At 43.3% G+C, this 144,179-nt stretch overlaps 4 protein-coding genes across 4 annotated transcripts in view; 3 read left to right on the forward strand and 1 right to left on the reverse strand.

The window, feature by feature from the left end:
• LOC147881861 (protein MICROTUBULE BINDING PROTEIN 2C-like) overlaps positions 1 to 3,306 on the forward strand; it is a 3,940-nt gene extending 634 nt beyond the window's left edge. The window contains exons 1-5 of the mRNA XM_087401935.1: positions 1 to 473; positions 642 to 734; positions 844 to 1,239; positions 2,132 to 2,353; positions 2,753 to 3,306. The exon at positions 1 to 473 is cut by the window's left edge and continues 634 nt beyond it. Coding sequence (XP_087258061.1) covers positions 1 to 473; positions 642 to 734; positions 844 to 1,239; positions 2,132 to 2,353; positions 2,753 to 2,968 — 1,400 coding nt within the window. The 3' untranslated portion in view covers positions 2,969 to 3,306. The remainder of the gene's footprint in view (positions 474 to 641; positions 735 to 843; positions 1,240 to 2,131; positions 2,354 to 2,752) is intronic.
• A 22,508-nt stretch (positions 3,307 to 25,814) lies between these two features.
• On the forward strand, positions 25,815 to 96,394 carry LOC147881862 (uncharacterized protein At4g15545-like). The gene is made up of 9 exons (XM_087401567.1): positions 25,815 to 26,175; positions 52,590 to 52,658; positions 52,856 to 52,915; positions 90,859 to 90,937; positions 91,211 to 91,474; positions 91,668 to 91,713; positions 92,228 to 92,306; positions 92,498 to 92,652; positions 95,820 to 96,394. Exons 1-8 carry the CDS (start codon positions 25,891 to 25,893, stop codon positions 92,597 to 92,599), a joined length of 984 nt encoding a protein of 327 aa, XP_087257693.1. The 5' UTR covers positions 25,815 to 25,890; the 3' UTR covers positions 92,600 to 92,652; positions 95,820 to 96,394.
• On the reverse strand, positions 37,877 to 47,783 carry LOC147881863 (uncharacterized). The gene is made up of 2 exons (XM_087401197.1): positions 46,938 to 47,783; positions 37,877 to 39,037 (listed from the first exon to the last, which is right to left on the reverse strand). Exons 1-2 carry the CDS (start codon positions 47,781 to 47,783, stop codon positions 37,877 to 37,879), a joined length of 2,007 nt encoding a protein of 668 aa, XP_087257323.1.
• Positions 96,395 to 131,123: 34,729 nt separating the features above from the next.
• LOC147881864 (multicopper oxidase LPR1 homolog 2-like) lies at positions 131,124 to 133,651 on the forward strand. Its single transcript, XM_087401615.1, has 3 exons — positions 131,124 to 131,346; positions 131,658 to 131,744; positions 131,850 to 133,651. Exons 1-3 carry the CDS (start codon positions 131,143 to 131,145, stop codon positions 133,311 to 133,313), a joined length of 1,755 nt encoding a protein of 584 aa, XP_087257741.1. The 5' UTR covers positions 131,124 to 131,142; the 3' UTR covers positions 133,314 to 133,651.
• Positions 133,652 to 144,179: the final 10,528 nt, after the last annotated feature.

Consider the following 144,179-nt stretch of genomic DNA (forward strand, 5'->3'; position numbering starts at 1 on the left):
TTTCTTCTAGCACCTCTGCTGCCTCTCAGGAGAGGCACCTCCGCAATGGGTGGATGAAGTCTAACGGCTCTCCTAGCCCCGCTGAAGTCGAAGGAAGGGCATCATCTGCGATGCATTCTAGAGTTGGTAACGGTCACCTTCACGCGTTGTCTCGCCAGGATTACGAAAATCCTTCCGAGTTGAAGTTCGGAGGAAGAGCTCACGGCTCAGGATATAGCAGAATTGCGGGATATGGCGAAGCTGCGGGCCTAAGAGGTCTTCCTGAGGATCAGAAGAGCTGGAAAAACGGAGCAGCAGGGGAGGGAACTTTGGGCTCAGCGGACTGTTGGAAGGGCAAGAAAGCGCGCAGCGATTCAGGCGGGCTACTCAGAGAAATAATGCAGGATATAGCCGGAGCTGGTGATGGTGGAGAGATCGACATGAAGCTGTATCAGAACCTCGTCGACATGTTTCCGCTCATCGAAAGTTTCATGGTACGTCGTTACAGCTTTCCCTTCCATTCGGTATTTTCGTATTCCGTGCCGAGCAGAAGCTTGGAAGCTCAGAGTTTGCTAATGCCAAGATTCAAGGTTTTGCTCCGGTTAATCCACCCTACATGCTTGCAAGATTGCCAAGATTTTGTTTCTTTTTTATGATGGCAGGAACGTTCAGAATATCGTCAACACAGCAATTTTCAGCATCACGCGTCAATGGTTTACACTCGAGCGCCTTCTCGAGATGCACACTCCAAGAAGGTACAAGGCTTGAATTTCTGCATGCAAAAAAGCAGAGAGGAAATCTTTAGATTGATCCGGCCGATTCCGGCGAGGGTAAATGCAACTGGGTTTATGTCTGATTGAACAGATGGCAGACGGTTTCGGTGGTGGAAGGAGTTACAAGAATCACGCCACCACCAACGGCCGGAATGATGATCAACCCATGTGGGAAGAACGCGAAAACATGCTGCGGCGAGTGGAGGCTGAGGATTTGTCCTTTTCACCGCGAAGCGTGGCTTCTCGAGACAATGGGAACATAGCGGAGATTGCGAAGCTACGGAATCGAGTAGAGGAGCTACAGCGAAAGGTGGCGGAGAGAGAGAGCATGCTGGAGGCAGCAACGGAAGTCCATGGATTCCGAGAGGCGATGCATGAGAACTCTCAAGTAACGAAGCTGTCAAGGAAGGTGGAAGAGCTGCAAAGAGAGATGGCTGAGAAGGAGCGAATGTGGGAGACAGCCAGGGAGAAGCTAGCCGAGAAAGAGGCAAGTATTCCTTGAGCTCTCTTCACCAACGATAAGATCGTTCTCAAAAAAATCACAATACAAACCAAGAAGTCTGCTCACAGTGAGGGCGGTCGTGATGTGATCAAGTCTGCTCATAGTGAGCTGCAGAAATGCTGGTTATGATCTCATTATAGTGAGTGAGTGAGTGAGTGTGAGTGTGTGTGGTGTGTGTTTTTGTGTGTTCATAGTGAGCTGCAGAAATGTTGGTCATCATGTCATTATAGAGAAATGTTGGTCATGATGTCATTATAGTGAGTGAGTGAGTGTGTGTGTGTAGCACCCCTATGAGTTCTTCGGGACCTCATTGCGACATTCCTTACAAGATGCCTTGCATGAGGAGGATCTGGATGTCTCTTGCGTCTTTTACTGTTTCTGCTGGATAGGGCATTGGCTCTCTTCTGGAGTCCTGCCCTTTTGTAAAATGATTGTTTCATAATATGATGTTCATAGTTTCACCCAAAAAAAAAGTGTGTGTTTTTTGTATGTGTTCGATCCTCAGATTGACTTCGGATGCGTCATGTTTGGTTCCTTAGATTGTTTTCACAAAATAAAAACCCTCGTCTCGTCTCCTTTCTCCCTCTCCCTCTCATCCTCTCATTCTCCATATTGCCTTTGCTTCTTCAAAATTTGAAGGATTATGGTCTGCAAGAATGCATGATGATGGTAAGTACTTGAATGTATATGGTCTGCAAGAATCTTCCTCTCATCCTCTCTATTGCCTTTGCTACTTGAAATTTGAAGGAATAGGGTCTCCAAGAGTGCATGGTGGTAGCAAGCATTTGAAGGAATATGGTATACCACAAGGCATGGTGATGGCATGTCAGAGATGCTGATTGTTGTCTTCGACTCTGTCTGCGAATGTTGTGTGCAGGTTGAAATCTGCGGCATGCAAAGGCTTTTGCAGAGCTCGGAAGGAAGCCATGCAGGATTGAGAGCTAAGAGTGCAAACGATGAGGAGGAGGTGAGGGCTCTGAGGTGCGAGGTTGCAGCTCTTCGATGGCAGATGGAGGTGGCCGATGCTGAGACTGCACAACAGCAGGGCTTTTCCAACCAGCCTCTGTCGCCAACCTTGGAGAGCCAACAGATTTTACAGGTTTGAAGCTAGCTTTCCTAGACTTTTCCAACCCATGATTGTTTTTGAAACATCTCATATGCCAGCTGAATCTCTTCCAGTTCATATGCCAGCTGAATCTCTTCCATTCCATGGCATAATTTGACCAAAATTTAGTATGAAGGCTCTTGAAATGCTGCACAATTCTTGCTCGAAGTAGTGCTAAGTAAATCTGAGTCGCTGGTTTTTTCTGCCGAGCTTTTTGTTTTCTCATGTTGCACGATTCTTGCTCAAAGTAGTGCTAAGCATATCTGAATTACTGGTTTTCTGCCAAGCGTTTTTTCTTAACATCCCATGCTGTGTTCTTTCTTTTCTTTGCACTGGTCTATGTTATCGGTTCACCTTCCTTAAAATAAGGGATCTTATGGTACGATGGAGCAGGTTTCTGAGAGCTGCAAGACTCATTGTGAAGCAGTGACAAAGGAACAACAAGAGGTGGACTTGGAGAAAATGGAGGCAGCCAGGAAGATGTACTTGGCATCCATTTTGGCAGCCAAGCACAACCCAGGAGATGAATGCCTGGTGCTTGTGGGTGAGCTCCGAATGCACCTTCAATCTTTTTTGAGAAGACCGACTTTCCATGCCTTGTGCTGTTGAGCTGAGCCAATTTTGAAGACAGAGAGAGAAGGTGATGATGGTGATTGTATCAAAGTCTGCGCGAGACCTTACTATGGGACTGCAAACCACCATCAAAGATACAGTCGCTCTTTACATCCATCTGAGACAATTTTCAAAATTTCTTAATTGTTTAGTATGAGCTTGGCCAGCAGGCCTGCCATATCCAGAATCTTACTCGGGTGTCCAAAAATTTATATCAGGCATGCATCCAGTTTGGCTGGATGACTTACGAGGACTCTTCTGCTGTTCTTACTTTTCTTCCATAGTAATACAAGGGGAGAGAGAGAGAGAGGCCTCAAAAAACATGTGAAGTATAGATCAATAAGTCCATCAGTGTGTCCCAACTTCAAAAACGGCCTCAAAATATGTGTCTTTCTGTGGGTTACCTGCGAAACGAACCATCTTTCTGCAAGCTTTCTCTATCATCCATGTGCGTTTGCTAAGAAAAGAGGTTATACTAGATTCTATTATTTTTTCATGCATCATAGCCCTGTTTAAGAGGGCTCTGCAGCTCTCTGAAACTTGTGTACTCAATATCTTCTGGGTCAACGTGGCTGGTAGGTTTAGAAATTAGGGAGCAAGGTGAGCACTGAGCGCCTTTGGAATGAGGATTTTCATCGTCGAAACGCCCTTCAAATGTCGGCTAGCCCTGACGCGTCGTTTAGTATGTACACGGGAAATCGCATAACAACCGTCGTCCCTACTCATATAAAATATTATAAATGCGCCTCACCTTTTGTAGTTATGCGAAATTGTGACGCGTTCTTTATAGTCCAAAAGCGAGTTTCGAGACGGAGGCGTTAATGCAATCCATAGCATTAAAAGATGCAAGGAAAGGGTCAACTCTCTGAAGCAAGCGATTTACATTGTGCCTGTTGCCATCCGTGTGATGCACAAGGTAATACAGGTGTGGGAATGAAACGTAATCAGCGATAGGAAGAGTAAGAGTGGACTAGATTTTCACGTCCGGATGAGCAGAAACGACCGGCAACGTGCTGCTGGGCACGCCGGCCACGCCTAGAACCCAGGGTTCATCCACGGAGACGATGGAAGGTGTGAGAGGAGAGATGGTTTTGCAAATTGTCACTTGAGACAGAGAGTCTGGACTGTGCGACATCGCGATGACTCCTCGAAGGTTGGAAATGCGCCCGGAAGCTGGGCATCGTGGCGACGGGAGGCGACAGCGCCAAACTCGAGGCCTCAGTGTGAGTCGTGATGGCGATGAGGAAGCTCGGGATTGAGCAGGCGCGCCATAGCTGGTGCTACATGAAGGTCATGACAATGGCGATGGTGAACGGCTTGTGGGATCGTGGCATGACAAGCGCATGACAAAAGTGAAGATCTTGGGTTTTGTTTTAAAGTTGGGACAGGATAGCATGCATGGTGCTTTACATTTTCAAATTTTTAGAAGAACTCGTTGCTCCTTTTCATTTTCATTCAAATTTCCTACCATCTGCTTTCAACTATTTCAGAAATCGGGTCTCGATTTTGTGGGTCCATTCCTTTACATAACCAGGGAAGGCGATGCGCTTCCTCCCCCAAAGAGTTATAATCCAGAAGAATGGGCCTTTCCCTGCGCATCGAGATTCGAATCGTTGAGATTGAGTATTGCAAATATGTAAGAGAATGACTCATTACCTAAATCTCAATGGGCGTGTTTGTATTCCAAGCTGAGCATCCGAATTTGTATATGCACCAAGTATGTATGTCTAATTCACTTTTTGAAAAGATTAAAAAAACATGTCTGAAATGGAAACAATATTAAAATACGACATCATTGAAGAACAAATCATTAGTCTAGCTTCTATCAGAATGTGATATATAAATTGCTACATGTAGTGTTGGAATGTAAACGACATTTCTAAGAATACGTTTATAAATTAGCACATGTAATGTTGTAATATAAAACTAAATTTTCAACAAAAGCAAAAAATCCTTGTCTCAAAATCTATTGTAATTAATTCATCATTCGGTTACATTGATATATTATTTTTACATGCAAGGAAAATGAAAGTTTCCTTCCTCATATAAATGTAGCGCTTCAAGTTCGGATGATGGGATCTACTTTGATTTTTTTTTTGTGCATCTTTATAAAATTCGAGGGAATGGGCCCTTCCTCATGCATCGAGAATACAAGCGCTAAGAATAAGTCTCGTAAATGGGGATATTATCTGAATGTCAATAGTCGTAATCGTAATGGAATATCGGTAAAATCACCAAGAGCAATGCGTTAGACAAAATTCAAATTCTCATCATCTTTTGGAATATAAAGCTCATCTCATTCAAGTTTCCAACAATGTCCTAGCACCAAGTTCAAAGGCATCATACCAGGAGATGTCAGCTTTCCTAAAGTGATACAACTCTCCTGAGAAATATTGGTGATGTTATCTCTACTAAGGCCCAGATAAGGATGACAATAGGAAATTGTCCTCTCGTGGCTTGCAAATATGTTGTTGATTTCGTAAAGGGTTTGCAATTATCTAGATCTACTAAAGGCCAGATGAGGAAGAAAATAGGAAACTGTCCTCTCATAGCTGCAAATATGCTATTGGTTTCGTAAAGGGTTTGTAAAAAAAAGAAGACAACAATCCGTAGAGGTCTTCAAAAGTGGGAGCCTATTGTAAGCACTTTTTCGTTTACGATGTAGACCATTGGGAAGGTATGATAGTGGTGCCCATATTGTTGAGATAGATGAAGGCTTTTTGTCCTTCATTGGTCCAGCAGATAGCCCACTTTATGTGACTGTATGCATGGAAATTTGCCTCATTAGCAAGTCCTTAGCCTGCTGTGGTGGATTCTATCTTATTTTGCTATTCGCCTCGGTATAACTTACCCAAAATTTGTTTATTTTTTAGCTATAACCTACTGTACAAAGTTCACCACATCTCGTCGACACAACCACTAGCAGCTCTGAATTCGATTGAATTCAATCGACTGCTACCACTTTGATGCAGAGCAACATTTATAAGATACATATTAGCTACCCTTCTGGGCGTGTCTTAAAGATGGAAATGTAGCTTGTGTGATGTGCTCCTATAATCCAATGACATGATCCTAGCATGTGCAGACAAAAACTTACTTAACGATTGTGACTCGCTCAAAATCATGTAGCCTCGTCATTGCTTGAGGATTGTGTCTTGCTCAAAGTCATGTAGCCTCTTGGTGCTCTTGCTACTATAGCTGCTTTTGAGAAAAAGCACCAAAGTATATTGATTCAAAAGAAATATGCAGTAGTTACAGCATGTTGAAGAGGGAAAGAACAAAGGCAACAAGCCTCTACCAGAGTTCTCTATTGCTTGGCCACTGAAGCATCTGAGCCGAGGAACATGGCTTACGTTTTGCGTTTGGGATTATGGTGGGGACTTTGGTTTTTCCAGCTTCGAAGCATTCCTGCACAGATTGGAAAGAGGGGCACTGGGGGCATTGGAGCTTTTGGCCAAGGAAATGAAAGCTAGAGGTATGTATCTTTGTTGAGCTCTGAGTTTCAAAAGTGCTGAATTCGACAATGTGGAAGTTGATTTGGATTCAAAAACAAAGGAGAAGTATGCAAAAATGATCACATTTTGGGAGGATCTTCAACTACAATTTGTGAGCTATGAAGTGGGATTGAGGAAACCAAGGAGAGCAATGCAGCTAAGGAGGGGGGCAAGAAAAAAAAAAAGAAGAACGAGGTAGTTGCTCTGTGGACAAATGTTTTGGGGAATTGGGATGTGGTACATCTAGTGAGACCTTGCGCTTCACCATCCATGTCCCCTGTTGTGTAGATGTTGGAAACATCTGGCCCTGTGGAGGAATTGCCTTACCTTGTCCCCGTTGCATGTATCTGCCACCCTTGACTATGCGGATAAGACAATAGCTATGCAAGATGTATTGTGGATATCTCATCTGTTCGAAAAACAATCACGCTGTACACACAACTACGACTACTGAGGAAGACAAAGATGAATAAAATGAGCAGTAAGTCAAAGGCAAGGCATGAACACATCATATATCTTTGTTTACAACTATAAGCCTCGAAATCTTCATTTACAAGTTACAACTATGACAACCTCAAGAATAGGATATGCATGCCATGTACATCGATCGCAACTGTGAGCCTCAAAATCTTGTTGCATCCATTGGAAAGCCATTCAAAACATGGGTGTAAGAGTAGAGGATTTTGTAGCTTCCGCCTTCCATGGTTGAAGTTATTCTTGTGATAATCATGCTATAAGTTTCTATGACGTACACCACGCAACGATCAAAAGTAAGTCTCCATCCTATTTATGCTCAAGTGAAAAAGCGTGTTTGCTTTTGAGCTTGAAAAACATGATTAAGACCCTTAGATCTTGAAAGATCAACATTTCAAACTCTGACACGTCGTTTAATGAGGGTCAAAAAGGGAAAGCTTCCCTCTAGGCTGCCTACCATAATAACTTGTGAAAGGAAACAAAAAGAGAAAAAGGAAGTGAACGTGAAGGAATATCATCGTGAGGTAGATGAGTGAAAGAAAGGAGAGAAAAGAGGTGAAAAGGTGTATGTGTGTGTGTGTGTGGTGGATGGGCCATTAAATAAAAGTAGGGACTTGCCTATTTTGGTAAGAGTAGTATAAATGTGTTGCCATACAAGAGACAAAGAGAGCCTCCATCTTTAAAGAGACATATCTAACAAAAGACAAAAGCTTTAGGATAGACCTCCACAAGCAAACAAAAACCTTAAACCCTAAACACATTAGAAGCCCTTAAACTTCTACTAACCCACACTTAAGCCTCATACTAACCATAATTTACAACCTAAAATTGACCAAATGAACTAACTTCAAAACTATGGCTCTGATTAGCAACACACTAACCAAGTCATCCCTTAGGACCCTTGTAGGGCCAAAAAATTTATCGATGAAAACTTGGGGGTTGAGGTGGGAAAGCAACAAACCTTGCCAAATTTCAGCAAAGCTTGGCAAAATTTGCCGACACCACAGGAACAACCTCTAAGGGTAGGGTTGGCAAAAATGCCAATGCCCTTGGCAGTCACACTGACATGAGTCCCCATGACGTTTTGTCACGTAGAACTATAGACAAGAACTTGGAACTACGTGAACCTTGATAAAAACTTGGAGATTTTCAGACAGTGTTATATTGCAGGGATGTCATCCAAGGCGCACCTCGGCTACAATCGGTGCCTGTGAGTTGCCCAAGAAGCAATAATTCCAAATATGTCAAATACATAAGATCACCTTAAATTGTGTGGCTCTATATGATGGCAGAGTGTGCCGGCTCATGTAGGTGAGAAAATTGCCACATAAGATAGCATCTTGAATAGGAGGTGTGGGGGGTGCACTGGGCACCCCCAAGAAGGCCATCATTGTGAGGTTTTGTTGATAGCGTCATTGCTTCGATGTGTAGTCACCCCTCTAGTCCCTATGCATCAAAGATGCCACCTCAAAATCCAAGCTCCATGGCGGGACTCGCCTTCCTCATGGGCTTCACTGTTGACCTAGTTGTAGGCCCCAATGCAACACTCGATGGCTACTTGTACAAGCCCTAGAAATGGAGCCAAACTCACACAGTAGGAGTTTTTGAGTGCCAGTGGGTGCCCTTGGGCACCACTTGGGCTAGACAAGCATCTCCTTATGGAGAGTTCCGAATTCCATGATGCTGGTTGAACGATCACCCATGGGGACTCGAAATTCGTTGTAAATCTCTAGATGAGTGGTTTTCCATCGGTCTATGGGGACCGGCTCTAGATGAGTGGTTTTCCATTGGTCTATGGGGACCGGCTCTAAGGTCCCTCCCAAAAAAGAGAGTCTACCATTACAATTCATTAGGTTAGGACTTCGAATTGCCTTCTAGATGAAAGGTACCCCAGAATTTCATTTTATCCTTGGTGGCGCATTTAGTACTTCTAGAAAAGATATATGCCCGATTGTGAATAGGCAAGCGGACATACGCCACAAGTGTGGGGACTTCACTTGTCCACGGACAAGTGTGAAACCCCCCTTACTTAGATGTTTCCAATAATTTTTAAAGGACACCACGAGAAATTTTTCCCAATGTGGCACTTCAATTTGAAGGTTCATTTCTATCTTCCTTCTTTGCAAGCTCGAAAGCTCAAAAACTTCATTTTTAAACAGCATTGCAGTTTTCAAATTTGAGGACTATTTGCTCATTGTATTGTCACACAATAGGAAACCAGTCAATTAGTTATGTGGTAGTCGATGTTTAGTTAAAATTTCAAATTTGCTAATTTAATTGTTATTCAACATGGCTCCTATTTCTTCCCTCTCCCCCACACATCAATAAAAGACATTGTTATCAATAAGCTCCAACACTCTCTCTCTCTCTCTCTCTCTCTCTCTCTCTCTCCTTTTGTGGCTATTAGGTCTAGTCTTGCTCCATGTCTGCTACACCACATGCGCCTTGTCTTGTATTTGGCTTTGACTTTTTGGTCGTTACTTTTCAAATGCAATTTGCCCATCTAGACACAATGACGCTCTTCTCTATCTCCTTCCCACTTACAAACACAATCAAAAGGTCTCAAATATAAGGTCAATACCATAATCCTCATCCTTGTGCAAGGAATAACATGAAGGGTTGCTTTCTATTGACCATATGGGCCCTAAAGGGCTAATTATAAGAGGATTGACTTGACTGAACTTGTGAGAACTTTGCAAATACAAATTTCCTTGCACTTTGTCATGGATTGTGGCAATCATAGGCAAAGCATGATCTTTAAGTTAAACCATGCTTCTACAAGGCTTTGAACTTTGAAGTCTTAAGCTATCAAGAGTGCTGCAAACAATTTGGGAAAATTGGTGAGAGACACGAACATTAAGGGTAGGCCAATAAGAACTTGACCTTTGAAAGATTATCTTGAACATAACAAATCAAGACCCTTTAGGGTAGTTCAAGGACTGAATGGAAATAGCCTTAAGAAAAGATATTAAGGAAAGGAGAAGGAAGTGAAGACATCAACTTTACCCTATAAAGCAGATCAGGGGCATTCATCAATTGGAGTTGGCAACCTACATTCGATTCGCTTAGGAAGACCCTTGTAGCCTTTCAGTGTAGGCCACAAGTGATTGTGCCCCTCGTAGATGGCATTGTGTGTGTGAGTGGAAACAAAAAGAAAAGAATGCTCTCTAACCATCCAACCCTTGGTCAATATTGTTAATCTAATTTCCATTGACCATGTAGTGGAGGCTTTAAGAACATATGCTAAACAAGTGCTAGAAACTTATAAGAGACTCTACATAGGCTTTATGCACCTAGCTTTATTAAAAGTTGTATTTATGTTTATCAATTGATTCTCATTTTATCCACATTCATTAATTGATCAAACTTGATATATCTTTTCAAATTTAATTGTGTAGCAAATTATGACTTGTCTTGCAATTTTTTGAAGGAAAAAAATAAATATAAGCACTAACATGAGATGTGACACATGATCTATTAAGATCCAATTCTCTCGAGAATTGTTAGGGGTAGAGCTTTTATTACCAAGCTAATTTGGCATAATATTAGCACTTATGGGAACTTAAACGCAGCAAATGTATGAATAGGGAGGCATTAGATGAGCATGTAAATTGTTTGATATCATGGAAGTTGCCTTTATTATGGCTTGTAAAAAATTGATTTAAACTACAATAGCATATACGTTGGTGTTTATTTTCAACTCACATTTGTCATGGTGGTTACGCCTTTTAATTTTCTAACATTTCCACATATTTAAGAGCATGCATTAGAAGACAATATTGTGTAGCTTCTCAAACCATAAATTTAGCTAATTTAAAAAAATATATTTTTGTTCCTTCAAATCTTGTAGTGTTAAGTGCACTCATGTACATACATATAACCACACAGAGTGTGAGCAAAGAGGCGATGCACTTCCTCCCACATCCTGGTTCCCTTGCCACCTCGTAACTTGCTCATCGCCACCATAACGCGATAGCTGCCACCTCATTGGCTGCCCACTTGCTGCCACCTCATAACAAGCCCACCATTGCCATAACACGTCGCTTGCCACCTTGTTACCTGCCTGTTGCCGCTACTTTGTAACTTGTCCACGCCACCTCATAACCCGCCTGCGCCATGCGACTGCCATGCACACTACCTCCTCGTATGTTGTGCTGATGGTGCCCACCCGCTGCACCCAATTGCATTGGTGGCATCGCCCCTCATGCATGGCCCATGCCTTGCACCTTGCACCCAATAACTTTCATTGTTTGCCATGCTCCCTCTCACCTAAGGCTATATCCACTGCCTTGAAACCTTGCCCTCACCCGCCCTTGATCTTTGCACACTTGTGCCTGGCCATGCACCCAACCATGAGCCAAACTTGGCCCTCATACCGCCCTTGTTTAGGAGCTAGTGCGCCTCAGGCATCGTAGACTACTGTCCTCCGCCATCTTCAGCAGCCCTGCCATGCCTTGTGCGTCGAACCGGCCCCTACAATAGCCATGCAGCCATTACACTACCGTCGTGTTGCCATTCTTTGGGCCTCTTGTTGCCCCATCATTGCCATGTGGCATTGCCACCCCACCCACCATTTGTTCTACAGCCTTCGTCAACATAACCTAACTAACTACACCAACCTAACCCAACTAATTATAGGCTAGTAGCTAGTTACATTAACTCACCCTAGCGAACTAATCAATCATAGTTCAATTAATTTAAGCTAACCCTAGCTAGTCTAACCACACCTTAGGTTAAACCTAACTAGAGTCGGTTCAAACCTGACCATAGTAGTTAAATTAATTAAGGTTTATCTAAAGTCTCCACACATTACCTTGAGGGTAAAGTCTCTTCACACCCACAACCTAATTTTCATTCTAACTTTAACAAAGCAAAACTGAATAAATTGGGCCCCAAATTAACGCATTTGAACCCAAAATCCACACAGGTAATCATCACACTACGGGATATTTTTCCATCCCATTGCACACCATTTTGGCATCCAAAGAAATTGTTAATGCGCGCTCCTATGTGGGATATTTTTCACACTAATTCACTCATAATTTTTGCTCACGACCTCCAATTGACGATGTGTTTGCATCAACTTATTCCCACTCTCAAGGGCGACAATCTAATCAGATTTTATAACATGATGGTCCCCAAATTAGTAATAGTCTCTAACCCCCATAACACCTGAGGAGGATGTGTCCAATTGACCACGCGGCAAGTGTGCATGCAACTACGATCAATCGACATCTATGACAACCCTCCTCCCCGAATTCCCCTCCTACAATTAATCCAATCCATCTTACTCCTCTAATCCCAACATGGTTGAGCATTGTTAATACGATGGTGACCTTGACTTGGAAGGGGATGGAAAGAACTTTAACTTCCAAAACTTCAATGAATGATAGCATTAAATTCATGGAAGAAGACCTCTAGGAAAGCTGGAACTTCCAAAGTACAATGATTGAGGTGATAGAGAGAGGTTCCTCCAGCTCTTTGATGTTGCATGTAGAGCTGGAGGAAATTAAATTGACGAGACCAAAGCCACTTGGTTCCCTATGATATTGGTCGAGGAGCCTCTGAATGGTACATAATGATGGAAAAAACTTCTTTAACCACCAAATTCAATGAGCAATAGCATAACAATCATGGAAGCCTAGGAAAGTTGGAACTTCCAAAATGGCCATGGTGATCTAACTCTTTGATGCCACATGCAGAGCTGGAGGAGATCAATCTGACAAGACTAAAGCTGCTTTGTTCCTATAGCATTGGTCGACAAAGCCTCCGAATGGTATCTAGGGATGGAAACAACTTCTTTGAATACCAAAACTTTGAACATCATAACAATCATGGAAGAAGACCCCTAGGAAATCTGGAACTTTCAAATTACAATGGTTAGGGTGATCCAGAGAGGTTCCTCCAGTTCTTTGATGCTACATGTAGAGCTAGAGGAAATCAATCCAACAAGGCCAAAGCCACTTGGTTCCCTATGGCATTGGTCACTAAAGTCTCTCAATGGTACTTGGATTTTTTTGTGGAAGAATGAGCCACATGGGCCCTTCTCTTTAACGAATTCAAGAGTGATTCCAAACTAAAAACCTTCAACATGATTCGGCTCTCCAACTAGGCAAGATCAAACAAGGCCGTAGAGAAGTTCATACATATCTAGGGTAAATGAAGCACCTAATTACAAAATGTGAGCCTGCCCAAATGACAAGTACTTGACAGCCTCGTTCATTGCTAGTTTGAAAAAGAAGATTTGCAAGGAGATGAAAAAAATCAGAAGTTATGAGACATTCAGTGTTGCTCATGTGGCAATGGTGGACATTGAGGATGGAATGATTGACTTTGACACTAGCAGTGATGATGGCAAAGATAGACACTCTAGAAACATAAAATCTAAGTCAACTATAGAAACATCCTGCTTCGCAACCATAACCATGAAACTAAGAGATGGAATGAAGCAAGTAATGGGGCAAAAGCTTCGCGTGTCTTAATCGCAACCTCCAATATATCATCTCTTAGTTTCATGGTCATGGCCTCTATAGAAGAAAACACAGTTGCTAATTCCTCCATCAAGCAAAGAAGAGCAGATTACATTAACTTCCAGTTTGGATCCATGTATCAAAGAAGCTATATACCCTAACATTAAATCGGAGAAAGCTCGATTTCAAGCACTTTGACAATGGGCGGAAAAGGAACAAGCCTAATTTGAAGTCGATAAGCAAGCACAAGATCTAGTCCTTGACTTAGCTCCACCATGTCTCGATATCATAATCGGGCCTGTGTTCCCTGAACAAGGGCAACAAAAATGTTCCACAATGCCAACTGGGATGTGCAACCCTCTCGAGCATCTTGAGCCGCCCTGTGTCCGTGCCCATTGGAATCCTCTTACAGAATCGTCCTAACCTTTGGGAGAGTTTCAAGGCATGGGTTGAATCAACGAATCTCCCTCTGTCTATGGAAGAAATAGGAGACCTTCCAATCTGATTGGGTGAAAGAGATGACATGCACAACATCATTGTGCCTTTGCTCCACAAAAGACATGATAAGGTCCTAGCCATTGTGGATGGAAGCACAGGTCTAACCGTCTGATTGAAATATCTCTATGATGAATGGGGCCTCCCACCGATGAAGAAGGCTCAGTTTAACATTCGCCTTGCAGATGATTCACGAACCAAACCCTTGGGCATAGTGGATGGTGTATCCATAAAGGAATAGGGATTTGCTTTCCCCTCCAGTTCACAGTCTTGGATCTCCCCAAGTCTTCCTACCAAGTTTTACTCAGACGCCCTTGGCTACGAGAAGCATCAGTGCTCCATGATTGGGAAACTCATAGACTTCACAATACAAAATTGTGACATAGTGGTGAGGATCAATGTGGGAATTGGAGCAATAAGAACCGTTGTGCCTAGACATTGGATGATACCTCCTCTAACAAGGCCTCTACAAATCAAACCTCCCACAACAAAATGTCCTAGTAGGTGACACACAAAGTAACATCAACTATTGGATCCAAGCACTAGCAACTCGACAATTGCCATGCATTAGATCTCTCCTCCTAGAGATTGATGCAAAGGCCATGTGAGTAGAATATCCATTCATACATGAAGGCCCATGGATCTTGAAGTTCCAATGTTTATGGCTAGCCTTCTTGAATGGGATAGTGATCGTGAAGAGACTATCATTGATATTGATATCTCTGATTTTCTGGGACCTTGAGAGAAAGGTTACAAGTGCTCAATTGGAAGACCGTGTCTTTGACAATGATTTAGCCATTCTCCATGCCCTATGGCAGTTGAGATTCTTAAAGTTGAACCTCCAAAGCTACATAACAGGAGATCCCAAAAGAAGGCCAAAGGTTTGAATCAATGCAAAGCCAAGATTGAGCACTACAATGAGTGTGAAAGAGTGCAAAATAGGATTGTGGAGCTATACCTTGCACAATAGGTGAACCATTGCTTGGGAATAATTTGCTAGTGGAAAAGTTACTCCACAATTCACAATGTAAAAAGTTTCGAAGATTAAAGCCATGTGAAAATGAAGATCGAGATCCTCAGTCTCGATCCTCAGCCTATAGTAAAAGAAATTCCCCAAGCTATTAAAATTATTGATCATGATACTAAGCCCCCCAATGATGATATATTAGGGGATATTTGGGGTCAAAAAGGGCCATTTATTTAAGGAGCTAATTCATGCTCTAATCAAATAATTAGCAGCCCACCAATAAGGAGGCTCCAACATTAATATTTGTATGAAACTAGAAAGGCCTCTCATTGGTGAAAAGACCTCCCTTGGTCCCCACACCCTGCCATTGGGCCCCCTCTTGTCCCCCCCCCCCCCATGCCTCACTTGTCCTTTTGTGCCCCACCTCATTTGTGCTTTTGTCGCCCACTTCCACCCCCCTCTCTTGGTCAACCGCATCACTTTTTCCCTCCAAAAAATTGACTTTTTGGAAAATTTATCCAAAACACCCAAAACTATTCCAAAAGTTCTCCCAAACCAATCCCATGCACCCAAGCCCTCTACCAAGGTGAAAACTACTCTTTCTCTTCTTCCAAAGTGTGCAAGTCTAAAGGGCCTCTTTCTCCTCTTTCTCCCCTTAGTATCCTCTCCATTTCAACCTGGTGAAGCACTCCCCATCTCCTAAACCAAAGAAATCTCTTCAATCGTATTTTCCACAACTTGAAGGATGCTAATGGTGCTTTGACTCCTCAAGAGTTCAAGATCATGTCCTAGGTTATAATGCAACCGTCCATAGAAGGTCCACACAAGGTTCCTAGGAAGGATAGAGCCAACAAACAAAAGCATTGGAAATGTTGTATCCTTGGGTTCTTGAATGCCAAAAAGGGCATCAAGGCAAGGGTCCAGCATGTGTACATGGCTCGTGACATGCAATTGTATCCTTCAAATTAAGCTCGCTTTCCTTCACAATGTAAGCTTATTCAAATTTTTATGTGTTGTATGTGTGTGCATCATGAAAGTGTTTATTTTTCTTTATGTGTGCAATGTGTGTGTGTGGGTGTTTGTGTTTGTACCATGTGTGACTGAGCATTAAGAAACTCATTATTGTGTTTGTGTGTGGCTTGCACGTTATGAAAATTCTGTGTGTGTGTGTGTGTGTGTGTGTGTTCAAATTTATTACTCCCATTAAAAATGAACCATATAGTTAATTCCAGCATTGAATGACGTGTATCACATACTATTAATATTTATAAGGATATGAAAAAATGAAGCTTATCGGTCACTCATCATATGTAACCCTTTCACACGAGTTCAACAGAAGGTTATTTTTAATTCTTAATTTTTACAAAAATTAATTTACATAAGGGAGTATTTAATGTAATTTTGGGGAAATTTTACAGATGTCTATAGAAAAAGGGTACATTTTATTAAGAAATTTTTTATTAATAAGGGATTTTACAAATAGGTCCTAAACGCATGTGATATAGAGGGTTTATACCTAGTGATCCCCCCCCCCCCCCCCGAGCCGTGGAGATGTGCAAGGTGGCTTAAGGTCGTCAATTGAGTCTCTGTAAGGTCATGCAGGCTTGAGGTGGCTTCGAGATGTAGTCGTTTTAGGGTTGTTGAGAAGTCATTAGCCAAGTCCGGGGTACTCCCCTGAGATTGAGGTCGCTGTCAACCGTCTTATAGAGGCATTTGTTGGAGGTCACAATGCAAAACCCCTCTGAGTTTTGGCCTCTACATGACGAATTGGAGCAAATTTTTGAGTTGCCTCTTTGGCCATGAAAGCTTGACTATGCTAGTCTAAGTTTGACTTTGGATAGCCTAAGTTTGACTGGTAGTTTGACCAAGATTTATTTTCAGTCTGCTATGCTCATTTTCTAGCATCTACTTGGTCATCTTTTGCTTAGACATCTTGCATAAATGTTGCTCTGACTAATTGCCTTATGCTTTGACATTCACTTAAGTCACATAGAGAAATCCAAGTCAAAGTATTCAAGTTGTTACTCTTTGAAAGATTATTTTTTATTGCTCATATTTCACTTGTAAGGCACTAGACACTGCCCTCGAGTAAGACCTTGCCATGGAAGCTAAGACCTTTTTTTGAGAAGTTGGATGGAACTAATTTCCATACTTGGCAAACAAAAGCCAAGTTTATGCTTTTGAAAAAGAAGATATGGAATGTTGTGAATGGAAAGAAGTCTACAAAAGAAAAAGCTAATAGGTTGATCAAAGACAAGAAGGACTACTTCAACAACAAAGCAAATCTGGCTGAAGGAAGAACTCCATCAGCAAATGAAGAAAATGAAGACTATGCTTTTTAGGCACTTTGTCTTTTTTGTTTATCATCACTTGGTCAAATTTTGAGGTTCTCTGCTTGGAGTAGTACTCCAAAAAGAATATGTTATGTAAATCACCTCTGGTTACCATATGATGTAGACCATGTGATATGTGTTTTGTCTATCCCATTTCTGTGAACCTCACACCCTTGGGAACCCTTGCTAGCATGAGATCCTAGCCTTAGATTTATCCTTGACCACCATGAGATGGCATGAAAAACTATGAGACTAGATGTATCCTTGACACTGCAAGAGGCAAACCCTTGAGGGAGGGTATGTTGGGATAAGTATGATCAAGGGCTTGCTCTATGGTGCATGTGTGCATCTAGGGGAGTCACATGTGTGTTTGTGTGTGTTGTAAAGGCACATCAAGTGCTATGATGTGTCTAGTGTGTGACCTAAGTGATGATGTAAGAGAAAGGCAATCCCACTGATGTAGGGATTGATTCCCATTGATGTAGGGGCTGATTGCCACTATGTAGGGAAGGTATTACCTTCTCCCCCTTTCTATAAAAGAGAGTCTTCTCTCTCACAATCAAAATAGAGATTTCATTGTGCTCTCACACCTCTTTCAAGATGCATCTATTCTATCCTATGGGATTCTACAAAGAGATGAAACCTCCTCTCAAAAAATCATTGTAGAGAATAAATCTCTCTATCTCTCTCAAAGCTCGGACTCTTTGATTTTCTCTCAGTGGCTCTCAAAGAAGAAAAACTTTCTCTCTTTTCCACAATGGATTCCCTCTTCCTCACGAAGAAATCTGTGATGAGAGAGGGCACAGCTAGGAGCACAACACAAATGACTAACTGTACACTAGATTTAGTTGAAAATGCATAATATATACAAATCCCTTTAGGGTTAGGGTATCTAACCCTTTCCTTATAGCACTCTTGGGTTAGTGCTATGGACATATCTAACCCTTGATGTTGAGATGGTTTCTCAATAGCACAAAGTGTGCTTAGAAGGCACTGCTAACATGGACTGCTGACTATGCAGATGACCTGGCACTACCATGTAGTTAGTGAGGTGGTAGATGGGATGGAGGTAATGATGTGGCAGCCGAGTGATGGCCACATGTCATGTTGCACTAGCATAGTTGTGTTGATGTGGCAATCCATGGGATGACATGGTAGTCAATGGACATGTAGCAATTGGATGATGTGGCTCATGATGTGAAGGATAAGACCTTGCTAATGAAGTGTCAATGCGATGACATGGTGGCAAACAAACCCATCATGCTGATGTGGCAGATAGGGCACCTTGTTAATGTGGTAATTATTGGCCACGTGGTAGATAAGTGGTGGCATGGCGAGCTACCATGTGTCAAATCCTTGTTGGTGACCACCCTAGGGATAAGATCCTTGAAATCAAACAGATTCCATCAATGATTCTCTGAAATCATGATGATTCTTGTTGCGTGGAGTTGTTGTGATGCTTGTGAGCTTGTCATGGAGGTTGCTCGTGAGCTCATTGTGGAGGCCGCTCGTATTGTTGAGAGCTTGGCGATGCGAGGCTATTGTAGAAGGTCGGAATAGCATAAATGGAATTGTGTTGACGAGCTAGACGTTGAAGGTTGTCATGAAGCTGCATGGTCTTTGGATGTAGGAAGTCATGAGCCTATGCAGTGCCTTGTGTTTGTTGGTCATTGGCATTGGCCATGTGCTCGCTGTGGATGTCAATAGGAGCTTGTAGCCATGAAGCTTTGTTAGATGCCACCCATGAGCCAATCGTTCGCTCGGTTCACTGGCATGCCTCGAGTTGTCCGTTGAAGGAGCTCGTTGAAAGCATGAGCATCGCTAGATGGTCTTCTATCATCAAGGAGATCTACTATGATGTTGGGTCATTGGAGGCAGCTACGGCATATGTGCGTGTTGTTGAGGATGACAATGGCATCCTAGAGGTCCACAGTAGTAGAAGCCATCTACAAAAGAGCAAAACAAAATGCTATGAATGTGGCAAGCTGGGTCACATTGCTAGAGAATGCCATAACAATCCAAAGGCCAGGTCCAATGGTCATAATGGCACGAAACCATGGAGAAAACATGTATTAGAATTTGGGTATGCTTATAATGGGTCAAAAAGGGGTGATGCCTTAGGAAGTATGTGTTGTGCAAGGAAAAGGATGTCGATTGCCACCACAGATAGGTCATGCAGAGCCCTTAGACATCTCCATGTGGTGTCTTGCATGCAAGAACATGGCAAAGGGACTCCCCTCAATCAAGGAGGGTGATTTGTGTAAAGGATGCCTTTATGCAAAACATGATAGGGAATCTTTTCCTAAAGGTCAAGTCAAGAGAGCTATTAGACCATTAGAGTTGGTGCATACCAATACTTCAAGGTACATGACCAATATGCCATCACTTGGTGGCAGCAAATATTTTATCACATTTATTAATGAGTGCACAAGGAAGATATTTGTCTACACCATGAAGAAAAGGTATGAACTACTTTCAAAGTTCAAAGAGTTCAAGACTATGACAGAAGCTTAGACTCGTTGTCAAATCAAATGCCCTTGGTTCGATAATGGGGGAGAATATACCTCCAAAGAGTTTACAGGGTTTTGCAAGAAATGGATATATGCAAAGATTTTTCCTTGCCTAAAACAACAAAATGGAGTAGCAAAAAGGAACCACACCATTGTTGTGTGTGCAAGGAGCATAATGCAAACAAAGGACATGCCTGACAAGTTTTGGGCAGAAGCAATTTGCACAACAATTTATTTATTAAACCGGTCTCCCTATGAATGCTTTAGAGTATTTGGATCAACTGCCTATGCTCATGTGTTTAAGGATAGAATATGTAAGTTTGATGCCAAGAGTGAGAAATGCATTTTGGTTGGGTATGGAGAGGAACACAGAGCTTATAAGTTGTACAATCCTACAACATGCAAAATGTTTGCTTCCTATGATGTGTTGTTTGATAGAAGGTAAAGCTACTTGCCATCATGGTTATGTGGAATTAGTTGGAAGAGTAAAGAATCAAGTGGTTGACAATGCTAAAGATGTAGATTAGTGTGAGCAAGACTCCAATCCACAAAATGGGGGAGTATCTCCTATAAATTTTACAAATTCTTAGGTGGAGAATTCATGTCGCAGTTAGAATGACCAAGAAGCCTCATCATCCAAGCAAATGCTAAGGTGGGAAAAGAAGCTAATGGATGGTGCCAAGGTCATTGTCAAAGACATGAAGCCTAGAATGGTGCAAATGGCCTATAGGTGATGTGTGACACAGGTCAAAGAATCTATCAACTTTCGAGAGGCAATAAAGTCCAAGGAATGTGGTTGATGCCATGGAAGAATTGTATAATGGAATTTTAAAAAATAAAGTTTAGGAGTTAATGGAATCACCGAAAGGAATCTATAAGGGATCCTACATAAGGTTGAGTTCCTCGTTCGAGTTCCTGGTTCAAGCTCTATAACACGATCAAGATGTCGAGGTGGAGGCATCCCTAGTAAATCATTAGGAAAGACACCTGGAAACTTGCAAAGGAGCCTTTGCTAGGGCTATTCTTCCTTCTCACTCTCCTCCTCAATATTATCAGAAAATACCAAGAATGTCTCACAACTTTGTCTTATTCCTCTCAACAATTTCATGGCTAAAATAAGAAAAGAGTTACTATCCATTTCCTCTCCTTGAATAATTTGGTTTCCACCATCCTCTCTAGGAATACTGACAATTTTGTCTCCACAGTCAATTAAAGCTTTGTTTTTGGATAACCAATCCATTCCATTTATAGCATCACACCTCCCCATGTCTATGGCATAAAGATTCGCTTTACACTTCCTAGGTGGTAAGGTCAATTGTAAGTTCTCAAAAAGACCTTGGGTATAGTGTGTTATCCCATTATGCAATTGGGCAGGTCTTCTTATTTTATTCCTAATTTCCAAGTGTTGTGCCTGTATAATTTTGGGAGAGATAAACAATGTGTGCTACTCGAATCAATCAGAAAATTTATGTCATGAGCTCCAATTCTTCCTTTTCCTCTAATCAGAGTGGCATGTGCAAGAGATGCATAAGAAACCATGTATTTCATTGTAGGTTCAAGTGACTTACGTCCTTCCCCGCTTCATCAATTGTTGAGTTCATCTCATTCACCTTAATTTCCATCTTTGGTTCTTTGATAAAATTGGACTTTGCTTGGGGGCATTTAAATGGTTCATTCCCTTGTTCTCCACATCTGAAGCATAATCCAAGCCTTCGTGCTTGTGCAATAAATTCCCAGCTCTTCCAAGGAGCTTCTTGTTGATTTTTCTGGTTTCTAGCATTTTGATTTTGGGGTTTCATCTACCATAATGGTTATAAGGGTTTCATCTACCATATTGGTTATAAGGTATGAATCTTCTTTGATTTTCAATGTTTCCACCTTCTTGTTGCTCATTATGCCCTTGGAATTTATTAATATTGGAAAACTAGGCCTTGAGGACGATGGCCTTGAGGTTATCTTTGCCTTTGCAGCCTTTCTTTGATTGTGTGCCTCCATCTTCTCAAAATTTTTTGCCTTGGCTATAACATCCAAGAAATCCTTGGATCCTGTCCCCTTCATCATATTTAAAAGATCTTCCTTAAGACGTCCTACAAACTTGTGTATAAGGGATTCACATTTATGTCCTCTTCATCATATATAAAAGATCTTCCTTGAGACCTTCTAGAAACTTGTGTGTAAGGGGTTCACCTAACACTTCTTCATGTAGTCGAATGAATTTTCATATGTATTTATCCATGAAAAGATCACGCTTCCCTTCTTGAACTTGTTAAAATGATGGGTTCATTTGGTTTTCCTTTGATCTGCTCATGAGATTTCCACCATAGCTTTGCAACCTCATGTAGTTGTAAAGACATGAAGTTTGCTTGCCCCACTTCATCAAATTCTCATAGAGCAAAGAAATCTTCAAGTTCCTTGAGCCAAGCCTCAAGGTCATCTCCAGTCTTCTTCTCAGCGTCAAACTCTGATAGTTTGGCCTTCTTGAAAACTTGCTTAGGAGCTGATTCTGAAATCTCTTCTTCAACTCTTGTTCTCTTCCGAGGCCTTGGTTCTATAGCATCATTAGTAGCATCATCATCTTCTTTGGTTCTTATCCTATTCCATGGCCTTAGTCCTGCAACATCATCATCTTGAGGTATTTGCACATATATATGGCACCTTGTTAGCATTTTTAGACCTCGAAATGGGCATGAAAACGAATTCTACAAAAGACCACTAACACAAAAATAATAAAAATTGTAAATTTTCATGCAAGATAAAACTTTGTCAAAGCATATAAAATATCAAAATAAGCTATTCTAGAGACTTTCTGTGAGATCCATTTCCAAGAATTAAAAAAAAAAAAAAGAAGCGTCAAAAAGAGTAAAGCATACATAGTAGATACCTCCCATACATTAAAAGATGACTAGCATGTGCTATGCATTCAATACCTAAGTGGTATTAGTAGCGCTTAAGGGGTATTCACATTCCCTTCACAACTAATCAAAATTAGGCTAGTAAGTTATCCATCACTTGGTGCACATAGCATTAAGACATACTTTGGTGAGTTTCTAATTGAACAACTTGTCTATTGGCTCCCCACATCTCAAGTTTTTTTCCAATTTATCTCTAGGAATCATTGAAGGACAACGGATCATTCTAGTCCAAGGAACATAGTTAGAGCTAAATTCTAAGAATCAAATTCTTTTTGAGATGTATGTAGCAAAAAGAAGTCATTTAGTCCTTTTGACATAATCTTGGTTTTGAGGAATGTACATATGAATCCAACATCTTCAATAAAATGAGATGACATCACATTTGACATATAATGAAACCAAAGGACCAAGTGAAAATCTACCATGCAATATAGCAAGTCAATAATTAGTAGTAGCAAGAACAAACGTCTTTGGATAATTCCAAAAGCTTTCTAACCACATTTTGAATATTTTAGGTTCTTACTTATGGGAAAGGTTATGAAAATGATGCACTAAGAAAAGACAATGAAGCACATAATCATGAGATTTTTTAATATTTAATTACTTCATCTTGTGATTCAGCTCCCATGGAAATCACTTTTCTTTTTTCTTGTATGACCTATGTTAAGCTCCTATATAAGATCTCGTAATACATGAAGGTAATTTAGTTTAGAAACCTCCTAATGTATTAAACCTCTTTTATGCATTTAGCCTCTATATTTTAGATATATTTTAGAGCTATAAACATACCTCCTGTATATACATTGTATATGACAAGTTTACATACCTTCCCTTTGTTAACTCACATAGTTTCATACACTTGTAAAGAATGACTACCCCAAGATGTAGCTACATTTATGTGCTACTTTGGTTACATTGTTTACATTAACCTTTACCTAGGTGGATGAGAGTATGGTTACCATTGTAGCTACCTTTAAAAAAGCAAAAAGCTTCAAGTGACAAACTATAAAAGGACTCCTACCATGCAATCATAATTTTTATGGTGTTCCATTTAAAAAGGTTGTAACTTCTTATGAAAAGCATGGGCTCTATATGAAAATTGGAGAGCCTTGGAGTTTAAAATCCTTCGAGGAGTGTTCTGAAGAAAGGCAGAAGTGTATCACATGTTACGGTCGTTGCATATTCATGTATGATTGAATTGTACAATACTTGTTTCTCCTCGATCTTTGATTCAAGTGTGTATTTGTAGATCTGTCAAAATTGCATAGTCTTAAAAGGAGAACAGATTATGATTTTTACTTATTTCAAATCAACTAATGCATCCACGTGGAGATGAGGCATCTCCAACCAAGAATGGCATTCACATGGAGATAGGGCATCTCTAGACAAGAATAGCAACAAGCCATAGACATTGGAAGGTTGTTATTCATTGAGAATTATTAGCTTGGCTTCAATTTCTTGTAGAATCTTTATCGAGGGAAATAATGGATGCTATCTCTCCTTGGCTAGACTTTTAGAAAGTCGATTGTCATTGGCACTTGATTTCCTTATTTCCTATACGTCTATGACTTTTTGCATCTATAATTATCATTGGTCCACACATCTATCTATGAGAGTCATTCAAAATAAATGGATAAGGGCAAAGAGCTACAAATTTCTATAAAGTTGTTTTGATGTTCTTCATCTATGCCATATGGCATCAACGTGGAATGATAAGGTATACATGTCATGATGTACTTTTGACAATGTGGTAAAGTTGCTTTTCAACAATAGAAACTAGGCTATAGAACCATATCATTGAAACAAGTAATTGTATAACCATATTTGTATTGAGCACTTGTGGACTAAGGCTTGTTCACCGCCTTACATAGTAAGCGTACTTACCAAATGGACAAATAAAAAATGCATGTAAACACATGTTGGGTTTATTCCATGAGAAACACATGTTGATTTTATGTTGCCCCAATATAAGAACGAATTGTCTTAGAGAACAAGAAGACATTAATAAAACTCATAGACTTAGAATCTTTTAACATTTAATCTTGAAGTTTGATTTTTTTTTTCAAAAATTTAAAGTTATAGATATATGTGAGCTTGAGCTTATTGTTGGGGACGATAACAAGCATGTGGATACCATATGGATGTGTGAGGATTGCATTATCCTAGATGAGGCAACCCAAAGGTTGGGGAATCCTTTGAGAGGTGATAGGATGAGAGGTATACATGCACTCACTTCATGTACATAATGTGTTTGTTCAAATGCCAGCATTGGGTACGAGAGGGAGATAGGTAGAGAGTGGAGGGAAGCCTTTCCTTCAAATTCTAACTTTGGGTCCCAGGAATATAGGTATTTTATGTGGTTCTGCAGAGAATGGAGGGAAGTTTTGATGGTGTCGTATTGTGCATGTTGATTATATGAAGGAATTCATGGGGGGCGAGTAGAAGATCTACATCGCAACCCTTTAGCTCACCTACTATTGTATCCATGTATTTCTAATCTTTGAGCTCTCGAGGGAAGTTAGGACCCCACCCTACCTGTTGGCTCACCCACTATTGTACCAATGTATTTTGTATTTACAATCTGTGAGCTCTTCTCGAGGGAAAGTGAAGGGCCGCACCCTAAACTCCATTGAAGAGGAAGGACCTTTCTCGAGAAGCAAAGAGGAGTGGAGGAAGAATAATAAGGGGGGCAAATAAAACAAAGTCTTTTACTATGCACGTGTGAAGCAAAGGTTAAGGTATCATAAAAGAGGGAATGTTTTTGTGTGTGGAGGGACAATCTGGATCAACAGGTATGTTAAGAAAGAGGATTACTGATAAAATTTGAGCAATAAATGTTAAGGAAGAGGATTAATGGCCGCAAAGGAAAGTTAAGTGCGCCTTCGTGTTGTTGTTGTTGTTGTTGTTTTGCAGGCTTGCAGCTTTGAAGGCGTCTTTTGCTGCTTTCAATCCCTGCCTTTTTTCGAACCTCACTTTCCATCAATTCTTCATCTCTCTTTGCATCTCGCATTCCTCCACATTCTGTCTTCCCTCTGCCTCCCCCCCCCCCTCTCAGGTACTGTCCTGCATTGCACCTCTCTCGCATTCACCGAATCAATCGATCTCTCTCTCTCTCTCTCTTTCGCCCTTGATCCAAAGATTCAGAATCCATCGATCTTTCTCTTGCCCAATATCTTTCTTTTTCTGGGTTTTGTAATGACAGTTTCCTCCCGCATGCATCATTCCAGGTCGTCTTTGGGCTACATGCCAATGCAACACTAGCTCATGATCAACTACCTCAAAATGGGTCGTGGGTCGGATGCCGATTTGCCCGACGAAATACTTTCGGTGCTCCCGACGGACCCGTATGATCAGCTAGATATCGCAAGAAGGATTACCTCCATGGCTGTAACGTCACGGGTGGAGAAATTAGAGGCCGAAGCAGGGAAGCTACGCCAAAACTTGGCAGACAAAGAGCTTCTTATTTCTAGTCTGCAAGAACGTGTTGGTGAGCTTCAACAAACACTGCAACATACCACTGGCCGCCTTTCTAGCGCACTTGATGAGCAGGTTTGGCATTGTCAACAATTATTCGCTTTACACAGCACTCTGAGTTGGTGTCATCTAATCGGATCACACTGACGGGGAAGTTCGCACTTGCACACTCAAACTACGCTCATTAAATTGCCCCTACGGTTCCGAACTTCTTCTGCGTACCATCTGGGATGCTCCAACCAATTATCAAGCTGGAACTACCTGTGCAATGGTAAAAAACTCTTGCTTTACGTTCGGATTTGTGTGGTGTTGCCCGGTTTCACAGACAATCGCGTGCCTTATCTCAAGAGTGCAGGGACAAGAAACAAAAGATTAGCCCTGCTTAGATATTGGCATAAAGTTGATGTCGTTATAGAATATGGTAAGAACCGATTGCTTAAAAAAATGCACTCTTTCACCCTTGTAATAACAAACTATAATCTGTATACGGAAGGGCTTAGCAATGAAAAGATGTGTCCCAACCATGTTGCCAGTCCCAAGGAGGACGACATGCTCCTCCATGCAAGAAACGGCTCATATTCTACCTTCCTTCAATCATTCTGCATGTACAGTTTATTGAAAATGGATACAATAGGTCCAATCAGGGATTGACGTCTGGACTGTAAAAGACGCTTGGAGGGAAGAAGAGCCTTAGGAAGCCATTAAACATTTTGGAACACAACCATAAGACCTTTATTCCACAGGTTACAAGTTAAATGGGATATAATACGGGCCCTCCAAATGAAACGAAGACTTATCACCGTCTACCAGCTCTTAACCCCCGAAGACCCAACTGATCTGTGTCACGATTTTCACAACCATCCCACCGCAAAAATTTGGTAGTGAAGCTTTGGTGAACTGGAAAGGTCTTGTGAGTGCCAACAAGAGGTGATATCCAGAACATGCCACTAAGAGACTCTACTGGGACAAAGATGAACTGTCGACAATGTAGGGGGGGTAGGATGGGCGGTTGGTTAGATCCAGTATGGATCGAACCCTGCAAGTACTCCTTCAACTCTCTCTACTCGCCCTCTCCAACTGCCATGGTGAAATGTGTGAAAGCTGAACAATATTATGTGCTACAATGTTGCACGACTTTTACAGCTAATTCATTAATTGACAATGACATGTATTCTCTAAAGCTTAAGCTTGTGAGGCATCCAATTGAGGCATGTAATCTCATCTTGGTCACCCCAGTAGGGCATTGACCTCTAAAGGTGTTTGCCCATTGAGGCTCATTCTTGTGAGGAGTAGCTACTGATCCACAATGTTTCTTGGTCGTTGCAGGTAAGATGAGACTTGGAACACCACTTCAAAGCAGCCAATGCGGCCAAAGTCCAGCCCACTTTTGGAGTAGTTAGTGCTTGAGCACCTCGTGGACAGCCTTCATGTGTGGCTCCCATCTCAGGATCTACAAGGTTGCAAAAGGGCAGTCTTTACTAAGATCTTATGATACCAGATGAGATATCATTAATATATAAGCACAAGCATCTCCTCAAACCACAATACTGAAACTTCTCCAAACAGCAGAGCAAACACATGTACAAGAACGAGGCTCAAAGCTGAATGTGGACAGCTTACAGGGCACATAAAATTGGATACAAAAGAGAGGATGACCCTCCTCTAAAGAGTACACTGAACTTGGAGGAGGTGCTGCACGCAAGCTTAATGGGTGTGCCTACTGGTCTGCCAGCAGACCGCAGGGCATCCTCTTGGGATGTGGCTTATATCTGGGATGTGTGTCGATCCATATAAGGGTTAGGGCTTGACAATTCATGTAGGACTGATCTAGAATCTAGATAGAACCTTTTGTGAGGCTGTCATGAGCTACATAGTGTAGCTGTTTCCATTCAATGGAGTGCATAGCGCAGCATCATTTCCAAGTGTGTGTGCTTATATAGGCACAAATGGGTGACCCAACAGCAGGTCAGATCTGGAGCATATCCGTTCTAGATCTGACAGTCTGAGCTTGGCCAGGGGGCAGACCGAACCTGTTTAAGGAACTATTTGGCCAGTTCTTATGTCATGATATGATTAGCAATTTTTACTAGCTAGGGCTCAGATGGAGAAAAGGAAGTTGTAAATTGACCATTAACTGTGATTATTTGTATTGTCGCACCTTGACACTGTCAAGAAGGCCTATTTCACGTATCTTCACTAAGGTTTCTGATGGAGACCTTATGGTCCTGATGGGATGAAATCACCATGAGTGTGGTGAACATTACGAGTGTGGTGAACATTTATTATATTGACGAATTTATATTTAATAAGAATGTCTGCATATGCAGTCGACCTCTAGGGGGTATTCGTAGTTTGTTTGGCTTGATCGTTTTTTATTGGTAGTGACCCTGTGGTCTTAACCTTGCAAGGATATCCTCTGCAATGAACACATGTTCCATCTGATTAGGATTTATCTGAATCTGAGAGAATCATATATATATATATATATATATATATATAGAGAGAGAGAGAGAGAGAGAGAGAGAGAGAGAGAGAGAGAGAGAGATTATTAAAGTCTTCGGAAGACCGATGGGTCTATGAGACTGTGAAAAACCTGATACAATGAGCTGTGGTAGTGGAGCTACTAAACGAGCATCCACACCAATGCAGAATGAATAAAATGCAAAATGACAGTACTAAGTCCTAAGTACAACATAGTCATGCCGATTGTCGACTATATATCAATCTCAGCATCATCATTATCATCAACATAATCATAATCATCATCATCAGCAGGACATCAAGATGGATGAGGCAGTGGAGGCATGAAGTCAGCGATAGAGCACTGTCGGCTCCTCAAGGGTGCAGTCTTGGTGGTCGTAGCTCTGCGTCTAACCAGGGCCACTATGACCCCCGTCGGTCGGGCTACGACCCACAAGGAGGGGATGTCCCCAAGTATGATCTGTGCGTCAACCCTTTGTCTGAGCTGTTGGGTCACAGGCTCCGGGTCACGGTCATGTCGAGGTCTCGTCTCGTGGGGGTTTATGTGATCTGGCTGAAAGAACTCCGTAATAGAGCTCTGAGAGGTATCAGTTAAGGAAGAAGTTTGCTCCTATCTTCGTGCTTGGGGTATCCTCTTGCGGTGTCTAAGCACCTCATGACTGAAACCAGTCAAACACCGCTGGTCTGAGTAGGAGAGAAAACGGGCCAAAACCCCAAGGAGTCTCACTTGCGGCTTTCTCACATGCACAATGGGGGAATACACACAAAGGTGGAGGCTGAAAACAGTTTTCCTCTTCTTAGTTGTGAAAGCCAAAAGAACTCTAGTACAAAGAAATAGAAGAACCCTATATGTGGGTCTCAAACCAAACTCAACTAACTAAGGTGGCATACTAATTGAGCCACGAACTAGTGTAGATAAGGATAGCTGTCATCCAGCTATTATTCGTGGGCGGTGTACCAACCGCATCTCCAGCTAACAAGTCGGTGACATAAGTACACAACGGTCACCCTGGCATATCTCGAGTGGAGCTCGATATCTCAACACTCCCCCTCGAGCTCAATCCCAAATCCTGCACACCAAGCAGGTCTCTGAACTTGCGCAGCTTCTCTGCACCCAATGCTTTCGTGAATATGTCAGCTACCTGATCCTCTGTGCTGACATAAACTAGATCAATAAGACCTAGTAAAACCTTCTCCTGCACATAGTGATAATGCACCTCAATGTGCTTTGTTCTAGCATGAAAGACTGGGTTCTTTGCCAAGTGTATACTGCTCATGTTGTCACAATAAATGACAACCGGCCCATCTGTAGACTGATGCATATCATACAGTAGCTTATGCAACCAAGCTACCTCACATGCAGCCATTGCTGCACCCCTGTACTCAGCCTCTGTGCTCGACAAGGCAACTGTAGGCTGTTTCTTGCTGCTCCAAGTGACTGCAGCACTCCCAAAAGAGAACACATATCCACTGGTAGATCGTCTATCAGAAATGCTACCAGCCCAATCAGCATCAGTGTATCCATGCAACTGTATCTGAACCCCAGCCTCATAAAATAGTCCATACTGCAATGTGGACTTCACATACCTGAGTATGCGTCTAGCCGCATCCAAATGCGGTTTCCTTGGAGCCTGCATAAACTGACTTACCAACCCAACAGCATAGCTCAAATCTGGCCTGGTAATAGTCATGTAAATCAAACTTCCTACTATGCGTCTGTACATAGTAGGGTCTTCCAGAAGCTCACCTGCATCTGTGCTCAGCTTCACATTCTGCTCCAAAGGAACTGAAATAGGCTTACAGCCTGTCATCCCATATTTGGACAGCATGTCCAATCCATACTGCCTCTGCAAGAGCTGTATCCCACTTGGTGATCTAATCACCTCAATGCCCAAGAAATAACACAGCTCGTATCCGATAGTGCAATTAAATTAGCTTTACGTAGACAAAATTCAATTGTTACGTATATAGGTAACGGAATCCGATTCGGTCTCCCAAATCCTTCATCTCAAACTTCTGTCTCAATAGCATTTTCACATGAAGGATATCTTCATCACTATCACCTGTGATGATCAAATCATCAACATAAATGACCAGCAACATAATCCCTTTCTCTGTTTTTCTCACATAGAGTGAGAAATCTGCCTTGGAAATCTGAAAGCCAATAGTGACAAGATACTGTCCTATCTTGTCAGACCATGCTCTAGGTGCTTGCTTCAAGCCATACAAGGCTTTCTTCAACCTGCAAACAAACTCAGGATGAATAGCATGAACATAACCTGCTGGCTGCTCCATAAAGACCTCTTCTTGCAAATCACCATGCAAGAAGGCATTCTTTACATCCATCTGATGTAAAGACCATCCCTTTGATGCAGCCATAGCAATGGCTGCTCTTACGGTTGCCATCCTTGCAACCGGGCTGAAAGTTTCTTCATAATCAATGCCATATGTCTGTGCATACCCCTTGACAACTAATCTTGCCTTGTATCTATTCACAGAACCATCTGCATTGTGCTTGATCTTATAAACCCACTTACAACCAATTGCATTCTTGCCTTTAGGCAAAGGCACCAATTCCCATGTAGCATTAGCATCCAAGGCATCCATTTCTTCATCCATGGCTTTCTCCCATTTTTCATTTCCCATGGCTTGCTCAAAAGTGGGTTCTGGTTCCTGTATCACTTTGACCATATAGGCATAGTGAATGGCTGTAAATCCATCATATTTCAGCCTATCCACAGGATACCTAACCCTGGTAGACCTGCGCAAAATAGGCTCACTTCCAGGTGCTCTCAAAACATCCCTGGTCTTCCTTACTCCAGGTGTAACAACAGAAGGAATATCCAACTCATCATCAATGCTCTGTTCTGAGCCACTGGATTCACCATCCACACAAGAATGACCTGCATTCACATCATACATGGGCTGATCTACCTTCTCTTTTCCTTTTCGTGATACTTGCGTACCACTCTTTGCATTGCTTTGAGGGGATTCTCCTGATCTCAATCTGCCTGTCCATGGCGAAGTATGTGAACCACTGGTAGAGGACACTCCAGGTCCACTGATATTTTGTGATTGCTGCTGTGCATTCTGTGCAGCATTACCATTTTGTGCATCTGCATCAATCATCACATTTACTGGTTTATACCAGCTGCTCATCTCATCAAAAACAACATCTCTGCTCACTGTAAACTTACGTGTAGAAGGGTTATAGCATCTATACCCTTTCTGCTGCAGAGAATAACTAATAAAGACGCACTTCTCAGCTTTTGGATCCAACTTGGACCTCAACTCATCTGGCACATGGACATAGGCAATGCAACAAAAAATCTTCAAATGAGAAATATCCGGTTTCCTACCAGTATACATCTCCTCTGGCGTCATGCCATGTATTGCTGCAGTGGGAGTCCTGTTCATTATATAGACTGCTGTAGCAACTGCTTCAGCCGAATAATAATGTGGTAGATCTTTTTCATTTAGCATAGCCCGAGATACCTCTCCAATATGCCTGTTTTTTCTTTTTGCAATTCCATTTTGCTGTGGGGTATGACTGCATGAATATTGCTGCTTTATACCACGCTTCTGCAAGAACCTTGCAAACTCATTTGAGAGGTACTCTCCCCCTCCATCTGACCTTAGGCATTTTATTTGCAGGCCTGTTTCTTTTTCAACCATAGCTTTGAAAGCTTTGAAGTGCCCAAACACTTCACTTTTCTTTTTCATAAAATACACCCACAGTTTTTTGCTGAAGTCATCAATAAATGTGACAAAATAGTGACAGCCTCCAATAGATGCAGCTTTTGTAGTCCACACATCAGAGTGGATTAATTCCAATGGCTTTTTACTCTCTTGAACATGCCTAGGAAAAGGTTTCCTTGCCTGTTTCCCAAATTGACAGGCTTCACAAACCTTGTGCATTTCTGCAACCTTGAATTTAGGCAATCCTGCAACAATATTTTGGGCTTGCATTGATTTTAGTCGCTGTGTATTAACATGACCAATGCGTTTGTGCCAGATATCAATATCTGCAACTACACCGGTCCCATGTGCAAACATTGCTGCACTCAATTCAGGCATGTCTGCATCCAACGTAAACATCCTGTCCTTCTTCTTTCCTTTTGCTATTAAGCGATCGTTATTTTTCATATCCTCAACAAAGCATCCATGAGGATTAAATCTAACCTGCAAGCCCTGCTCAACCATTTGACCAACAGAAATCAGGTTCTTGGTGATGTTTGGGACATGAAATATATCAGACAAGTATTTCTTTTTCCCATCCTGCATAGACAAAGGAATTTTGCCAATCTGCACAATAGGATGTGCAGTATCATCACCAGTCTCCACAAATCCTGGTTTTTCTATTTTTCTTGCATCCTGCATCCATTCAGCGTGACCTGTCATGTGGTTTGACGCACCCGAGTCAACATACCACACATCATTGCTTTCTTCTGCACTTGTTACAGAATTTGTCATATGCTGCACCATAAACAAATGCTCATTTCTGTCATCACCCTGTCTACTAGAGGATGCATAATTGCCTTGCTGCAATTTTTCACTCATAATGTCATTCTGCTTTTTGTAGCAGTCTTTAGCCATATGACCCATTTTGCCACAATAGTAGCATTCAACATTGCTGTTTGCATTTTGGCTTCTCTGCCATCCACCACGGCCTCTTTGGCTCCCCCTGCCTCTAGAGTTACCACGTCCTCCTGCGTAGGACTGGTTTTCTTGCGTTTGCTGCATATTCTGATTTCTACCATGGCTAGCAGATCGGCCTCCTCTACCTCTGCCTCTACCTCTGCCAGCATTTGAGTAGAAGACAGTTTCTTTTGAAGTTCCTGTTGAAGAAGATGCACCCCCATTTCTCTGCTCTTCAGAAATTAGAAGAGCAATCAACTCCTCAAAATCAGGAAAGTTTTCACGGACGGCAATGGATGTCCGGAACTGTGCATAATCCTTTCCTAGACCATTCAAGGTAACAGAAACCAAATCATCATCATCCACTGGCGACCCAATGGAAGCAAGTGCATCTGCAATTTTCTTCACTTTCATGTGGTAGTCATTTATGCTCAAATTTTCTCTCTGCACATTGTGCAACTCCTGTTTGAGTTGCATTTTTCTGGCTTGCGTATTTGTGCTATACATTTTTGCCAAAGTATCCCATGCCTCCTTTGGCGTATTTGCATCCTGAATATGCACAATCATGGAGTCCGAAATACTGATAGACAGCCAGTACATAACTTTCCTGGCTCTCTCATGCCATCCTTTGAATGCCTGCATTTCCTGTTGACTGGGAACATTAGGAAGAACAGGTTCTTCTTCATTTCCTGTAATGAATTCCCAATAGCCTTTTCCCATCAAGAAATTCGTCATTCTAAACTTCCATGCCTGGAAGTTGTTCTTGTCAAGCTTTTCAGTGACAATCTGTGAAAGAGAATCAGATGCCATTACAGAACACTGCAAAATATTCTGTCACTGCAAAAAACACAGCTTTTGCCTCACACGGGCAGATCTGCAAAACCGACGAGAGTGGTATTTCACCACACAATCACTTCCTAGTGACGATTTTGCATCAACAGGTAATAGGCATGAATCTGCAACTCCCAGTATCTCTGCACATAGGCATACGATGCAATTTCTGCGGCACCTTTCCACCGACTAGCCGCGCCAGTGGTCGCACAGCAAAAAACAGGGTCTTTCTCTGAGTGCCTGCGAAGAACTTCCGCCTTCAAAACGGGCCCCGAAACGGCCTCAAATCAGAAAAATAAAGTCACTAAGGGCTTCGCCCTTACCTGCAGCATATACTGCGCTCTCGCCACACCGCGAAGGGCGTCTCAATCTGAAACAGTGCACTCCTGCACTTCTGGCTGTGCTACCTGCAGAGATTTGCTCCCAAACTCGAAATAGGAAAGCAACACTGGTCCTCTTACCAGGACACCACGAACTTGGCTTGCTTTCTTGAGCTCCTTACCACGAACAAGGCTCTGATACCATGTGAAGATTGTGGGAGAGAGGGAAGGAGTCTCACTTGCGGCTTTCTCACATGCACAATGGGGGAATACACACAAAGGTGGAGGCTGAAAACAGTTTTCCTCTTCTTAGTTGTGAAAGCCAAAAGAACTCTAGTACAAAGAAATAGAAGAATCCTATATGTGGGTCTCAAACCAAACTCAACTAACTAAGGTGGCATACTAACTGAGCCACGAACTAGTGTAGATAAGGATAGCTGTCATCCAGCTATTATTCGTGGGCGGTGTACCAACCGCATCTCCAGCTAACAAGTCGGTGACATAAGTACACAACGGTCACCCTGGCATATCTCGAGTGGAGCTCGATATCTCAACAAACAAGACACCTGAAGATGTAATGCTTCTCTGTCTCAACCTCTTGCATGTCACACAGTGTGCATATGCGCCTCTCCCTGGGTAACCACTCTGCTTTGCCGCTCTCGATACGAAGTCTATGTGAAGAGACCCGGAACTGTCCAAGAGAGATCCTTAGCGAGTGGGGTATGTGAATCTGCGTGTATTGTGGTGGATCAATGAAACCCTCCGCTGTATTATGTAAGAAGTGATATCTGTAGAAGCCCAGCTTCACTGGAAGATCACGTGGGCCCAACCAAGTCTGGAATGTGTGTAGATGTAATAGATCCTCACAGATAATGTGGTTGACCTCGTGTGATAGGAGGGGAGAGAACGGAGCATCCATGCTGTACTGGAACGGGGGTAGTTTGTCCATGTGGAGCCCTAGTGCCTGAAACCATCTCTCTATGTAGGCATACCAGCACCTCTGGTCTCCCCTTGCTGCAACTGCCATAGAAGAGGACAGTGCTAGCCATGGTATCTTGCTACGGCCAGAGGTGTAATCCCCATAGTCCCTGACTGAGTACAGATACGTGATGACCTGAAATGCAGCATCTAGCTGTAATGGGGGTGACCCAAACTCTGGCCGAATGATCTGGTGAGGAACGGATGGCTTTCCACGGATCATCCGTGATAACATGAGAACCTGTAGCCGCTCCACCCTGACCCACTTTGTATCTGACAAGTCTGGCCCCCAGCATGGACTGCCATACATCCTTGTTGGGCAGACCAAGGAGTCAAAAAGCAACCCTTTGGTCTGTGGATCATGAAAGTGAGAGCAGAAGCACTGCCTCTCTAGTCTAGCCAATGAAGCATATCCTCTGCTCAGACGTGCATGCATCATGGGTCTCATAGTGAAGATGGGCCCGAAAAAGACGACCCCAAGATAAGTGTATGATGAAACTACCTCAACAGGGGATCCATCAAATGCGAACTGCTCTTGGCGCATGACGGCTTGAGACGTATTGAAGATCATAACCTTGGTTTTACCCAAGTTGACCTTCAAATCATGAGACTCACAAAAGGACTGTAGTGCGTCAAGGTGTCTCTGGAGCCCCTTTGCTGAGGAAGACAAGAGAGCCACGTCATCTGCGTAAAGCAATATCTAGATCAGAGTGCCCGCGTGAGAGCAACCTACCCCCCTTGTGTCTGCATCATTGTCTCGAGCTCGTCAATGTAGAGGCCAAACAAGGTAGGTGATAATGGACACCCTTGTTTGACCTTCATAGCGCTCATGATCTCGTCAGTCTATCTAGATCTTGTCGGGACTTTGCTTGAAACTCGCTCATAAAGTGCCATGACAGCCCAAATGATCTCCTGGTCATAACCCAAATCATGGAGGCGTCGTATGAGGCCTGCCACAAAGTACAAAATACACCAAAAAGGGAAAAAGCCCATACAAGCCTCAGTGGGCTGGAGCAAAGGGTGCGCTAAGACCCTTACTGAGTACTATGCTAATATAGAGAGCTCAGTAGCTTGAGCAAAAACCAAGTACAAAACATGTACTAACTTATGGAGATAGGTTGAGAGCTAGGACTCGGACTTAGATACCGAAACCTGGTATTGTGGTGGCTCGTTTGTGAGAGTGAAAATGTCTCGTCTGTTGGGCTGTCTCGCATTGTGGTGGCAGAGGGGGGCGCGGTCTCCTTGATCTCAGAACCCCTTGGGCTATGTTAAGAGTGACCCCTTGTCTTGGGTGGTCTCCTCTGAGGAAAGATGTGATAGGTTGGACCTCAATAGAGTGTGCTCCAGTCGCTCTCCGTGTCGCAGTTGGCCTCTACGTCCTCTCGAAAATCCAGACTGCCCACATATCAGCCAGCTCCTCCTCCACCCCGTTGTGCCCTGGAGCTGACTCAAATGCATAAAAATTTATGACACATCACTGTGCCTGGTTAGCCTCTCTATCCTATGGTCTGGTTGCCTCCTACTGCTCTCTCATCTCTCGTAGTAGTCTCTTTGTGTCGGCGCATCTCAAGCAGAGAGAGCCCAATGCAAACCTAGTCATGGAAGTGGATGAGTCGTGATAATGGGCCAAAGCTGCTCCCATCCTAGTAGAGGTAGTGGTATCGTCCCCTAATCTCATAGTAGGCTAGATATGCAAAGAGAAAATGCTCCTCTATCTGAATCACTCCCAGTGTGCATAGCATGCAGATCCACTGCTCTTTGGGTATACGTGTTGCTCTTTGCAGGCCCGTCTGGGTAGGGGATACGCTTCATTGGTGAGATTAGAGAGATAGTGCTTCCGCTCGCACTTTCAGTATCCATGGACCAAGGGGCTGCTTTTTGACTCCTTGGTCCACCCAGTGGGGATGTATGGGGGCTAGACTTGTCGGATACAGAGTGGGCTCGTGTGGAGCGGCTACAGGTTCTCATGCTATCACAGATGATTTGCGGTAAGCCGTCCGTTCCTCACCAGATCATTCAAGTTGAGTTTGGGTCATCCCCATCATAGTTTTTTCCATACGTTACCATACGCATACGTCATACGAGTACGGAAGTATGATTGGAGTATGGTTCAGCCCTTGGGGCTGAAACATACGTGACCCTAGTTTTATCCAAAAAATTTAGATTGATCATTGATCATTGTACACATTAAATTGACACAGAGGTATTAAACTGAAACTTGAAACTTGTATAATTGTATTAATTTTAAAGTCGTTAATCATGAGTCATGAGTCATGAGTTGTGAATCGTGATTCTTCATTCATGAAAGACTCCAGCCTCCAGAGACCGTAGTCATCTGGATTCTAGATTTTGATACATCATAGATGGAATCATAGATTATAGATCAATAATCAATACTACACCAAATTTCAAAAGGTCCAAAACATCATGATCAAACTTCAAAGGAAGTAGGTATACCGTATTAGTAACTACACCAAAACATGAAAGGCAAACCATCATAAAGAAAAGGCTGCCAGTGTGCCACAGCCTCAAGTTGCATCTTCAATCTCATCCTCTTGCTCATCCATCGTTCCTGTAAGTGTAACAATAGGGGCTGCAATGTCTTCTCCCTCTGTATCTGCTTGCCTCGCTAGCAGCCTATCATCATCCTTCTCCTTGTTGATCATTTCTAGGGTCACTTCTATCTTCTCAAATCCCCTTTCCTTGATTTTGGAAATGAGACGCAAATTAGTATGGATGTATACTAATTTCTCGGTATTCTTTGGAAGCAGCCTATTCCTTCTTTTAGTATGGATAAGAGAGAATGTGCTCCAATTCCTCTCACAAGGAGAAGCACATGTGCCTTGCGAGAGCACTCGAAGAGCTAACCGCTGTAAATTTGGTGTGTGAGCCCCAAATGTCTCCCACCATTTCACCCCTTGGTGCATTCTCTTTTCATCCTTTGCAATCACACGAGCAAATGTGCCTGACATGGATTTGTAAATATCCAACTCATCACATAAGGTGCCTTGGCTGTCAACATCATACTTGGTGTACCGCTCTATGGCATCCATCCACCCATCGTGCACCTCCTTGTCACTATCTGGATTTTTCTCTCTCCAAATAGGATGGAGAACAAACGCTGCCGCATGCAATGGAGAATGCATCATATTCCACCTGTCAAAACATAAGGCTCTAACATCAGCCAGCTTTGAGGATTCAATCCCATCAATAGTTGCCATCTTCTCGACCATCCGATCAGTGAGTTCATATACAAGTCCCATGGTAGCCCCTTCCCTATCAGCCAGGCGAAGGATCTTCAAAATAGGTGCACAAAGCTTCACAATGAGTCTTGCATCTTGCCAAAATGAAGCACCCAATATAATAGAAGACACCTGTTGTGCTTTCATAGTGCGTGACACCTTCTTCTTGCAATACTCATCACTGACAACCATGCGACGCAATCCATTGTATACCCTCTCATCCAACAAGTTTGCTAACATGATAAACATGTAAGCAAACCGTGTTTGTGCTGGCTTCACCAATTCCTTCTTGCTGAATTTTCTATACATTGCTAACACGGTGTGTTTCCGGGTAACAAATGTCACAATCATGTTAGCATGTACCAACACTGGCTTTACCCATGGAAGCTTTCCAATGTCCTCAAACAAGAGATCAAGGCAATGGCATGTGCATCTAGTATAGAAAATGTCACCACAATGTAAATATCCTTAGTCAAAGTACAGTTGACCATTTATTTGATCATAATTAAAGAGTTTTATATGTGTTAATTATGGTCAAAGAGTTATTTTAATGGTCAAAGGATTGACTACGGTCAAAGATACTTGACTCCAGTCAAGTAAACCTGATTGCGGTCAGAGAGTGTTGACTTCGGTCAACAAGACTTGGCATGCGCCAAGAGGGTTAACCCCGGTTAACCAAGATGTGCCAACTTCGGTTGGAGAGACTTGGCTATAATTAAGGCGCCTTGACCCTTGGTCAAAGATCTTTAATTATAATCAAGAGTGTTGACCCCGGTCAACCAGAGAAAATATATATATTTATTTGTATATATATATATTTGTTTAGATGTGCACGTGTGTTCAGTGGGGACGCCCACCGTGACTAGGATTAGTCCACAGTGTGTTATTTGCATGCAAAGCGCTAACAATTAATGGGTACCATGGTGGTGCGCTTTAATTAATTGTTGCAGGTACTAGCAAGGATTATTTTTCCTAAGCGAAATGGGAGCCTGACAAGCATCTAGGAGGCGGTTCGTGTGACCGAGAGCTTTGAAGACTCCAGAATGGCCCTTAGAGGCTTGTAATAGGATTTAGTCTAGATTTTAGACAAGTGGCATGTTGCCAATTTGAATGGAGCTTGAAGCTCTTGTAAAAGTAAGGATTTTTTACGTTTTGAAAGGAGAGACTTACGAGACAGCTCTAAGCTGAACTTCTGTAACAGAATTTCTGCAATGAATAAAGACCTTCGGGGGGGTCCAGCCCGACAATTTGTCCTGGGCCCTAGTGTATGTTCAGAGAGAGGGAGTGAGGGAGAGCTTTGGAGAGTTAAATTCCGTCGTTGAAGTGAAGCCATAGCTGTTTTTCACCCTCCAGTTTGGTTTTATCTGATACTTCCCCACGGCTTCTATTCAGTTGACCTCAACTGAAAAGCTTCCTTGTAAACACCCAAAAGCTGTGGATGATCGGATAACATGTCTTCGTCCATCCACTTGGCATCTAATGCCATATAATTCTTGAATTTTACAAGATATCTGTAAAATTCCTTACCCTGAGGGCCTTTTCGTACAGTATGGTACACAATTTGCTCTGGCTGAAGGACTTACTCCAACTCATCCACTTCTGGTGGATCTTCTGATACTGGTTCTGTAGGCTCTGGTCCTTGAAATTTCTTTAGAAGACTCACATGGAATGCATTGTGAATCCTCCAATGCTCTGGCAATGCTAATCTGTATGCAACCTCATTTATTCTTTCTGTAACCCTAAAAGGGCCATAATATCGGGGAGATAACTTTGCATACACTTTCTGTTTGCCTTTAAACTTGCGGAGCCTAGCTTTTTCAAACCTCAAAAGTACCCAGTCCCCTTCCTTGAGATCTAGCTGTCTCCTATGTTTATCTGTAGCTCTTTTATGTTTCTCTTGAGACCTTTCAATTGCTGTCCGGACTTGGCTGTAAGCTGTCTGGAGGTCTCTTACAAACTGATCAGCTGCAAATATTTCATCTTTAGTCCTCAAAATAGGTGGCAAAATCACCTTCCCATATATGACTTCAAAAGGGGCTTTCCCTGTAGAGCTATGTACTATATTATTGTAAGCAAACTCTACTAACGGTAGGTACTTTTTCCAGTCTGAACTTTGGTCACCCACGTAGCATTTCAGCATATCCAAAATTGTAGAATTTGCTACTTCACTTTGACCATCTGTCTGGGGATGGAAAGAAGAAGAAAAATTCAGATTCGTCCCCATGTTATCAAATAAAGCTCTCCAGAATAGACTGGTCATTCTGGGATCTCGATCACTAACAATGGACTTAGGCATACCATGATGTTTAAAGATTTGTGCCATGAACAGCTTAGCCATATGATCTGCCTTTATGGTTTTGCGAACCGGAAGGAAATGAGCTTGCTTGCTGAATCTATCAATGATAGTCCAAATCCCATCATTCCCTGACTTTGATCTCGGCAAATCAAAAATAAAATCCATTGTAATGCTTTCCCATGGTGCCTGAGGCACGGGAAGAGGCATAAGTAGGCCAGGTGCCTTCCGTCTATCGTACTTTATTTTCTGACACGTAAGGCATTCAGTAACAAACTGATGTATATCTTTCCGCATTCCTGGCCAAAAGGAATACCTCTCTAGGGCTAGAGTTGTTGCTGTAATTCCTCTATGTCCAGCATAGGGAGGTGCATGGCATTCCCCCAAAATCTTTTTCCTCATCTCCTGGGTGATGCATAGGCAATCATCTTTCATTAAATACCCATCTTTCAGGGAATAGCGACTGGTGGATTGCCCCTCTTGCATTTGCTGTAAAATTTCACCAAAATCAGAATCATGAGCATATTGTTCCCTCATGCCTTCCAGGTCCTCATGATAAGCAATAGTTACATTATTGACCTGGGGTCTTCGGGACAAGGCATCTGCCACTCTGTTCCAAATTCCTGGAGTATGGACAATCTGAAAATGATACATTGACAGCATGTTTGCCCATTTCATATGCTTCTCTGAAAGCTTGGTCTGAGTCAAAAAGTATTTCAGACTTTGGTGATCTGTTTTGACAGTAAAATCTGCGCCCAAAAGATAATGTTTCCATGTATGGATGGCATGAGTCAAAAAGTATTTCAGACTTTGGTGATCTGTTTTGACAGTAAAATCTGCGCCCAAAAGATAATGTTTCCATGTATGGATGGCATGAATTACAGCCAATAACTCTTTCTCATAGATTCCTAAATATCTTTCCGCATCCAGAAGTCGTCTGCTTTCATAGGCTATTACATGACCATTCTGATGCAATGCAGCCCCAACACATTCTCCACAAGCATCGCAATCCACATCAAAAGACTGATACAGATCCGGAACTACCAGAATAGGCTCTGTAGTCAACTTTTCCTTGAGTGTATTGAATGCTTTCTTCTGTGATAATCCCCATGTGAAGGCTGCATTTTTCTTAGTGAGGTCATGTAATGGAGCTGCGATATCAGCAAAATGTCTGATAAACCTTCTGTAGTAAGAACACAAGCCTAAAAAACTTCGAACTTCATGCACAGTTTTCAGCTCTGACCATTCCTGAATGGCACGGATCTTCGCTGGATCCATTTAGAATGGATATTATATGCCCCAGATAGTGGATTTCTTCCAGGAAGAATTCACTTTTCTTGCTGTTGGCATAGAGCTGATGATTTCTCAGCTCTTGAAACACTATAGCAAGATGTTCTCTGTGGTCTTCCTCTGTCTTAGAAAAAACTAAGATATCATCAAAGAAAGTACCCGTAAAATGCCTGTACTTCCGGAAGATGCGATCCATCATTCTATTGAATGTGGCTGGAGCATTTGTTAACCCAAAAGGCATCACTAAGTATTCATACAACCCGAATGTTGTGCGGAATGCTGTCTTATGCACATCCTGAGGCTGTATCCTCACTTGGTGGTAGCCACTCTTTAAGTCTATCCTGCTGAAAACTGAAGCTCCATTTAACTGATCCAGGACATCATCAATACGCGGAATAGGGAATCTATTCTTGATGGTCATTTTGTTCAGTGCGCGATAATCGACGCACATACGGAATGAACCATCTTTTTTCTGTACTAACAGTACAGGGGAACAAAAAGGAGACGAGCTGGGCTGAATCAACCCTTTGGACAACAAGTCCTGTACCTGAGCCATAATCTCCTCTCTCTGAGTCGCACTGACTCTATAAGGGGGTCTGTTTGGTGGCTCACTACCAGGCATTAACTCTATCTGATGATCTTCTGGTCTCTCTGGGGGTAACTCCCCTGGCAAAACATCAGAAAAGCAATCTTTAAAGTTTATAAGAAACTGAAGCTTATCTTTGTCTGCATCATTCATTTCAGCATGCATATCATTCTCTTTTTCTTTTACAAAAACCATGTACGTAGAAATTGCAGACTTTATTGCTTTACCGCATGAAACATCAGATACAATGGGGATAGTGTCCCCTTTATTCCTGGCAATTAAACGCTGATTTTTCCCCCTATGCACAAATTCCAGCACTCTTTCAGGAAGAGTCAACTTCACTGCCTTGCGGTGAAACCAAGGCATCCCCAAAACTACATCATAATGTTTCAGTGGAGAAATGAAGAAGTCTTCCTGATCCACATAACTCTGAACATGAAGACGGAGCTTCCCTATCAAGGGAGTAACTGGCACAGGATTCCCACAAAACATTTGATCGGCATCCAAAGCCCTGCCTAACTCTTCCGTCTTTATTCCCAGCCTCAGGGCTAGATCCTCTGATATAAAATTATCAGTAGCCCCTGGATCAAATAAAATTAGCGCTTGCTGGTCTCTAACTTTGCCCCATGATAGCAGTAATTCTCGTTCTTCTGGGTTCAAAGCATGACCCAGTATATCAGGAATTCCCCCTGCCATTGGCTTTTGCGGTCCTCGTGGCTTCTCTGCCTCTTTGCCCTTCGATGTTGAAGGCTTTTCTGGGCACTGGGCAGCCACATGCCCCTCTTTACCGCACCTGAAGCATTTCCCATCTCTACGGAATTCCGCTATCTGTTCAGGGGTGAATAGAGATTTGCCCTTATAAGTCTTTGAAAACTGAGTGCCCCTCTGCTTCTGAGGCTGAAACCCTTTCTTTTCAGCCTTGGGGGACTCTTTCTTTTCTGATTTTGGAAAATCAGTTTTCTTTTTATCAGCACGTCCTGCATGCAAGGATGGCACTGTAGATGGATCTTGTAGCGGCACAAGACTCGCTACTGAGGCTGAATGCATAAGATCTTGAATATTCTTTGCCCCCAAAGCATTCACTACTGCTTGAATTCTTGGAGTGAGACTTGCTCTGTACTTCCTCATCTGGGTGCCTTTGGAGATCTTTTTGAACGGTGCAACCTGCAAATAAGCATCCCAGAACTTTTGGTTGTACCCATCCACTGTATCTCCTGCATCCATGTGCAAGCTGTCCCAATCTTGAAGAACATGGTCTCTAAATTGTTTAGGCATGAACTGCTGGTAGAAGGCTTTCTTGAAGCCCTTTTACTTCCTTGGGGCTCACCCATCTGTGGTCAGTGCACTCCACCATGCACTAGCCGTTGCTGTTAAGTGTAGACTGACCATTCTTAACTTGGAGGATTCTGAAAATTTCTCTGTACCGAATGCAGCATCAAACTGTCTGATAAACTGCAATGCTTTGTCTGTATGACCATACTGTCCATTGTAGGTCATAAACTTGACAGATTTTCCTCCCTCTTTAAATTCCCTGGTCGCTTTGGAAGACTTTCTCTTCCCAGACTTCTCGTGTTTCCTTCTTTTCCTGGATGGTTTATCTGATAAGGAAGAAGAAGTCACAGAAGTCGAACTCGAGGTAGACGGTGATGGACTAGGAGATCGGTGATGATGCCTCGATCTCTTTTTTCTATGGGACCGTCTCCTATGAGATCTATGAGATCTCTCTCTCTCAGACTGTACACGAGAGTGTGCCTCTGGCATTGGCACGTCATATACTGGATTAGGCATAGCTTCTGCTGGAAACAAATACTGAGCCCTGGGATCCCTTTTGAGATTTTCCAGCTCTTGTATACGAGTGCGTACCATCTGTTCAAATTCTTGTTGAGTTTGCGGCACATTTCTCTGTCCTGGATGTACATCCCTATCTTGTGAATCCCACTGGATAGGTGATTGATCCATATTCTGAGATCTGCAGATTTCTCAGACAGTGCGGGTAACTGATGCACTCTACTTTTGCTTTTTCAACAGAAAAAGTACCTCAACAAGAGGTGTTTTGCATTTACAATCTATGCCAGTATTGGCTGTCAGTTCAAGGCATATACCCACACAATTGCCAAAGCATCAACAATTTATATTGCCCTTTTCTGGCTGCTGCAGATGGCTTCAAAAGGCATCTGTTTCCCCTTCTCTGTGCACAAAGGCATGCATCTCTTTTATTTCTGCAAAACTCTGATTTTCTCTGTTTTCTGCTGATTTTCTGACAGTAAAATGATTACCAGATAGGTGGGCATTGATGGCAAAAACGGTCTCTGCAACTCTCTTTAAAAAAAAAAATTTAAGGGTACTGCTGGTTACATTAACCAGATCAGTCCTGTTCTGGTTAGATGTCTGTAACTTGGCCACTAACTGAACCAAACTGGTTAACTGCACCAGTCTAGTCTAGTTAGGCTGTCCTCTGACCAGATCCCTGGTCAGCTAACTGCAGTTAACTTGAACAAGGTCACACTAACCACAGGTCTGCCAGCCTGGCTGCCACGTGTCAGTGTGCCACGTCAGCTCTGAGCTGGCTGCCACATGTACTGCCACGTCAGCAACCCATCGCTCCATCCGCCACGTTAGCACCTGCACGTGCGGACGCCACCTGGCTGCCACGTCACCTGTCGGTTAGGCCTGCCACGTCAGCCTAAGGTTGGGCTGAAGACGGGCGATAGAATTTGTCACGGTGTTGCACGTTGCGCCTGTCTGCATTCACGCAATCAAAGCTTCATTACCCCGACACCTCCCGTCGTTTGGCGCCTCAACTCATTTGTCAGGCACCTTTCAGGTCTACCCATCGGTATCCCCGCCAAACAACAGGTCTGCGCCATGTATCCCCGTGAAGGTGTCGCCAAATGCTTTCTGTCGTTGCGCAAATGGATGACGGGACTGGCAACGCAATCCAAAAAAAAGTGCCTCGTTTGCTCTTACGCTGCTTGGGAATCCCCCCGTCTGACTCATGATTCAGTCGGATTATCCTCTCTATCACCAACTCTCCGTCATCACGCCCGTTGCTCGAGGAAGCCTTCTTATACCCAACCAATCTTACAAGTCCTGGAATGAAAGACAGACTCACGCTACGCTACAATATGAGCAGTCCATCTTTTTCCCATCTAGAGATTTGCGATCGTATATAATGCGTTACTCTTCTACCAAAAAAAAAATCTCTCTTGCTTAGATCGTCTCTGCCTGGGAAGACAGAGAGCCTACGCTCTGATACCAATAAAACCAAACTGGAGGGTGAAAAACAGCTATGGCTTCACTTCAACGACGGAATTTAACTCTCCAAAGCTCTCCCTCACTCCCTCTCTCTGAACATACACTAGGGCCCAGGACAAATTGTCGGGCTGGACCCCCCCGAAGGTCTTTATTCATTGCAGAAATTCTGTTACAGAAGTTCAGCTTAGAGCTGTCTCGTAAGTCTCTCCTTTCAAAACGTAAAAAATCCTTACTTTTACAAGAGCTTCAAGCTCCATTCAAATTGGCAACATGCCACTTGTCTAAAATCTAGACTAAATCCTATTACAAGCCTCTAAGGGCCATTCTGGAGTCTTCAAAGCTCTCGGTCACACGAACCGCCTCCTAGATGCTTGTCAGGCTCCCATTTCGCTTAGGAAAAATAATCCTTGCTAGTACCTGCAACAATTAATTAAAGCGCACCACCATGGTACCCATTAATTGTTAGCGCTTTGCATGCAAATAACACACTGTGGACTAATCCTAGTCACGGTGGGCGTCCTCACTGAACACGTGCACATCTAAACAAATATATATATACAAATAAATATATATATTTTCTCTGGTTGACCGGGGTCAACACTCTTGATTATAATTAAAGATCTTTGACCAAGGGTCAAGGCGCCTTAATTATAGCCAAGTCTCTCCAACCGAAGTTGGCACATCTTGGTTAACCGGGGTTAACCCTCTTGGCACATGCCAAGTCTTGTTGACCGAAGTCAACACTCTCTGACCGCAGTCAGGTTTACTTGACTGGAGTCAAGTATCTTTGACCGTAGTCAATCCTTTGACCATTAAAATAACTCTTTGACCATAATTAACACATATAAAACTCTTTAATTATGATCAAATAAATGGTCAACTGTACTTTGACTAAGGATATTTACATTGTGGTGACAGAAAATGTGAGGCCACTCTTCCTCCACCAATTCTCTTGCCCGCACACAGTTAGATGCATTGTCCATACACACCTGCACCACATTTTCAGCCCCAACATCAAGAATGGCATCTTTCAGTATCCCAAAGATGTACTCCCCTGACTTATACTGCCCACTTGTGTCCACGGACTTCAAGAAGGCTGAACCATATATGCATGAGACCATAATATTGATTATAGGCCGGCGTCGAGTGTCAGACCAACCATCACAAGTTATGGTGCAGCCATATTTTTTCCACTTATCCTGAAACTGTAGCATCTCTTGATCTATGCATACTGCTTCATTAGTTAGCTCCGTTGTGCGCAAAACATTGTAGGATGGAGGCTTGAAGGTAGGCCCAACTTGGCCAATGGCACGAACCATCTCCAAAAAATAAGGGCTCCTCACCTTCCAATGACGGAGAGCAATGTATGCATCCTTCCGTGCTTGTGACTCCCATGCCTTTTCCAAGGTTCCCTTTGACGTCTTCAACTTCTTTTGCTTTGGCTCATATGCACTGCCAGATGCATTTCCACTTGCAGTACCACTCACTGAGGCATCTCCCAAATCAGCCACATCTTCAACAAGCTGTTTTGCAGCAGTTTTTAGGGCCACCTTTGCCTGCAATCTTCGACAAGTATCTTTCACATTTTTAGGAGGAGCAGTACAGTTGTCAACCCCCAAGCCTGTGAGCCCAAGAAAATGTGCCCTTATACGGGTCGGTCCTCCATCCCATGAATGAGGGCAATATTTACATTTACAAGTGAATCGGCCCTTCCCCAAAGGCTTCAAGGCCTCTACAAATTCCCATTCTGGTCCTTTTTGTCTTCCCATTTGTAGATCTGCAAGCTGCAAATTTGCAAAAGAGGGCAAATAAGGCATTGGGCAAAGGAACAATTTCCAAAGAGGGCTTGAAGTCCTTGCAGGCTGCCCTGTTAGATGGCATCAACTAAAGAGAGAGCACTTGCTGCAAAACAGGAAAAAAAAGCAGCCATTGCATTTACCTTGACACTTGGAGCAGGTAGAGCGTAGAGGCAAGCTGCGGGCTGCAACTGTACGGTGACCACTCACCTCCAAAGCAAGTATAAGAGGGCAAAGGGCTGTCTAAATAGAGGGCAACAAGGTGCTGAAGAAGAGGGCAAACTGAAGAAGAGTGAAGGGCTGAGGGGACTCGGGAGTCGGGACTGAAGAAGAGGGCAGCACTGAGCAAGGTGCAGAAGAAGCTTAGAAGAGGGCAAAGGGCTGCAGCCTACCTAAATAGAGGGCAAACGTCAGCCTAAATAGGCTCTTGAGGCAGCAATGGTTGGTGTGCAGCGGCCAGCCTGCAAGCAGAGAGTCGGTCGACAGTGAACAGTACGGAAGCCTTCGCAAGGATGTCGTACGGATTCGAACATCGCAGCCCAGCAACAATATAAGGTACGCATCCCGATTTTTTAACCCCCAAAAAAAGTCACGTACAGAAATCCGTACGTCCGTACGTACGGCCGTACGGAAAAACCGACCGTACGTGTACGGATGCAATCATGATCCCCATTACAGCTAGATGCTGCATTTCAGGTCATCACGTATCTGCACTGAGTCAGGGAGTACGGGGATTACACTTCTGGGCGTAGCAGACTACCTTGGCTAGCTTTGTCCTCCTCTAAGGCACTTTCAGCAGGGGGGACCAGAGATACTGGTATGCACGCACTAAGAGATGGTTTGAGCGACTAGGCCTCCACATGAATAGACTCCCTCCCTTCCAGTACAGTATGGATGCTTTGTTTTCTCCCCTCCTGTCACACGAGGTCAACCAGGTGATCCGTGAGGATCTCTTGCAGCTACACACATTCCGAACCTGGTTGGGACCGAGCGAGCTTTGAGTGAAGCTCAGCTTCTATAGAGATCACTGCTTGCACATCACAAAGGATGGTTTCATCAACCCACCAAGATATATGCAGATCCACTCACCCCACTCATTGAGAATCTCTATTGGGTAGTTTCGGATCTCTTCGCATAGACTTCGTATTGAGAGCGGTAGAGCCAGGGAGAGGCACATATGCACATTATGTGACATGCATGAGGTTAAGACAGAGGAGCACTTCATCTTCAGGTGCCGTGTTTACTATGAGATCCGAGGCGTTTCTATTGCCTCTTCAGAGATAGTTTTGGGGTTTTGTCCCTGTTCCTCTCCTACTCAGACTTGAGATGTTTGGCGGGCTTCATCCATGAGGTAGTCAGGCACAGTGAGAGGATACTTCGATCATGGAGATAGGAGTAGACTTCTTTTTTAGTAGACCCTTCTCAGAGCTCTATCATGGAGTTCTTCTTGCCAAATCACGTGGATACCCATGAGGCTGCGACATGATCGTGATCCACAGCCAGTGAGCTGACAGCTCAGACAGAGGGTTGACGTGCATATTACACTTCGAGACATCCCCTCTCTATTCAGAGTTGGAGCCCGACCGGTAGGGGTTACTATGGCCCCTGCTAGACCTAGAGCTATGACTAGGAGACGTCAGAGAGCCGTACCCATGAGCAGCCGACAACACTCTATCGCCGATTTCATGCCTCCATTGCCTCACCCTGATGTCCTGATGGTGATGGTGATGGTGATGGTGATGGTGATGGTGATGATGATGATGATGATGAATTGTAGTCGACCTCTGGCATGACTATGTTGTACTTATTGCATTTTTGCATTCTGCATTCTACATGGGTGTGGATGCTCGTTTAGTAGCTCCACCCCCATAGCTAGGTTTCTCACAGTCTCATAGACCCATTGGTCTTCCGAAGACTTTAATAAACTTTCTTTCTTTCTTTCTTTCTCCCTGTCTCAATCCTCAGCTGATGAGATGAAACCCGTATCTGTCCAATGGCAATCCTCAACGCATGTGATACTCCTCTATCCTCGAGATATTGGGGTCTGATGATGAATCCCTTCTTCGATACTCTCAAGAATTGGTCGCGATAGAACTGGGTCTTGGTGGGGAGATCTTGGTCCCCCCCCAGTCCGAGATGTATAGAGCTGGAGTAGATCTGACCGTATGATATGGTTAATCTCATCTCGTGGGATTGACTACTCAGTCACTGTTAGGACGAGAGGCACATGCCATTGTCTTGACCTCTTGTTTGAGGACATTGGAAAGCTCCCATGGGTGAAGCTAGTGTTGGTACATGCTAACATGATTGTGACATTTGTTACTCGAAGACACACCTAGAAATTTCAGCAAGAAGGAATTGGTGAAGCCTGCATAAACATGGTTTGCTTACATGTTTATCGTGTTAGCAAACTTGTTGGATGAAAGGGTTAACAATGGTTTGCCAAGCACGGGATTCAAATGGACAGGCTTCCCCCCCTTTCAGTATAGAATGGATGCACTGGTGCTACTGAGTCCATAGTTTTTTCCATACGTTACCATACACATACTTCATACGAGTACGGAAGTATGATTGAAGCTGCACCAACATCCATCCTTCCTATAACAATAGGGGCTGCAATCTCTTCTTCGTCTGTATCCTTTTGCAAAGTGAGCAACCTGTCATCATCCTTCTCCTTGTTGATAATTTCCGGGGTGACCTCTATCTTCTCAAATCCCCTTTCCTTGATTTTGGAGATGAGACACACATTAGCATTGATGTATACTCATTTCTCGGTATTCTTTGAAAGCAGCCTATTCCTTCTTTTAGTATGGATAAGGGAAAATGTGCTCCAATTCCTCTCACAAGGAGAAGCACATGTGCCTTGTGAGAGCACTCAAAGAGCCAACCGCTGCAAATTTGGTGTGTGAGCCCCAAATGTCTCCCACCATTTCACCCCTTGATGCTTTCTCTTTTTGTCCTTCGCAATTGCACGAGCAAATGTGCCTGACATGGACTTGTAAATATCCAACTCATCACCTTATGTGCCATAGCTCTCAACATCATCTTTGTGTACTGCGCTATGACATCCATCCACCCATCATGCACCTCCTTGTCACCATCTAGAATTTTCTCTCCAAATAGGTTGGAGAACCCCCTCTACGGCGTCTAGATGTCTCTGTAGCCCCTTCGTCGAAGATGATATAAAAACTATGTCATCAACGTATAGCAGCATCTGGATCATGAGGTCGTCCAATAATGATCCCTCGCCTCCTAGCCAGTATATGAAGGAAGTGATCTCGTCGATGTAAAGGTCGAAGAGAGTTGGTGAAAGGGGGCAACCCTGCTTCACCCCGATCGTGCTCTCGACCCAATCCGATAGACTACCTCCACTTGGGGCGCGAACCTTGCCTCTGACTGACTCATATAGGCTCATCCCCCCCCCAAGTGAGTGCCTCTGGAATCTGCATCTCTTGTAGTCTCTAAATCATGCGGCATTGTGGGACAGTATCGAATGCCTTCCAGAATTCTACAAAACATGTGTAGACTTTCTGGTGTCTGGACCTTGCCTCCTCAATGATAGCCCTTAGAGTAAAGATGTGATCTAGAGTAGAGTGCTGTCTTTGAATTCCAGCCTGTCCTAGTGCCCGCTGCCCCTGAGCCTCTGTGTGACTGCTGAGTTCCCTCTCTAACACTCGTGTGTGGCCAGTCATGAGGGTGCAATAGTTCCCAGTGTCCATAGGGTCCCTGGCTTTGTGTATCGGCACAATAGTGGTGGTGCTCCAAGGAGGTGGGAAGCTGTGGCAAAACAGCCTGGTTAAAAATCTGTGCTAGGACTGGAGCTAAGACCTCTTGCCCATGCGCAAAGTGCTTGGTCCGTAAGCCCTCATGATCCTGTGCTCTCTGATTGTGAGCCGACGGAGTACAGCCCGTACATTCTGTGTGGTGAACAAGCAAGTGGTGGGCCTGGGCATATAGGACATGTCCGGTGGTGTCTGCATCTGGGCATTGTAGAGGGATCATTTGGTCGCGGCTAGAACAAGCCACTGATTTGGATATGGACTGCTCTGCTTTGGTCTTCCTGCTGTGCAGGCCTACTATTTTGTTTTAGCCATTTGAGCTTTGAAACTAGACCTAACTATATAATGATTTACATCATGAATGGAATCGATTGTGTTTTCAAGGAGAAGTGCTGATAATATTTTGAAATTTGTCTCCTATTTTGGTTTTGTTATTTTTTGGATTTAGCTTTGGATAGATCTACAATGTTTCACGTCTAGCTCATCCAACAATTAAAAATGTTTGTAGTAGAAATGCCTCTGTTTGCAGTATTTGTTGATGTTGCCACATAACAGTAGGGCACGACAGACTGTAAGGCCAGCCTTCTTCATGGCTGAGCTGGCTATCCGACTGTACCATCTTGGAATGCATCCAGAAACAGGTCCCAATTATAAAGATGTCTCTTCAGCTGGTTATTTGACTGTCCATTTGAAATCGACTGTACAAAATAAGTGCTGGTCCCAATTCTAAAGATGTCTCTTTGGCTGGTTATTCGACTGTAACATTAGTAATGTGGTGTGACCATCAGCAATGAAACTCAAGGGCTGGGTCTCATATCTGAAAATGTGTCAACTTTCTTGTTAATTGGAGTCAATGATTTGAAGCTTAGTGAGTCACATCATGTGAAGTCAAGGCCTCAGGCATTTAAATTAACATTTTTGACACAGTTTTCATTGATATATTATACATAGAATTCTAGCCTTGGCTCACTGCAGAAAGGTTATTACTTTGACATGACAGGCGAAGCTCGCAACAGAGAAAAACATCCTGACAGCCTCGGTGAAGAAACTCAATCGTGATGTTCTGAAGGTACCTTTCATATGGCAGATCAATGAGGCTTCCTGTCATGCCAATAGAAATTTATTAAGTGTGCGACAATATATTATTTGCTGATTCTGCTCATGGTGCCATGTGTAAAACTTCATTTGAATGTTGCAGTTGGAGTTTGATAGTATAACTGACTTCCCTGAACCTTCTGTTTTTTTGGGTCTTTATATCTACTACAGTTGGAAACGTTTAAGAAGACTCTTATGCAGTCATTACATGAAGATGATGAAACCCAATCTGTAAGTATCCTTATGCACATCTGCCTTAACGTTACAACATGCCTGGTGTGCAGAATTTGTTTGTTACTCCTTCTACAGTTTTGTACCATATATTGCAGTTCTTGAAGCCAAATGTCAAATCAAGGGGTTTAAGCAATTATGAACAGAAACATGTGCTGGTGGTTGTGGGTAAATTTTGGCACTGTTGTTTTTTGTTATCAGGATAGTTTTATTTATATGAGAAGGGATTAATGTGCTGAAAATTCAGGAAGCAAGAAAGTATGATGGCATCATGAAGTCAAATACTTGTCTAGGCGCAGGGTACTTTTGACTGAAATTTTCCTGTATAGTTTCCTGTATAGGTGTTTTTGTTCTCCACAGAGGCTTAGTTTTTGTCCCCCACCATCTTTGTGCATGATAAAGCTAAAGCAAACACTTCAACAAAGCAAAAGAAAAAGGAGAAGCAGAAAAAACCAGAAGCAACCTAGAAGGTTTTCTCCTTGCATCTACTTGATTTTTTTGGCTTGTTTCAGCATCTCAAGTGTGAGAATACCAAAGTCTTTGACGGTTGAAAAGTGGCAGAACTGGACTCAAATACCTTGTGATCATTTGGGCTGTCATGGCATTGTACGAGAGAGTGCCAGGTAGAGTCCATACATGAGCTGGATGGACAGAGGAGATCATGAGTACTATTGGGGTCAAACAAGGATGTCGTGTTTCACCAACCTTGTTTGGTCTCTACATTGACAAGCTTGAGACATTTATGTAGACACTAGGGGTTGGATGCTCTCTCGTTGGTGCTTTGATTCAGATTTTGATGTTCGCAGATGACGCGGTACTCCTATCTTTCTTTGCAGATCGTCTCCAGAGACACTTAGATGCACTACAGTCCTTTTGTGAGTCGCATGATTTGAAGGCCAATCTTGGTAAGACCAAGGTCATGATCTTCAATACATCTCGGGCAGCAATGCATAGAGAGCAGTTTACCTTTGATGGATCACCGGTTGAGATTGTCTCGTCTTACACATACGTAGGGCTTATCTTTTTTGGCCCTATTTTTACGATGAGACTGGCAATGCTGGCCTGAATGGGCAAAGGATATGCTTCGCTGGCTAGGTTGGAGAGGTAGTTCTTCCACTCACGCTTCTAGGACCCTTAGACCAAGGCCCTCCTGTTTGACTCCTCGGTCTGACCAGCGAGGATGTATGGCAGCCCTTGTTGGGGGCTGAATCTCTGAAGTGCAGAGTGGGCTCATGTGGAGCATACAAGTTCTAATGCTATCATGGATGGTTCGTAGTAAGCTGTCAGTTCCTCACTAGCTCATCTAGACCGAGTTTGGGTCATCTCCATTGCAGCTTGATGTAGCATTTCAGGTCATCACTTATCTATATCGGGTCAGGGGTTACGCCACGAGGGTTAACTTCGGTTAACCAAGATGTGCCAACCTCGGTTGGAGAGACTTGGCCATAATTCAGGCGCTTCAACTGATGGTCAAGGCCCTTAATTACAACCAAGAGGGTTGACCTCGGTTGACCATAAAATTGGTTTGACCATGCATTCAGATGTTGACGTGGCACCTAGGTGACGTGGCATAGGTACGCACAAAGCTGACGTGGCAGTGTGGGAGCAAGAAGCTGATGTGGCAGACACGTGGATGTTGATATGGTACTGCCAGCTAGACAGCTAACATGGCAGCCAAGTGGCAGACCAGTGGTTAGTTTAACCGTGGTCAATTAACCCCGGTTAGAGATGTGGTCAGAGGACAGCCTAACCAGCTATCTAACTAACTAGACTAGATTGGTCCAGTTAACCAGTTTGGTTCAGTTAGTGGCCTAGTTATAGACCAACTAGTCTGTCCATCCAACCAACGTAACTAGACAGTTACCTATCCAATCACCCCCTCCCCCCCCAAAAAAAAGTGGGTATCACCTGTCAGTTTTTCTCTGTCAGATATAGCATTTCTTGTCAGAAAAGCAGCAGAAAACACAGAAAAATCAGAGATTTGTACAAGTAAAGAGATGCATCAGAAAAAGGACAAAATAGATGCATTTGAGAGCTTTTTGCAGTAGCCAGTAAAAGGCGCAACACGACAGTTGATGCTTAGGTAACCTTGTGGACTATGCCTTGAGGTGACAACATATTACTGGCACAAGTTGTGAATGCAACACACCTCTTGTTGAGGTATTTTCTCCTTGAAAGTAAAGGCTGAGTGCATTATCTACATACACAATGTGTGTGAGAGTTTGCAAGTCTCAGATAAGTTGCAGTGATGGCTTCGCAGCAGGATGTCATACCCTCCCATGAGGAGAGTGCCAGGATTGATCAAGCTATGCAAGGGCAGAGTCAAAAGATTGAGGCAAGTTACAGACATTTATTGGCACAGCTCATGGAAGCCAGAAGGGATCCATTGTTTCGCAGGCTTGTAAATCCTCTGGAGAGGAAGAGCAGTAGAGAGTTTCTTTTGGTGCAACCGAGAGGGTGACAGCCAGAAAGAGATCCGTGGATGTAGTTGCTTTTCTTCCTGTAGATGATGTTTCCAAGAAGAGCAAGAAACCTCGAAAAGAGGACAACAAAAAGAGGAAAGCATGTAGTCAGGAAGGGAGTACGCCTTCCAAGAAGAAAAAGGCTAAGCATCATTATAGCTCTTCAAGTTCCTCTTCTTCTTCTAGCTCTTACCTCTTCATCCTCATCATCGTCTTCTTCCTCTGGATCATCAAAGCCAAAGCATGAGAAGAAGAAGAAGAAGAAGTCTAGCAAGAGAGCAAAGACCAAAGAGTTCAAAGAAGGTGGGAAATCTGTCACGTTTGCAACCTTTAGTGGCCAGCATGGCCAAACAGAAAAAGCCATGCAGTTCTTCAGTCAGTTTGATGTAGCTTTTGGCACGGAGATATTTTCAGAGTCTTTGAAGCTGTGCATGGTTAGTTTACAGCTGACAGCAATGGCTAGTGCATAGTGGAGTGCCCAGATTACAGCTGGCACAGCTCCAAGAATGTGGAAGGGCTTCAAGAAAGCCTTCTACAAACAGTTTATGCCAAAGCAGTTCAAAGACCAGGTCCTTGTCGCTTGGGACAGCTTGGATATGGATGCGGGAGATATAGTAGAGGCCTACAACGAGAAATTTTGGGATGCATTTTTGCAAATTACTCCCTTTAAGAAGGTCTCAAGAAGACCCAGGTCAATAAGTACAGGTCTGGTCTCACTCCCTTTAAGAAGGTCTCAAGAAGACCCAGGTCAGGAAGTACAGGTCTGGTCTCACGCCAAAAATTTAGGCTGTTTTTTAATACCCAGCCGCAACATAAGAGCATACAGGATATCATGCACGCAGCCATTGTGGCAAGCTTAATGTATATGCAGGAACCCACCACAGTGCCTTCTCTTTATGCTGGGACAGCAGACAAGAAAAAGCCAGCCACACCTCAGGCATAAAAAAAGGAGTTTCCCAAGGCTTAGAAAAAGGAATTTCGGCCTCAGAAGTTGAGGGGAAACCAAGCACCAAAAGCCTTCAAGGGTAAACCCTAGTTTTCCCTTGAGCAGATAGCCATATTTCACGATGAAGAGAGGAAATGCTTCAGGTGTGGAAAGGAAGGGCATGTGGCTGCCCAGTGCCCTGAGAAGCCTTCCGGTTCTAGGGAGCAGAGAAAGCCACCAGGACAGCAAAAGTCGATGGCAGGAGGAATTCCGGACATTTTGGGTCGAGTGACAAATCCGGAGGAAAGAGAGTCGCTGCTATCTTGGGGTAAGATCAGAGACAGCAGAGGCTGATTTTGTTCGATCCTGGGGTTACATATATTTTCATATCAGAGGATTTAGCCCTGAGGTTGGGGAATAAAGAGAGAGGAGTTGGGTAGGGCTTTGGATGCTGACCAGATGTTCTGTGGGAACCTTGTGCTAGTCACTCCCTTGATAGGGAAGCTCTGTCTTCATGTACAAAATTATGTTACTAGGAAGACTTCTTCGTCGCCCCACTGAAACATCATGATGTGGTTTTGAGTATGCCTTGGTTCCGTTAACTCTTTCTGAGAGAGTGCTTCAATTTGTACATAGGGGTAAAACACAGCGTATGGTTGCTAGGAACAGAGGGGGACTATCCCGATTGTATCAAACAATTCGATTGGAAAAGCAATAAAGTCTGCAGTTTCAGCATACATGGTTTTTATAAAAGAAAGAGATGTTGACATGCATGCTGAAATGAGTGAGGCAGATCAAAATAAATTTCAATTTTTGGTAAACTATAATGATTGTTTTTTTGACGCTTTGCTAGCTAAGAGACCTAAAGATCATGGCATAGAACTCATTCCTAGTAGTGAGCCACCTAATAGGCTCCCATACAGAGTTAGTGCAACTCAGCAAGGAGAAATTATGACCCAAGTGCAGGACTTGTTGTCCAAGGGGCTGATTCAGCCGAGTTCCTCTCCATTTTGCTCCCCTGTACTGCTTGTACAGAAGAAAGATGGCTCGTTTCGTATGTGCGTTGACTATCGCGAACTAAAAAAATGACCGTCAAGAACAAATTTCCCAATTCTGTGCATCGATGATGTGCTGGACCAGCTAAATGGGGCTTCAGTTTTCAGCATATACACTTAAAGAGTGGTTATCACCAAGTGAGGATACAGCCACAGGATGTGCACAAGACAACGTTTCACACTACTTTTAGGCCGTATGAATATCTGGTAATGCCTTTTGGATTGACAAATGCTCCGGCTACTTTCAATAGAATGATGGATTGTATCTTCTGACCCTATAGACAATTCACAGGAACCTTCTTTGATGACATTATTGTTTTCTCCAAGTCCGAAGAAGAGCACAAGGAACATCTTGCTACAGTTTTCCAAGAGCTGCAAAATCACCAGCTCTATGCAAACAGCAAGAAAAGTGAATTCTTCTTGGAAGAGGTTCATTATTTGGGGTATATATATCCAAATATGGGATACGGATGGATCCGGCAAAGATCCAAGCCATTTAAGAATGGCCAGAGCTGAAGACTGTACATGAAGTCCGTAGTTTCCTAGGCTTGTGTTCTTACTACAAAAGATTTATCAGGCATTTTGCGGATATAGCCGCTCCACTTGTGACGCAAAAAATTGATATATTTTATTTGGCATTGGTATTGTTTTTCTCTATGTTTGATAAGAGTCTATTTTGTAAGATATTGTATGGGATTGAGAGGATGAGTGGAATGGATCATTGTAAATACCATGTGTATGAATGATAAATACCTTGGTATGGGGTGAGAGTTATTTGTGTATGGGTATTATGGGGTTTTTACAAAATAGGAAGAGTGAGTCATATAAGGAGGTGGGTCTCATGTCCATGTGTTCCAATAATATAAGAGAGATCACATGTGAAGCTTGTGGAAGGCATGTGGAGGAGTATGGAGTCAAGAGGAATCCTTCTAAAATTCCTATGTGGAATAAGGAGGATGTGGACATATGGAAAAGAGAGGGTTCCTATGGACTCCATGTGGGGAGACTCTTGACTTTCTTAATATTTTAAGAGTCTTGAGTATCTTTTGATGGGACACATGGCAAGAGTAGCCAAAGAGGACATGGATGGTGACATACGGGCTTATGTGATTGATGGGGAAAGGAATCTATAGGTAGCAATTGTAAATGAGTGAAGGAGGGTGACAAAATCTCTATAAAAAGAGTCCTCCTCTCCCTTGTTCAACATATCTCTTTCACCATTGAGTCTCATGCTACTGTAGCTTTAGTCTCCTCAAGCCTCTTCCATGAGCTCTCTCTCTCTCTCTCTCTCTTGTAGATATCCTCTTATGTAGACTCTAGAGTCCATCTCTCTCTAGTTTATTCTCTTTCTATGAGTAGTCTTGGAGCTCCCGCTCCCTCTTGTATGTATGAAACCTCTTTTTCTCACTTGTGTGTATAGCAGATGGAGTTGCATGTGAGTAGAGTCTCACTGTATTGGAAATGAAGGTTACTTCAGATTACCTCCCTTGAGTCTTCTCTCCTTCCATTGTTCTTTTCTTCCTTTCAAAGTCTTCAAAGTGCTTCTTACTCGGACGCTCATTGTGCGCACATGGTCCACCTGTTTCCCAAGCCACGAAGGGAATCCTTTCCTCTCTCTTAGGCGGCCTCTATGGGCTTTGGATCGTTGATAAAGTCTAAGCATGGAGGGAGTATTCTCCAAAGTTGGGATCAGTAGAAGGAGTAGGTGTTTTTCATGACAGTTTGACCCCCTGTCAGTATTTTGCTCATAGCTTTTTACTCGATGCTCTGATTTTGACGTAACTAATATCAGTGCGAAGCTGTCTTCAAGAAGCATTCTTGGTATGTTTTAATTTTCTGTATCAAATGTCAGCCTAAAAATCTATGACTCTCTGTGTTTCTTACGAACCTTAGAGCGAAGCTCATTTCAAGGTGCATCTCTAAATGTGTTTGAATATTTGATATCATGTCTCTGCTGGAAGTTATTGGTTTGTGTGTCTGATGACAGTGTGCAGAGTGTTTTAAGCTACTTGTAGAGGTTTCTATGAAGGAGGTGCAATGTTTCCCCGGAACATATCCATCCGACCCAATCAGCCCCTTCAAACTCCTCGATATATATCAGTTCATGTCATGTTGAGCTGCAAGCAGGGTTGCCTACGTTCGACGTACGGAATGTTCCGTTCTGTCTCGTATGGTCTTGTACAGTTGACTGTTTTTTAGGATTTTGGCCGATCAGGGTTTTTCATTTTCTCCCCGTTTTCTGCCTCTTTTTGACCGTTTGGGGCCAGCCTCTCCTTCAAATCTACATATATATCCCTCTCACTCCTCCCCCTCTCTACCAAGCACTCTTTTCTCTCCATCTCCCTAGCCATCAAGCATCCCGCTGCCCACCTCTTCATCTCCCTCTCCCTCTCTCTTTCTTCTCTCCATCTCTCTCTCCCTCTCCCTCTCCCTCTCCCTCTCCATCAAGCGCCCCCTCCTTCTCCATCAAGCTTCCTCTTCATCCCGCTTCCATCACTTTCTCTAAAACTTACTCTAAAACTAAAACTCTAAAATATCTCCTTTTTTTTTTGGTATCGAACGTACCATCGGACGTACACCTAAGATTTTTAGTTCGTTTAGTACTGCACTAATATCGAATGGTACGCATCGAACGTGATTGTACGTGTCAACCATGGCCGCAAGATCTTCTTTCAACAACGTATCGCTCTTCTCTTTTTGGTGCAGACCGCCTTGTTGAGATTATGGCCTCCATTGATCCTCTTTTTCTCCCTATGCTAGAGTACAACATCACTTGGGATGTTATCATCTTCATTCTCATCTAAAGGAAAAGGTATGGTGTGGTCTCTTGGCATGAAAGCTTTGTTTTATTTTCCCTTTCCCAGTGGTAAAGATCTCTGTCACTCAGTTCGAAAGTAGTAGGAAGTGAAGAGGTGCGTGAAGTTTATTATCCCCAACTTCATGTCACAGCATTCCACATAAGAAATCATTCACCACACTCAAAGAGAAGCTGACCACAGAACCAATTCTGATAGTTCCTCGTATCAGCCATTTGATGTGGATTGTAATGCATGTGGTGGGACTGCATTGCATCAGAATGGTCGTATAGTGGCCTATGAGAGAAGGAGACTCTGAGATGCAGAGAGAGATTTGGGAATCTATGAGAAAGAGTTGTTGGCTGTAGACGTTAATAGACTTTCTTTCTTTCTTTCTTTCATGCCATCCATACATGGAAGCATTATATTTTGGATGCAGACTTCACAGTTAAGGCATATCACCCAAAGTTTGAGATATTTATTGACTCAGACAAAGCTCTCCGAGAAGCACATGAAATGGGCAAACATGTTGTCAATGTATCATTTTCAGATTGTCCATACTTCGGGAGCTCAGTTTAGAGTAGCAGATGCCTTATGAGGGAGCAATATACTAATGATGCAGATTTTGGTGAGATTTTACAGCAAGTGCAAGAGGGGCAATCCACTAGTCACTAATCTTTGAGAGATGGGTATCTAATGAAAGATGACTGCCTATGCATCACCTAGGGAATGAGGAAAAAGATTTTGGAGGAATGCCATGCACCTCCCTATGTTGGGCATAGAGGAATTACAGCATCAACTCAAGTACTAGAGAGGTATTTCTTTTGGCTAGCGATGTGGAAAGATATACATCAGTTTGTTACAAAATGCCTAACCTATCAAAAGGTCAAATATGACAGATGGAAGGCACCTGATCTACTTATGCCTCTTCCCGTGCCTTAGGCACCGTGGGAAAGTATTGCAATGGACTTTATTTTTGATTTGCCAAGATCAAAGTCAGGGAATGATGGGATTTGGACTATCATTGATAGATTCAGTAAGCAAGCTCATTTCATTCCGGTTTGCAAAACTATTAAGACAGATCATATGGCTAAGCTTTTCATGGCACAGATCTTCAAGCACCATGGTATGCCTAAGTCCATTGTCAGTGACTGACATCTCAGAATGACCAGTCTATTCTAGAGAGCTCTATTTGATAATATGGGGACGAATCTGAATTTTTCTTCTTCTTTTCATCCCCAGACAGATGGTCAAAGTGAGGTAGTAAATTCTACAATGTTGGATTTGCTGAAATGCTACGTAGTTGACCAAAGTTCAGACTAGGAAAAGTACCTACCATTGGTGGAGTTTGCTTATAACAATACAGTTCATAGCTCCACAGGGAAAGCCCCCTTTGAGGTCATCTATGGGAAGGTGATTTTGCCACCTATCCTGAGGACCAAGGATGAAATATTTGCAGCTGATCAGTTTGTCAGAGATCTCGAGACAACTTTCAGCCAAGTTCGGACATCAATAGAAAGGTCTAAAGAAAAGCATAAGAAGGCTGCAGATAAAAGCAGAGGAGACAATTAGATCTCAAGGAAGGGGATTGGGTACTTTTAAAGTTCGAGAAAGCTAGGCTCCGCAAGCTAAAGGGCAAGTAAAAAGTGTATGCAAAGCTATGTCCTAGATACTATGGCCCATCCTGAGTTACATGAGAGGTTAGTGAAGTTGCATACAGGTTGGCATTGCCAGAGCATTGGAGGATTCACAATGCTTTTCATGTGAGTCTTCTAAAGAAGTTTCAGGGACCGGAGCCTACAGAGCCAGTAACAGAGGATTCACCAGAAGTGGATGAGCTGGAGGAGGTCCTTTAGCTAGAACAAATTTTGCATCATACGGTATGCAAAGGTTCCTAGGACAAGGAGTTTTACAGGTATCTTGTATAATTCAGAATTTATTCAGCATTGGATGCCAAATGGATGGATGAAGACATGTTGTCTGATCATCCACAACTTTTGGATATTTACAAGGAAGCTTTTCAGTTGAGTTCAATTGAATAGAAGCCGAGGGGATGCCACCAAGCTGTAAATACTCCAAAGTCAAAGTTCTATTTGACCATTTATTAATGAGTACTTCATTTATTTAATTATGTTCAAAGAGTTATATCTATTTGGTTAAAGTATTGACTTCGGTCAAAGATACTTAACCGCAGTTAAGTAAGCCTAACCCTGGTTAGGAAGACTTAACTACGGCCAAGATGGTTAACCAAAGAACCAAAGCGTTGACTTTGGTAAGAGAGTGTTGACTTCGGTCAACGAGACTTGGCTTACGCCAAGAGGGTCAACTTCGGTTAACCAAGATGTGTTAACTTGGTTGGAGAGACTTCGCCATAATTAAGGCGCTTCGATTGATGGTTAAGGCCCTTAATTACAACCAAGAGGGTTGACCTGGGTCAACCAAAAAATTGGTTTTATGTTATGTGGACATGTTTGCTTGGTGGGGACGCCCACAGTGACTAGGATTAGTCCACAGATTATTATTTGCATCCAAAGCGCTAACCATTAACGGGTGCCATGGTTGTGCGCTTTAGTTAATGATTGCAAGTACCAAGAGGGATTGAAAGCCTAAGCAATATGGAGCTTGGCAAGCGACCATGAATGGTTCATGTGACCTAGACCCCAAAAAGTGCCCTTAGGTGGCATGTAATTAGGAAAGTAGACACTTGGCATGTTGCCAAAAGAATAAGCTTGAGAGCTCTTGTAATCTCTTCACGTTTTGAATTTTGGAACAGCAGCTCTATGCTGAACTCATGTACTCTGAATTTTCTCCAAGTAATAAAGACCTTCGGGGGGGTCCAGCCCGACGATTGTCCTGGGCCCTAATGTGCGCAGAGTGAGAGAGAGAGATTGTTTGAACAGAGGAAAGAGAGCTGAAATCAGAGTAAAGTACTCTGAATTTTCTCCAAGTAATAAAGACCTTTAGGGGGGTCCAGCCCGACGATTGTCCTGGGCCCTAATGTGCACAGAGTGAGAGAGAGATTGTTTGCACAGAGGAAAGAGAGCTGAAATCAGAGTAAAGTGTAGAAAAAGAATTAAGGAGAGAGTTGCAGTCGTGATCTAGAGCCAGCGAAGCGACAGATCAGGCAGAGGATAGATGCATAGATTACACTTGGGACATCCCCTCCTTATTCAAAGTTGTAGCGCGACGACAAGGGTCACCGTAGCCCTTGTGAGATGCAAAGCCATGGCTAGGAGACATAGGACCGTGTCCACAGGCAGCCGACAACATTCTATCTTTGACTTTATACTACCACTTCCTCATCGTCCTTGCTATATTGGATCGGGTTTCACTTTGTATTTTGATGACATATGATATGATGATAGTAATGATGTGGATGATCATGATTGATGTTTATGATGGCATCACGGATGTTATTATGACTATGTAGCATTTAGCATTTAGCATTTGACATGGGTGTTGATGCTCTTTTAGTAGCTCCACCCTTTCAACTTGTTTATATCAGGTTTCTCATAGTCTCATAGACCCATTGGTTTTCCGAAGACTTTAATAAACTTTCTTTCATTCTTTCTTTCTATTGCCATCTTTTATTGCTTGTAAATAGCAGCAGAATTGGCTTCACATGTCATGACATGGACATTTTGTTAATTATAGACATTATAATATTATTACACTGATGCCCCAATTTGATAATGTGGCATGTGTTTGTATTTATGATCATTTGAGTAGATAGGGCCCCGTCAAGTTGGAGCAACTGCTTGAGACGGCACCAAATTTGGATATGTAACACTTATTTTATTATTAAAGATGTGCACCCACGTGTCTAGGTCCTCGGTGCAATAGGAAAGGGAAGGGTGCATAAGAGTGCATTGAATGGTTCGGAGGGTCCAATGAGTGTCGAATTTATTATTACACTGATGCCCCAATTTGATAATGTGGCATGTGTTTGTATTTATGATCATTTGAGTAGATAGGGCCCCATCAAGTTGGAGCAACTGCTTGAGACGGCACCAAATTTGGATATGTAACACTTATTTTATTATTAAAGATGTGCACCCACGTGTCTAGGTCCTCGGTGCAATAGGAAAGGGAAGGGTGCATAAGAGTGCATTGAATGGTTCGGAGGGTCCAATGAGTGTCGAATTTGTGCATGCATTGCACCCATTCACATTCTCTGGTAAGTTTGGTCCTTCACATTTGGTATTAGAGAGGTGATGATTCACTCCAGGGAGGAAAGGAGGAAGAGATTAGCGGCTACTGTATGGGTAGAGATTCGTAGGCTTGGTTGGCACGTGCGAGGATAGGGTGAAGAGCCTTGTGAAAAGAGTCGCTTGTGCGAGCGGAAGGCGATGCTGCCGGGAGACCTTACGGACAACAGGAGGCACACTAACAACCGACAAAAGAGGATGCTGCATGGACAACAGAGAGGTGCACTGGCAACCCATATGGGTAGCAGGAGCTGCACCAGCAATTTGCGAACTGGCACAAACAGGGTGTGTCCAGAAAGGGAAGTTTCCTATGCCTTCTATGCACTTAGCAACCGGAATCTGAGAAATTTCGAATTTCTTTCTAGACAACCCTCAAATTTGGAGGTTTTGAGGTAAGGACTTGACAAAATATGAAGAGGGGAGAGGAGAAGAGTGGAGATGAGGAGAGAGGGCACAGCTAGAGAGCACACCACAAATGACTAACTGTGCACTAGATTTAGTTGAAAATGTAGAATATATACAAATCTATTTAGGGTTAGGGTTAGGGCATCTAACCCTTTCCTTTATAGCACTCTATTGGGTTAGTGCTATGCACATATGATTACATGATGGTGCTATGTACATATGATCACATGATGTTGAGCGTGATCTCTCAACACCTTCCCTCAAGATCAACATCATGAAGTAGGCCTTCCCTCAAGATGATGATTTTGGGGAATCGAAGAAGGACCGAGCATTACATTCCATCACACGCCTTTAATGGGAATGTCCTTCCTCTGCGTCAAACCAAGAGCTAGTCGGTGTTTCTCGAAAAGCTCTTTACCGAGTGGTTTGGTAAAGATCTCTACAACATTCTCTTTGCTATCACAATGTTGCAATGTGATGCCAGCAAGTAATACTCTTTCTCTGATGAAGTGCTCTCTGACATCAATGTGCTTTGTCCTGGAGTGGTATATTGGATTCTTGGCCAATGCTTGACCCGATTGGCTATCACAGTATATTGTTGTTAGCTTTGACTCATCAAAGTAGTCTGTTTTTGACAATAGTCTTCTGAGCCATATAGCCTCACATGCACTTGTAGTAAGTGTCCTATATTAAGCTTCAGTCGAAGACAAAGAAACAGTTGGCTGTTTGTTTGACAACCATGATATAGCACCGTGACCAATGAAAAATGCATATCCCTGTGTGGATCTCTTGGTTTCATGATCTCCGACATAGTCATTGTCACAGTATCCATGGAACCGTGGATGACTTCCTCTGTATTCTATCCCAAACTGTCTTGTATCTCTGATGAAGAACTTCAATCAGTGTTACTTGGTGAAGAACTCAGGACTCAGGCCATTCATGCACACAAAGGTCATTCTAATGATCACGCATTCACAGCTTCAGACAGAAGCAGAGGTAGAGGCAGACGTAGAGGTACATCATTCCAGAGAAGAGGTCATCATCAACAACAGAGTCATCAGCAAAATCAGCATCAGCATGATCCTCAATAACACCAAAATCAGCAAAGAGGAAATTATTCCGATTGAGGAAGATTCCAAGGACGAGGGAATGCATCCACAAACATGTCAAACATCTAGTGCAACTACTGTCATAAGTTTGGACACTATGAAAGAGATTGCTGCAAGAAGCAATACGACCAAGGCGGTTAATCCAGTAGCAATCGAGGAAATTTCCGCGGCATAGGAAATCATCGTGGTGGACATTCTAGTCACGGTCATTTTGCAAATGAACATGGGAATATGTTTCTTGCAAACGAGGAAATGCAGCAGGATCTGCACAACAATATGGTCAAGACTATGATGAGACTTACGCTCCAGTAGCAAAGATGGATTCCATATGGTTCTTGATATCACTAGCGACACTTAGCAAATGGAATGTGTATCAGCTTGATGTCAAGAATGCAAGTTATCTAGACATATGCAACAACCAGCAGGTTATGTTGAACCAGGAAAGGAGAATAAGGTTTGCCATCTTAAGAAAAGTCTCTACGGCTTAAAGCAAGCACCCAGAAGTTGGTACAGTAGAATCGAAAAGTATTTTGCTGATCTGGGATACATGAAATCAAATGCAGATCATACTCTCTACTACAAAGTTCAAGGGGAAGACATTACTATTGCACTTTTGTACGTAGATGATCTGATTGTGACCGGAAGCAAGGATAGCTTCATCAGAAAGCCAAGACAAGATTTATCTGCAGAGTTCGACATGAAAGATCTTGGACTTATGCACTATTGTCTTGGTATTGAGTTCAGGAGAGATTCAGACAGCACCTTCATGAGTCAGCTCAAGTATGTTGACAGTCTCCTGAAAAAGTTTCATATGGCAGATTGCAAGATTACAGCCACTCCCATGGAACAGAGTTTGAAACTTACTAAAGATCAAAAAAGCCTACAGTCAATGACAAGTACTACAAGCAGCTCACCGGATCTCTTATATATCTAACTATCACATGGCCAGATATTTGTTATTGAAGAAAGAAGAGGTTGATTATGGAAGATAAATGTTTCAGATATAAGAAACATAAGCTAGGGCATGCATGGCATAAATGTCCTGTTCTATTAGCTAAAATTGCCAAGACCAATCATGCGAAAGGGAGAGCTAAAGCATCCAACCAAGGGGGTGAGGCTTCTACCTCCTCATCCCATAAATCTACGGTATCTTTTGTTCGATTAGGGTTGGTCACCTCTCCACGTGAAATCCCCTAAATGAGGTGTGCATCTTGGGGGTGGACCGTTAGAAATGACCCAACAGAGGGTACACACAACGGAAGACTGATAGTAATGCCAAGGAGCTCACACAATGTGATGTGTGGGGTGTGGAATCACAAACTTCTTAACTTATGTGCATCGATGTGCAAGCCAGCAAATAGACAATGCTCAGAGACAAATATAGAAGCAACACTTTATATTTCCATCCGTCCAGAAACTAGGACAGGATACAATACCAAAAGGTCCTTCTACTACAAGCGTGGCACTTCTAGATCTTTGAGCCTGCGTGCTCCACCTCGAGCATATGTAGACTGTCTATCTAGATCCCTTCCACCTTGCTGTCCGGAAGCCAGCCTAGGTGGGAAGCACCTTGAGCTCAGTCTGCAGCCCTATGTCAGCCTCCTTCTCCTCCTGTCCAAGGGTGGGCTAGGTGCTGCTGCTGTTTGCTCCCCAACTGCTGCTCCAAGTGATGATGATCTCAGCAACCTTCTGCCCTAGAAGACAGTCTAGGTTCAACCTCTTCCTGGAGTTAAGTCTGCAGCAACATCTCTCTCCTTCACTTCCTGTGTAGAGGCCCAAGGATGGTGGATGTGCTGTTTCTTTCTGCTCCTCCCAAAGCTGCTCTGCTGGATATGAAATGAGGCCTGAGGCCTCTCCTTTTATAGGCCCCCAAGGGGCTGTCATAAAACTGACCAGCCAGCCTCATCCTGGCCGACGAGACTGGCCGACCAGTCTGCTTGCTGGCCGACCTGGTTGGCTGGTCCAACCAGCCCTATATAAGGGCCCTAGCCTAGCCCTTTTGGGCTGCTGCTAGGCTGCCCTTAGTTGCTGCTGGAGACCCTCCCGCAGGCTGTTTACCTGCCCATAGACCTTGGCCATGTTGCGTCATGCTGCAGCCCTTTGCCGGTGCCATGTCCTGCCCGGACACCTTCCATACACTGCCCTGCAGCAGCCCGTATAGATCCGTACAGTGGCTGACATCGTCGCGCTTTTGTTCCTTCATGGAGCTGCTGCGCAGATCTGCTCTGCTCTGTCCTTGACAGTCACCTGGCCATTCTCTGCCAGATCTGCCCTCTGTTAGAATGGTCACCTTGCCATCTGTAAGCCCCCATATGAGGAGAGCATGGGGGAGGGAGACCTAGGGAAGTACCCCACAGAAAAAGAGAGAAAGGGGCTGCCACATGGACAGCATCATGGCTGTCATGTGGGCAGCACATCTAGAGAAGGTGAGGAGTGGCTGCATGATGGCAACACATGGTGGCTGACCTCAGCAGTAGTACGGATGAGTACGGCACTGCACACATGGCTGGAGATAGCCTGGCAGAGGGCAGAACCAGCACGACAGAAGGGGCAGAGGTGGAGGCTATGGTGGGCCAGCCACCTGGTCATAGATATGCCCAAGAGTAGGGCCAAATGGGGGCTGCCCTTGGGGCCAGGCAGCAGCCCAAAAGAGCCCAGCAATAGCCCTTATATAGGGCAGTAAAGTCGGCCCCGGAGGGACCAGAGAAGTCGGCCAGGGGGGGGCAGGAAGTACCAACCAGGTCGGCCAGATCTAGGGGCCTGGGTCAGTAGGTTTTCCCAGCCCTTTGGGGCCTATAAAAGCAGAGGCTCTTGGCCTCATTCTACATCATCTGGAGCAGCAGATCAGCACCTATAGGGCCTACATCCAGGAGGTGTATAGGAGGCTGAAGAGCTGCAGACAAGCTGAGTTAGGGCTGCACACCTAGGTTGACATCCAGGGCAGCAAGGTGTAGAGATCAAGTCACGGTGACCAAGTCTACAGAAGCTCGACAAGGAGAACGCGGGCTCGAGTCTAGTGATAGCGAGCAGATAGGAGAAGTATTTTGTGGTAAGATCAGAGGACCACACCATTGGTGGGACTCTGGATCTATCTCTTTTGTATTGTGTCCATAGCTTTGGATGGAAATATATTATTTTTGTGGTTTCTCTATCCGGTTGGTTCATTGTCTATTGATGAGTCTGCACATCTATTTATGCACATAAGTTGAAGAAGTTTGTGATTCCACACCCCACATCACATTGTGTGAGCTCCTAGGCATTACTATCAGTCTTCCACTGTGCATACCCTCTGTTGGGTCATTTCTAACACCCTCGAGGCAAGCTTTCTTCTGTTAGGTACTCTCCTTTCTGTGTGAGGTGCTGCCCATGTGGCAGCTCCCTCCCTCTTTCTTTTCCTAGGTTCACCCCCCCAATGCTCTCCTCATATGGGGGCTTACAAATGGGGAGGTGACCATTCCAACAGGACCATAGGACAATAGGAAGGGTCATGGGGCTGCCACATGGGCAGCATATGGGCTGCCATGTGGGAAGCAAACAAAGAGAGGAAGTACTTGGCAGAGAGAAGCACCATGGAGGGCAGATTTAGGTAGAGATGTCCATGCTTGGAAGGGGCAGAACTCCAGCAAGCAAGGGCTGCGTGGATAAGGCAATGATGCCAGCCAAGGCACGGTATCAGTACGGACTGTTTGAGCAGTTTCGGAGTCCTGCAGGAGCCCTGCAGGAGGCGGAACAGTAGCGGGAAGAAGCGCAACATGATCGTGGATGATTGGAGGGCCTATGGGCTGGGTTTGGGGCAGAGAACAGCACTGGAACAGCCTGAGCCATTGGCTGGATGCCACGTGGCCAGGCAGGCCTCCAAATGGAACCCTAGGAGGGCATTTATGGAGCCCCCCCTCTAGTCGGCCCACTAGTGCCTAGAAACGGTGTTTCGGGCAGGGCAGTTTTTTTTTTGTTGTTGTTTTGGGGGGGGGGGGGGGGTAGTGCCTCTGGAGCCTAGCCAGGCAAACACATGCTTGTAGACACCAATGCTCAACTATAGAAGCAAAAGTACCAACACACACACCTTCCTCGACCACCGAGTAAGAACCCCGTTGGTAGGTAGGGCAGTTTTTGCTCTCCCTCTGCAGCCTCTCCTCTTGCTCTCCTCTCATCCTACAGCCCCCCCTGCTGCCTCTCCTCCTTGCTCTCCTCTCCAGCATCTCCTCCTTGCTCTCCTCTCCGACCTCTCCTTGCTCTCCTCTCCTCTCCTCTCCTCCTTCCTCTCCTCAGCCCTCGTCCTCTTCTCCTTGCTCTCCTCAGCCCTTACCCTTTCCTCTCCTCCTTGTTCTTCTCTCAGGCCTTGTCGTATGACATATGTATTAATAATAATAATATATATAAGATATGTTTTATGAACCTTAAAAACCGAAACTCCATTTCCACCGTTTCTTCTGGTGACCGAAACTCAAAAACACCATTTCCCGCCCGTTTCCGTTTCCCCGTTTTCAAAACTCGTGGGAACTATGCCACTAAGGGCTGGTTGGTGGGCTATTTTGTGAGGGCCTTGTGCCCTATAAAAGCAGGTAGGAGCAGCAGAAGACGCTCTCTTGTGACTATATTCAGGAGGTGAAAAAGGGACAAAGGTGCTGCAAATTAAGCTTGAAGTGCTGCCCACCTTTTTTTTTGGGCCTTGCAAGGGTCCTAAGGGATGTCTTGGTTTTTAGGTCCATAGTTTTGAAGTTAGTGCATTTGGTCAATTTGACCATGCAAATTGTGGTTAGTGTGTGCATTAGTAGTAGTTAAGAGCTTCTAATGTGTTTAGGGTTTAAGGTTGTGGAGGTCCTAGATGTTCTTATCTTTTGTTGTGGAGATCCTAAATGGTTTTGTCTTTGTTAGATATTTCTCTCTAAAGATAGAGGCTCTCTTTGTCTCTCGTATGACACCACCTTTATATTACTCTTTCCAAAATAGACACGTCTCCACTTTTATTTAATGGTCCATCCCCCCCACACCTCTTTCACCTCTTTTCTCCCCTCTCTTTCACTCATCAAGCTTTCCCCATTCACCTTCACTTGCTTTTTCTCTTTTCCTATTTCAATTTACACCATCGTTTTCCTTTTACAAGTTATTGGAAATATTTATGGAGCTACTTTACACTTAGACATATAATGTCTCTCCAAAAGACAGGGCCTTAGTGGGATCCCCACCTTGTTTTTTTTTGCAAAGAAAGGAACCTTCTATTAATGCTTGAAAGCCTTCATACAAAACAACGTGCCTGGATGTGCTGAGTATGAAAAAACTGAAAAAAGCTTGAAAGAAAAAAAACCCAACCTACTCCAAAGAAACCCAGCTCCTTGCCTAGGGGATCTCTGGTACAGGGGCTAATAGCCACGTGGGGGGACGATACAACCAGCGAATCCCTCATGGAGTGAATATGTAGACAACTCCTACAGGCCAAGCCTTGTAGAAACGTGTGCGCCTCACGACAGTCGCCCTAGAGCCCGGGGTGCCATGCTCCTAGGTGGAGCGTAGGGTGTCGATGATATCCTGCCAAATGGGGGATGGGGGCTTACATATCGGGAGGTGACCTTTCCAACACCCCCTCTCACCGACACATCTCGGCCCAATGCCAACATATCGATGACGATGTTCTCTTCCTGGCTTTCCATCTAGTGGCTCCTGCTCCACCAGGTCTGGTTCCGCTTCCGCACACCATCCTAGTACACAGGTCCATCTTTGGTAGCACCACCATCTTCCGTCACATTCCTGCCTTCGAACTCGAGCAACCAGCCGTCACGATCTTCTAGTTGTCCCGCTCATAATGAGTGAACAACCTGGAGTCTTCCAGGCACCATGCTCTGAGGGTCTGTTTCAACCCGTCCTTCCTTTGGCAAGGTCTACAACAAAAGTACATCTCTAGATAACCTGGACCGCGAACTTTAAACGCACCTGACTGAACCTGAGTCACCCTCCTTCTCGCAAGGGCACAATCCTCTAGTCGTGGAAGTCGATTCCCAAGAGCTTCTGAATCAAGGTCGTCCTTCAGCAAGGTCCCTACCTCCACGCTCCCACACCGGTGAGCCTCCTACTTGGGCTGTGATGCCATGTTAGAAATGACCCAATAGAGGGTACGCACAGCAGAAGACTGATAGAATAGCCCAGGAGCTCACACAGTGTGCTGTGGGGTGTGCAATCACAAACTTCTTAACTTATGTGCATAAAATAGATGTGCAGACTCATCAATAGACAATGAACCAGCCAGATAGAAAACCCACCAAAATAATATATTTCCGTCCAAAGCTATGGATACAATACAAGAGAGATAGATCCAGAGTCCCACCAATGGTGTGGTCCTATGATCTTACCACAAGGTACTTCTCCTATCTACTAGCTATCTCTAGACTCGAGCCTGCGTGCTCCACCTGGAGCGTCTGTAGACTTTCCGTCCAGAATGGTTCTCTCTACCTTACTGCCTGTAGATCAGCCTAGGTAGGCAGCTTTGTCTGCAGCTTCTATGTGCCTCCTTCACCTCCTGGATGTAGGCCCAAGGAAGGTCCTCCTGCTGCTTCAATCTGCTGGTGGTTGGCTGCTCTAGAGAATATGATGATCACAACACCTTGCTGCCCTAGAAGACAGCCAAGGTCCAGCCTCTAGGGAACTCAGTCTGCAGCACACCTTCCACTCTCCTTCACCCCCAGTGTGAGGCCCAAGGGAGTGGCTTCTGGCCGCTCCTGTTTGCTCCTTTTCTTGTTGGATAGTTGGATATGAAATGAGGCCCAAGGCCTCTCCTTTTATAGGGCTCAAGGCCCCCTTGAACCAACTGACCAGCCAGCCCTAATTGGGCTGACTGGCTAGTCTGTAGCAGCCCTAACCGACCGACCAGTTGGTTGGCTGGTTGGCTGCCTATCCAGCCCTATTTAGGGCCATTTGCTGGTCCTTTGTTCCATGCAGGGCCCAGCCCCTTAGGACTGCTTACCCCGCCACCTGCCAGCCCTGCTTGCAGGCCATAAACCTCCTGCCCATATACCTTGCCAAGGACCCCATCATGCAAGCGCCTCTTCTTCTGGATCACCACGCAATCATGCTCCTCATCAGATCCTTTCTGCCAGGGCAGATCCAAGACATCCTGTCCCCGCCATCTCCCTTTCACAAAGGTGTCTTCTGACGCAGCCATGCTGATGTCTCTAGGTAATTCACTCTTTGTTGTCTGACTAGCACCCACATGGCAGCTAGGATGCTCCCCACGTGGCACTCCCTCAAACCCTAGGTTCACCCCCCCCATGCTCTCCTCATATGGGGGCTTACAAATGGGGAGGTGACCTTTCCAACAATGCAGGTGGAGGGACAGTGTCACTGCTGCTCTGCTGGATTTCTGGAGACGATCCCTCACTGCCTCTGGAGCTATCGCAGCACAGTGAGGATCTGGATGGGAGCCCTCAAGATTATGACCCGCATGCAGAGCCTTCAAAGGGACTACACCTGGGGGATGGTGGCCTGGTTGACTAAGGGAGAGGTCACGCACTCTAGATTGATGAGGTCTCTCCAACTTAACAGATACAGGGTAAAAGTATTCAGAGGATAGAGCTCCATTAGGCGATCCCTCCCAATAGCCCTGATCCCCATTCTCCTCCGGAGGATAGTGTGTGGGAGGTAATAGCAAGTGAGTGAATTACCTGGAGACATCAGCATGGCTGCATCAGAAGACATCTTTGTGAAAGGGAGATGGCGGGGACAGGATGTCTTCGATCTGCCCTGGCAGAAAGGATCTGATGAGGAGCATGATTGCGTGGTGATCTAGAAGAAGAGGTGCTTGAATGACGGGGTCCTTGGCAAGGTATATGGGCAGGAGGTTTATGGCTTGCAAGCAGGGCTGGTAGGTGGTGGGGTAAGCAGTCCTAAGGGGCTTGGCCCTGCATGGAACAAAGGACCAGCAAATGGCCCTAAATAGGGCTGGATAGGCAGCCAACCAGCCAACCAATTGGTCGGTTGGTTAGGGCTGCTACAGGCTAGCCAGTCTGTTATGCTCTAGCCGAGATAGCATGACCTCGGAAAGATCGGTGGGCATTTTCTCTTAGATGACCGACTTCTGTAATATTTAATGTGCGTAAATAAAATGGTCAAGAGAAGTAACTGCCAAGGTCCTAGGTGAGGGTGAAATGGCATTGACTAGGTGGTTCTGAGTGCTAAGGCCTAGGTGCACCTAAATGTGTAATAATGCCAAGGGGCAAATGGTTTAATTTTGCCCCATGAGAGGGGTAAATGGTGTACCAAGTAAAAGGGCTAAAATGATGACATGTGGCAAAGGGAACCATCTAGGGAGTTGTGGGTTTTGTGGATATGCATGAGAAGCAGAAAATGACGTATAAGTTGAAATTGCGATCCATGAAAGCAAGGCTGGGAGGAAAAACGAGATGCCATCGCCCGTGATAGAAAAATCGAGATAAGAGAATTAGCTTAGGTTCGTATCAATTGGTACCAGAGCGCAAGGGAAGAGAGATGATTTGGGTGACGGAAGAAAGGCTTGGAGCGCAGAGGTGACGCAGGGTGGAGCGCTATTCGATGAGCAGCTGGCTGTGATTCAGAACTTGGACAGCGAGGGTGAGGCAGAAGATAATCCAAGGCTGTGACGAAAGCTACGAACGAACAGCAAGCGTGGAAGAAGGAATGCGACTGCTCGTGACGCTGGAAGGTCGTTGCCCGTGACGAAGACCTCCGTGGCGGTTGGATTCGGTGTGTGGGAAACCTTCGTGGTGGATGAGATCAGGTTGGCTGATGTGCTGCGTAGGCCTGGAAGATCCCTGGTGGACTGACGACGTACGCCTGCGTGGAGTCAAACGAAGGTGGAGCGATTTGGGCGAGAGCCTTGAACGAGGGCGCAGGTGACATAGCGACTGGCGTAGGATTTCGCACATAACAGTTGGCTACAGGAATTCTGTCAGTTAACGAGTTGCAGCCCTGGACCTCTTTGGTGATTGACGACATGACAGATTTGGGCACATAGAGGAAAAAAACTAGACAGTCTCGTTTACACAGGTTGGAGGACCTCGAAGTTTCGAGACTTGTCCCTGAGGTCCAAACCCAGCGTAACAGGGTTCAACAGGAGGGGTGACGAATTGTTCCAGGGAGCAGTTCTTTTCTTTTTTTTTTGTCAAAATCTAAGTTTTCAGTCGAGTCGTTCTGTACAGCAGAGGCTGTCGTTTATTTTCCTGCATAACAAAAGGGAAATCTGAAAAAAAAAATAAAATCTATTTTCCCTTTTGAAACTATGGAGGCAGAAGGACAAGATTCCAGGGTGAATCCTAGTGAGTCTAGAGCACGGTCTACACAACAAATGTCCCATCACACAACACCTACTGTGGTGGATAGAATTTCGGTATTAGAAGATGCTTTACAGCAAATTATGAACTAGCAGCTTCAAGTGAATGCTGGTCAGAATGAGATTAGGGAGATGGTGCAAGCCTTGTCGGCTAGGCCATCTAGGATTGATAAGGGCAAAGCTCCAGCAGAGCCAGAGCCCAATATACATTCATCAGAGCGTGCGAAGGTCAAGGTGCCTATTATTGCCAGCTATAGACCGGAGAAGTATGCCGGTCGGATGACCGAGTGCAGTTCTGATGTAATCGAGGTTTGGTTACACAAGTGGGAAGAGGCCTTCGCCATTTGTGAAATCCGATCTGATCTAAAGAAAATCCGTGAGGCCACTCACCTGTTTATTGAGGCAGCGGGTAGATGGTGGATAAAGCAACAGAAAGATCAAGTTGCCCCTACCACCTGGGAAGGGTTTAAAGTTGAATTTAAGAAACACTTTCTTCCACCTGATGAAGAATCCTGAGCTTGGGATGCTTATAGAAACCTTCGTCAGAGGAATTTGTCGGTGGTAGAGTACACTGACAAGTTCAGGGAATGTGTCATGAAAATAACAGACCCTCTCCCTATGTCGGTTTAGTTGAAAGATTATATCTATGGACTGAACGACAAAATTAAAATGGAAGTTCGGGCTAAATATGTGACCACATTAGATGAATCTATTGCAGTAGCCCTGAACTACGAGGATGCCAGAGGCAGATCTGGTGGATTTGTGCAGGCAGGGACTCAGTATGAGTACTTGAAAAAAGGGGGATCTCAGAGGAAATGGATTTCAAAGACAAGCGTCTCCCAGCCAAGTGGCCAAACCAAGTAGGTGAAGCCGGTTGAGGGACCAGCAAAAACAAGTACCACTGTTGGGGTGAAAAGGAAGATAACTCCAATGGCAGCCCGGGCTTGGTCAAAGTCCTCGTTGACCCCTGAACAAAAAGAGAAGGCTAGAAAAGAAGGATTGTGCTTCGGCTGCCTTCAGCGACATCAGTGGAAAGATTGTCCGCTAAATAAAGACCGTCGCACGGCCAATATGATAATATCTGAATGCGATGCGGAAATGCAGGAGAGTCCCAATGCGGAACATATGCAGATGCAATTGGCGGGACCTTCTCAGAGGTTAGTACCTGTGTTGTTAAGTGTGTCTGTTACTAAGTTAGTAAGCGGTGCACCTGATAACATCCTTTCAAAGCCTGCAGCAACGGGGTATACGGTTTTCGATGAGCTCGAGTTGATTAAAATGAAAGGGCAAGTAGCCAGTCATGATGTGATTGTGTTGTTTGACTCAGCGTCAACACACAATGTAATCAACTCGAAGCTTATTAAGAAGCTCAAGTTGAAAACTAGTCCGTCTGACTATGCTTATATGGTCAGGATGGCGGACGGAAGTTCAATTGAAGTATGGGACCAAAGGGTTACCCAGTTGGAACTTCGAATTCAGGACTATGTTGAGAAGCTGGACTTTGAATTGACCAGACTTGCTCATGACGATATAGCCCTAGGCATGGCTTGGCATTTTTGGAAAAATCCAGCCATTGATTGGAAGAAGCATATTTACCAATTCAAGATGAACAGGGTAGAATATGTTTTGCGAGGTGAAAAGGATTTACCTCGAGGACCATTGATTTCAGCCATGGAAATTCGGAAGACTCCGAAAGAGTTTCTGTGTCTGTGTATAGCATCGGTAGAGTCGATTAACGATGCATCGACTAGCACTGAGGCTACCCAAGATGGGGAAATGGCCAGAGAAGTTCTCTGAATGTTTTAGGGATGAACTACCTTATGGGTTACCTCCAGAGCGGAAAGTGCAGCATAAGATTGAACTGATCCCGGGGGAAGAACCTGTAAATAGACCTCCCTATAGAATGAGTTTTACTGAAGAGGCAGAGGTGCGTAGACAACTGGAAGAATACCTCAAGTTGGGGCAGATTCACAAGTTTCTCACCTTTTGCTTCGCCAGTGATATTAAAGAAGAAAAAGGATGATACGTTTCGCCTCTGTATAGATTACAGAGCATTGAATAATATCACTGCTAAGCACAGGTATCCGATGGCTCGGATTGATGATTGGCTAGATGCATTACATGGAGCCGTGATTTTCAGCAAGATAGATCTTAAGTGTGGTTACCATCAGATCCGGATTAGAGCCGAGGATGTGCATAAAATCGCTTTCAGAAGCAGGTTTGGTCATTATGAGTTTTTGGTAATGCCCTTCAGACTTACCAATGCTCCAGCAACATTCGTCATGCTTATGAACGATTTACTACGTCCGTATATTGGAAAGTTTGTAGTACATTTTATTGACGATATTCCAGTGTTAAGTAAAAGTATTACTGAACATCGTGAACACTTGAGAATAGTGTTCAGTACTTTGAGGAAAGCCAATCTTTATGTAAATAAATAGAAAACTGTACGGTGTATGGCTAGGCTTGAATATTTAGGATTCATAATTACTCCACAGGGGGTAGAAATGGATCCGAAGAAAGTGGTTGCGATACTAACTTGGCCTATCCCTCAGAGTCTGACCGCGTTGCGATCATTCTTGGGATTTGTCCAGTTTTATAGAAGGCATATCAAAGGATATTCTGAAATAGTATCGCCATTGACTGATCTGACCTTTGATAAAGTACCTTTTATATGGGGACAGAATCAACAAGAAAGATTTAACACCGTAAACCAAGCTGTGGTCACAGGACCGGTGTTAAAAATAGTTGATCCCCAGAAACCGTTGTTTCTGGAAACCGATGCAAGTGGCATTGCGGTAGGAGCAGTCCTTCTTCAAGAGGGAAGGCCAGTAGCCTTTGAAAGCAAGAAGCTTTCTCCCTCTCAAAGGAATTGGCCAACTCATGAATTGGAGTTGTATGCTGTTATCCATGCTTTGAAAACATGGAGGCATTATTTGTATGGTTCAGAGTTTTATGTGGATGTGGATCATGATACTCTGAAACATTTTTGTAAACAGCCTGACTTGAGGGACCGTCAAGCTAGGTGGGCAGAGCTCATGCAGGAGTTTAATTTAATGATTCGGTACCGAAGAGGAAAAGATAATAAGGTTGCTGATGCGTTGTCTCGCATTATGCACAACCTGAGTTTCACGGTATTAGAGAGTGCTCTAATGATCGAGATTAGAGAAACTCAAAAGGTGGACGAGTTTGTCCAGAGCTTATGGCCTAAAGCTCATGTGTTAAAACCGAGGGAAAATGAAAAGGATGACCTGGCATCGAGAAAAGGCCAAACTTATGCAAGATATACCATAAGGGATGGTATGTTGAAAAGAAATGACAAGGTTGTAGTACCTAGTCAGAATGATCTCAGGCAGAGAGTCATTCGTCGACAGTGCCATGATAGTCCATGTGCGGGACACCCAGGAGTCGAGAAGACATATGATCTCATGAAGCGAGATTTCTTTTGGCCAAAGATGAAAAAGCATATTCATGAATATGTGACACGGTGTTTTTCGTGTCAGGTAAGTAAGGCCGAGCGGGTGAAGCCACTCGGACTTTTACAGCCCTTGGAAGTACCACTAAGTAAGTGGGAGAGCATTTCCATGGACTTTATTGTAGGGATGCCTACGACACAAGGAGGGTATGATTCTATCCTTGTGGTGGTTGATCGTCTAACCAAGATGGCTCACTTCATTCCGACTAGGGAGTCTGTTAGTGCCCTGCAAGTGGCGGATTTGTTTATTAGACATATATTTCGTTTGCATGGGTTGCCGAGATCCATAGTGTCAGATTTACCGGTCATTTTTGGACAGCGGTATTTGAGACACTAAGGACTGAGTTGGGAATGAGTAGTGGGGATCATCCTGAGACGGATGGTCAGACGGAGAGAGTCAACCAGACCTTAGAGGATATGTTGAGGGCATATGTGTCATTGAGGCAACATACATGGGACAAGTGGTTGCCATTGTTGGAGTTTGCCTACAATGATAGAAATCATTCCTCTACAGAGTTCAATCTGTTTGAGCTGAACTATGGTTATAGACCAGCCAATCCAACTATAGTTGGAGTACCTCAGAAAGTGCCTAGTGCCATGAACTTTGTGGTTCAGATGCGGGAGATGCTAGCACTTACGAGAGCTAATATCCGCCAGGCTATGGATAGAGCCAAGGTATATGTGGATGAAAAATGATCTATAAGAGTATTTAAGGAAGGAGAAAAAGTTTTTCTCAGAGTTCCTTCACACTCGAAGTCGTTGTCTTCAGGAGAGTGTGCTAAGTTATCACCTCGATACTGTGGGCCGTGGTTAATTCTAAAAAGAATAGGCAAGGTCGCCTATAAATTTACCACCGGGGTGTAAGGTGCAGTCAGTGTTTCATGTTTCTCGTTTAAAGAAATTTTTGCATATTGGTGACTCACTAATCGAAGGAGTGGTTTTGTTTCAGGAGATAGAGGATAATGCAAGACGCAAACCAACAAGAATCTTGGACCGAGGAACAATGCAAGTGCGCAATCGGAAGATCCCCACGGTGTTGGTTGCATGGCATGGTCTACCTCTATCGGAAGCTACCTAGGAATCGGTATACCAGTTACAAAAAGTGTTCCCAGATTTCATCATCGAGGACGCTGATGCTTGAAGAAGGAAGGAATGTTATGCTCTAGCTGAGATAGAATGACCTCGGAAAAATCGGTGGGCATTTTCTCTTAGATGACCGACTTCTGTAATATTTAATGTGCGTAAATAAAATGGTCAAGAGAAGTAACTGCCAAGGTCCTAGGTGAGGGTGAAATGGCATTGACTAGGTGGTTCTGAGTGCTAAGGCCTAGGTACACCTAAATGTGTAATAATGCCAAGGGGCAAATGGTTTAATTGTGCCCCAAGAGAGGGGTAAATGGTGTACCAAGTAAAAGGGCTAAAATGATGACATGTGGCAAAGGGAACCATCTAGGGAGTTGTGGGTTTTGTGGATATGCATGAGAAGCAGAAAATGACGTATAAGTTGAAATTGCGATCCATGAAAGCCAGGCATAGTAGCTAGTCCCTGCTATGCATGATGGAGTTTATGGTCTTCAACCTTGTGAGTGACTATCATAAGATTGAAACTGCACTATGTTGTGTTTTTAGAGGATGAGTTTGGGAATGTTCCTGGATTCATCTAGGTATATGCTTCTGCCGTATTAGCAGACATGCAGATTTCACCTTGTGAAGTTTTCGTCCAAGTTGCGGCCTGCTGGTATTGTGATAATTCTTTCTATCTTACATGGTGCGTTGCCCTATCAGCTAGATTTAGATTTAGATGCTCGTTGGGGAGAGACTAAAATGAAAATGTTTAGACTTCACAAGCAGTTGTAGTTTGAATGAAGAGATTTTGGACTACCTTTTGATTAGCCTTCTCCTTTAGTGCTAGCCTTCATCATGGCTGAGTTTGCCCTTCACCTCCGGAGTGCCGACAGAAACTCAGTACGAAGACTTTGTATAAATGGATGCTCAAGTATGTGTGGGTGTGTGGATTTGTATGTGTGAGAGCATATTTTCATACTATGGTCTACACCCACTGTTGGGCACTGATGACGTCAGTGGGGATGCCATAGTAGCTAGTCCCTGCTATGCATGATGGAGTTTATGGTTTACAACCTTGTGAGTGACTATCATAAGATTGAAACTGCACTATGTTGTGTTTTTAGAGGATGAGTTTGGGAATGTTCTTGGATTCATCTAGGTATATGCTTCTGCCGTATTAGCGAGCATGCAGATTTCACCTTGTGAAGTTTTCGTCCAAGTTGTGGCCTGCTGGTATTGTGATAATTCTTTCTGTCTTACATGGTGCGTTGCCCTATTAGCTAGATTTAGATTTAGATGCTCGTTGGGGAGAGACTAAAATGAAAATGTTTAGACTTCACAAGCAGTTGTAGCTTGAATGAAGACATTTTGGACTACCTTTTGATTAGCCTTCTCCTTTAGTGCTAGCCTTCATCATGGTTGAGTCTGCCCTTCACCTCTGGAGTGTCGACAGAAACTCAGTACGAAGACTTTGTATATATGGATGCTCAAGTATGTGTGGGTGTGTGGATTTGTATGTGTGAGAGCATATTTTTATACTATGGTCTACACCCATTGTTGGGCACTGATGACGTCAGTGGGGATGCCATAGTAGCTAGTCCCTGCTATGCATGATGGAGTTTATGGTTTTCAACCTTGTGAGTGACTATCATAAGATTGAAACTGCACTATGTTGTCTTTTTAGAGGATGAGTTTGGGAATGTTCCTGGATTCATCTAGGTATATAGGACTTTTGCTCATTCAAGCAGGAGGGAGTCTCATGGCAAGGAAAATGGCCATTTTAATTATAGACTAGAACATTATTACAATGATGCACCAATTTGATGGTGCAAATGTGCTTGTATTTATGATGGACATTGACTAATATTGTTATGGTGGTGGATCATTTGAGTAGATTGGGTCCATCGAGCTGGAGCTACTTCTTCAAGCAGCGTCAAATTTGGATATGTAACACTTATTTTATTAGTAAAGATGTGTACACACCCACGTGTCTGGGCCCTAGGGGCAATAGGAAAGGGAAGGGTGCATTAGAGTGCATTGAATGGTAGGTGCATGAGCCATAGGCTAAGGGTAGGTCTAAAAGGGAACTAAGTGATCTCAAGGACATTCTTGATTGTGATTCTCACATAGCATTCTCTCTACTATCTTGCATTCATCCTCCATCTCTCTCTGTCTCACCTTGCATGTAGGTTAAGCAGAAACAAGTAGTCTCATGAGGGTACTCTTTCCCCATTGGTGGAGGGCCCAACGAGTGTCAAATTTTTGCGTGCATTGCACCCGTTTGCATTCTTGTAAGTCTGGTTCTTCACAACACATTCACTAGACAAGTCTGCTGGAAAATTTATTTCTACAGAAACAAATTCCAACATAGCTCTGTAGCTGCAAATTCTTCCAAGAATTTGTTAATTCTCTGATCTTGTATCCCCCTACTGCCTTTTAGAAATTAGATGTTCACCTCCCTAGTTGCGACCCCTCATATGAGGAGAGCATTTTGGGTGGGGGGGGGGGGGACCAAGGTAGGATGGGGCTGCCACATGGGCAGCACATTGGCTAGGTTCTTTTGTGGAGAAAGAAAGGAGAAAGTTTATTAAAGTCTTCGGAAGACCGATGGGTCATTGTAGTAAGCAAAACTACTATAGCTATAAGGGAACATTCCCAGCAATAACCTTGCCATCCTAGTCAAGCTCATCCTTTGACCAACTTTTGCCAGTTGATTCCGCATGACCGTGATCTTGGTGATGTGTTCCTATACCTATTCCCCTTCATCCATACTCATGCTTTATAGCTTTGTCTTGAGGTCTAATATTCTCACCTCATTGTCGAGCTCGTACATATCCCTCAAAGTCATCCAGGCCTCAAAAGAAGTGTCCACCATCTGAATATCGAGCAACACCATATCTGCTATCATAACCACAATGATAGCCAAAGCTTTGGCATCCCAAATATGCCATGCTCTCACTAAGATAGGGTTTGTTGGTGTTGTCAGTACCATAGATGATGATGTGGCTGGAGTAGTGAAGGTGGCTTGAGGGATAAGCTCCATCCTTGTTGCAATCCCCCACCATGACTCCCACAACACTAAGTGGCTCTGCACATTGATTTTTCCACAATTGGTAGTTGGTCCCATCGAGCTTTCCTAGAACCACCTTTGCAACATCGAGCTCTAAGGGACATAACAAAGAAGACACCACAAAAGCCCCATCACAAGGACGCACATCATGAAGGCACAAGTTTGAGACAGGCACACCAAGAGGATTTAGAGGAAGAACAAGTAAGAGAAGGGCACTAGCGGAAGGTCCAAGCTGACAAGAGGCCATGGAGCCACATCTAGATACTTGTATAGCCTCTACTAAGAGCAAGGAAGCCATAAAGAGTGAAACAATCTAATATCTATTAGCCATGATAATGAATTGAAATAGGAAAATGGTTTAAGAGTGTCATACACCTATTTAAACCTGAGCCTCTCCCACCTGGGTACAATCCTTCAAGCATCTACCTAAACCTGAGCCTCCCTTAGACACCAAAGCTAATTCCTCTGAGCAACGAGTCAAGGTCATCTTTTAGCAAGGTCCTTGCCTTCAAGCTCCAATTCTCAAGAGCTTTTGTTAAGGCTCTGATACCATGTTAGAAAATTGAATCCCACCAGAGGGTATCCTACACATCAAAAGACTAGTAGATAGCCCAAGAATTACACGTGGAAGTGTTTGAATATGGAGTCAAGGTTCATCAAGTATGTGAACTTCACAACATTCACGTGTATGTGTAGACTAGCATATAGATTGTGCTCAGAGATAAATATAGAAGCAACACTTTATATTTTCGTCTGTCCTCCACAAATTGAACAAGATACAATACCAAAAGTTTCTGCTACTATATGCTTAGCACCTTTAGATCTTTGAGCCCGCATGCTCCATTGAGCTTATGTAGGCGCTCCATCCAAAGGATCTCTCCACCTTGTTGTCTAGGGCCTCAGCCTAGGTGGGTTACCACTGAAGCTCAGACTGTAGCTCCTTTGGGGTCACCTTCACCTCCTTTGTATAGGCCCAAGGCTTCCCATCTTCTTGTTTCTTTTGTTTGCTCTCTGAGGGATGCTCTAAATGATTTTTTATGAGGCCTTGGGGCCTCTCTTTATAGGGTACAAGGCCCTCCAAATGGACTGACTAGGAGAGGGGGATATAGCCAACCCAAGCAGCCCCCCCTAGCCAGCTTCTGTAGGTCTGTCAGCCAACTAGTTGGCTAGCCCCAGCCAGCCCAACCAAGACTTATAAGGGAAAGGGCCTACCCTCTTTAGCCCTTTGTCTCTGTCCAAGGCATATATCAGCCCCAAACACTGCTTCATCACCTGCTTCAAGGGTCCCACCATGCAGCTGAGCTGTCGGGTCGCAGGCTTCGGGTCACGGTCATGTCGAGGTCTCGTCTCATGGGGTCTATGTGATCTGGTTGAAAGAACTCCGTGATAGAGCTCTAAGAGGTATCAGTCGAGGAAGAAGTCTACATCTGTCTCCGTGCTCGGAGTATACTCTTGCAGTGTCTAAGCACCTCATGAATGAAACCAGCCAAACACCGCTGGTCTGGGTAGGAGAGGAAATGGGCCAAAACCCCATAACTATCTCTGAAGAGGCAGTAGAAATGCCTTGGATCTCATAGTAAACAAGACACCTTAAGGTGAAATGCTCCTTTGTCTCAACCTCTTGCATGCCACACAGTGTGCATATGCGCCTCTCCCTGGGTAACCGCTCTGCTCTGTCGCTCTCGATACAAGGTTTGTGTGAAGAGACCCGGAACTGCTCAAGAGAGATCCTCAGCGAGTGGGGTAGGTGAATCTGCGTGTATCGTGGTGGATCAATGAGACCCTCTACTATGATATGTAAGAAGTGATTTCTGTAGAAGCCCAGCTTCATTGGAAGATCACTCGGGCCCAACCAAGTCCGGAATGTGTGTAGCTGTAGTAGATCCTCATGGATAACTTGGTTGACCTCGTGTGATAGGAGGGGAGAGAACGGAGCATCCATGCTATACTGGAATGGAGGTAGTTTGTCCATGTGGAGCCCTAGTCCCTCAAACCATCTCTCTATTGGAAAGGTCACCTCCCCATCTGTAAGCCCCCAAATGAGGAGTGCGTGGGGGAGGGAGACCTAGGGCAGGATGTGCCCAAGAGAGAAGAAAGAGAGGGGGCTGCCACATGGGCAGCACCTCACAGGATTGGAACCTGCAGATGGCGTCAGCATGGCAAGGGTAGTAGGCAGGTGAAGGGCCTGCAACAGACCCTGATGATGGCGCGGTACAGGCGGGTCAGGACAGCAGGATGTACAGGTGTACGGCGCAGGACACGTGGCTGGGAAGAGGACCTGGCAGAGGTGCAGACATGGCAGGATGAGCAGGCCCAGATGTGGAGCAGGAAATGTGGCTGTCAGTGGGCAGGAGGCAGGCCTTATATAGGCTGGACCCTTGCCTTGAATGGAGGGCCAAAGGGCCCTGGAAGTTTGGGCCAAAAACCCTGGGTTGTGTGCCCTTTTAGGGCTGGACCAGCCACAGACTGGTCGGCCAGTTTGTAGCAGGCTGGTCGGTTTTTTGTCAGCCCCCTTGGGGCCTATAAAAGGAGACGCCCTGGGCCTCTTTTCATATCCAACAGTTCAGCAGAACCAGCAGCAGACAGGAGCAGCCAGAAGACATTTTCTTGGGCCTCATCTTGGAGGTGAAGGAGAGTAGAAGGTGTGCTGCAGACTGAGCTCTCAAGGGCTGAACCTTGGCTGTCTCTCAGGGCAGCAAGGTGTTGTGATCTGGACGGAAAGTCTACAGAAGCTCCAGGTGGAGCACGCGGGCTCGAGTCTCGAGATAGCCAGCAGATAGGAGAAGTACCTTGTGGTAAGATCAGAGGACCACATCATTGGTGGGACTTTGGATCTGTCTCTTTTGTATTGTGTCCATATTTGTGGACGGAAATATATATTTTTGGTGGTTTCTCTATCTGGTTGGTTCATTGTCTATTGATGAGTCTGCACACCTATTGTATGCACATAAGTAAAGAAGTCTGTGATTCCACACCCACACCGCACACTGTGTGAGCTCCTGGGCATTACTATAAGTCTTCTGCTGCGTGTACCCTCTGTTGGGTATTTTCTAACACTCTCTGTGCGTGCATACTAGCACCTTTGGTCTCCCTCTACTGCAAGTGCCATAGAAGAGGACATTGCTAGCCATGGTATCCTGCTACGCCCAGAGGTGTAATCCCCATACTCCTTGACTCGGTATAGAGCTAAACTTGGAGGAGTAGGAGCCATGGGTTCAAAGACCAAAAGACGATACCGACTCCGAGTTGTTCCATAGGGCTTGGTCATGGGAGCTGATGGAGTATCTACATTGATGGGTGGGGATTGCCCCATGAGTGTCGGTGACAGGGGGTGTTGGAAATTAGATGGTTGCCTCCCCAGCCGGGAGCCTCCATATGAGGAGAGCATGGAGGAGATGACCAGGGCAGGATGGGACCGCCAAAAGGGCAGCAGCTTGGCTGTCATGTGTACATCAATCTTACCTAGAACAACCAAGATATAGGGTGCCACATGGACAGCACAATGGCTGTCATGTGGGCAGCAAACTCACACATAACAAACTTTAAAAGGGGATGCCAAGTGGGCAGCACATGGACTGCCGTGTGGGCAGCATCCATTCATGTACCTGTCTGCCTGGAGAAGATTGGATCAATGTCGGAGGAGCAGCATTACATGGATCTCTACCTAAAGGTTCCGCGTTGCCACGTGGCATAGTCTGGAGCATGTTCAGCAGATGTACGGCCGGGCACAAGGCTTGGAACAGTCCCAGCACATTTCTGTCAGCCTGTGTGGATGTTTGGGCAGGTGGAAAAGTGCGGGGAAGTCCTGCAAGCAGGCACGACACGGTGCATCTATATGGATCAATATGGGTGGTTAGTGGAGCAGATGAAGCAGGGCTGGAACAAGTCCAGGGACATGGCCCAGTTCAAGGAGAAGCATGGCGACTGGCTAGAGCAGAGAATAGGCCAGGGAATAGGCCTGAAAAGGGGGCCCCAGACAGGGTAGGGGAGCCTGGGCCACTGGTAGACTGCCACATGGCCAGGTGGGACCTTTAAGGCAGCAAAAAGGCTTCATGTGGGGCTGAACCCACAGACTAGCAGGTCAGCCCACAGACTGAGTGAGATGGCCCGTCTGCGTCGGTTGATTTGGAGGGCATCTGGCCCTATGAAAGGAGAGCCCGTTGGGCTCATTCATGATCCATTCAGTGAGCAGTTTGGAGCAGCAGTTCAGCCTGGCCCAAGGTCCAATGCAGGAGGTGGCTAATTGCAGCAAACAAGAAGCTCAGGGTTTGGCTGTCTATCAGGGCAGCAAGGAAGAGTGATTGAAGGGGGAGCTTGTGGCTCACCATCGCTGCGTTTCAGAGCAGCAAGGAGGTCAAGATTCCAGGTCAGGCGCATGCAGGCCAAGTGTTTTGCAATTGCCACAAAGGTAGGAGATAGTGTTTTGTGTCTTCGGTCCACATCTAGCCAGCAGAGGGTGGCACAATGAACATATCTATTTTGTAATGTGTCCATCTTGGACAGAAATATATATTTGCTGGTTCTACATCTCTTGTGCATTGTCCACTTGCTGCACATCTAAGTACAAATTAAGGAAAGAAGATTTGGATTCCAAGTATATGACTGTGTGAGTTCCTGGGCTACATAACTAACTCTGGGGTAGGAGTTCTGCTGCATTCTTTTGCTCTAACACTGCCTACCTTAGTAGTGATTCAAACATGCCTAACAGAATTCAACAGACCTGTAAACAATCTTGGACATACTGTAGCTGCTGACATGTTGTATTGGATTTTATGGGATATGGGTCCACTTTGTTGCTAATTGTACTTTGTGGAAGGCTCTCCCTTGGTTCTTTGTACTTGTTTGTCTCATAGACCTTTTTGGCCTCTTATACTTGTTAACGTCTTTCTTGCTAATAACAAAAATCTTTAGGATGGAGTAGTTACATCAGGGAAGAATGGATGTACTAATGGTTTGATCACAAGGTGGTGGTAACAAGACATCATGCCTCCGTCGTTTCCTCCGGCAAGGGAGCACAAGCTTCTTTCCCTTTTTTTTGGGGAGCGTCGAGGGGAGTCTCAAATTTAAGGAATCCCAAGAGGAAAAAGAAAGCATAGAGACCATCCATAAAGTGAGAACATGCATAAATGCTTTCTCAACAAAAATTTCGGTTCATTTTTGTCTGGTTTCATTTTGTAGCAATAAGGTGAATCTAGACCCAAACTCCCATTAGGAAAGTATGAGATAAAAGGCCTTCCAAAGGAATATCTTACTTTACGTCATTCTCTCTCTCTCTCTCTCTCTCACACACACACACACACACACACACACACACACACACACACACACATCAGGAAAGTATGAGATAAAAGACCTTCCAAAAGAATCTCTCTCTCTCTCTCTCTCTCTCTCTCTCTCTTTCTCTCTCTTAGGTGTGGGTGGCCTTCCTCAGGTTGCTTCCCACATGGGTGAGGCTCCAACGTAGTTGATTAACCTCATGGGATCCCTTGCCTTCACACCTTGTATCACTGAATTCTTTGTTGCACCATGTCTCCTTGGGGCAGACCACACTTGCCTCTTCTTCACTTGGTTTTCCCCGCACTTAGACTCTTAACACTATCGTACCCATTCACAAGGTAGGGGATCCCATGAGGTTGACCAAGAGTTCACGTGGGCTGTTATGGCACTCTATGAGAGGGTTTCAGGCAGAGTCCGGATAGGAGTTGGGTGGATAGAGGAGATTGTGAGCACTATTGGGATCAAACAAAGGTGGCCTCTCTCACCAAATTCTCTATATAGATGAGCTCAAGACATGAATGGAGATATTGGTGGAGCAGGATGTTCTCTTGCTGATTCCTGGATCCAGATCTTGTTGTACGCAGATGACATGTTGTTGTTGTCCTCCTCTACAGAGGACCTCTAGAGACTAGATGCATTACAGTCGTTCTACGAGTCACATGATTTGGAGGTCAACCTTGGCAAAACCAAGGGCATGATCTTCAATACATCACAAACAGCTATGCATAGAGAGCAGTTCACCTTTGATGTGTTATAGTTGGGATTGTTTCATCATACACGTATGTAGGGGTTCTATTCTCTAGTCCTATTTTCACTATGAGGTCGGCGATGCGGGCTTGTTTGAGCAGATGGTATGCCTTGTTGCCAGACTAGAGAGACAGTTCTTCCACTAATATTTTGAAGACCCTCGGACCAAGTCTCTCCTCTTCGACTCCTTGGTCCGGCTAGTAGGCATGTATGGTGGCTCATGTTGGGGACCGGATCTCTCTAATGCAGAGTGGGCTCGAGTCGAGTGTCTCCAGCAGCTCATGCCGCGAGGATGACATGGTCAGTTCCCCATTAGATCATTTAAGACGAGCTTGGGTCATCCCCACTACAGCTTGATGCAGCATTCTAAGTCATCACTTATCTATATCAGGTCAGAGGATACAGTGAGTGCACTTCAGGGCGATGCAGACTACCATGGTTAGCACTATCCTCTTCCATGTCCTTAGCAACTGAGGGTGACCAGAGATGCTGGTATGCACACACATGCAGGTGGTTCAAGAGGTTGGGACTCCACATGGACAGATTACCTCATTTTCAGTATAGCCTTGATGCACCATTTCTCCCGTTCAAGTACCATGAGGTCAACTAGGCCATACGCGAGGACCTCCTACAGTTACACACATTCAAAACCTGGTTGCCGTCAAGTGAGCTCCCTGTTAAGCTCGGCTTATACAGAGATCATTGCCTACATATTTCCGATGAGGGCTTCATTGATCCTCCGGGATATACTTAGATTCATCTTCCCCACTCATTGAGGATCTCTATTTGGCAGCTTGGTCCCGGTGTACTATGAGATCCGAGGCCGCTACTACCGTCTCTTTAGGACTACTCTCCCACTTCTTCTCCTATCTAGATTAGAGATGCTTAGCTGCCTTCATCCAAGAGGCAGTAAGGCATCGGGACCGCCTACTCAGATTATAGAGACAGGGATAGAGGAGGCAAGAAGGCCTACTTCAGAACTTCAGAGAGTGATCATAGAGTTCTTTGAGCCAGATCGCACAGATCATGGTTCCATGGGTAGTCAGTGCAATAGAGATCCAGAACCAGTGACATGGCACACCAGACAGAGGGAGGATGTACAGATCATGCTTGGGGACAACCCTTCTGTGTTTAGAACCCAAAGCTGGACCTTCGCGACCCACAAGAGTTACAATCACAGCCTGAAGGGTATGCCAAGCCACACATATAGACAACCGTCAGTGCTTGATCTTCTACCACCACAGCCACACCAGTCATTGGGTACCTCATGACATCACCTCCAGGAGGGTCCCGGTATCTTTCATATACACACTCGACCAAACTTGGGACTGGATCTGATTTGACACGATGATGGTGATGATGATGTAGATGTTTTTGATGTCAGGTTTTTGTAGTACTGGTACCTTCTATGGCAATGTGAACTTTTTTTAGCATCTAGCATGGGTGATGATGCTTGTTTCTGTAGCTCCAACCTTTCAGCTTGTTATATCAGCTTTCTTATAGTCTAATAGACCCATTGGTCTTTAGAAGACTTTAATAAACTTTCTTTCTTTCTCCTGTCCTTGATACAAATCCAGAGATGCATTGAACATAGATCAGTTGGATAATTTATCTGCATCCTATGACCTAATGATGGTCCACCTCAACGTTCTTGAGTTCAGTGCACTGGGAACTGACAACATGAATCAATATTGGTCACACTGTGCATTATCAGGGTGTGATACTTTGTTCTCAGCTGTTTCGCTTGGTAGTGAGAAAACTCCTCCCTTTTGTCATTCGTGCACTGCATTGTGTTATCCCTTTGGCACTGTACTGTACTTGTCTCATTGGTTATTTTGCTCTTTAAAGTCACTAATATCCTTTGTTTTTTCCCCTCCCTGTATGCATGTTGCTATGTCTCTCTGTTGTTTGTTCTCACATTCCATCAATTCTTGACTTTTTAAAGAAATATGTGTTCTGGTGTTATGAAGCTGCATGTTTTTGACTGGTATTTGGGAGTTTGAATAACTTGTCTGCTTATGCTAATTCGTTTTCTTCTTTCTACTTACGGCACAGCAAGCTAGTGAGGACAAGAGTGCAGCAAATCAATTTTCAGCCATGGATTCATCTTTCCCATCATTTGGTTCACTTAAAGGTGTGTTTAGAAAGGGAGCTTCACTTTAAGGTCAGTCTCTACATGGGTTAAGTTGTGGGTCAATGGTCTGGATGCTACGCTGGCTGTAAGCTGATGGCAATGTTGCATATTCATTAAGGCCCGAGTAGATTTCAATTATTGCCGTCACTGGTCTTGAAGATTTGAATTCTAGGAGGATTTTTTACAGTACTAAGGAGATGAGTGGGAATAAGTCCATCTTGCAACTGTTAAAAAAAGCATAAAATGATTATATCTGTTGGGTGCAATGTGCAGCTTCTAAGAGCAATAGTCCCCAAATGTTTCCCGTAACACCACCAAATCTGACCCCACAGCTCACCCCAAGTGGATCACCCAGGAGACAGTCTGCAGCAACTTCTCCTAGAGGAAGATCGGCAGCAGTTTCGCCCAAAGGACAATCAGCAAATGTTTCCCCAAAGTGGCACTCTATGCATGGCAGATTTTCTCTGCCCTCATCTCTACCGACGAGCAAGCACTCAACAGCACCCAATTCTCCGCCTTATGGGGGGGCTCATTTAGGTCCTCTCTTATGCTTACTATTGTCATGCATTAATTGATCTGTCTTAGAAATACTTGACAGATTGACCCATACACCATATTGCTCAACACTTATTTCAGAAACCACAAAATTCAATGACATGATAGATTGTATTCAAACCAAAGAGGTAGCAAGTAACTATTTTGGGTAACCTTGCTTGTCTAAATGATGTAGGAAGGACAGCTCGAGTGGATGGGAAAGAGTTTTTTCGGCAAGCCAGGTGTGCAATTGTTCTTTTGCATCGAAGATAGCATAAATGACAAAGTAAGCCTGGGATGACTGAATAGAATCAGTTTGAACTCTGGGAAGGGCAGAGTGGTACAGGTGAGGGGAGGGAAAATGGGAGGGCTGGGAGGTGGCATAAGGTAGGCAAAATGGGCAGCTGGGAGGGCCCAAAGCATGGGGGTTAGGGAAAAAGGGAGCAGGGTGTGGGTGGAAATGAGCAGGGTAGGAAAGACAAGAAGGCAGGGTGAGGGGAAGGGTAATAAGAGGTGGTGGAGGGCTGGTGATGGTGGGCACTGAAGTGGTGAGGGTGAGGGGTGAGGGTGAGCAGGCTAGCGGATGGGGGTGGGCATGAAGGAGGGCAGCAAGGAGGTGGGGAGCTGAGGGTCCAAGGTGAGCAACGATGGTACCCTTGCCCTACTTCTTTTGGATGGTCATATTTAACTAATTGAGTTGCTTGATACAAATTTTGACTTGATAAATTATGACGTTGTTGTGGTCTGGCTTCACAGAAATCGGCTATCTTATGAACAATTCAGTGCATTCCTTGCAAATATCAAGGAGTTAAATTCACACAACCAAACAAGAGAGGTGCTGCCAAAGTGAAACTTTGTCGAAGCTATTTTGTCTAAGCCTTGTTGTTTTGGGGTTCTAACCATTTGCTATGCCCCTCTCATCTCACCAATTTGAACATGTTTATATTAAAGCTTTGCAATCCTCTTTCAACTTGTGACTCAGAAGCTTGCTCTTGTGACTTTATTTTTGATGACTTTGTTTTATAGGAGACCTTGAAGAAGGCAGATGAAATTTTTGGACCTGAAAACAAGGATCTATATACCGCTTTTGATGGCTTGCTAACCCGCCATCTTCCTCGTCAAGGGTAGCTCCTACAATGAACTGCCTTTTTTTGAGCAACGGTCTCCTCATTGATGTTCTGGTAATCTTTTACAGATCTGTCCTCGCCTCTATTTTGTTATACCTGTGTGTCTTGGATGGAAGCCTTGCAAAACAAATGAGAAATGTTGGCATGTCTTCCAACAAACTGTACTGGATCTGTGCAATTATCATAGCCCCTTTTGAAGCTCTCTTAAATAATGTGAAATGATTACTTAACACTTTAATGTAGGCATGAGCTACTAGTAGGGGAGGTTTGAGTCTTTCTTCATAAGGTTGAAATGGTTTGCTTTCAAATGAAACGTTTCTCGAACTACTACATACTTCAATATTCAATTCGTAGCAAATCTGGGCACTTAGCACTTCAAAAACGATTTCGAATACTCACTGGAAACTCAGTTCAGCAAGAAAAACTTGACGTTGAAACTCGAAATGGAGAGAGAGAGAAAGAGAACAGGGTGCCACACTAGAGGCCAGGACATAGTCCCCCCTGCCCCCCCCCCGAAGGTTTTTTATTGCCATAGAAAACTGTTACAAACGCTCACAGTGGAGATTGAGATCTGATACAACTTTGATTCTCCATCCATACAAAGAGCAAGATTGCTCTCTAATTTATTAGCTTGGCACGCAGCCAAAAAGTTAGGCTTTCTCCTAAAAGCTGGGGTTTGCTTTTACCCAAAATAGGCTAGCTTTTCCTAGAAAGCAATAGGTTTCTTATCCAAATAGGTGATTTCCTTGCTTTTTGCCCTGTGGCCCTCTTTTAGGCTGCTTGCCCCCTTGCCATGTGCTTTCTCCCCAAAATTGGGTGCTCCATGTATGCTTGGACCTCCTTTTTGTGCTTTTCCCCTTAAAACAAGGGCTTTTTTGTACCCCCCAAGATCCTGCGACAATATCCAACACACTTGAATCCATTAAAGGATAGCTAACGCATGCATTCTAGTTCTTGGACTAATCCTAGTCCCTTGTGGGCATCCCCACGATGCACATTAACCAATGCAAAACAAGGGAAAATGGAACTTGTTCTAATTGAGCAAAGTCAACTCTCTTTGACCAGAGTCAATGTTACACATGGCACTTTGACATAATTTCTAGTGGACAATGCAAGTGATGAATTGAGAGAATGCTGTTATTTTATTGACAATGCAATGAGCATGCTATGCAGTTTGTTGGATTTAGTATTTCAAACTCTGGTACAATCTTGTTGATGGATGCTGAGGAAACACCCGGTGTTGCTAGGAGGCGGGGGTGTGAGACCCTTCTTGTTGGCATGTGGCGTGCTCTGCTGTGTTTCCATCTCCTTCATGAAGCTCATAGTAGCAATCATGTGGATCCAAGCCTTCTCTCTTTTTTTGGGGGGGGGTGCTTCTTTTATGCAAGGCAGCCTGTAATACCACCTTGTATTGGCTCAGAAAAGTAAAGAGATTCTTGGGTCTCATACCCTGGATGATCTATATTTGGCAGCTCTAGGGTCTCGTGAGGATCTGTCCCTGGTCTTCGAGGTATGTGTTTGGTGAACTGCCCAAAGGAGGGAGAGGAGGAGAACAAGGGAGGCCAGGAGGAAGAAGGGTTGTCAGACAGGCCTGGGCTGCACAACAGGCCCAGGAAATTCTTGACTGCTCAAAGACTGAGCAAGCCAGAAGGGGGATCCCAAGGAGGGAGAGGAGAATGAGGGAGGCCAGGAGGAAGAAGCTGAGGTTAGTGCAGGAAATGCAAAAATACAGCCTGGAAGAATCTAGAACATGCAGTATGCTTGCAAGATGAAACTTATAGAAAAATGCAAACTTGAGGCCTGGCAAGTTGAGTGTCAGGTCTATATTGCGTTGTCAATGAAATGTTTGGAGTTTTGTTCTCAATGAAATGTTTCTTGTTGTTACTATGATTTGTTGCTGTAGTAAGAACCATGTGGTGTATGAGGATATATCTGTATTCAAGGGGGTTGTAGAGTGTAATTGAAGCCGTCAAATCGTTTTATGATTGCTTTCAGAGTCATTTGATTGATCATGATGTATATATGACTTATACTGAGATTTTCGGTTGAGTAGTAGTTACTCCGCTTCTGGAGTACCTATGAATGTAGTTATTTCACAGCAAATAAAATATTTTCTCACCAAAAAAAAAAAAGTAATTGAAGCTGTCATCTTTGGCTTCTCTCTTACTGTGCTTTGTCTTGCCTTACGCTACTTTGGCCAGTCATGGACTGTTGTCTTTGGCTTCTCTTTTACTGTGCTTTGTCGACTCACGCTACATTGGCCAATCATGAACCTCCGGTCTGCGGGTTTGCCTCTACACTTAGTCTTTTTAGTAGACCAGATGTGTTCCATGGTCACATGTGTCTAGAACCTGAGCATTGTATGCATCTCTTATTCTTGCCCATTTACAATCACTCCAAGCTGAATGATTGTTTGCAATAGATTTAGGTTGTGATATGATTCTCCATGTCCCATGCAACCAGGTCACTGATCATTCCCTGCACAGATATGGTAATGAGATGTCATCTATGCCATAATACAGAGTCATATAGTGAAGCAACAGCATATCCATTTGCCAGGGTGAAACTAACAACAATAATGAAGGGACCTTCGACTGATGGAAGTGCTGTACTGCTGACTTGGTAACAGTAAAATTGGTGCGAGCAATGTATCCTGATCCTCAGGCTTGATGTGGCAAGCTTAGCTGGCGGAGTCGAGTAATATTCATGTGTCCCCTTTGCCTTTGGGAGCCTGTTTCTTGGCTTTGGTTATAGTCAATGAAGGATGCTGTGTTTGACCTGTTTACATGCTACAAGGAGAGGACCACACTGTACCATCGCAATCCCATATGAGAAAGGCATATATCTGCCGTTTCCATAACCTTTTCCTATATCGTATTTGTTAGGGGCAGGGTGGTCCCAAGGGTTGTGTACATGGACGTTGGAATAACATGAGCTGTACACGGTTCCTGAACTCACCAGAATCACATCGACTATAGTTAACTTGATAGAAATCATAAATTGCACCTTGTGTTTTTTTCGTGATTGCTCTTCTTTTTGGCTTGTGTGCTTGGGTGATGGGGGGCTCCCCTTGCACGTACAATCTTGGATTTAATAGGTGTAATTGTTATCTTTCCTTTGGCTGAACTTATTGAGTAAACTGCCTTTAAAAATGCCTGAAACGTGACCTGATGAGTTGCTCTCCACGTCCTCTTTTCTCTTTTTCCTTCTGGTTTTTGCAGAAGATGATTTATCACTCGTTCTCTGAAAAGCTGCTGAGGAGATTTTTGATCATATGAAGCAACTCACCTGAGTAGTAGGCTTGCAGTTGGGGTTATTCAAAAAGAAATTAAAAGCCGGTACATATTGTAGCCTCACTGGTAAATTCTCCTAAAGGGGTTGAATTCATGAACAATATCCATGGATATACTTTGAAGAGTGTAGATTAGTAAGATTTAGCACATACATGTAAGGGGTTGTGGTTCTTCTTTTTGGTGAAGTATTCTACTGGGCAGAAAAAGGGGATACGCTGGGGTGACACCATTCCTCTTCTAGTGTCAGATTTTGACAGCTGAGATAAATAGCTGTGAATAGGTTGCAGCTGGTCCATTTCTTGCTGTATTTACCTTATGACATTATGGTTAGAATTGCACAGGTCTTGACTTGTAAGTTCCTATGCATGACATATTTGAAGTTCCGATGTAACAAATCGAGGGAGAGTAATTGTTCTCACGGTTGGTTTGTTGGTCTTACCCTTCTGGGCGATCTGAGCTTTGGATCAAAAGTTTGAGGTATTGAAAATGGTATGCTTGTCAATTGCAGCTTACTCTTGTTCTTAGATTAATCCCCCAAGATAAGTATAGTTTGAGCTGCTGGACTCTGAAGAAGCATGTTTAGTAGCTTTTGCAAAGACCACATTGTCGGGTCAAAGAAATCTTTTACAATCAAAATCTTTTCAGATTACTAATAAAATTACTTGAATTTAATAAAAATGAACACACATAAGAGACTTGTGTTATATGGAAATAACTCTATCCCTAACGCTCACTCTTGCAATACAAATCCATTTTACTTTTTGAGATGTTTTGTAATGTGGTCACATGGGCATCATTTTTGTGTGGAGAAGTTTGATGTGAAGTGTAACATACTTGATCCTAGAGTCATGGTAAACTTTCTCCCAAAAGAGTCCGAGTTGGTGCAAGGAATAGTGAAACAATGGAAGAGCTTGATTACATTGAAACTATGGAAACTATAATTAAAGTAATGTTAGTTTCTAGATCTTGTTCTCTAAGAGAGGTTTCTATGTTGTATGCTTCATTTTGTCAATATATCTTCTATAGCTTCCAATCCAAAGCACATCATTCCAAGCCATGAACCTGTATCAATGTTTCTAGGAAATAAATTCAGCAATCCACAATAACAATCTATACCCTTGTATCTATTATTTTGTATATTATACTTAAGAAAGTCCATTTGCCCATGGAGAAGATGTATAATCTAAAAGAAGTTCATCTATCCATGAAATAGATGCATAGTTGACACTCAAGTGTCTCCAAGCTATTAGCCAAATCCATCGCTAAACTGAGAATAGTCAAATGAAAGGCTAAGTGGGAATAGCCAATATCATAATGATGTCCCAAAATGAATAGGTGAGACAAATAAAGTCTTGTAATTAAAATACCATGTACTTGACGCAGTACAAGATGCAACTATATCCGCGAAATGTTGTGATGCCATGAGAAGCTTTCACCAATTTTTGATGGGAAAAAATGTTATGATGCCATGAGGAGGTACGATCAATTTTCCTAGTTGGCATTCATATCAGGTCCAATATGGGATTTCCAAGAGATTTTTGAGATGTAGAAAAAGGGGGAGGTGAGGGGGTAGAAGTAGGTGAAGTCAAAGGATGACACATCATTCTGAAAGGACAGAGCAAAAGAATTGATGTTGCTATGGAGGCACTGTTAAATGAGATGAAAATCATAGTGTGGAGATCAATGGAGGGAATAAAGGATGAAAAGGTCATCCTTTCTACATTGGCTCGGGTCTTGATGAGATGTTCGAATTTTTTGAGAGTAAGCTCCTATACTCATTTTTTGAATAAGTTTAGTTTTATTTATGTTTAAAAGATGTTTATGTATAATTCATATTCTTCTTATTGTAGCCATAAGACTTATACGAGAATCCAAGAGCAAGCTCAATGTACAATCTTGGGAGCAGATAGTAACGGATTATTCTATCTCTAGTGCATTTGAGTCCTTGAAGCCATCCTTCATTGCATTCAAAAAGATAGTATGTCATTAGATTTCTTGTTTGCAATTGCTATTGATTAAAGCATATCATTGTTAAAATTTTCTTTTGTTTGTAATGCTTTAAAATTGAGTAAAATCCAATAGCTTGGACGTTCTTTGTCCAACTAAATTTCTTGCCCAATAGAATCAACAAGACTTGAAAAGGACATGAGAAATGGTCTCTTTCTTTTGGAGAAGGATGATAATATGAAGAGCTTTAGCCCTCTTTCTGACCCTTTAAGGGTTAGTTATTATAATATTTTCTATTGTGATATGAAGGATTTTTTTGCTAACATTCCCAGATGTGCTTACAAGTTAGACATAGCCAACATTTCCTATGGTTTCAAACTAAAGGGAAGTGTCAATAATATCGCTCCAGGACACAAGCAGACTGATGCCATGGCGTCAACATTTAAGGTGCATAACACAGCTCTAGTTTGGAGCTTTATTATTTTTCATTCCTCTGCCCAAGTAGCATTAGTTGCAAAAGCTCTAATGGATCATTGCCATTCTTGGGAGAACATGATATGGTAAGTTCAATATAACTTTGTTAATTAGTTTTTACAAGTGTACCTCAATCACAATTTGGAAGACCAAGAAAAGGCTTGTTAGAGTGAGTTGAGGATTGAGTTTAGAATATATTTTTGAACTCAATTGATTGCCAAGCTTACAACACCCATCCTAATTCAAGACTTGCTCACAAACAGGAATATGTTGGAGAAATATCCTAATGAACGTATGCAAGACTATGTCTACCAAGTGAATGAGGTAGTATGAAAAAGCTCGAGCAGATAATCCTTGAGGCTATTGCCATCGTCAAACTTTCCATGAAAAACTTAGAGAAAGAGATCCAAATGTCTTTTTGGAGACTAAACATTACCACCCTAAAGTAAGCAATAGAATGCATAATTTGAGACTAGGGGGATTATAATAGAATGCACAATTTGAGACTAGGGGGATTATAATAGCAATATGTAAGAATTGATCTGCTATTGAAAAATGAAGTCTGGCCCCACATCTGCATTATGTTTTTGCCGATTCTAAGGTGGCTTCCCATCTTGACTTGATGTATATGTTCCATTTGATAAATATATGCGACATGGAACTCCAAGAATTTTAACTTGAACATCAATCCAAATTTACCTTTGTAGATTTTCTACCTCATTAGTCCATTACTCAAGTCCAAGTACAATTCCAATATGATCTAACAAAACTATGCTCTCAAAAAAGATATGACTAGTGTGATGCTTTTTGACTCCTCCTTTCGAGATCCTTTACACGCACCATTAAGTGACAAGATTGCCTCATAATTCTGATCATTTGAGGAGGAAGGAGTGGGGAGGGGGACTCCATAATGCATGCTCTGGCGGCCGTGGCTGCCAAGCCTAGGCTTAATGCATGCTCTTGGAAGGGGAGGGGAGGGGTGAGGAAAGGAAGGGGAGAGGAGGGGGTTAACAAATATATGGCCTTGTGTAAAAATTTATTTTTTAAAATAAAAAATTGGGTGTGTGCAGGGGCTTGGCAGCCACGGCTGTCCAATTGGTGTTTTGGATTCGAAGGGGGAGGGGTGAAGGAAAGACATCAAAGAGAGGGAGAGGGGAGGGAGAAAAGAGAGGGAGAGGGGAAGAATAGAGAGAGGGGAGGGAGAAGATAGAGGGAGAGGGGAGCGGGAAGAGAGAGAGGAGAGAGAGAGAGAAAGGAGGGAAAGAAGAGGGAAGAGAGGAAGGAGAGGGGATGGGAGGGGAGAAGGGAGAGGGACGGGAAGAAGAGGGGAGAGGAAGGGGAAAGTGAAGGGAGGGGGATGGGAGAGGCTATATATAAGCCACCACGGAACCCTAAAGTTTTGAATTTCCCTCTCTTTTTCCTCTCTCCCTCTCTCGCTCCCTCTCCCTCCTTAGAATTGAAATGTCTCTCTCTCTCTCCTCACCATTCTCTCCCTTCTCTCTCCTAGAATTCAAACTTCCCACTCCTTTCTCCTCTCCCTCTTTGAATTCAAAAATTTTAGGGTTTCATGCTTTATCTATCATCATTCGCCTCCCGTCTCCCACCCCTCTCACATTCCCATTCCTCTCCGTCCCTTCGCTTTCCCCTTCCTCTCCCCTCTCTCTCTACCCTCCCCTTTTTCTCTCTTCTCCCCTCTCGTCCCCTCTTCTCCCTCTCTTCCCTCTTCTTCCTCTCTCATCTCCCTCTCATCCCTTTTGCTCACCTTTCCCTCTCTTTTCTCCCTCCCCTCTCCCTCTTCTTCCTCTCCCCTCTCCCTCTCTTCTCTTCTCCTCCCCGCTCCCTCTCTCTTCTCCCTCCCCTCTCTCTTCCCTTCACCCCTCCCCATTCCAATCCAAAACGCCAATTGGGCCGCCATAGCCACCAAGCCCCTCCACAAAGTTTTTTTATTATTTTTTATTTTTTTTTGCGGAGGGGCTTGGCGGCCGCGGCCGTCAAACCATGTATTTGTGAGCCCCCTCCCCTCTCCTTCCCTTCCTCACCCCTCCCCTCCCCTTCCCCTTTCCCTCCTCTCCATTTTAAATCATCCTTCTATTGTCTCTTTAGGCGCTCGCCAGAGCATGCATTAGGAAGGCCCCCTCCCCACTCTTTCCCTTCCTCACCCCCCCCTTCCTTCCTTCTTCCCTCCCCTTCCCCTCCCTCGTCCCCCTTCCCTCCCCTCCCCTCCCCTCCCCATCCCCATCCCCATCCCCCTTCCCCTCCCCTTCCCTTCCTCACCCCTCTCCCTTTCCCTCCCCTCCCCCTCCCCCTCGCCATTCCCCTCCCCTTCCACCCTCCTCCTCCTCTCAAGAAAGAGCTCTTGGATGAAGGCTTTGAGAGGGAGGAGGTGGAAAGACAAGAGGCATGCTTTGACAAGGGAGGAGCTTGGAAAGACCAGAGGCACCTTTGGGAGAAAGGAGGAGACAGAAGGTTGGAGGAGATGGAAGCTCAGCTTTAGGAGAAAGGAGGAGATGGAAGGTCAATGGAAAGAAAGGAGGAGATGGAAGGTCTCAGAGCCATGGGTTAAGACTTAGCTAGAATTTCAAAAGCGAATCCAAGTTTCTGATGACCGACACCATGCATCATGACTAAATGAAATATTAAAGAAGACACAAGGTGAATTGATTAGCAATTTAAGAACCGATCAATGCATGAGCCAAAAGGAGCTTTGAGTGTTTAAAACATGAATTTGTTTTGGCCTTGGCCATTTCTTAATTACTTATTGGTTAATCTGTTTCTTTGATTCTAGCAAATCTTTGCCCGTGCAAAGCACAACTTCAGTACTCGTGTATATATATGTGCATATACACACATATATACATATACATATAGCAAGCCACCCCTCCCCCCCCCCCCCCCCCCCCCACACACACACACACACACACACACACATATATATATATATATATAGAGAGAGAGAGAGAGAGAGAGAGAGAGAGAAGCTCCTTTTAGCACATGCATTGATCGATTCTTAAATTGCTGCTCAATTCACCTTGCATACTAGGGTTCGCCTTTGAAATTTTGGCTAAGTCATAACCCATGGCTCCATCTCCTCTTTTCATTCCATTGACCTTCCATCACCTCCTTCCTCCCAAAGCTGAACTTCCATCTCTTTCATTCCATTAAGCTTCTACCTCCTCCTTCCTCCCAAAGCTGCCTCCTGTCTTTCCACCTCCTCCCACTCAAAGCTTGCCTTTTGTCTTTCGACCTTCTCCCTCTCCAAGCCTCCATCCAAGAGCTTCTTCTTTGTGACACGTAGCAGGCTCTTCTCCTCTAAGTTGCCACGTGTCCTCTCTTTTTTTTTCTCATATCCGTGGTTAATAGGTTGTGTGTGGTTAATAGGTTAAAGATGTTCTTATGTGTGCCTTCTAATTTACAAGGTCATTTAAGAAAATCAACAATTGATTTTAAATTTTCAATAAAAATATTCTTATCTATGACTTGTGCTTTACAAGGTCATTTAAGAAAACCAGCAATTGATTTTATTATTTTACCCTACAATTGATATTGTGAAGAGGAAACTCCTTTCAAAGCTTGGAAAAAATGAAGGATTGTTGGACAAATGGAAGTTAAGTATGATGTTGATAGTTGCCAAGGTATTGGGAAAAGAATCAGGGCGGCACACAAAAAGAGAATAGAGCCACGCCTTGAAACTGGCCGGTAGCCATTGCCACCATACATGCAATGGTTGTGGATGGAGAAGCCTCCGTAGATTGGTCGACCTGTCGAGTATCGCCAGAGGATGGAGCCTGTGGAGGCATCCAATGCATACACCTCGCCTGTGAGGTTGTAGGAGCCCGCGAACACCACACCCTTGGCCACACTCACAGGCCCAAAAGCATACGATCGGCTTGCGTTCGCCGTGCTCCAAAGCACATCCCCGTCGCTGGCATTCATTGCTACCCATCCCCCTGCTGTTGTTACGTTGCTAGATGGTCGCAGAGTGAAGTTGGCATGACTTTTTAAGTTGCCTACGTTGGTGTAGACTCTTTCTCCGTCTGTGCAGGATCCCCACGAAACTCCTCCAAGACGACCTCCAGGACCTGCTGCCTGCCAAGTTTCAAGAAAGAAGGGGACGATAACCTCATTTGCGCATGCTAAACTTGAGTGAAAATCAAGGAAGATGAAAGATGCATATCCTCACCGTTGACCAGATCACATTGCCTGTATCACAATCCAACGCCCACACCGCCCCGCTCTTCTGCCCAGCAACTGCCAAGCACCTACATTGTTTGCACCCCTTATCGCGTTTCCACACAGGATGCCAAGCTCCACCGCCGACTCCACTTCGATCCTGGAAATAGATAAGCTTAGGCGCTTCTCCAAAGTCGTAATCGGGTCCAAGCAATGCAGGGCAGTTAGGTGTGTTTGGATTTACAAAACAGGTAAAAGTCCAAACATCGTACCCGTCGACTGTCTGTACCAAGCTATAGATCCGTTATCTACATGGAGTGCCACGATGGAGTCTTCATGATTCTTGGGGATTGCGCACGGATCCTGTAGAGTGTTCAATGTGTTGTTGGGCCGTGCAAGCTCACATTGTTCCACGGAGTCCGGCACTTTGTAAGTGTTTCCTGCGATCAAAAACCATATGTGGCATAAGCTGGGTTATAATCGCATATTGAAAATTGTATGACAATGAGTGTTATAAGCAACTTGTGCCATTGTACACGAGGCCCTTTCCTCATCGATTGACGGGCTGCTTCCCCAGACTGCATTTCCAAAGTATCCTGAATTGGGAGGAAGCATATATGTTTGCCATTCTACCTCCCCATTGCTCAAGTTGATCTTCAGAAAGCTTCCTTGGAACGAGCAGCAATCAACGGTCTCTTGTAGGGACGACAAACCAACAAAGTAAGCGCTGCAAGGGAAGATGGCAGACACAATTAGACTCTCAGAATCCTACAGTAGAATCCTGCAATACATTGTATGCGATTCACTCATCCTGCAGAGACAGTTCCCGACATGGTGATGACCACCTGAGGCGCTCCATCTAGCGATCTGGTTTTCCACAAAAGATCACCCGACATCCGATCCAACGCGAGCACCACTGGTGGGCCCAACAAGCCGACTAGCAGTAGCTTATCTGCAATAACTGGCGTCGCCCTTGATAAGGTTGTGACTCCAACGTGGTTGGTCAGGTTGTTGGTCCATGTAACATTTCCAGTCATGCGGTCCAGTGCGTAAAGCTGGCCGTTCCAACCAGCGAAGTATATGGCCTCCTTGGATATCGACGGAGTTGCAGATACGGCAAAGCCCGTCAAAAACCTCCAATTTAAATGAAGCTTAGAGACCGACTCGCGGGTTATGCATGATTCCAGAGAGCTCCGGTGGTTGAGGATACCTCCCCCATGATTTGGCCACTGCATGCCATACATCACATTAGAATGACATACTTTTGGATCCCGATCGTCAGGGCCATATGCATCGACTAAATGGAGCTTTCTTGCGAGAAGCAGGATGTGTTGGAACTGCAACGTAACTGTGAGAAACCAAGAGTCAAGCAGGTAAAGAGGAGCATCACAAATTACTAATGCTTCAACGCAGCCCTCATTTTTTAGGCGTGTATACATCCAAAAAAACCCGACTGCGACTCAGAATGCTAGAACTTGAAAGGCGTGCGTTCCAAAAGAGCCCGAGTGGAACGAGAGAGAGAGAGAGAGAGAGAAGGTTATAGACAGACGAGTGAAATGGAGCATATGGGATCCAAATGGAGAAGAATGGCCACAACCCACAGGAGGATTTGCCTGCCTCGACCCGAACAGGCGTTACCCCTGAACCCGACTGCCATGTTTCCATAGGTTTATGCATTGTTCAGGCGCTCTCTGTATTTGTAGTCGTCTCTCTCTCCTTTTGTGCGTCAAATAAAAGCCCTTAGCTTAGCTCGGAACCTACACAATGGCGTGTTTCGCACTTCACTTGCAGATTTTATGCATCAGATTGCTACACGATGGCATGTTTAGTACCTTTTCACTTGGGTTGCAGTGTTTGCATAGATTGAAAAGCCAGCACTGAATTCCACAAAGCCATTGAATAACTCAAGGCTGATAACAGTACCTCACTTCTCATACACGATCTCTCTAATTGTTTATACAAGCATTTTCTTATATTCTTGTGACGTACCTCATAAGAATAAAAGAAATAGTACCACAAGAATATCTTATATTCTTATAGGTGCTAGTGACTTACCTAACATGGCACCCCACATGGCAGCGCAGGTGGTAAGGCGTTTGGCTTACTGGAGTAGCTACCCTCGTTCGAAAAGCCTAGGTGAAGAGCATTATTGCGGGTATGAAAACCCCAACCGGTTACATGCATAACTTAAAGGGTTCTTTACTTCCTTTCAAAAACTAAGTGGTCTAAAGTCGCATGATTGGCACAAAATGATTTAGGTAACATTGCTTCCACTTCAATTTGATCCATTTTTAACCTTTTGTTTGAATTGGACTCTCACAGCATCGTTTCTATAGTATGTACTATTATGGATAAAATTGACCAAGGTAAAAGGCATAAATATGTGTGCGCTTGAATGCGTGGCAATAGTGTAATAAAATATGGTGATGGTAGTAATATTATAAAATATTGAGGTGGCATGGTTCCTCCATGTGCCACCCCTCCACCTAGGCAGTCCCATGCCTTCATTTAGTGAGACATGGCCCAAGGACCATGGGAAAAGTAATATAAAATAAGTGGAGATGGGTATTATATTGGATTATTCCCTCCATGTAGGATAGACCCATGTGGGGGGGGGGTGTAGATAGTCCAAGAATACAAGTTAAATAATGGGAAAAGTAGGACGAGGTGGTAAGATTTCTTGTGCCAACCCTCCACTTGTCCTCCTAGATGTTTGCGTATATTAAAATATAGAAAGAAGCCATGGGAGTTTGATATGGGGGTTGAATTGAGGGGAAAAGACTTATCCCATACAATTGAGAGTGCTTACCCACCAACTCACATGGAAGGAACCTCCTTCCAAACTATGCATGTGGGAGGGTGGCATTTATTAGGAGATACGTCCTCTTTTGGCTATAAAAGGAGGGGGCTATTCCTTCATGTGACACTGCTCATTCTTGTATAGCCACCATGCTAGTATTTTGATTTCCCCCATCCTTCCTTTCAAATAAAGCATGACTCTCTTCCCTTTATGTCTCCATCTCTACATTCCACCTCCCATCATGTACATGCTCCTCTTCCTCCTCTCCCTTCCCCCTTGTGCCATAGTCTACCTCTTCATTCCCACCCCTCTTAATCCCTTTTCCCCTCCCATGTTAACGCTTCTCCCCTCACGTTTTCCTTCCCTCGTGGCTCTCGAGCATCACCATGTCTAGCGTCTAGCCTCATGTCTTGGTCTCTTTTCTAGTTAATAGAAATGGTGTGGCTCTACTAGGATACAAATCTCCACTTATGAGGATCATGCCACCTTCGACAACTTGGTAGTTCTCTTGTGCAAATGCTCTCTTCCCACCCCCTCTCTCTCTCATCTTCTCCCTATCTAGTCCCTCTTTTCCCCCAACTCTTTCTTTCTCTCTCTCTCTCTCTCTCTCTCTCTCTCTCTCTCTCTCTCTCTCTCTCTCTCCCCCCTCCTACCTCCCACTTCTCATCTCGCCATCTGTGATCGTCGCGTCACGTCACCTCGCCATCCACGCCACCCACCCTTGCATGTTGTGCCATGTTGCTGCACCTCTGCACCCGTGCCCCATTGCTTGCACCACCTGCGTGCTATCGCCCTGTTGTGTTGCCACCTTGGCATGCTCGCTGTTGCCTCATCGTGCTATCACCTCTGCACTCCATGCGTCACGACTGCCTCGCCTAGCTTCTCACGCCTCCCTTGCGCATCACGCTACCTCATGCTCCACTCCTCCCTCGCACTTCGCACCCCCTGTCATTGTGTCATGTCCTCCGCAAAGCTCGCATTCCATCGCCCTCCTTAAGCTACTGCCACCTCACTGCCTTCTCCTCCACACTTTGCATCCTACATCCTCTATGCTAACAAAGTTTATGGGGGCCGTATCTTTTTGCTAAGGTGCAATTTCTTAGTGCTGCAAAAAGGAGAACTCTTCAGTTTCCTGAGCTCTTTACGGCTGGCTGCTTAGAATAAAAAAGTATTCGTCTTAAGTGAAGAAGATGTGTGAAAAGTGAGTCTCTTCTAGCGAATTCTCTCAAGCTGCCGACAAAATGCTAGAATCTAGTTGTTTATCTAACTCTGTCCCTTTGAAGGTCAAGAAGAAAAGAGCATTCAAGAAAAAGGTCAAGGTGTAGGAAAGGCCAAGGAGTTATTACTATGATTACACCAAGGAACTAGGGTTCTCAGAATTCTTATGTAATAACATTCATTTATATGGTTAAGATGTTCCATCCTTGGAACCCGTTTGTTCCTAACCAACCTTTTGTTCCTCATCATGAACTTCATATGGTAATTCTGTTTGGACACAAAGTGAATTTTCAACAGAAAATTGTGAGCTTGTTTGGGCCAGAACACCTTGCTGAGGTTTTGGCTTCCCCTCATCCACTCATCCTCCCAATCTTAGATTATTGGGAGACTTGGGGCATACATGTCTTGGTGCTCATATGATGTCGGCTTGGGTCTTACACTTTGATGGTGCTTATAGACCTTCAACAAAAGCAGTAGGGGTAGGAGTGACCTTGACTTCACCTAAAGGAGAAAAGTTTTGTACGGTAGCCCCATGGCAGCAGACACTTGCAATCAGGACGAGTACTCTGCACTCATTTTTGGCTTACAAAAAGCCAAAGAACATAAAATCACTCAACTAGAGGTATGAGGAGACTCACAACTATGCCGACAAGTGATCAGTGAGTGGAAAGTGAGAAGTGAAGCCTTGATAGGCCACCATCAATAGGCCACTCAACTTTGTCAAAACTTTGAAGAGTCTCAAGTGAAGCATATTCCAAGAACTCAGAATAGCATCACCAACTCACTAGCATGAGCGTCTTGTGAATCAAAATGAGACACCTCTTCAAAGGAGCAGAAATGCCAAACCTCAACCCACTAGAAGAAATCTCATGGAGGTTACAAGAGCTTGAGGATTCGGAAGGTGATGTGCAAGCCTTGCATCTTCCTACCATGGTAATGGCTTTCCTCTTTGCCTTGATGAACAACTTAATGTGACGTCGTACCCCCAATCTTCGGCAATGATGTCAGTTGTAAAGGTTGTTGACAAACTATTCTTTGCCATCAATTCTTCTCATACAAAATATCGCATCGCTCCCAATACTCAATTTCCAGCTTACATTTGCTTTCTAGAAGTCTCATCCCTGCACTTCCATTTTAAAATTCCGTTCTCTATTGTCAATAGATAATCTTGTATTTTCTTACCTTGGAAAAGAAGAGGGGATCGAAGAATATGGTGGAGGAGCATGGCTGGCATTCCTGTGTTCTGTGGTCGAATTGAAGAAAATCCAAACGAGTATCTTGTGGCCTTCAAGCACCATTGTGTTTCTCTCAATTTTCTTATTGAACATAGATGGTTGATTCTCCCCACATTTCTAGAGGGTTTGGCTCAAGTGTGGTATGAGAGGCAGCTCGAGGATGTTCGCCAAAGTTGGTCGAGGTTAAAAACGGCTATGATCGAGTATTTCAGCAAAGAAGAGCCGGAGAATGTATACCTGTAGGTGGCAAACCTGAAGCAGTCGGAAGGTAAGGTGATGCATCGATACATGGATCGAGCGGTCGTGCTCCTGGATCGTTTAATTGCCACATAGGAGGACAACACCGGATTCCACGCTAGAATGACTCCGCATGTGCTGGGATACCTCGTATAGCAGGAGCAAGTGATGGATTCTGCCTCAAACTTAAATGGGAGAATCCAGAGACCATGGTGCGAGCACAAGAGATTGCTCAAAGGTTTGACAAAGTTCAGTCCAACCCCGCTTTAAAGAAGACAGTTGTCCCTCCACAACCCCCTCAATTCTTGCAACAACCACCTAGGGGGTCCAACTCAGGGGCATACCCCCACCCCCCTCCAGGGATGTATCGACCGCCTCCACCTAAAATGTATGGTCCTCCCTTAAATGGTTACCCTCAATAAGGTGTATATGCTCACCCTCCGCCTGGAAGATTTTCCCAACCTTGCCCATGAGCCCCCCTCCTTCTTGCTCCCCTGGCCCCTCTTGCTAAAGAACCCGGTGTTAATGACTTGGCCAAGGCCCTGAATGATCTTTGGCTTAAGATGGTAGGCATCAAAAATCAAGCCAATCACCTCCAAGAGAACGTGCCAATGTTGTGTGCTACCAGTGCCACCAAAATGGACATTATCACACTGAATGTCCTAATATTCCAAGGGTGAATCTCCTAGGTAAATCAAGCACCGAGGATTCTGATGTGGAGGTCCTTGACCTCGGGAAGAGAAGTATCACCATGGACCCCTCTCCAAACCATGGACCACGCTGCCCCAGGAGGAAGGTGTCCTTCTCAAAGCGCCTATATGCTGTGATGAGAGACCCACCAATGGAGAAGGCTAAAAGATCTCGTAGGAGTAAAAGGTTGCGCTCGGATTTCCCTATCAACTCAGGGCAAGAAGACTATTCAATCGTTTAGGACCTTGCCCATCGGTCTCTAAGCATCACACTTCATCAACTGATAGCATTAAGCCCTAAGGTGAGACGTGACATGCAGCAAGGGCTTTCAACATGAAGGAGCAAGAAAAAGGGGAAGGTATGAGAGATTTCTTCTATCTTTGAAGATGTTGATCAGCACTTGCATATAGTAGATGTCATCATAGATAATTGCTACATCAAAAGTGTGTGTATTGATGGGGGAGCTGCATGTAATATCATGGTTCCTTGTAATATCATGAAGAAGTTGAATTTGAAATGCACAAGCCGTTCTTCCACTCGAATCAAAGTAGCAGATGGTCGATGACTCGCCACCCTGGGAGTCATTGGGGGATTTGCCCATCACTGTCAATGGGTTGACCACCACCGTTAATTTCTATGTAATGGACATTGAAGATACAGGCAGGAGTTACCCAGCCATACTCGGGAGACCATGGTTGAGAAAAAGTGATGCATTTAATTATCAGAAGACACGACACATGTCTTTTAGTGCTTCAAAGAAGAAGATTTTGGTACAACCAAGTGTCATAGAACCAGAAGAAGAAAAGGAGCAAGATAGTGATACTCTTTCATTGTACTTTGGTCTCAGTGGTGACTCACGTGTCATGGGGTAGTTGAAGATATGCTGATGGAGCTTCCACTCCCAGCTACTCCTTGTGGGAGTAATGCATAGCACGAGCCATTTGCAAGTGTCACTCAACCGGCCTCCAGATTGTTGCAATGTGGTTTCACACGAGGAAGAGGGAAGAGGAAGAGGGGAGGGGAGAGGGAGAAGGAGGGAAGGAGGGAGGAGGGAGGGAAGAAGGAGAAGGGAGTGAAAGGGGATAGAGTGACAACCACAAAGGCACTATAATGGAAACAAGAGAACACCCAAAACACTCTCTTGGAAGAGAAGAGGGAGCTTGTATTCAAACTTGTGCAAACAACAATGAAGACCAAAGTCAAACTTTTGGCCTTTTATACAAGTCACCTTTTGAAGGGAGGGCCAACCCTTTTCCTTTTTAGAACTCTCCCTCACTTTACAACCATGGGCTCTTGGGCTCGTAGGGCACCAAGGCATATTGCTATTCTTACCGACTCTCCCTAGTGGAAATAGCACTTGTGTTAACCATATTAAAGTGCTTGGGACATACCTAGTATTAGGAGGTGATCCTAACCGGTTCCCAAATAGCGCTTGTGTTAACCTCGCCACTCCTAGGCTCAGGTGATTTGGGGCTCAAACTCCCTGAGTGCCCTCACACCTTCACATGTTTGTGGTCATGCATGATGCATGAGACTCAAACATGGAGTGGCGAGACTCAGCTTCGTCAGGATACTTAATGGTAACCCTATCTCGGGATGATATTTGGGGAATAAACTCTTTGAGTTTGATTTGTACTCCTTTCATGGCTATTTTCATTGGTGTCGCTATTTCTTGTGGATGTGGAGCTGAACAATGCAAGACGCATGCACCCTTCGTGGCCCAGAAGTGTGCATCTCCTTGTTCCAACACCTCCTTGTTCCGGGCGGGGGTAGCTAGAACATACAACCTATGCATGTTGCCTAGAATCTTTGGACTTTTGGGCAGGCTTAGGGTATTTGGGGATCAAAATCCCTGAGTTTGAGCTATACTCCTTCCATGTGCACATTGCTTGTAATCATTGACCTTGGTGTATTTGGGTATCAAACTCCCTTGATCTTGTCCTGTTGAAGTAGATCATTCGGCTTGGTCACCTTTACTCATTGATTACCCGCATATGGCGGTTGTACTCTGTGGATGTTAACATGCCCCCTTTCCTGTTGTTGCTGATCTGTCCTTGGGTCAGTCACGTTAGAGGAGGGTGGTGGAGAGTACTGACTGTAAGATGACATAGTAGTCCCAGCTGCCTAGATGTGAGGCAAGCAAGGTATGAAAGGTACTTCCAAAAATGGGTGGCATGCATATCCTCGTAAGTGTGAAGGTGATGCCCGTGGAGGTTGCAGACACGTAGGTAGATGCAGAGGTCTTGGAACTGAGTTGGACCAACGTCAATATTGAAGACAATATGGTTGGTTAAATTGTGAATGTGGTCGTCAATGGGGCAACTGTGGGTGTAATATCGCGAAGGTGTAAGAGGATGAGGCAATTGAAGTGAATGGCGACGACAATGATTGGATTGGGGATGGAGCCGTAGGTGTCATTGAATGGCTAGAGGCGAAAGCAAAAACCTTCCTACGTCATTTCTTTTGGGAAGTTGTACTTAGGAAAATTGTACAACACATTGGGATCCTGTTGCTGGAGAGCTCAAAAGGCAGCCCAAGTCCAACATTGTTCCATGGGCATGTAGAGTGGGTGGACTCGACAATCGATGGGCATGCTACGATAGTAGCGCCAAAATTTCTCTAGCTTCAAAAATGGGAGCTGCCACTTGGGCTATAGATCAGCATCTGCATTGGTCACGGGGACAAGGGCGTTAGGGGCAAGGTTGTATCCCCCTCTTATGCACTTTGGATGTGCTTGTCGCCAATCGTCGAATGACTGCGTTATAAATTGTGTAAGAGGGAGCACCTCCAAAATCTCGCAGAGATGGAGGTTGGAGCCCTCGAGTTGGCACTTCCAATGGTACATGAGTGCACTATTTGGAAATTCTTGGAAGGACTGCAAGTCTAGATGCCAATGAACATCTTCAGGAGAAGACCTTAGCAGGGATGGCAGAGCTTCGTCATCAGCAAGTGGCATTGGCTCTGTCTCTGGGGGGCTTGTAGGAGTCGCGGCATCAGTGCCTTGTACAAAATGTGCTGCTTTGAGCATCGTGTTGAATGCCTTGTCAGGGAGGTCATCGATCGGAGCGTTGGAGTTGATGGACGGGGAGGGTCCGTGCTGTGTAGTGGTGGTGTTGGAGGCATTGAACGAGAACTCAAACAGTTTTTTCCAAGGGAGAGGAGGTTGGGTAGCTTGTTGGGTGGGATCTAGTGGAGGTGGTAATGGAACTCGGGGAGGTCATTATGTATAAACCCTTAATATCACGTGCGTTCAAGGCCTATTTGTAAAATCCCTTATTTGTAATTTTTCCATTAATAAAATGTACCCTTTTTCTATATAAATCTATAAAATTTTCCCAAAATCAATTTAAAAACTCCCTTATGTAAATTAATTTTTGTAAAATTTAGATATTAAAAATATCTTTCTGTTGAACTCACGTGATAGGGTTACATAAGATGACTGACCCCCTCGAGTAATGGAATATCTATAGGGGGTGTTGATATGAAAGAGGGTGATTGCATCTCTCTCTCTCTCTCTCTCTCTCTCTCTCTACCCCCCCCTCGTCTGCCGCTCCCTACACAAAACTAACCTAACTAACCTACCTATACTAAGCAAGGGCCTTAAGGCCCTTGTTGCTAAGGGCTAATGCCCATAGCCGTGCTCGCCTCACTAGTGGTGGCGGAGCTGCCAGCGGTGGCGCCCGCCCAGTGCCCCCACCACCTCCTCCCTGTGCCCCGCTCACCCCCTCTGCCTGCCCCTCACCCACCGCTCAACCCTCCCCTCCCCTCCAACCTCCCCTCCACCTCCCTCCCCTCCCCTCTGTTCAAACCCCCCTTGCCGTCGAGCAAACCCCCCCTCGCCCTGTTGCTCGAAACCACCCCCCCCCCAACGCCGCGAAATCCCCCCCCCCAAACAAACAATTCAAAAAAAAAAAAACTAACCTAACCATTAATCTAACCTTAGGTTAGTTTAGTTTAACCTAGGTTAGGTTAATCTAACTTAGTTAGGTTAGTTTAACCTAGGTTAGTTACTAATAGCTAGGTTAGTTTAACTAACCTTTAGTTAGTACCTAACTATAGTTAGTGAAAGTAGTTAGGTTAACCTCCTAGTTACAATAACTAGGAGAATATAGGTTATTAACTTGGCTCAAACCCCTCAGTTGGACTTAAAGTCCATTCACACCACCCTTAAGACCCCCCCCCCCAAAAAAGCCAATTTTACCCCTACTTTAACCCCTCGTAACTCATCTGTTTGGGACCCAAATTGGACCCCGTTTGCACCAAGATTTCACACACAAAAACACCAAGCTATGCGGTATTTTTCCAGCCAAATTTGCACACCATTTTGGCATCCCTACCACTCGCTCATTCGCACCCCTGCATGGGTCTCATTTCATATAAATTCGCTCGTATCTTCACAATGTGACCTCCGATTAACGATTCGTCTGCACTGGCACAATTCCCTATACATGTAGGACAATCTTAGGCACATTATTAACATGATGGTCTCTACACAAACTAACAGCACTCTAACCCTCCAAACAAAACTACATCCACACCCGCACTTGCGGCAGAGATACCCTTTGCAAATCTCACCCATGCAACTATGTTCCAGCCAACGCCTCCAACTCCAATGCTCACCAAATCCACATACAACTCTGCTACAATCACCACCCCCGACAACCCTCTACCCCAAATCCCCCCCTAAAATTCAATCAATCCCTTTAACTCCTCGACGCCACAACATGGCTAGACGCCGTCGCGACGACAATGATGGGGATATCGACCTCAATGTAGAGGATGAAGATTTCTTTAATTGAAGAAAGATTAACAATCAATGCAGACATCCCTTGGGAAAACTAAAACTTCCAAAATATAATGGTAGGGGAGATCCAGCCCGATTCCTCCAACATTTTGATGTCACATGCCGAGCAGGTGGAGATCAATCCCCATGAAACCACGGTGGCTTGGTTTCCCATGGCCTTAACTGGATGAAATGTCTGAATGGTACCTAGACCTTCTAGTGGAAGAGAGCTCCATATCCTCTGCTGCCACTAGTCCAAGCATGCATTTAAGTGTGGTCATATTCACAACCGGAGAGAATATCTCATCAAAGTCCACACCCTTCTCTTGCTTGAACGCTTTAGCAACCAAATGGGCCTTGTACATAGACACATCATCACCTGTGACCTTCATTTTGTAGACCCATTTACATGGCAATGCTTTCTTTCCATGTGGCAAAGAAACTAAGTCCCAAGTCTTATTCTTCATAAGTGAACTCATCTCTCATTGCATAGCATACTTCCACTTGCGTTGATCCTCGCGCATCATAGCCTCTCTATAGCAAGAAGGCTCCCCACAATCAGTAAGCATCACATAGTCTACCCCTGGAACAAACCTATCAGGCGGTCTAGACACTCTAGATGATCTTCTCAAGGGCATTTTAGCTTGCTATCCCACCTGTATATCAGCCGCATTTGGATCATCATTTCCACCAATAGATGATCCATCATCTACCCTTGATTGTATACCTATGGGAGTACTTGGTGGTACCATTTCTTGCACATTTGGTGCATGGACAGCTTGCTGTCTATCAATATATGCAGGTGGATTCACATCCTAGAAAGTGATTCTCCTCATTTCCACATCCCTCATGGGTGTCTTATGCATCTTCTTTTCATTAAAGACTACATCATGGTTGCGTATGATCTTCTTTGCTTCTGGATCCCAGAGACGATGGCCCATCTCTCCACTTTCACCATAACCCAGAAAGATGCATTTCCTAGACTTAGGATCTAGCTTCTTTCGAAGCTCTTTTGGCACATGTGCATATGCCTCACACCCAAATATACACAAATGAGAGTAAGAGGGCTTCTTGCCACTCCATGCCTCTTCAGGAATACTACATCCAAACTCTGACTAGGTAATCTATTGATCACATGCACTGCAGTCTTCATTGCCTCAGCCCAAAAACCACCAGAAAGACTTGCATAGGAAAACATGCATTGCAACCTTTCTTGAATGGTACGGTTCATCTTTTCTGCAACTGGATTTTGCTCTGGAGTACGAGGGGATGTAAGCTCCCTCTTAATCCCATGTGTATCACAGAAATGCTGAAAGTCATGAGAGAGATACTCTCTACCATTGTCAGTCCGTAGGCATTTAAGCGTTCTATCTGACTGATTCTCAACCAAGGCCAGCCATTTTTGAAATACTTGGAACACATCACTCTTCTGAGCTATAGCATAAGCCCACACTTTCCTAGTTGCATCATCAATGAGTGTCACATAGTATTCAGCCCCGCCTAATGACCGTTTAGGCATGGGACCACATACGTCTGAATGCACCAAATCAAGCTTTTTAAACTCTTTCCTTCCCCTTCTTTTATGGGCTGATTTAGTTGCTTCCTATAGAGATAGTGCTCACAAATTCAAAATCAGAGAAACTTAGATGCAGCACATAACCCAAACAGTATAAGAGTTTCATCCCATTTTGGCTCATATGGCCTAGCCTGCAATGCCACAAAGAAGTGCTTGGCTACTTGGTTATTGCAACAACATCGTTAAATACCCCTGATACGTGTAAGGAATACAAAGTCCCACACTTGGCACCCCTGGCCAAAAGCATAGAGCCCTTTTGAATTTTCCAACTCTGAAAACCAAAAGTGGTGTGAAAACCAGCATCATCTAGCTGACCCACAGAAATAAGACTCTTGGTCAACTTAGGCACATGTCTCACATGTTTCAAAACAAATGCAGACCCATTTGCAAAAGAAAACTTTATGTCACCTGCTCCGACTATGTCACATGCATAGTCATTTCCAAGATGCACACAACCTGTCTTTCCACTGTCATAAGTGCAGAACCATTCCCTATGGGGAGTAACATGGAATGAAGCACCAGATACCAAAATCCAATCTTGGGAATATGCATCATCTGAAGTGGTAAGCAACTCTGCATATAAACTAGACATCAAGAGAATGTCATTGTCACTATCATGTGTGACTGCATTGATCTCCTCAATCTTCACTTTTTCTTTGTCCTCCCTTGGACTCTCTTCCTTCTGATTTGCACCCCGATTTGCATTCTTTTTCTTATCCTTTTGCTCTCTTTTCATCTTGTAGCAATCCTTTTTCATATGGCCCTTCTTGCCACAGTGGTAACATTCAATGTTCTATGCCCTGGATTTGCTACAAGACTTCCCTCTTTCTTGGGACTTCCCCCTGAATTTGTGATCTACCCCTTTGCACATTTAAGGCTGCATCCTACTTGTTGCCATCCATAGACTTGTGTATGATCTCCTCGGCCAACAAGCTACCCAAAACCTCATCAAATTTTAGTACTCCACCAGGTGCAGAGTTACTGAGAGCTGTACGGAAGGTATCCCATGAGGATGGCAATGAACATAAGAGAAATATTGCCTTAGTTTTCGCATCAAAATTCATCTTCTGAGCCTGAAGCTGGCTGAAAATAATATTGAATTCATTCAAGTGAGAAGCAATGGAGACCCCTTCCTTCATATGCAGCTCAAACAACCTCTTCATGAGGTAAACTTTATTAGAGGCAGTTTCCTTTTCATAAGTGGCACACAGTTTCTTCCACAAATCTTCCGTAGTCTGCTCATTTACTACTGTGAAATAAATTGACTTCGCAAGATGAAGTCTAATAGTAGATTTTGCTAATGCATCCAACTCATTCCAGTCATCCTCAGATATATTTGTAGGCTTAGCTTCAATCCCTGCCAAGGGTTTAATCTGCTTCTTTTGAATAAGCACATCCCTTATCTGTTCTTTCCACAAAGAAAACATTGTCCCATCAAACTTTTTAATGCTAAAAAACTCCTTTTTAGACATGGAAGAGGATGCCATGATGCAAATGAAGCAAAAATCCCAAATGCTAGTGCCTACAAGAGAGAATCACACCGAATACCAGGTGCACCCAAATGTGTATGCCACAATAGAGTGAAATATCACTAAAACTCATGTCTCAAAGCATCTGACTCATGTGCATATACTATGCATCCATATGGGCAAATCTAGCCTAAAAGAAAATGCCAACTGCAATGGCAATCCAAAATGCCAATAAGTGCCAAATGACTCAAGCATAAACATCGTCCACTAGCATATGCATTAATAATATCTCATCCAAGAAAGCATAGCACTATTAGTGCATCACCTGCAATGTGTCAAAGTTGTCCCTCAGCATAAAATAGCATCCATGTGCAAAGCGTCCATAAAAATAGCATCCCACAAGGCAATTTGGGCCTATTAGCGCATCCAATAAGGATCACAATGCATCCAAATGGCCTATAAATCATCCACTACAACCCAATGTACACCAGGAATGAGCACACACTGCTCAAATTGCAACCAGAGTGATCTGCATAAGGTATGCTCAAGAAATCATAGTCCCACGGTAATGACTGCTATTGCAAATAGAACCTGAGATGCCTCAAAACATGGGCACCATTGCATAATCGGACTCAGTAAGAAAATTTGCAAAGATCTCTCTTCTGCCAGAACTCCAAAATCCCAACCGATGAGTGAGAAATGGGAGTCAACACTTATCCACTGCCATGTGGCATAAATCTAAGGTTTCAAAACCTTAGAATGAAAAATGCATAACAGAGAGACGCAATCGAATACACAGAGATCTATAACTCTAAAAATCCTCCACCGAATCGCATAAGAATTGACAAATAGGGGTTTTTGGGCGTCCGAAACACAATGGGATAGACGGTTTTGGAAACCGTGGTCTCAATCACTGGGTCCAACACACGGACTGAAAAACGTTTTTGGAAACAGAGCTGTTTGTAAACTCCACCGAAGTGTGAATGATGAGCAACATAGAAGTTTTAGGACCTCCTGAGTCCACTGGAACTGATCGATCTGCAAATGATTGCTCCAAACTTGAGTTCTAACGCCCGGGTAGAAAAACGCAGAAACTGACACAGTGAGTCAGAAATCCAATGAAATGATCCCAAATTCAAGAATGAAGGTGTTTCCATTATAGGCCGAGGAAGTAGACTCATCATTTGAGTATGAAACAGAGTACCCAGTGTACTATGTAGAAGGTGCAAAGGGTCTAATACTAGTTTATGCAAATCAAGTACATCCCAACACATATCGAGCACCAATCAAGTGCTATGGTTGTGGCAAAAATCACCGGATCATAGAGTGCCCTCATCGTGGTAGCCCTGCTACTTTCCAACCACTCTGCAAAGATTGTGGCATAGGACATGCCTATATGGATTGTCCCATGAAAAGTAAAGGCCCAAAACAAACAGAGGTTAAGCCTGACGTCCCAATCGACATCATTGGGGTGGACCATCAAAGTTTGGGTCCGGCAAGTGTAATATCACAACCTGTAAATGTAATTACACGCCAACAGAAAGAGGCCGCCAAGGACCCTAATGTTCCAATCCAACCAAAGAAGCTTCTTAAAAAGAAAGCACAAGTGCCTCCACCTCCGCCAAGCAATGAGCAACTGAGCTCATCCACATCAAATCTCGAGCCTCAAATAAAAGAAGCTCCATACCCAAATGTAGAGGTGGAGAAGGATCGTTTTCAGGCACTTCAACCATGGGTACAAAAGGAACAAGCTCAATTTGAGGCTGAAAAACAAGCTCAATTTGAGACTGAGAAACAAGCTCAAGACCCACTCCATTGTGAAGATAGTGGGAGAGAGGGAAGGAGTCTCACTTGCGGCTTTCTCACATACACAATGGGGGAATTCACACATAGGTGGAGGCTGAAAACAGTTTTTCTCTTCTTAGTTGTGAAAGCCAAAAGAACTCTAGTACAAAGAAATAGAAGAACCCTATATGTGGGTCTCAAACCAAACTCAACTAACTAAGGTGGCATACTAACTGAGCCACAAACTAGAGTAAGAGAGAATCTATGTAGGATAGGCCCATGTGGGGGGGGGGTGTAGATAGTCCAAGAATGCAAGTTAAATAATGGGGATAGTAGGATGAGGTGGCAAGATTCCTTGTACCAACCCTCCACTTATCCTCCTAGATGTTTGAATGTATTATAAAATTGGGAAGAGACCAAGGGAGTATATTAGACTTGGGATATGGGGTATGATTTATGTGGAAAAATGAGGCAAAGTGTTGTTGCACACAATTGAGAGTGCATAGCCACCTAGCCCACATGAGAGATTCCTCCACACACACCATGCATGTGGGAGGATGAATTCATTGGTAGAGACCCCCTCTCTTGGCTATAAAAGGGAGGGGGCTGTTCCTTGATGGGACACGCTCATTCTTGTAAAGCCACCTAGCTAGTACTTTGATTTCCCGCCCCCATCCTTCCTTTTAAATAAAGCATGACCCTCTTCCCTTGATGTATCCATCTCTACATTCCACTTCCCATCATGTACATGCTCCTTTATCCCCTCTCCCTTGCCCCTTGTGCCATAGTCTCCCTCTTCATGCTCACCCCTCTTAATCCCTTCTCCCCACCCATGTTAATGCTTCTCTGCTCACGTTCCCTTTCCCTCTATGGCCCTCGAGCATCGCCTGCCTAGCATCTAGCCTCATGCCTTGATTTCTTTTTTAGTTAATAGAATTGGTGTGGCTAGTGGGATACAAAGTCTCCATAGATACTGACATAAAATCCGTTGACATCTGTTACTCCTACGGCTGTGTGCAGTTCTGTGGCATCTTCTATGTGCGGTTATCTGCTTCTGTGCCTCCAATCTATGTGTCTTCTACTTGCAGTTCTTTGTCTCTGTGATTGCAAAACTTCTCTGCTTTTGTGCCTCCAATCTATGTGTCTTTTGCTCGTGGTTCTCCATCTCTGCGGCTACAAAACTTCTATGTTTTTGTGCCTCTAATCTATGTGTCTTTTGGTCGTGGTTCCTGCACATCCGTCCATCTTCTGGTCGCGGTTGGCACATCTTCTAGGTTCCTACACATCCGCGCATCCTCTGGTCGCGACTGGCGCATCTTTTGGGTTCTTGCACATCCACACGTCCTCTGGTCATAACTGGCGCATCTTCTAGGTTCCTACGGCATCTTCTTTGTGCGGTTCTCTAATTCTATGCCTCCAATCTTTGTGTCTTCTACTTGCAATTCTTCGTCTCTACGGCTGCAAAACTTCTTTGCTTCTGTGCCTCCAATCTGCTTGTCTCTGCTCGTGGTTCTCCATCTCTGCAGCTGCAAAACTTCTATGTTTCTGCACCTCCAATCTGTGTGTCTTCTGCTCGTAGTTCTTGCACATCCGTGCATCTTCTTATAGCAGTTGGCGCATCTTCTGGGTTCCTGTGCATCCGCACGTCCTCTAGTCATGGCCGGCGCATCTTCTAGATTCCTGTGCATCACATCCATGCGTCTGCAAAACTGTAACATACCTCGCGCCCCTCCATCCTCCTCTCCTTCTCATTCTCTTTCTCTTCTCCTCTCCTCTCCTTTTATTAAGGAGTGGGAATTGAACCCAAGACCCCCCCATTCACAAAAGGAAGACTTACCAATGGGCCAGCAAATAGGAAGTGATCAAAATGTAATGATATTGCTTATATGTTGAAATCTCATGAACTGTAACTCTCTAACTGTTGGGAGTTTCCTCTTGCTATAAAAAGCAAAAGTACTTCACTTCATGTGCTCTATTCATATCGCATACTAGGTTGTAGATTTTGAACTTTTTCAAGTATGCATGCCACATGAGCAGGGTGGCTATTTGTGTCACTTCTCGACGAGTTCAAGGATTTGGTGCTTGGTCCTCCGCTCATTACAGCTACCAATTGGCAAGATCTCTTTCTTGATCTTCATGTCGATCTTCAACAACTGATTGTACAATGCATTGCTCGAGGAAACGATGAGTGGGATGATACACCATGGATGGTTCAAGGTAAAGAACTAGTGATACATTGGAAGGGCTTTGATTCCAATTCTACTCATTGTGCAGTGATCGAGCTACTTGATGCATTGGAGGTAATTAAAAGGGTAACATTATTCCAAGGGTGGGATGATCCACAAGCTTGGGGGGAGATTTGGCGCATCTACTTATTAATTCCTATCGATAAGCTCATCTTGAACGATTTCTTCTTGACCTCAATACAAAGGTTTCTAGGGCTCGGCTATGGTTGGTAATGTTTCAACCAAGGAATCCCTTTGTACCTAATCAACCCTTTGAGCCACATTTTGAGCTTTAAGTTGTAATTCTTTTTGGTCGAAAGATAAACTATCAACAAAGGATTGTAAGTTTATTTGGTGCTGAACATCTTGCTCAAGTATTGAATTCTCCCCACCCTCTCCTTCTACCTATCTTGGACTACCGAGAAACCTGGGATGTCCTGATTTTAGTCTTGGTCTAATGACATCTTGGATCCTTCAATTTGACGGAGCATACAAACCTTCGACCAAGGCTACTGGTGTGGGTGTGAAGCTCACTTCACCGGGGGATGAGGTGTATTGTTATAGCAAGTCTGCACCTGCAAGTACTTGCAACCAAGCTGAGTACTCGGCACTCATTTTGGGCTACAAAAGGCACAAGAACATCACATCAAGCAACTTGAGGTGCAAGGAGATTTTCAACTCGTGTGTGAACAAATTAGTGGAAGGTGGAAGGTGCGGAGTGAAGGCTTGGTTCTGCGACATCAACAAGCATTGGAACTTTGCAAACAATTTGAAGAGGTAAAAATTCAGCATATCCCTCAAGCTTAAAATTTAGTTGCTGATTTTGTGGCACGTGAATCTTCTACTTCAATCACTCATGAAACGAGTGGAAGCATCGTCCCAACAAAGCCGCAAGCCACGAATGAGGGTGATCATTTGTAAGGAATGCAAAGATTGTGGTCATCATGAAGCTAAGTGATGTGCATACTCGATACGAGTTTACCGACTTTGGGACATCATCAGAAAGGTCCTTAAGGACATTGCTCAAAAGAAGGATGCCAAACTACACACCCCTTGAAGAAATAGCATGGTGACTACAAGAACTGGAAGAAGCTGAAGGTGATGTGCAAGCTCTCCAACTGTTGACATTTGTCATGGCATTCTTGTTTGCCTTGATGAACAACCTCATGCAGCACCATGTCTCTAACCCTTACCTGTAAAGATGGATGCAATATCATGCCTCAACCAATAAGGGTTGGTCCTTTTAAGATTGTCTATGAGCTATTCTATAATGAAGATTCTTCCCATATAGCATTTCACAATACACCAGTCACACCCTACCCTGCCTTTGTGTGCTTTGTGGATGTATCTTCACCTGATTTTCAATTCAAGCTACCTCTTTCCATTGTTTGCTAATAGATAAGCCTCATTTCGCCTCTCTCTTTTCCATTTCCGAAGCATGGCTAACATTCCTATGTTCTGTGGTTGGGTTGAAGAAAATCCAAATGAGTATCTTGTGGCCTTCAAGTGCCATTGTGTTTCTCTCAACTTTCTTACTGAAGATAGCTAGTTGTTGGTTCTTCCCACATTTCTAGAGGGTTTGGCTCAAGTGTGGTATGAGAAGCAGGCTGAGGATGTTCGCCAAAGTTGGTTGAAGTTGACAGTAGCTATGATTGAGTATTTCAGCAAAGGAGAGGAGCCAAAGAATGTGTACGTGCAAGTGGCAAACTTGAAGCAGTCAGAAGGTGAGACGGTGCGTCAATATGTGGATCAAGCGACCGTGCTTCTGGACCGTTTAATTGCCACACACAGGAGGACAATGCCGGATTTTGAGCTAGAACGACTCAGCATGTGTTGGGCTACCTTGTAGCATGAGCATGTGATGGTGCTAGCGCAAGAGATTTCTCAAAAGTTTGATAAAGTTCAATCTGACCCTGCTTCAAAGAAGACAGTTGTTCCTCTGCAACCCCGTCAATTCTTGCAACAACTTGGGGGGTCCAACTCAAGGGACTACACCCACACCCCAATAGGGATGTATCCATCACCTCTACCTCAAATGTATGGTCCTCCCTTAGATGCTTACCCTCAACAAGGTGTATATCCTCACCCTCTGCCTGGAAGATTTCCCTAGCCTCGCCCATGAGCCCTCCTCCTTCCTACTCCCCCGGCCCCTCTTGCTAAAGAACCCGGAGTCAATGACCTAGCCAAGGCCTTGAATGGTCTTCGGCTTGAGATGGTGGGCATCAAAAATCAAGCCAATATCCCTCCAAGAGAACATGCCAATGTTGTATGCTATGAGTGCCACCAGGAGGGTCATTATCGCACCAAATGTCCCAATATTAATTCCAAGGGTGAATCTTCTAGGTGAATGAGGCATTGAGGATTCTGACATAGAGGTCCTTGACCTTAGGAAGAGAAGTCGTACCACCTTGGACCCCTCTCCAAACCATGGACTAGGCCGGCCCAGGAAGAAGGTGTCCTTAGAGCCCTTAGATGCTGAGATGGCAGGCCCATCAATAGATAAGTCTAAAAGATCTCACAAGAGTAAGTGGTTGCCCTCGAATTTTCCTATCGGCTTAGGGCAAGAAGACTATTCGGTCATTCAGGACCTTGCTCATCGGTCTTTGAGGATCACGCTTCCTCAACTAATAGCATTAAGCCCTAAGGTGAGACATGAGTTGCAGCAAGGGCTCTCAAGAAGGAGGAGTAAGAAAAAGGAAAAGGTATGAGAGATTTTTTCTATCTCTGAAAAAGTTGATTGGTTCCTGCATACAATAGATGCCATCATAGATAGTTGCCATATAAGAAGTGTGTGTGTTGATGGGGGAGCTGCATGTAATATCATGGTGCCCCATATCATGAAGAAGTTGAATTTGAAATGCACAAGGCGTTCCTCCACTCGAATCAAGGTAGCAGATGGTCGACGACTTGCCACATAGAGGAAAGAGTTACCCAGCCATACTCGGGAGACCGTGGTTGAGAAAGAGTGATGCAGTCAGCTATTGGAAGATAGGACACATGTCTTTTGGTGCTTCAACGGAGAAGATCTCACTGCAACCAGGTGCTGCTGAACCAGAAAAAGAAGAGGAGAAAGACAGTGATACTCTCTCATCCTCGATGTCTATGTCAATGGAAGATTCAGACAGGGGGGAGGAGCACTCAGAGGAAGAAGTTTACATGATGGAGGTGTCTCTGACCCCACCACCCATGGAAAAGGTAATAGCTAATCCTCAATAACTTGAATCTATGCTTTCCCCAAACCTCACTCTGAGTGAGAAAGATGAGTTCCTAGAAATTTTGAAAGGTTTCCCTGACCTCTTCACAACTAGCTACCACCACCTTGGCCATGTGACTGCCATAGAACACAAGATAGAACTAAAGCCTGATGCTAAGCTAGTGGCTTGGAAGTATCAGAGATTAGGGCCCCTATAGACCGATGCTTTGCGTTCGGAGTTGCAGAAGCTTGTAGAAGCTAGGTTTATTATTTTGGTTTACAATACTTAATGGGTTTCACCAGTGGTAGTCACCCCAAAGAAAAACAACAAGTGGCGGGTTTGCATCGATTATAAGAAACTCAATGCGGCCATCAAGAGGGACCATCATCCTCTGCCCTTTCAAGCCTCATTCTTGAGAAGGTAAGTGGTCATGAGATGTATACTTTCTTTGATGGTTACTCTCGGTTTTATCAAATTAGAATTGCCAAAGAGGATGTGCTTAAAACCACATTTGCCACACCCTGGGGACATTTGCATTCAAAGTAATGCCATTTGGCCTCACCAATGATCCTGCTACCTTTCAAAAATTTATGCAGATGGTGTTTGCTCCTTATTTGGGGGTTTTCTTGAAGGTGTTTTTAGATGATTTTTGTATATTCTCGGCACGTAAGGAGCACATCATGAAGGTTAGGTTGGCCTTCCAAAGGGTCAATGATGCAAATGGTAGTCTCAACTGTGATAAATGCACCATTGGAGCCACTCAAGGGAGGTTACTGGGACATATTATCTCATCCGAGGGCATTGAGCCTGACCACGAGAAGGTAGAAGCTATCCTCAAGCTCTCCCCACCAACAACCAAATGTCAAGTATGCTCATTTGTCAATCTAGTAGGATACTATTGCCACTTCATTGATCAATATGCGGCTTTGACACGACCCATGACTACGCTATTAAAAGATGGGGTTGATTTCTCTTGGGATGAGGATTGTGATCATGCATTTGTACAAATCAAGAGTGCTCTTGCTTCAAAACCCATTCTACACAATCCTGATTGGTTAAAGACTTTCTATATCAATCCTGGTTTTGGTGAGCACACTCTACTGGGTATTCTTCTCAGCAAGGGGAGGATCCGTTCATGTATCCTGTTCGATTTACTTCGTGACAATTGCTCAAAACTGAATGACACTACTCTGAGGTTGACAAGCATGCCTTGTCTTTGGTGTTCTACATTGAGAAATTTAAGCATTATGTAGCTGGGAAGTCCTTCATTATAATCTCTAGCAATGGTCTTGCAAAGCAGGTTCTTCAATCACTAAATCCCATGGGCCGGTTGGCCAAATGGTTGACAGTTCTACAAGATATGATTTTTCTTTCAAAATTGTAAAAGGGGGTTGTTCCAACTTGAAGAATGCTTTGATTGATTTAGAGGAGTGCCTCGATGTAACCCTTGTAGCGACCATAGAAGTTGGGGATCCATGGTATAGTGGTATCTATAGGTGTCTGACCACTTTCTCCTTTCCTCTAGAAAGTACTAGCTATGAGAGAAAGTAGGCGCTAAACTCTCTTTGATGAGGTGTTGTACCGTCAAGGCATGGATGGGATACTAAGATGGGCCATTGATGCAGATGAAGTACCTAAGGTATTGAAGCATTATCATGATGGATTTTGTGGAGGCCACTATGCTGGGGACTATACAGCTAAGAAGATTTTACATGATGGGTTAGTATTGGCCGACCTTGTTCAAGGATGTCACTATGTATTGCAAAACTTGTGAACCATGCCAATTCTTTGGTAGGAAGGATTTGCGTCCTAGGCAACATCACCCGGTGATGTCCATCCATCTACTTCAGAAGTGGGGAATAGATTTTGTCGGGCCCCTGCCCATGATTGCCTGCAAAAAGAAGTATCTTTTGGTAGCCACTCAGTATGTCACTAAGTGGGCTGAAGCTATCACCCTCCTTGCTACAAATGGTAAGGCAGTTTCAAATTTCATATTTGAATGTATCTGCACAAGGTTTGGGACACCCATGGAAATATTAGTTGACCATGAAACAGTGGAGTTGCTCATGGATCACATGGGTATTGATCATCGCACTTCTAGCATGTATTATCTAGCATCCATGGGACAAATGGAGTGGACAATTGGCCTCCTTTGTAAATCCATGGGAAAAATGGTGACAGAATACAGGAGCCAGTGGGATTAGAAGGTCATTGAAGCCATGTGGGCTTACAACATCACCCATAAATCGTCTACAGGTCACACTCCTTTTGAGTTGGTGTACGGTACTGAAGTAGTTTTACCACTAGAGATAGAGATTCTGGCCTTGATATTGGCACACATAGAGGATGATAGAAGATGAACATGTAGAGGCCAGGTTGGTACAACTTGAGAAGTTAGATGAAACCCGATGCCTTGCACTACATCAAATAGAGATCCAAAAGAATCGACAAAAGGCCCGCTTGTATGCTAAGATTCGCAAGGGATGGGAAAGAATCTTTGCTGAGGGGGATGTCATGCTATGCTTTGACAATAGATTAGACCACCAAATGGATAAAAAGTTCCTTCCACTATGGACCAGTCCATACAAAGTCATCAAGGAACATAGCAATGGGTCTGTACAAGTTCAGGAGCTGCATGAGCCATATGGCAAGAGGTGATCAACAAGCGTTATCTCAAGCCCTTCTTTGTGCGTGATGGTCCCAGGCATGGAAATGCTATGTATTCCCTGCTTGAGGGGGGAAACTGTTATGGATATATTTGACCAAGGTAAAAGGCATAAATATGTGTGTGTGCTTGTATGTGAGGCAATAGTATAATAAGATATGGTGTGCATAGGGCGGTTGAGGTGGCAGGGCTTGATCATGTGCCACCCTTCCACATAAGAGGACCCATAAGGTGTGTTGTACATAATCCATGGTAGTAATATTATACAATGTTAAGGTGGCATGGTTCCTCCATGTGCACCCTAGGTGGTCCCATGCTTGCATTTAGTGAGACATGGCCCAAGGACCATAAGATAGGTGGAGATGGATATTATATTGGATTATTCCTTCCATGTAGGATAGGCCCATGTGGGGGGGGGGGGGGGGGGTGTAGATACTCCAAAAATGCAAGTTAAATAATGGGGATAGTAGGATGAGGTGGCAAGATTCCTTGTTCCAACCCTCCACTTGTCCTCCTAGATGTTTGAATGTATTATAAAATTGGGAAGAGACCAAGGCAGTATCTTAGACTTGGATATGGGGTTTGATTTATGTGGAAAAATGAGGCAAAGGGACGTTGTCAGACACAATTGAGAGTGCGTACACACCTAGCCCATATGGGAGATTCCTCCACACACACCATGCATGTGGGAGGATGCATTTATTAGGAGAGACCCCCTCACTTCGCTATAAAAGGGAGGGGGCTATTCCTTGATGGGACACACTCATTCTTGTAAAGCCACCTAGCTAGTACTTGATTTCCCCCCCCCATCCTTCCTTTCAAATAAAGCATGACCCTCTTCCCTTGATGTCTCCATCTCTACGTTCCACTTCCTATCATGTATATGCTCCTCTATCCCCTCTCCCTTGCCCCTTATGCCATAGTCTCCCTCTTCATTCCCACCCCTCTTAATCCCTTTTCCCCACCCATGTTAATGCTTCTCCCCTCACGTTCCCTTTTCTTCTATGGCCCTCAAGCGTTGCCATGCCTAGCATCTAGCCTCATGCCTTGATTTCTTTTCTAGTTAATAGTACACACTATGAATAAACCTTATAAATCACGCACATTCAAGGCCTATTTTTAAAACCCCTTATCTATAAATTTATCATGAATAAACATACCCTTCTTCTATTCAATTTGTAAATAGACCCGTTACCCTTCTCTATGTGAAAAATGTGTAAAAAGTGGATTAAAAAATTTTATTTTATTGAACCCACTTGCTTTGCTTGTATATTTATGAGTGACCTCCCCCACGCATGCGTGTGTGCATAGAAACATGTGTGTCTATGTGTGTGTGTGTGTGTGTGTGTGTGTGTGTGTGTGTGTGTGTGTGTGTGTGTGATCTATCTTATGATACTCATAAGCAAGTTTCCCCATATGGTTGGGAGAAAAGGGGTGGTAGTGTCATCAATGCAATTACATCACAACTCCACTTGTGGAAGCTTACTCTTAACATATGAGAAGTGAAACATGTAATTTTTCTTAAAATAAAATAATATAATATAATCATTTACCTCATGTCTTGGTCTAATATAGTTCAATTCATAGAAGGGAAAAGAAATAAAAGTAGTGAACTACAAAGTCAAGGAAAATCATTGAGGACAATTATGCTTCTCCTCTCAACAGAGTCACCCTTTGTGAGTATTTATAATATATATTGTCATTTTATGTGGTTACTAGCATTCTATATTCATTAAATTATATTTCCCAGCTTGTGTAGTAGCTCATAAATTCCATGAAAATAAGAATTCTAAGGCAAAGAGTCACTGCTATCTACCCAAAATCACACCTGTAATTTATAATAAACAAATATGCATCACAAAGTGCATCCTATCAAAATTCAAGATCTCTAAATCATGAAGGAATTTATGATTGTTTGTTTCTTTTTAAAGATCCAACACAAAAAAGCAATAGTTTTTTTGAGATTAAGATGTCAAAAAAATATTTTGTATCACATTGTTCTCTGTTTTTATACATGCTTACAAAACTTACCTTAGTTTAATTTCAATTTATGTAAAATCTAGCACTATTTGGAGGGAATCTCAAAGTGGGTAGCACACAATAGTTTTGACTTAATACGTAGTAGTGTTTATTATATTACTCAAGCTTTCTTTGACTTTAAAATTAGCTTTGAAAAATATTATGTATAACATTGTTCTCATTTTTTATATCCCTTAGTTTTCCAATTTAGGTAAGATCTATGACTATTTTGAGATATTCTCAAGGTGGGTAACATGCACTAGTTTTCACTCAATACTCAATAGTGTTTATTATATTACTCAAAATTTCTTTGACCATTTGTTTGCTTAACAAGAATGCATTGTTCAAAGATCCTATTTTGTCTTAATAATCGGAATGCATTGTTCAAAGTTCTCTCCCTTTTCCTAAGATGGTGGTTATGTTTTGTCAGTAATGGATATGTTGTACAACTCAATCATTTGCCAAAAATAGGTTCTAACTATAGGGGGTTCCACTTGTTCTTACATAAATACTTTGAAAATAATAGTATTTCAATTTACCCTTTGAGCGGTGATTCATTGCACATGTTTACCCATTAATAGACATATGTATCCCAATCACATAAACAAATCAATGATTAATAAGACTATTTCTCGATAAATAGGCCCACAATGATTTGTCTCAATCTATGACTATTTTGAGGGATTCTCAAGGTGGGTAACATGCACTAGTTTTCACTCAATACTCAATAGTGTTTATTATATTACTCAAAATTTCTTTGACCATATGTTTGCTTAACAAGAATGCATTGTTCAAAGATCCTATTTTGTCTTAATAATAAGAATGCATTGTTCAAAGTTCTCTCCCTTTTCCTAAGATGGTGGTTATGTTTTGTCAGTAATGGATATGTTGTACAACTCAATCATTTGCCAAAAATAGGTTCTAACTATAGGGGGTTCCACTTGTTCTTACATAAATACTTTGAAAATAATAGTATTTCAATTTACCCTTTGAGCGGTGATTCATTGCACATGTCTACCCATTAATAGACATATGTATCCCAATCACATAAACAAATCAATGATTAATAAGACTATTTCTCGATAAATAGGCCCACAATGATTTGTCTCAATGATTTGTCCCCATTGGTGCTTCAAAAAATTCAATGGGTGGTGCAAATTGTTGCTTGTATATGATATTTTTTTGTTAACAAAATGTTTATTTTAAAGGTAGTTTGTAGCAATGAGGACTTACTTTTTAAGGATTTAAATGATGCTTGCAATATTTCTTTTGGAATATTTTGAAAATAGTGTTATCTTGAAGGATGTGTATCGAGAAGCTTTGATGCATGGACTCACTTAAAAAGCGTGAGGATTTCCATGCCACCTCTGATTGTTAAAATACATTGTTGTCCCTAGTAGCCTAAATAAAATACTATAATTGTAGTCATTAAAAGGAGAAAAGACATGAATTATTCAAAAAATGATAGAATAAATATGAACTTTGAAAATGGAGGTTACTACCTTCCCTTAGACATCAAGGCTAAAGGTGGGCAAGATGGTGACTTTAGAGATATGCCTACCGATGTCAAGAAATTTGCATCCTACAAATTTCTTATGATCTCTAAAGTCATGACCTTTCTCATCATCATGACCTCTAGACTCATGAACTTTCTGATCATCATGACCTCTAAACTCAAGAAATTTGCAATCAAGTTGGGATATATGCCTATGCATGTCAATAAATTTGCATCCTCTCAAGGTTCTCGTTGAACGCCCTTGCTATCAAGGAGCTAGAATTTGACATTAGACAACCCACATAGACAAAAATAGGGCTAGCTACCAGCTACTCATTTTGGGGCTGCCCTATAGTTTGACCTACTCGTGCCCTTCACAACCCTACAACTGGTTGGTTATGGGGACCCATTGCCAAAGGGATAGGAATCCGAGATTGTTCAAGAAGTGCTAGTGAAAAACTATTTCCCAAACAATCAAAATAAAGACATTAGATGAGACTAAGTTAACTATTAACTAGCTTTTGCATCTCAAAACATACACATTTGCTGGTTTTTACACTGAATTACTCAAAATTCTAAATGGTATTCTATCGATGGGGACAATCTTGAACCGGTTTTTCTCATTTTTGGTTGGTGTAAGATACTCTAAAGGGCGTCTTTTTCTAGCACTGGATTGTTGTAGGAGAGAGCATACGCTCAGCATGACTGGGATCCTCCCAGTACACAGATGCCTCAAAAGGCTCCTTGGGCAGCAAGCCGCCAGATGCAAGAGCATATGCTCAACATGAGTGGGATCCTCCTTTACATAGATGCCTCAAAAGGCTCCTTGGCAAGCCGCTAGATGCAACAAGGCAAGCATATGTCTCTAGCTACATGAAGAAAGGGCAAGGTCATTAGTAGGCGTTGATAGAGAGTGGTTTGTGAGTCATGTCGACCTTGAAGAATCACATGTAAACAATGTTATAATACAGCATATGTCTAGTGTAGATGAAGAACGGACAAGGTCGTTGATAGAGAGTCACGACCTTGAAGGGATAGGAGGGTGATATGAAAACGTTACACGAAACGAGGAAGCTGTGAGTCTCCATGCAAAATGCATGGTTGCATTAAACTTCCACACACAATATCTCCGCCAAATGCGTGTGTTGAAAAACAAAATCTCCGTCTTCCAGTTGTGTCTCTGCTCTAATCTATTTAATAGTTCCGTCTCTCCCTTAGGAATTCGATCCATTCTTTTACACTTTGTTGCACTTAGATTTCTTGGTTGCCATGGCTGCCTACTCCGTTGTCATCTGCATTTTATCTTGGCTTTCCTGTTCGCTCACCCTGACATCTTCCCATTCGGCGTCCGTCTGTCAAGAACTTGATCCCAGCCCTACCCTCGTTCAGTTCGTGGATCCGCTGCCTTTCTCCCCCGTTTTGGATGTATCCGACGGTCAGCAGCTGACACTGGGATCCTATAAAATCCGCCAGGTCCCATGCGACTGCGCTCTCTCTGGTTTTCGTGGGTTCTGAGCGGGCCACATGCAGAGTGAACAACTTCCATACTATGAAAGAGATTAACAGTGGGTAAAGGAGATTAACAGTGTGTAAAGGAAGGAACCTGGGGACTAAACAATCTTTACGTAGGATAATGAACGTCGAGATACGCATAAATCTTAAAAACTGAGAGAGAGAGAGAGACAGATTCTCGATTGCACGAAAGCAAACTCGCGCTATTGTAGACATATCAATTTGTGAATGCTATCGTAGACATATGCTAAACTGTTGCCCTGTCGTTGCAGAAACTGCATCGTGATCTTCCTGAAACGCTTCTGTATGCATTCGGCACGAGCCAAAGCACTGCAACTTATCCCGGTCCAACACTGCTGGTATGCACGTCACGTCTCACACTCCCAGCGAGATACTGCAGGACATTGTGTGCTTTGCTCGCAGCTTTGCTTCCATTTGGTCAGCGGAATGATTTGTTGTTGCAGGCCAAGCAAAATGTTCCAAGCTACGTTCGATGGGAGAATCATATCGAAGACCCATCCCATATGTTCACAGTCGATAAGTCGCTGAACTGGGCCAATCCTTCACTAGGAGGGGTGCCGATAGTCCCACATTTGCACGGAGCAGAAGTCCAGAGTGAATCCGATGGTCATCCCGATTCATGGTTTACAGCTTTGGGTGACACGGGAATCTCCTTCTCCACGCAAAATTACACATACATTAACGAGCAACCGGCCATGACGCTCTGGTATCACGATCACACAATTGGCATCACGCGCCTCAATGTTCTGGCGGGTTTATCTGGCCTCTATGTTATCACGTCCGAGTCAGAACGCTCGAATCTGCCTCTGGGGCTACCCCTTGTCATCCAAGACAGGCAATTCTATGAGGATGGTTCTATCAATTTCCCCGTCGTTGGCATCCTCCCAGACAATCATGAAAATTGGTGTCCGGAATACTACGGTGATACGATGCTGGTTAATGGAAAAGTTTGGCCTTTTCTAAAAGTGTTACCCCGTCCATACCGGTTTCGCATCTTAAATGCCTGTAATGCTCGCTTTCTGATTCTTTCGCTAAGCAATCCGCTCCTGAGATTGTACCAAATTGGCACGGATGGTGGATTTTTGGCTGAGGCATGGAACGTCTCGTCGATTACCATGGCCCCAGCAGAAAGAATAGATGTTGTCATAGATTTCTCAGGGCTTCCCAGTGATACAACCGTTGTTCTCAACAACTCCGGCCCAACCCCATTTCCTAGTGGTGACGTCTCCACGAGCCCTCCTGGAACTTATGCAGTGCTCCAATTCATAGTTGATGACAAAGATGGCACGTCTGAAGGTATCACGAGATTTCCAGTGGATCTTCCTTCTGTCCTCGAACCGAGCAAGCCACTATCCTTAAATGATTCACTTATAACGAGGACGCTCGGAGTGGTAGAGTATGACGACGCCAACCATATGCCACTGCAGTTCACTCTGGACAATAGCACCTGGGAAGAGCCCGTGGCCCAAACACCCATGGAAGGAGCCACAGAGGTTTGGGAACTAATGAACCTTAGGATTAATGCTCATCCAGTGCATATCCATCTCGTTCAATTTCAGGTGCTAAACCAGCAGACGTTCTCCAACAGATCTTTCGAGGCCGGGAACTGCTCGGTGCAGGTACCGTACGGAGAGCTCGGATCTTGCTTTACGGAGACTCCGAGGGAGCCTTACATATATCAAAGAGGGTGGAAAGACACCGTGATCACATGGCCGAATGTAGTGACTCGCGTGCTGATACGATTTACGCAGCGGGATGGAAGAGCATTCGGGTTTGATCCAAGCACAGGCCCAGGCTATGCATGGCACTGTCACATAGTGGATCACGAAGACAATATTATGATGCGGCCCTTCAAAGTAGTAAGCAACGACACGGTAAGGAATCGGGGTGGAATGATGCAAGAATAGTAGTTTATGTACTATTGCTTGCATCATGTACTATTGCTTGCATCATTGTAGTTAATTTAAGCTAGAAAGAGAATGTAGCGGGTAGTCCGAGCTTGCCGTAGAAAATGCGTATGAAAGACTGAAAGAAACTCTAGGCCGGCTGATCTTTAGGTAGACATGAACTGAAATTTGGCAGGTATAAAATAAGTCCCACCGAGTACGGGTTCATGTTTACCTTCCAAACTAGTAGTTCATTTAGGGATTGTGCATTCCAATTTCCCAATGGGTTCCAATTTTGTTAAATCTCTTTATGTGCCTCGTCAAGGTGCTTGGCAATTTACCCCAAGGAATTTTGGAACTTTAACCCCCAAGAAATGTAAGTACTTTAATAAGGACCTTATTTAAGTACTTTGATAAGGACCTTTAGTGCAAGGACAAAAGCAAACATATAGAAAATATAGAAAATAAGGTTTCTTAAAGGTGGACACTAGGAATGTTACTTTTATCAAGATTTTTATTACACATTTTTGCAAGTGGAGACCAAATCAAGATACGAGATGATCGAGATGGGTACTGGTCTAAAAGCCACTGAAAAGAAATGCCATTGTAATCGGAAGAATAAAAAATAGACATCCCAATCTAAAGATATATCATTTTGTATGAAAAAGCTAAGGATGCTTCATGCATAGCAAAATGGGTACCAATGGGAATGAAATTGTGCTTTACATTTTACTTTAAATATACCTAAAATAGCTATGTTAAGATTGCTAATGTAACAACACCCTACTCCAAGGCTCTATTATTTGATGTAAATGATATGAGATGAGTCCTAGAACATGATAGAGGATATTGCTCAGGGGGGTCACTATGTATAAAACCTCTATACCACGTGCGTTCAAGGCATATTTCTAAAATCCCTTATCTATAAATTTTTCATTAATAAAATGTACCCCTTTTCTATACAAATCTGTAAATTTTTTCCAAAACTATTTTAAATAGTCTCTTATGTATATTTATTTTTGTAAATTTTAGAAATAAAAAATATCCTTCTGTTGAACTCACGTGATAGGGTTACATATGATGAGTGACCCCCCCGAGGGATATTGTTGATTTCGTGCATACGACATATCACATAGATGTTCCTTCACAAGGACATTTTGAAGGATTGGCATCACCCATCCTAATAAAAATGTATTGCAATGTCTCAATTATATGGTGTACGGACACAACAAGGCAAAGCACCCATAGACACAATTATTTGGGACGGTTCCACGACTCCTCCACCACTTGTTGGCATGAGTCGGTAACGGTTTATAACTATTGGCTGGAAGTAAAGATTGGCTATATTGGCTGAAAGTAAAGATTGCACGCTAACACTTTATTTTGTTTAGATATTCCATCTTTTATCGTTTACCATATTGGTCCCACCTCAAGATCAATCACCTGCTTGATCCCATGCATATCTTCAAGAATGTGGCATCTACCATTTGGGAGCATTTGAATGGGACACGAGATTCGGCAGGCATAAGGGAGGATCTACGTACCACAGGGAGGATGCGTGAAGCTTGGCCTCAAGAGAGACCAAATGGGTGTGTTTTTTTACCTCGTGCACTGTGGATGTTATCAAAGCTAGAGATGGCGACGGTGAAGTGCGCTATTACTACAATTCGTACTCCCACTGGATGCATGAGGTGTTTGAAGGGAGCCTTTACAAAGAGCAAGAAAAGAGATGTAGAGCAATTATATGGCTTGAAATCTCATGATTGGCACAAGATGCTCCAAGTAAGTATTTTATGTGCATAATATCTTTTTGCTTTCAAATTTGTGAGTGAATAGCTATAAGCAACTAATCAATCACCTTCTCGTGGGTTCAATTCATACTACCTACTAGCATTTCATGTAGTGCATCGAAGGACGTGAAAGATTGTATTTACAAGATGGGCGAGCTTGTGAGGTATGTGAGCTCAAAGGAAATAGATCCCACCACGCTTGAGAATGCTCGAGTTATGTCAGTGGAGGTGGTTTGTTTAGTGGAGGAGACATTTCCACGTTCTATTCTCACAAGCCAACTACATCTCATAGTGCATTTGGTGGATGAGATTGCTATATGTTGTACTATACATGCACGATGGTTGTTCTTCCTAGAGCACTTCATGAAGACCTTGAAGGGCTTCGTGAGACAAAATGCAAGACACGAAGGTACCATGGCCGAGGGTTGGTTGGTACAAGAGTCACTTGTATATATTTCTGAGTTTCTTGTTGATGTGGATAGCTCTCTCCCATGACTATGGAGAGATGATGAAGACCTAAGGATGACCTCTATTGTGCCTCAAGGGAAAGGACGCAACAAAGTAATAGACATGGAGTTGCATAATAGTATCAACCTCTTTTGCGTGCTTAATAGTGATGTGATGAAAAGATGGGTGACAAGATACAAGAATGCAAAGGCAAGAAGACAAGAAGAAAGGGCCCTCTTTCGTACACACCACGGATCTCGTGTGCCATACCCTTAGTATGTAAGAGCACTTCCAAAGGATATTCATGTGGATTGGCTACTTGATGAAATGGAGAAAGCAGAGAAAGATGAGGGGATGCATATCACAATGGAAGAATGGGAGTATGCTAGGGGATGCATGAGCAAGGTCGGTATATAGAATGTTATGCATAAGTTAGGAGCTTTCAATAATTTAGATTGCTTATTTAATTGATTTTTTCTTGGTGTAGTGCACTATGTTCAATGCTATATGGTGTGAGGGCAAGCATTTTCAAACACAACGGATTGATGATAAGAGAAACACACAAGATTGCGGCGTCATTGCTAGCTTTGAGGGAGCCAATGGAGCCATGGATGATTATTGTGGCATAATCCAAGATATTATTATGCTTGACTTTCGACGCTTCTTTGTGTATGTTTTGGATGTAAAGTGGTTTAAGGACATGGTGGAAAGAGGCCCTAATGCAACAATCAAACGCCATGCAAGTGGCTTTGTAACTATTGACTCCACAAAGTTTTGGCAAAGTAGGAAGGACACACTAGTACTACCGCAACAATGTGAACAGGTACTGTGCACACATATAAAAATACTCGCTTTGAAATATTTGATGCAAGAAAAGTAACATGATTGTATTTGTGTTTGAATTAGGTTGTCTATCAACCAATGGTGGATAATAATAGATGGTGGCATGTCATACCTATTATGCCACGTTCCAAAGTGATGTATAGTACATTTACTAATATGGAGCGTATGGAGGATGATCATGGCCATGGACATGATGATGACCGTGATACGAGAGAGGAGGATGATCATGAGATAGGAGGTACAGATATTGAGGCCATTACCCGTGAGGACGAGCCTACCATTCGAGATGCTAATTTTGATGAGCACATGAGTGGCACAAGTAGTAGTGGGTTGAATGTATTTGTAGATCTAAACACTTGTTTGGATTTTGAAGTAGATAGTTTGGTAAGGGTTGATCTCATTGAGGATGAGATTGAACCGTAGCCCCATAATTGATATTGGCAAAACTATTTTACATATTGTCTCATTCTCCTCATCTCACTTAATTCTTGTATATGTGGGCTTGCAAAAAATTATATGCTTTGGTAATCATGGGCAATGTTTGGAAAGCAATGATGTACACCAAAATCTCACTTTCTGTATTCTCTGGTTTGCGTCTATCTATGCGTCTAAATGCGCGTCTGATTCTCAGTGTAAATGCGCAAATAAACGCGCTAATACACGCACAAATAGATGCACTAATAATCGCGATATTAGATGGGCCCGTACTTTCTCAGGTTAGACACGCATGTAGACGCGGTTATTTATGCGCAAATAGACGAGCTTTTAGACGCGCCTGTAATTCCTCTACTAAAGCAATGCCTATAGACGCGCTCGCTATTTCGTGCATCTACCAAGCGCGTCTATAGTTGCTTTGTGTTGTTGTGGGAGCCAAATTTCTAATTTTCTCAGATAATTTCCATGTGAATGTTTGAATGGTACCTTTATCATTAACGAAGAGGAAAGCTCTCTTAGATGCAATTACTAGAGTTGCAAAAGTGGCAAAAAAATCCCCAAGAACTCTAGCATTTCTTTGGAACTTTTTATTGGTGCAAGAGCACACATGCCTTGGTATTTGCTTCCAATGGACTGCCAATTTATTTCTTCCATGTGTTCTTTAATCTAGTCCTTAGTCCTTGAGAGACAAAGAATCATTCTTATAACATATTAATATATGCTAATATCTTCCTACAATGAAAACTTATTAAATTCGTGGAGATAGTCCTATATTGGAAATAGAATAGAGTTGTAATGGACTTGTTCTTCCAAATACATAAAAAGTACTTCTTAACTATCTAATAGACAAAGTGATTCTAAGATGCATGCAGAGGTCTTGTTGGTGAATGGTTCAAGTGATCATAATTTAGTAATAGGCTCACTTGATTTTATTGACCTATGGGCTTATTGGCACTAGTACACCCTAGTCTATTTCCGATGCTTACCTCCCAAAGTTTTGCAGGCCTTAGAATATTTTTTGCACAGTGGGGAAAAAATCATCGAGGGGATTTGTGGGCATGAGAAGCATCGGTATATCCATCAAATTATATTGAAATTTATACCGACACCTATGTCGACATCTGTACTGATAGACACATCGACTCTGGAATTCTTGACAAAAAAAATAGAACATTGTTTGCAATAGGTACCAAATTATTTTTTGTTGCAAGTTTGAGTCATTTTAAATATAAAAAAATCTTAGAATATGTAAACCAAGTTTGATATCAAAATAATGATATATTCATGATGATGTTAATATACAAATTGACATAATTCTAGTATAAAAGTGAAAGGGTGTGACACTCCATACTTATTGGCACTAGTACACCCTAGTCTATTTCCGATGCTTACCTCCCAAAGTTTTGCGGGCCTTAGAATATTTTTTGCACAGTGGGGAAAAAATCATCGAGGGGATTTGTGGGCATGAGAAGCATCGGTATATCCATCAAATTATACTAACATTTATACCAACACCTATGTCGACATCTATACTGATAGACACATCGACTCTAGAATTCTTAACAAAAAAAATAGAACATTGTTTGAAATAGCTACCAAATTATTTTTTGTTGCAAGTTTGATTCATTTTAAATATAAAAAAATGTTAGAATACGTAAACCAAGTTTGAGATCAAAATAATGATATATTCATGATGATGTTAATATATAAATTGACATAATTCTAGTATAAAAGTGAAAGGGTGTGACACTCCATACTTTTAAATCAATCAAAATCAAATCCACAAAAACACACAAATTAGGGAAGAACAAGATCAAATCAAGAAATCTTTATAGTACGTTTAGAGAAGGAGCACTCCATGTTTAGAGAAGGACCACCCCCAAGCAATCTCACCCTCACTCTCACTCCGAACTCTCACTCTCAATCTCAGAAAGATGATACAAGATCAATGAATCTCACTCTCACTCTTGAATGTGTGTCTTCTACAATGTTCTATCTTTTTTGCCTGCATGTTCTAGCCTTCAATACCTCCATTAGTGTGACATTTTTGGAGATAGGCATGCTTCAAAATATATGCCTTGGAGCCTTAATCCAAATAAATCTTGAATGCCAATCTTTCAAGAGAGGAAACATAAGAAAGTCAAACATATATATCCATCTCCATGTCTACAAACACTCTGAGTCTTGTTGCAAACTTTCTATAGGAAGACCCACAGAATCAACAATTGTTTTTGGCATATCTTTCTGGTCTAATCCAGAAACATATCTATAAGACTAGTCAAAAGAACTGGAAGGCATTTGGTAGACATTGTCTACCGAATGCCAATGCTTTTTGCAAAAGAGATCTCTAGCAATAGAAATAGAACTATATTTAAAAATGCATCATATTTTGGCTATTTTGGTTGTCAAGACCTATTTTTAAACAAAAAAACTTTATTTATAGATTTAATATTACAAAAATATTTTATCTATTAATTTTATTCAAAATCTCTTAAATTTTTCCAGTATTCTTCAAAACACAGTCTATGGAACACGACAGTACCTCACATATGTTCCTTCTTCACCTGGTGTTCCTTCTTCACCTGGCCCTCCATCTGGTCTCTTCTTTAGAGTCTATGCACAATTTTAGATTTTGAAAGGCCATGAGAATAAATTTTGCAAGAGATCATCGACACAAAGTAACAACACTAAAAAAATTTCATGCAACCATCTGAAACATGAAAATAAGCTATTCTAGAGAGCAAATTTTTTATATAAAAACATATGAAGCATCACAATCACCCCCTCTTTGAAAATTCTATCCTTAGAGTTTAAAAGAAAGAAACTCGGCAAGCAATGAATCTAATTCTACCCAAGTAGCATCCTCTATAAGATATACATCCCATTTAACCAAAACTTCAACTATTTACTATTTCTAAGATTGCTTCATTTGCATATCTAAAATTATAAATTGTGGTTCAACCTTCACAGTTCTATCTTCTTGAATTCTAGAGTTGTCATGCAAAACATGATGGACTAGCAAAATATCTTTTCAAACAATAAACCAACAAGAGAAATAGGTTGTACTTTGATATTCTTAGGCAATTCAAGTTGGTAAGCCAATGTTCCCACCTACTTTAAGATTTAAAAAGGTCTTGCAAGTTGGTATGAGAGTCTCCTATCCCTTACAAGAATTAAATTGCTTTTCTTAGGAATGACTCTCAAAAACTTCATGTCGTCCTCGTTGAATTCCCAAAAAATATGTTTCTTATCATACTAATGTTTTTCTGATACAATGTTTGATGTGTTTAACCTCCTCATCCATTCTCTCAAGCATCTATTTTTAAATTTTAAATTTATTCTCAAGATAAAAAAAGTTACCAGTGAGCCAGTGACCGACACTTTTGTCTATATACAGCTTCAACGGGAGTCATTTGAATTGAGCTATGCCAAGAACTATTGTAAGAAAACTCAGCCAAAGATAAGAATTCAATCGAAGTTGATTGCTTCTCATTAAGATATATTCTAAACATTTTTTCTAGGAAGCAATTTTCTTTTTCTGTTTCACCATCTATTTGCAAATGAAATGATGTACTCATTTTAAGTTCAGCTCCTATGGCTTTAAATGTAGCTTGCCAAAAGTGAGATTATATCAAATTTTAATGCCTATCAAAAATAATTTTCTTAGACATACTATGCATGGAAAGATTTCTTTTATAAACAATTTATATACCTTAAGAGCATTGTCAGTTGTTTTCATAGGAAAGAAATGGGTTATCTAAGTCAAATGATCAACACAACTACAAAAATTGTGTCTATAAGAAAGAGAGAACAATTTCATACACAAATAATTTTTTAAAGCTAATTTCATATATCCTAATCTCAAAGAGAAGATCGAAAGAGATGATTGTAAAAACTTTCATATGGTTTTTAATAAGATGCATATTTGTTAATCGTAAACCAACATTTGTGATTTTGGCTAGAGGAAATGAATCCTTGCTTGATCAGAACTTAAAAGCATTGGAGAAAGCACATAACAAACACAAAAAAGGCACATAAGAAAGCACATTAAAGCACATAAGGCATTGAAGAAAGCCTATAAAAGCACATAAATCATATAAAAGCACAAAAGAAAGCACAAGCCAAAGCACCTAAAAGTACAAAACAAAGCAACTAAAAGCACATAAAGCACAAAAAAAATAACAAAAAAGCATAGAACAAACCACAACAAAAGGCACATAAAGTACATAAAAACACAAAATAAAAAAGCACAAGAAAAAGCTCATAACATTACATAAAACAAATCTTAAACATAACCATAAAGTACATAAAGGCTTTTATGGCACAAAACAAAGCACAAAAATACACAAAAGAACAAACATAGAAGCACAACAGAAAGCACATAAAGCATTCAAGAAAGCCTATAAAAGCACATAAGATTCTGCAAATGAGTTCTTCTTTGCTCTCTTTTCCAAAAGATGTGGTTCAATTTGGGCAAAGAGAATTTTGGAGACTTGAACATCATTTGTAGTCCACTTTCCATGTTAGTCTCATTTGATTTCTCATGTCAAATAGATCCTCTGAAATGAGATCAACATGAAAGTGGAATACAAACAATGTTACATTGCAACCATTCAACTCATTTTCAACACTCTTTTCAAGGGAAAATACATTGAAAAAGTTTTTTCAAACTTTGGAATCCATTGAAAAATTAGTCTATATTAGCTTCGAAAAGAAAGTATCGATATTAACGTTGTTATTTTACACATCAATGGATTCTTGAGTTTCCAATAGCCCATTTTGTTTACGGTAATATTGGCTCTGATGACTTACAAAAAGATCAAATCCATAGGAAGGAAAGGGCTAGGGAATCCAAGACTTTTTGTGTCCACCCGAAAGATTGGAAAATTGCTAAAAAAGAATTAAAGGGCCCACAAAAATTTGATTAAAAAAAGAAGTTGACGATGACGAGGAAGAGTAAACTAGGCCAATCCCACTTGGGCTTCAATGCGGCAGGGCCACCTTCAGAAAATTTTTTTTAAAGTACCTCTTCTTTCACTATTTTAGTGTGTAATTTTGGGTAGCATGTCAATCACTAAAACTAACGTGTATTCTTATCATGTTAGTTCATGAAAATGGGCTAGGAATATACAGATGAGGAGTACAAGTATGCATATAACAAACAACATAGAAGCTCTAATGAACCTATTTGTAGAGAGAGGAGAATTTGTATCCTTTTTCACTGTAAGGCCTTATGACATTTGCTTATTTTTTAAATTCTTACAAATATTTGTATACTAACCATGCAAATCATGTGCCAGCTGGTTGAACAAGAAGATAGAGATGAATACTTGAGAGAATCTTGCCAAAAGAATGCTGTAGCATGTGGAGAGGGTGCTAATGGGGGTGACAATAGTGGAGAGGGTGCTAGTGGGAGTGACAATAGTGGAGAGGAAGATGACCGGAGTAGCGAAGACTAGCACTAAATTTTGCCCATCTGCCTATTAATGACATACATATGGAGATAGTGTAGACTTGTATATAGTGTGAAATTTTTACCTCATACGATGTAATAGGACAATTTTGTAATCAATAATTTTAAACAATACAACAAAATGGCCACTACACTATAATACATAGCTTTAAAAAAGGGCACATTAGGGCTTCGCAAGCCCCTAATCTGCCCTTTAAAAATTTTGATCACAAATTCTATCGTTGATATTAGTGTCAAAACACTCTCGAGATTTTTCACCATCATCGACATTACCATTGGAAAATCACCATGTGTTCACACACTCACAACCATAGACCTTAGGACCCTAGGTATGATCCCATTACATCAATTTGTCCTTCATTCCCCCCCACAAATTAATGACCTCATCCCTCAACAGTAGTACATGGGATGCTCCATGCCTTGCCCACCATGTGGCAACACACATGGCCCCAACCTCTGACTCACTCCTAGGATTCTTGGTTTACAACTAGGAGATAGACAATGAGTATGCATGGGAATACCCTTAGATCCAACAAGGTAAAACATAAGACTAACAATCATTTGAGGGGGACATTCCAAGGCAAAGAATCCTTATTGACCACACTCACAAAAATTCTAAATTGAAGATGTGGGGAGATTGCCCCCTTTGATGGCATAACTTGTCCTTTTATGCCTTCTCTTCCAAGCTACCATAGTGTGAGGTACATTGTCATTGGAGAGGTTCTTGGTGAAGCCCTTCTTGTAACTCCTTTTCCCTTTAATCTTTCTTGCATCCTTCTTCTTCATAAAAGAATCACTACCTAGTATAGCTAGTATATCATCACTGAGGCACATAATGTCTTTCGATCTTCAAATCTATGCTCATCAAGTCACTACTCAAGTGAAGCACATAATCTTTCACCATTACATGCATTTTGGGCAAAGCCAAGGCAGAGAACCTATGAAGAGTATCCATGATATTCTTCAATGTTGCATAGCATATTGTATGAAACATAAACTCATACAAACAAACCCTATTACGATGCTTAAGTACTGATGTTTAGCATGTGTGGGGCGCTAATCGTCGGTATTACAAGCGGCCTTCGTTAAGGGTCGCTATAAAGCGACTTTAGGCAAACATCACTATATAGCGACATTTGCCTAAAGTCGCTATATAGCAACCCTTATCAGATTGCCAATGGTCATTATCTAGTGGCATTGAGACAATTTCCTATAGCGATGTTTTATAGAGAGTTTCTTTTCCCATACCGACCTTAAAAGATAGTATTTCCCAATGACAATTTTTTTTAAATTTTCATACATGTTTGATCCTTTGAGAGAATAAAAGTACAAGAGCATGTACATCAAGCCTTTGAAGCTCATATATTCATGTCTAAGTTTGAGATGAAAAAAAATCAATAAAGAGCATTTACATCAACAACTTCATCCTGAGCTAAGTCTAACGCACCAAACAAGTCTATCTCTGACTCTATACTGAGTTGATCCCCTATATCATCATCTTACTCTAGCATCGTACGTTCACCTAAGAGTACTTGATCATCTTCTTCAATAAAGTGTGGTGATTCTTGATGATCATCATCTTCTTCCTCAATATTGTGATCTCCATCTTCCTCCTGTACAATGTCATTATGCACATCTTCCTCTTGGCTCATATTGTGATCTTCATCTTCTTCGCTAGATCCATCTAGATTAATTGGATCCGGCATTGGTAGTGGCATCTCCATATCCACATCTCTATCTTCCAAAATTTGCTTACTTCGTGGTGCAACTTGGATCACGTACCACCATCCTGGATCAGAACGATCCGGATGAAAAACCACCTATATTGAAGATGGGTGCCAAATGCCATCAATTATATATATGAAATTATGCTTAAGTACATGTATCAATGGATCGTTA

The sequence above is a fragment of the Dipteris shenzhenensis genome, chromosome 30 (genome assembly GCF_047967505.1).
Source record: "Dipteris shenzhenensis isolate YYH24624 ecotype China chromosome 30, Dip_SZ_1.0, whole genome shotgun sequence".
Lineage (NCBI taxonomy): Eukaryota > Viridiplantae > Streptophyta > Polypodiopsida > Gleicheniales > Dipteridaceae > Dipteris > Dipteris shenzhenensis.

Bases quoted from the DNA above. Each gene is read 5' to 3' on its own strand.
- LOC147881863 (XM_087401197.1), bottom strand. From the start codon at position 47,783: ATGGGAAGACAAAAAGGACCAGAATGGGAATTTGTAGAGGCCTTGAAG. The intron at 39,038-46,937 runs ATTTTCTGTCAC...CATTGTGGTGAC, and splicing joins TGGAGGAAGAGTGGCCTCAC to ATTTTCTATACTAGATGCAC.
- LOC147881862 (XM_087401567.1), top strand. From the start codon at position 25,891: ATGATCAACTACCTCAAAATGGGTCGTGGGTCGGATGCCGATTTGCCC. The intron at 52,916-90,858 runs GTAAGTATCCTT...CTTACGGCACAG, and splicing joins AAGATGATGAAACCCAATCT to CAAGCTAGTGAGGACAAGAG. The intron at 90,938-91,210 runs GTGTGTTTAGAA...TGCAATGTGCAG, and splicing joins ATCATTTGGTTCACTTAAAG to CTTCTAAGAGCAATAGTCCC.
- LOC147881864 (XM_087401615.1), top strand. From the start codon at position 131,143: ATGGCTGCCTACTCCGTTGTCATCTGCATTTTATCTTGGCTTTCCTGT. The intron at 131,347-131,657 runs GTCCCATGCGAC...CTGTCGTTGCAG, and splicing joins GATCCTATAAAATCCGCCAG to AAACTGCATCGTGATCTTCC. The intron at 131,745-131,849 runs GTATGCACGTCA...TTGTTGTTGCAG, and splicing joins ATCCCGGTCCAACACTGCTG to GCCAAGCAAAATGTTCCAAG.